The 112,142-nt window shown below is 39.4% G+C and overlaps 4 protein-coding genes across 5 annotated transcripts; 2 read left to right on the top strand and 2 right to left on the bottom strand.

Annotated features, from left to right (window-relative positions):
- Positions 1 to 428: 428 nt before the first annotated feature.
- On the bottom strand, positions 429 to 26,999 carry zranb1b (zinc finger, RAN-binding domain containing 1b). The gene is made up of 10 exons (XM_042502572.1): positions 26,626 to 26,999; positions 21,930 to 22,996; positions 15,724 to 15,812; positions 12,407 to 12,560; positions 10,529 to 10,600; positions 8,835 to 9,033; positions 7,266 to 7,386; positions 6,736 to 6,865; positions 2,795 to 3,024; positions 429 to 2,287 (listed from the first exon to the last, which is right to left on the bottom strand). Exons 2-10 carry the CDS (start codon positions 22,900 to 22,902, stop codon positions 2,069 to 2,071), a joined length of 2,187 nt encoding a protein of 728 aa, XP_042358506.1. The 5' UTR covers positions 22,903 to 22,996; positions 26,626 to 26,999; the 3' UTR covers positions 429 to 2,068.
- A 1,758-nt stretch (positions 27,000 to 28,757) lies between these two features.
- Positions 28,758 to 39,080, bottom strand: abraxas2 (abraxas 2, BRISC complex subunit). Of its 2 annotated transcripts, none has more exons than XM_042501897.1 (9): positions 38,983 to 39,080; positions 37,190 to 37,280; positions 36,066 to 36,102; positions 35,517 to 35,583; positions 34,845 to 35,035; positions 33,380 to 33,502; positions 32,515 to 32,599; positions 32,296 to 32,413; positions 28,758 to 32,018 (listed from the first exon to the last, which is right to left on the bottom strand). In XM_042501897.1, exons 1-9 carry the CDS (start codon positions 39,052 to 39,054, stop codon positions 31,453 to 31,455), a joined length of 1,350 nt encoding a protein of 449 aa, XP_042357831.1. In that variant the 5' UTR covers positions 39,055 to 39,080; the 3' UTR covers positions 28,758 to 31,452. The 2 variants fall into 2 exon arrangements, with proteins under 2 accessions (XP_042357831.1, XP_042357832.1); XM_042501898.1 differs by having other exon boundaries at positions 33,380 to 33,499.
- Positions 39,081 to 39,108: 28 nt separating this feature from the next.
- eef1akmt2 (EEF1A lysine methyltransferase 2) lies at positions 39,109 to 49,677 on the top strand. Its single transcript, XM_042501899.1, has 7 exons — positions 39,109 to 39,278; positions 40,422 to 40,487; positions 40,707 to 40,821; positions 41,237 to 41,344; positions 43,417 to 43,633; positions 45,685 to 45,773; positions 47,847 to 49,677. Exons 1-7 carry the CDS (start codon positions 39,166 to 39,168, stop codon positions 47,898 to 47,900), a joined length of 762 nt encoding a protein of 253 aa, XP_042357833.1. The 5' UTR covers positions 39,109 to 39,165; the 3' UTR covers positions 47,901 to 49,677.
- A 2,019-nt stretch (positions 49,678 to 51,696) lies between these two features.
- Positions 51,697 to 82,440, top strand: LOC121954661 (protein FAM53B-like). The gene is made up of 5 exons (XM_042502311.1): positions 51,697 to 51,859; positions 64,919 to 65,194; positions 67,422 to 67,476; positions 70,540 to 71,411; positions 81,262 to 82,440. The coding sequence occupies exons 2-5, from the start codon at positions 65,114 to 65,116 to the stop codon at positions 81,607 to 81,609; spliced, it is 1,356 nt and encodes a 451-aa protein (XP_042358245.1). The 5' UTR covers positions 51,697 to 51,859; positions 64,919 to 65,113; the 3' UTR covers positions 81,610 to 82,440.
- The last annotated feature ends 29,702 nt before the right edge of the window (positions 82,441 to 112,142 follow it).

The raw sequence follows: 112,142 nt of genomic DNA, 5'->3' as shown, positions 1-112,142 counted from the left end.
CAAAAAGAAACAAACAAACAAAAAACCAAACATCAAATATGTGAAATTGTTTATATGCTTGCTTATAAGCTCGTTTACTGACTTTTTATACTTTATAAGTTAAAAAGAAATGTTTTTTTAATTAATTAATTAATTAATTAATTTGTGACCTTCAATTGACTTTCTCCTTTTAATACTGTTGTGCAACGTTGTCCACTAGAGGGTGCTACAAATTTTGGCAGTGTTGTGTGCAGCTACAAACCTGTGCTTCAAAAACTTAAAAATAACTGACTTAATGTGAAAGTTAACGGTCATGTTTAAAGATACAAATCTAATGACATTTACATGATGATGGGTTGTGTTGAGAGCTTTCTTTATCAATAAATCTCAGCATTAACCGATACAGGAAACAACCAAATTGATAACTGAGAATATCAGACAGGAAACAGTTTAGCTGGACATTCAAAAAGGTTTTCCTTTATTATTTTTTTTTCCTTATTTTGCCTGTTCATTGCGTTACACTCTGTATAGTGAAGTCAGGCCTAAATCCACAAACCATCATAGTCACAACTGCAACTATTGCATAAATACAAAGCAACATACAGGTGATGCTCAAAACGTGTATGACTTGAATGAAACACGAAATAGGTTACAGTACGCAATGGCAAGAAAAAACAAAATGCAAAACATTCACAGCAAAAAAGTAACGACATCTTGTGTTTGTTTTTTTTTCTTTCTTTTTTTCTGTCAGCTTTGGTTTTATATGTTGCGGTCTCACAACAACCTTAATCAAAAACTTAAAAGATGGTTTCACATAATGACAACAAACAGGCGTTACAGAGGTGAACTGACGTGTACCATGAGGGTGACTTTGACAATGCTATAAGGAAAAAAGGGACAAAGAGGAAATAGGAGACAATGAGGAGACAAGTGTGACTCGAGGGTTTATGTCAACATTAAATGTGTCTTGCACTCGCCTGCCCAAAATAAAAAGCACCAGACTTTAGGCATCCAGATGAGGTACTAAATTGCACGCAACAACATAAGTAAACTTTTCACTGATGGTCATGATTGGTTCTTTCCTCACAGCAACAGTGTTTCTGTGCAACGTGTCTTCATCAAGATTGAGAGAATAATTAACAAAACCACAAAAAAGAAAAAAAATATACAGAAAGCTCTTATTAGCTTGTATAAGTTTCCAAACAATAAATATGTAGAGTAAGTTCAGAGAAGAAAAAACACACACGCACACACACAACTTCTCAATTCAATCAGTCTGAAAAAAAGGTAAACCAAAAGATCCAACATGAATGTTTGTGTGCTAAACCTTAATGAGTGTAGATTTCACTTGCAAAAGGAAAATCTCCCTTTTCAAGAGCTTCATATATGACCTTTGTTCAAGCAATGATACTGTATTTATATAGAAATGTTTTAATAAATGTGCAGTGCTTAGTAATAAGGATTAAAGTCATTTATTATTACACAATCTCTGGTTTTCTAAAGATAAGGATATTTATTGGCTTTGTCCCTGCCCATTCAAAAACAAAATGCTAAACAAGCCAACCCTTAAAATGGAAAAAAAAAAAAAAACTTCAAAAAGTTCAATTTGGAAGTGTGCTTTTGTCAGTGCCCACACTGAACAGATATAAAGTGTTGATTTGAATCAATGCTGGTATATTTCCTTATACTCTTTTTTTAAAACAACCACATGCATTTACATCTATGGATAAAGATTCCTTTTTTCCTTAACATTTGAAAATCGAAACAAATCGAAAGGTCATTTTGCATTCGTAAACCTTTATTCTCTCCACGACTCTCGCAGCAGTTTGTCAGTCTCAGTTTTGTCAGAGTTAAGAGTTGAATGTGTTTTAAGTGTGTATCTGAGTGCCTGCGTGTGCCAGAAGAGTCTCTTCTGACAGAGGTGGTGGGTGAGTGGGGGTTCGTGGTTCCCTGTCCTCTCCTGAAGGCTTTCACAATTTGTCCGTGTCAGGAAAGGGAAAACAAAAATAAAGGGAAACTGTAAGAGAGAGTAGAGGGAGAAGTCCTACCCCCAGCAGACCACCTCCCTCTCCCCCCAGCTTCAGTTTTGTCACTCGTCATCATCGTCTTCCTCCTCCTCGCCATCAGACAAAGAGGCGCAGGGGCGAATCTGCCGGTAGCCATCCAGCCACTTTTCCACCATCTGGGTGACAAGTGGGTGGTTGCGGCGGCGTGAGCTTTTCTGAAGCGCCACCAGAACACCACCCTCTGTCACACAGCAGTCCAACCACTCCCGCAGCAGCTTCTCCTGTTGCTCTTCATTACCCATCTGAGGAACAAGGAGGACCAAATGTGGCCATTAGAGGGAGCCATATCACTGGTCTAAATCTTAAATCTTATACACCTGCTGAAGCATTATGTCTCTTTTAGGGATAATTCGGATAACTTTGTGGATTTTACATATATTGGCCCACCTAAAAAAATACAGTATCAATTTAAGTGTATGCTATATTTAGAACATTCTTATCACTTTATCTGGCTTTTTATCGCTTCATCTGGCTTTCAGACATTCCTTTCTGACTGGAAACAGATCAGTTATCAATGTCCTAGAAAACCGAGCCACTAGACTCCTTTGACAAAAATACATTAGTTATTGTGTGATTTTATTGTTTTTAAGTGTTTATTGCGATTCACCGAAGTCATACAATGACACAAACAAACTAACTGATCGAGGCAGGTGAACTGATTTCATCCCAATAACAAAAACGAAAACATCAATCATGAGATAAATTCCAAAGGACAAACAAGAAATGTGTGGACACAGTGGGGAACGTACCTCCTGCGCTGAGAGGAAGTGAATATGAAGCAGCTTCCTTTCGCTGTCGACCAGTGGCAGAAATGTGACCGTCACGTCATCGTCTGTGTTGAGGTTGGCGCCCGCGCCGCGATTGTCAAAGCCATCGTTCTCCATGGCCACCAGTGCTGAGAAATGGCCCCGCGTGTATCCAAGCGCAATGGGGCTCTTCCAGCAGAAACTCTGCTCCCACAAAAGGGGCAAGTACACACCTGGATGGAGCCCGAGAGTTTGTTTTTATAATTTTCCAAGAAATACATTAAGAAAATGTAAATGTAAAAGTAGAGGGGCACAGGTAAGAGCTGTCATTATACTGTATGTGATTATCATTGTTGTACAACATATTGTCATAGTATCTATTTTTCCAGTGCTTATTAAATATATATTTAGTGATTATAAGTTTATATATATGTATTGGACAAATATTAACATTTAATAGTTAGTTTTATGAAGAGTGATGAATCACTTCTCTGTCAAATAATTGTTTCTGAAACTGGCTTCATTCTAATGACTGTATACATGATCAATCTTTTTACATTTTTTTTATGCCACACAAGTTTTAATAAACTCGTGTGGCATGGAGTAAGTGTGCAGGCGTTACCTTTTTTCCTCAATTACCACTTCAAAAACATTGTTTTCACATTTGTTCTGAACAGATTCAGGTTTCCCTGCTTGGTCTGCAGAGGTTTCAGTGCTTTTGCAGTTAAGTGTAATAAAACAAACTCTCAAAGAACAGAAATCTACTTAAGAATTGCTCACAACACAATACAGTACATTATTCAGCAATTGTTTTTTTTTTTTTTACCCTTCTTTCAGAGACAGAAGATGTTAATGTTTTTACTGCAGTTTTGGATCAAACATATTATACTATAACACAAGTTTTTTGTTTTTTGGTTTTTTTTTTTGCTTTTCTCCCTTCAATAAAACTTTGTCTCTTAGACTCATGTTCTTTGTTAAGGAGGTAAACTGAGGGCTATCGTGTACATGATGTAAATTTTTGGCCAAAACTGACAAAAGAAACGTCCTATAACATTGCGGGATGAGTTTAGGGGAGATAAGAGGAAATAAGAAATGCTCAGTGACGGAACAAGTTTTCGTAACTTTTACGTTAATCAAAGTAACCATTCCACAATGTAAAAAAATATTCCATTACATGTAAAAGTCCTACATTCAAAATCGTAATCTGGTAAAATTATTAAAAGTATAAAGAATTATCTGCAAAATGTATTTATTGTATCATGAGTAAAGGATATGCAGCAGAATTAGAGATATATTATAGGATCATTTTCCCACTGATGCATATACAAGCATTTTAATGTTGTAGTTCATTGAGCTGGAGCGGATTTTAACTATTTATATACTCTTTTGCAGTTTAATCAGTATTAATGCATCATATTTTATGTATATGTCTTGCAGGTCAAAATTTAATCCGCAAAGTAACTATAGCTATCAAATAACTGTTTTTCTCTGAAATGTAGTGGAGTACAAGTATAAAGCAGAATATGGACAAACTTACGCAAAGTACATATATTCCACTAAATTACATTAATGCAGTGTATGTTTTTAGTTACATATCTCTACTGAAAATGTTCGAACACATTGTTAGTGTTAATTCTAGCATTACATACTGGTTATGCACAAAACAAAGCAGAAACATCTGCTCATATTTCATGTCTCATATTTCTTCAGTTCCATAACATACAAAGCTGCTCACCTCATGAATACTTTTGCAACTGACACCACAACTGAGAGGCCTCTGTTTAGCTACTCTCCTCTCCCAGTAACCACGGTCTCTGTTTTTTACTGGGTTCACTTGGTCACCACTTTACTAAGCGCCAACTCCCCTCGCTATAGGCGCCCGTACGCACGCCTCCCCCTGTGTGTTTTACATTGGCTCCTGGCAACAGTAAATCACGGATCCATCAGGCGGGCTTTACCACAAACGGTTGGCCATTACAGAGCACTTTCATCATCCCCTGTGCAGCATCACTCAGCAGGCAAACTGAATCCAGGTTGTTTTTACTGTGAGCCATAAACGTAGAGCCCGCACTCCACGCTCACAGGATTGTTTCTGATGGTTTACACATGTTCTCATGTTCCTGAACGTGTGTGTATGTGGAACACTTTCCAGTGTCCCAACCCACTTCTCTGTATACTGCTATTTAGTGGTGGAATGTACATTTACTGTACTTAAAGTGGCGGCCTACCCAAAAATCAAAAATACATATTTTTTCTCTTACTACTAAGAGGAAGAATATGCTATTTGTCAATGGAGATTGTTATGGTTTTCCAATGTAGGAGACAGCAGCCATAGAAATGTCTGCCTTCTCTCAAATATAATGAAACTAGATGGCACCCGGCTTGTGGTGCTAAAAGTGCCAAAAAACAATGAATTTGTAAAACTCAAAAGCAATTACTCTGTCCAAATCATGACCAGGTTGCTCAAGCTAATCCACAGACAGCTATTTTCTTTTACCGAGCTACACCCAAGAGCACATCACTGCACAGAAGGAGTGTATCTACTCACAGATGAGAGGCTCGTACTTGTGACGACACGAGATGAACATTAATGGTGTCCTCCTCTGCTGAGCTGTAACATTAGCTAGCTTTGTGATGCTAGCAGAAGCATCTTGTAGATCTTGTATCTTGTGTCAGTAGATACATTAAACTACTCACAACAAGGTTTGTGGATTATCTTGAGTGATTGTGATTTCTTGCTTTTGAGTTTTTCAGATGTATTTTACCAGTCAAGTGCCATCTAGCTCAACTGCAATTGAGAAAAGAAAAAGTTCTCAACAGCCAATATCTCCAAGACTCGGCAAAATAGCTATACAGGCAAGAGGAATAATATGTATCTTTTAATTTTTGGGTGAACTGTCTGATGTTTTCGTACTTTACCTACGTATTTCTGCTTTATGCACTTTATACTTCTACTCTTCTTCCCCAAGTAAATGTTGCACTTTTTATTTCACTACTATTATCTGATAGCTTTAGTTATTTTTTAGATTACAATTTTTTATACCTTTCCTGTCCAGTGAAAACCAAATATTTCAAAATTTTGTGATTTTGGATGTGAATGTTGATGACAAAATGAAAGATTATGTATTGGAAAATTCTTCTATTTATTCATCTAAATAAACTCTTTAAAAACCCTCTTGCATAAGGTGGAAAATGTCATTGTCACAAAGCTAAAAACAGGGTTTTGGTGTTTTTCTGTCGCCATAGAAAGCTGACATCTTAGAGATTTGTGGTTCTCACAGGATGACGACACTAGAAACATATGATAATGTTGTAGAATATGATGCATTGCTGTAGATTTAACTACCTAACAGCATATGAGGAGTTATTAAAATTTGCACAACCTTAAATATCTACAGCAGTAAAATTCATCATATGCAACAGTAATATTAATCCAAACATTATATTTAAATATTTAAATGTAAAACACTGGTAGGGACAAATTTTCTGCAAAATGAGCAATTATACTTTTAACACGTAAGTACATTGTGCTGATTATATTTACATACTTTTACTTATTTAAGGTTTTTAATGCAGGGCTTTTACTTGTAGAGTATTTTCACAATGAAGTATTAGTACTTTTACTTGAGTAAAGGATCTGAATACTTCTTCAACCGCTGCTCCTCAGACAGGCAGTAGTGTTTTGTAACATTGTTTGTTATTTTGAGTCACACAGTACTAAAATACCCCTTAAATTAAAGGTACTAGCCTGATACATTTTGTAAATAGCAATTACTGACAGTTCAGAGGGGCAGTTATGTCAGCTATGTAAGCTATGCAGACACATGTAGGCTGGAGCTAGTTCACAAAGGAAGTCCAGTCCTTCTACAGCAGCTGGAATGGAGCTGCACTCAACATTTCATGATATTTAACCAAAACAAGTTCAGTCCAAACAGTCGACTAACCTTGAAAACGGGTGTACCCAAGCGTTTCGCCACGGAAACTTTTGTAATACTTCACTCCATAGACGATAATGGGCCTACGAAGTATGTGTGCAAGAACAAAAATGTGGGTCTGCTCCAAACTGGATCCTGGCTGTAAAAGAAAACACAACACGAGGGGAAAAGAACAGTTAGAAAGCCGGGGGTTCCATAAACGAAGGCAAGGATTCTTAAATACTATAGGTTCCTTCTGCCCAGTTACCCCAGTAAGCGTTAAAGCATGAAAAAAACACAATTACTGTGCTTTCACACCCAGATATAATAACAACCCACCCAAACTACTTAGTCTATGAGGTCACACGGAGCAGTGAGAGGCGAAGAAGTGCTGATGACAGACAGGATGCACTTTCAGAGGGCATTACAGATTAAGTATACTGCGGTAAGAGCAGTAAAGCTTCTTGCATAATTCATACATCATTAGTGTGTCACATTTTAAGCACATCAAGCTCCTGTCCTCCATATTAATGTGCGTGTTTGCTTTCATGTACATGTACCTGACTAGCCAAGGAGAGGATGAAAGCCCAGTCTTCCTGCCACTGTTCCTCTCGAAGGGAAAAGTGCAGCCCGAAGCTCTGGGAATACCACGACTCCCACTCCTTCCAGCGCGTGTAAAACCTGCAGAGTGTACACACACAAATACTGTTTTGTCAGTTGACATTAATTGACCTCTGTGTGCAGAAAGGCGTGTGAGTGCTATTCATCTCTGTTGCAGTTTAGGTTGGATGGCAATTACTCATTATGTCTAAATAGTAATTTTCTCACTGCAAAACCCACAGTATCTTAGAACTAGACATGAGTCACACTGGGGCTGTTGTGTTCATGTAAAATCATTTTCAGGCCAACTTTGCACTTGTTTATTAATCTCCTCGAAAATGTGTGTGACTGCTCTAAATCCCCCAGTCAAAGCCTCTCATTTCTAGATCAAAGTCTCCGATCTCTGCATGAGCCTTCAATCCAAACTTTGGATTCTTGGTATGTGTCCCAATCTCTAAACCGCATGTCCCAGTTTCCAACAAAGTCATGCAATGCTAAAGAAAAACAAAACGTAACTTGAGACTGTTGAATGTCAAGTTTCAGCTGTTTATGTGTCCTTGAGGAAGATACTAAACTCAACCTGCTTGTTTTTTGTAAACATTACTATGTAAAACAGTCAGCTAAATTAAATTATTTTATTTTTTTTAATTATTAAGATGAAGAGGTATAGATGTTTTGCAAATGCTGCAGTGGTCCAGCATTTATGGTAAAAACACTTATTTATTCAGTCTGCAGTATATGTATATCAAACAGATAGTGTATTCATGTTTTTAAGGTGTAAGCTCAATAAAAACATTCTTCTGAAAAGCAGCATGTGAGCACCAACTGCGATTCGTGTGTGGTGCCCAAGACTTGTGCAAATCAGCATGCTTTAATGCTTACAGCTTGTGTTTCAAAGAACTAAACCACACTATAACCTGTACTCCTCATATGAATGGGCATAAGAACTCAAATATGAGTACATTTGTTCTAAATATAGTCATCGCCTTCTTTTTTGCTTGGTTAAAAAAAAAACACACACACAAACATATAATAAATGTCCATCCATTATTATACAATATTATATATATTATATTGACTACTTATCCTGTTCATGGTTGCAAGCAGACAGGAGCCTAACCCAGCTGACATTGTGCAAGAATATAATAAATATAACAATAAATATAAACATTAATTGAAGTTGTTCTGTATTAAATGTTTAAATTTTTGGAACAGGAATGCAATAATGTAAATGCTACCTAAAAATATGTGCAAAAATAACAAAGCAAAGGGTATACATTAAGATAATATTTATAAACACTTTCAGTCAAATATCACTAGATCAAATGTTACAGGCAGAATGGCAACCAGGTGTAAGAGTGATGTTTGAAAGTATTTTGACAAAATAAACAAAATGAATGTGCAGTGCAAGTTATGTAAAGTTAAACTTGTATATCAGAGCTAATTTCAATAATGTTTGCAAATACTCAAATATGGAAGTGATGCAAAATGCCAATCCCTAAAACTCCTCTCCAGTCTGCAGGCCTCACCAGTGAGAGCAGTCGTGCAGGCTGTCGTGCAGGGTCTTGCGGAGCACTGAGTCTTTGTCATAGATGCCCCATGTAGCCTGCAGCACGGAGTCGAGGAGACAGTCCCCGGCCGTGCGGTTCCACAGGGCGTACAATCGACTGTCCAATCTGGTCCCAAGCTCCAGTGACCAGTTGATGATGGGAGACTCCTCTTCAAGTTCTGTACAAGAGGGGAGGAGAAGTTGAGTGCTGTATCTCTTTGCAAAACCACAGTGGTGCTAATAGTTTTACCTAGAATACATAGCACTCGGGAATGTGCACGGGCTGTACAGAGGCCATGATGGGGGTTTTCCAAGTTGCAAGACAGGTGATGGCATTTGAAAGGACTGTTTAGGAGAGTGTTAATGACTACTCACACCTGTCAAAATAGATTTGACATCTAGATACATAGGTCTGCATGTGCACCACAAAACAGGATGATAGCAAGAAGTGAGGGTACAGTAGGACACTAGATCATATAAACAGTGTACTGTGCGTGCTAATATTTATGATGGAAACATGCTGTGAAGTGGAAACTTAGAGATAAATTATTATATATAATAATAAATTATTTTGTTTTGGAATGAACTGTCCCTATTACAATTATAACCACTTTTTTGGGGGGGGGGGGGGTTGGAGCATTTGGACTGGCAGTGCAGTGAGACAAATGACTCTGTGTTGGTAGAACACACAGCCTTTTCTTATTGTGAACATGTGTTTGAAATTTACCAATTAACTTCAATAAATGATTTATATAGTAATTGAGCTTTTAGGTTTTATGGAAACAAGAACAACATAACAAGATCAATATGGTTTTGATCATCTTAAATCGGAAAAGTGTTGATTTATACTGGACACAACTATACAAAGCTTCTAGGAGTGATCTTTTTCTGCATTATGCAACATTGCTACCATGATACTTTCCCTGTCCTGTTTTTTTAATTGTAAAGGCACACACTATGCATCCAGAGGAGTTAACACAGCAAGTTAATCAGGTTTTACGTAGTGTTAACTGGCCTTGGCTTAATCCCTTAACCTGAACATGGACACAAGGTTATCTATTCATTTAGATATTTCAAGTTTCTGCCAAAACTAATTATTTAAGTGCGAGCAAACACACCCAGAAAGGATCTTGAAGGCGAGATAAAGATTTCTTTTCTTTGAACCTATACTGCAGTGTTCAAAATTTGACACAATGGACTAATTAAACAGGGCACACAAATAAGCAGGAAACTAAAGAAAGAAAGAAAGAAAGGGCTGCAGAGAAGTGATGCCTTTTAAATGTGTGTTTATATTTGTGTGTGTGGGCTGAGAGGAAGTACAATCATTCAGGGGGGATCAGAGAAATCCCTAAAACTCAATTAGGCTGATTAAGGCAGACGCAACTGGTACACACGATAAAGACACACCGCCTGGCAGGGTGACAAGCAGACCGGCAGAATGCCGTGTTGGCAAGAGGGGAGATACAAGTAATATAACACTGCCAGGATTCGGCAGCCTTCCCATTATAGTACACAGTTTGTGAGGGTGCTCCCTCTGCTTGCCAAGCCAGACCATCGTTGTTGTCTTGGATCTGGTTTCTTTTTCTCAAAGAAATTGCATCCATATGTAAGCACAGCGTGTGATAGGTGTTACTGCAGCACTAAATTGTGAAGTTTATAGAGTAAATATTTCACCTTTTTGTACGTCTCGGTCTAGCACCTCATCAAACAGTTTCTCCTGAACTGCTGGCGGCAAGTCCTCAATGTCTGAAACAGATAAATAAAAGAAGAGAACTGAATGACAGATGTCCAAAGAGGGTGTTATCAGAGGGGACACCAGTGCAGGGAAAGTTAAATCTTGGATTAAATCCTTGATTTATGAGATTAATGCATTAATCTCTTTTTATAGGAATACTTCACCTCCCTAATGACCAACTATATTTCAGCTACGCACTCTACATTACGCTGAATTTGTCAAGAAAAGTTAGTTTTCTCAAGTACCTCCTTGATGAACGAAGGATCCACAAATTGAGAAAATTCTTTGAAGTCAAAAGGGGTTCACTTTTCACAACAGTAAAACTATATCAAAACATCTATTTACAAAGTCCCACATAACTTGTGCAGTATACGGCCCTTTCTGATGGGAAACTAAACTACAAGTTAATCAATGCTTTCTTTAAGGCCAAACTCCACTGACAAAAACAGTAACTTTACCTCACTAAATATGGGAGCTGCTGGTCTACCACTGCCTTGATCAGTTAGTGTGTTTTTGTTAGTACTTTCAGTAGTTTCCTATTCGAAATGGCTGTATTTTAAGAAGTACAGAGCAAACAAATAGTTAAATGAGACTTGGATTATACTGCCAGTTGTGTGAGTTTGTAAATAGATGTTTTAAAGCAATTTGGCTATGACTTTAATTCATCAAGAATTTTCTGATTTTTGGATTCTTTATTTACTGGAAAAATGCAAAGAAAAATTCAGTGTAACATGGGGTAAGTAATTGATGTACAAATGGTAATTTGGGGGGTAAAGTATTCCTTTAAACTGGTTCTTAACACTCATAGCACTCATGTCCCAAATGCAATTCATGCAAATACTGCAGTCAGCGTGTTAACCACCTATAGGCCACTCAGATCATCTGACCAAGGTCTCTTTTTCACACCCCACTCCCTCTGCAAATCCAAGGGGGATTGCACTACTCCTTTAGGGACCCGTCCCTCTTCATTATCTGATTTATATATGTGTGTCCCTGTTTACAGCTGCATATGTATGTTTTGTATTTTTCTGCATCTATATCCTGTGAAGCGCTTTGTTTTAATAGGTGCTATATAAATAAAATCTTACTAATTACCTAACTGAAATGACTGAAAAGGGCAACTAGATTTTTTTTTTTCAACTCAAGCCACCATGTTTTGTTCTTTCCACAATGGCCACTGACTTTCACTGAATGCTCGGAGCTCTTGTCAATACAGTGGCTTATTCTTCAGCCAAAATAAATGAATGCAGTGACTTTGTGGAACTGAACAGAACAGCTTTCTATAGTGGCCAGAAGCCAAGGTCTGCATTGTCCTGAACACTCTACAATAACAAAAATTCTTAGCTTAGCCACCAGCAACAGACTGGACTATAATAGCTATTCCACACAAAGACATTCAACAGAAACAGCACTGAATGCATGCAATTTTACAGAGTCATTGGCAAAATTGCCAAGTTTAGCTCTGTTATGAACGAGAGACACACATCGTTGGCGGGCTGGTATATTCAGTATGCAAGAACAATACTCAAACAGTGAGCCAGAGGTAGCCTCCATCCTCTGCAGTCGAGACAGACAACCATAGCATTATATCCCCTCAGCATCCGAACAACAAGCAATTTCATACACCACAAGTAAACAAAACAAGCTTTCTGTCACACACTTGGCAAGCCAGAGGGGATGGCTAGACTGGGTTTCTCCAACAACAGAGTTTTAAGTTACCCATATACAAAACACAGAAAGTACACTTTGACAGCTTCTGGAAGTCACACTATAGCATTCATGTCTATTGTTTGGAGACAACTGTCTGTGGTGCTGACCTGCAGGCAGCGTGAAGGTCACCAGGTCGGTGAGGAAATAGCAGGTAAAGTCTCCCTTGCGCTGGTGAAGAGAGGCCGCCACCTCACGACGGATCTGCTCCGTTAGCTCAGGACACACCATGGCTGGAATACATTTGGCTGCCTGTTGAGACACCTGCAGGGAAGAGAGGATTAAAGGAAGGAAGTTTAATCTAAATATAAAAGAGCGCATGAGGCAGAGGCTGATAATTGAGCAAGAGCATTTCAAACAATTGCGGAAGGTGGTATTTCACAAGTAGCCACAAAACTAAAAAATGCCTGTGTTAAAACAGCCTTTAAGGTAGTTAAGCTGCATAGCTGTGACCAATTGTATCACATACTACACTGAGGTCTACAGGGTGTAAAACAGAAAGCTACAGGGAGGGAAATAAAGGGGAAGATGCAAAATTATGACCGGATGATACATTTTGGACAATATCTAATGTTTTGCAGTTTAAATCAAATTTGTTTTGAAAGTTTCTGGAGATGCCCTTAACTCTTTGAAACCTGGAAAGCCTACACTATTCATGTGCTGCCTTCAGATACCTTTCTACCAGCTATATACCTTTCAGATATTTAAAACGTTGAACCTCAAGCAAATTGGACTGATTTCATTCAGAATTGTGAGCAATTTGACAAGAAATGTCCTGCAATTTGCAATTATTTCTTTTAAAGCTAGGGAAAAACTTCCAGACAACTACATTTGTAATTATCATAATTAAATATTAAAAATAAAATCATTTTCAGGAATGTTTTTGTAACTTTTTACTAATATCTAATATCTCATTCATATTTTTACTAGTACTATAAATTTTGGGTCACTTCTTCTTAAGTTGCTTTCTTTCCATGAAATTGAAAGAAATCGAGCCAATTTTGCCCAGGTTTTCAAAGAGTTACACAGAAGAATCCTTTACACTATTTGTGCCTTTAAGGTAAATGTTTTGGTTGTAGGAATTACCATATTTGCCTTTAAGCTTGGTCTAATAATGGCTACTGAATTAAAAATTTTACACATACAGTAAAAACAGCATGGCTTTTAGTTAAATTATTTTCCCAGCATAGCTGGAGCCTGACTAATTGCAAAAGGCATGACTTTTTGTGTGTTTGGGTGTGTGCCTCAGTGATCTGATCTAATTTTACTTTCACTTATCTAATCTAAGTTGCCTCTAGACACATACAAAACATGTATCTGTGTTTGGTGTTCAAGCAGTTGTTGGCTTTGAAGCATTTTCGGGGCATGAGCCAGTGGTTAGTCACTGACCCCCTCGAAAAGAAACTGGGACAGCAAGTGAGTGTGGGAGGAGAGGTGTGTATACAGATAATCTGGGATCACAGTGATGACGGCAAGCGAGCTGTAATAAACCTCAGCCTGTGCACACTGCTGACACACACACATGCATTAGCTCAGTGAACCTTTTTGTTACATAGACACACCAGGGAACCCACATTTTTAACAAAACACTCAGTGTAAAAATGATTAACATTATGAAATCCTAACGAAAAAAGTAACAGCTATCACATTGGAGATTTCCTGCAGGCACAGAGAGAGGAGTGTGTGGTTGAATTCCTGTCCCTCTCCTCCACAGACACTTTGCCCTTGTGATTGCTCCTGGCTGATCTCACTGGATGTTGAGATTAAAAAGACTTCACAAGAAAAAGCTGCATCATCGCTGACCCAGAAACAAGCACTGCCACAATCATACCAGTAATTCAAGGGTGTAAATTCCACCAGAGACCCTCCAATTTTTACAATCTTGCTTTGGGTTTTAAAATTGCTCAAAATCGTTATGCTCCATCTTTTGAATTGTGTTTACTCTTTTTTAATTACAGGTGAAATAGGAGCATGAGAAATAAATCAAATTGATTTGGCACTGCTGATGAATGAGAAAAGACTAATTTTTAGGGATGCATCAATTTATTGGCCGAATATCAGTATCGACCGATATGGACTCGTTGACTGCCATCGACCTATTGGCGAATAAGCTGACATTCACCAATGGCAGTGGCTAACATTTTTCTGTTATGTTACATTTATTTCACACAGCAGGGCTCAAGAGTAACAGTGTCCATTCGTCTTGGGGACAATACAAAATGCATTTGGGATAAACAAAGATTGCTCATACACAGGTAGTGTAATGAAGGGCTATATCATAAATGCTTTACTTTGTTTACTTGGCAAAAAAAGGGGGAATAAAATAACAACAAAAATTAAATAAACAAAACAACAAAAAACGTTGTTAATAGCTATTGACCAAATAGAAACTTCTGTATGAGCCCAGGATTTCACAATCAGTACATCCTGGTAAATTTTGTATTTGTTGCACAGAATGATTATTGACCAACATCATGGAAAATGTTTTAGTGGGGCGGCATAGCAAACCTATCGTTCATTTTGTGATAAAAGCACCAAATTTGGTACAAATATAGCTTAATGTATAAAGAAGAAATCTGAATATCGGACTACTGCAGACTGGCATTTTCATGACCATGGCCACCTGCTGTTACTGGTATATAGTACTTTAGTCACCCCGAAGCTGCTGTGTCCATGTTTTCAACACCACAAATATTAAGTACATATAAATTACAGAGAAAATATGTTTTATTACAATGTAAGGCAATATTAAATGAAAGACAATGCAACAAAATGATGAAATTGCATCCGCATGTTACAGTAATAACTGGATTGCAGCAGAGAGTACAGCTGCATGTTAACAATAATGTAACAATGCTCAGTAAATGTACTCCCACTGAATGTTGACATCAAGAAAATGTCAGCATTCTACATAATTATCTATATGTTACTTATGTACTTTAAATGACAATAATAACAATTGTTGTGGTATCTCTCTCTGGTAAAATAATAGAACAGTCTTGTCTGATTCACGGTACAATGTAATGAAAATACAATGTAGGCCATGGCAACCATGTCTGCCAAATGCGGTGCCTTTATCACAAAATGAATGATTGTTATGATATATTGAGCTATGCCGCCCCACTAATAGTGAAACCAACAGTCACCAGAGGCTGTGATGCTGTTGATTCATGGACAATGCAATATGTATTGTATGAGTGTAGAAAAATTGATATTAAAGTACAAAACAGAATATTCCTTCTTTTTCTAAAAGCAGAAACCTTGCTTGTCTGTTAAATGTAAGTAAGGTATAGATAAAAAACATAGAGGGATACAAATAAAATGAATAGAATAAGAGAATGACAGCAGGCAGAAGATGTAAGGAAATCTGTAAAATGTAAATTTAAGAAAGCTAGTCTAAAAATAAAGTTAAAAAAGAACAAACTTAAAAGAGGTCGTCTGATGTTAGCTGTCGTGCGATGTCACCTCCAGATGACTTGTATGCTTCCACAGCTGCCAGGTCACCTTCTACAACACCTTTTAGACATAGAGGAGGTAAAAGTGTCACATTAATAAAAAAATGTCTTATACTTTAATAGAAAACCTCTGACAAAGAAAAACCAATGGCAGGTTAGCACAAAAATAACATTTTACATTTAATAGGAGGTCGATGGGGTACTTTGTATAGAGACTTACAAACACAAAATTAACAGCTTGAGGATAAAGATCTGAAAAGTTAAACAAAAGCATTTTGTCAGCTTGCTTTTGTTTGGATCATGCACATTAAATGAGCATCCTTTGAACATGTTGATCGCTGTGGTTAAAAACCACATCATGACTTTGCACAACAGTTACAGAAATGACATATCTTAAGTACAACCTTGTGCAGAGGACATTCTGTGCTCAACCATAAAGTATAAAATATTAGAGATCAGAATGTGCTTTATCTCCATGGCAGCTCTAATAGCTTCGAGACTTCGCTGACTTTGAAGTCAAGGAGAAAAGACAATAGGGGGCCACACTGTAATCTGTCAGTTATTTTTTCCCCTCTTAATCTTCAGGCTTAGATCTTAGTGTGAGAGGGTTGAAGGATGTGTTTGATCCGACAGATGGAGGTATTTGCTTTTCTTTACTTTTTTGCCACTATGTGCAAATATTGCTATCTGACAAAAGCTATTTATGTCAACCACCAGCACACAAACTCACGTGCTTATCTATTCACCAAGACACTAGAGAAACAATGTGTGCAACAGAAAACATACAACCTTCACCGTCTTTTGCTTTGAAGTTATTTTGCTATGTAACTTAACACTGTGGTGATCTCTCCCTTAAACACCAACTGACTACTAGGATGTTCAACTGCACACTTCAATCAAAAATACAGATTTTTCCTCTTACTTGTAGTGCTGTTTAGCAGTTTAGATTGCTTTGGTGCGAATTGTGTTGGAGATGGCAGCCATAGAGATATCTGCCTTCTGTCTAATATAAAGGTAAACTAGATGGCACTCAGCTTCTGGTTTCTTGAAGTGCTAAAAAAAAACACAGACCTTGTTATGAGCAGTTTCTTGAAGACATTGTATTTCTTTCTACCAACCTACACCTGCCTTATCACCGCACATAAGAAAGCATGCATTAGCTGATGGACGAGAGACTCATTAATGGCATCCTCCTCAGCTGAACTGTGACATTTATTAGCTCAGTGGTGCTAGGTGAGCTAGTGGTAGATGCATGCTTCCTTCTGACACAGTTGGTGGGTGTAAGTTTGGTAGAAAGAAAATAGTTCCTATATGAAACTGCTTACAACAAGGTCTGTGAATTATCTTGAGTAACCGGGTCATGATATATGGAAAGACACACCGCTATTGCGTTTTTCAAATACTTTTCTTTTTTTGTGCTCTGAGCCGCAGAAGCTGAGTGCCATCTAGTTTCATCATACTGGAGAGAAGGCAAACATCTCTACAGCCGATATCTCCAACACTCAGCAACTCACTCCAAAACAATCCAGATAATGGTTTAACAACACTACAGATAAGAAGAAAAATACATATTTTATTTATTTTCGGTGAACTGGCCCTTCACACATTTTTTTTCACCATTAACTCATATACATCTGACGCTCAGACACTGTCCATTTTCAGTCTGTTCTCTCTTTTAATGTAGGAAGGACTGAAAAAAGTGTGATGTGCATGTGGTGTGTATATGCAATAGTGATGTGACGGATATATCTTCAGTCCAACTCCTAAACGAAGGCAACAGCTCACGCACTGATAAAAGTCAACTAAGAATGAAAGTGGGTGGCTGTATTATCAGCTCAACAGAAGAAAAGTTTAGAAGGTTTCGGCACCAATGCCAGCTTCCATTACTGTGATCAAACCAGCAGCACAGAGAGATAAAGTCAAAGTTATTATCTGTTGAAGGAGAAGAAACTATTCAGTGTTATTCTAACAGAATCAAATCAAATCAAACCTCAACCCAAAAATTAATTCCAATGCCACACAGCAAAATTTCTCTTTCCAATTCTAGCATTCACAGTAAATGCCCATGTAGTATTCTCTCGTACATTTGACGGCATTAAACACTGTTGAGCTTTTGTTCTCGCGTCAAAGGACCACACACAATGCTCAGCTGCATAAACTGTGTGTGAGTGAGACCAGAGAGTGAGAGAGACATGGAGTGGGTGGAAGGACTCGCTGTGCCATGTGGAGCTGGCTAGCACTGTGAGAGATGAGGAGAGAAGCTACACAATAGGAGCGCAGTGTGATAGAGAGGGATCACAACCACTTTCCACAAAACACTCCATTAGTGTGGGCGTGCCTGTAGCCCTGCAGTCAGTACTGTACCCACAGATCTTTTAGAGAACAAAAAAGGCGCAAAATATGCAAACAGGCGTACACTTAAAGAATGAGATGACAGGGAATGGATCGGGCTAAGTGACGCTGGTCTTTTTTCCTCCACACACTGCATGTTCTTTTCTTTCAGTTGTGTGGATAGGGGGTCATCTCTATTATGAGACAATCTGACAAATGTTGGTACTGTAAAGTCTGCCGTCCTACCTGCTCAGTAACTTCAGTGAGTAATATACCACTGTGTTACAGTTAAAATGTACTTTTTGGTTAAAAAAATTATAAAGCTGGAAGATTTTGGGATGTACAACATAAATGGGTGTTCTATGCAGCTAAATAAGCATATTCTGGCAGTAGCCTAAAAAAAAGTTTGTCAAACTGAGTGTGTCTACCACTGTTAGGGTTTGAAATAGGCCAACAGAAACAAGGTAAACCACACTGCTTACTATATCTACCCTGACAAAATTTCCTTTCCTTACAAAATTTTGACTCAGAATGAAAGAGGAACCTTTTCACCAAATAATTTGACCTTATTTTCCCACAATGAGTAAAAGATAAGGTAAAGGTAAAATGTGTCACTACCTATTATTGTAAATTAAGCATCACGTTACTAGAGAGATGCCGTGGCCTACAAATCATATTCCAGATGTTAAGAAACATGCTTGTGTGGTGAAGACACCAGCATAAATCACATCATGATCATTTTCTTTTTACACTGAAAAAGAAATGCAAAAATTACCACTAAAATCACATCTTATTTTACAATCTGTCAAAAATAATGGCTATATATTTTTTTACATATTGTGCAAACCTTGTGCAAACAAGTGTATTGTACCTCATTTGTGTGTTGCTTTGGACAAGAGAGATAAATTAAATTGTAAATGTTTTCATCAGGATAATTGTCATTATCATTGTCATTTATATCATTTCATGGAGTTTCAAGAAACTTGCCAATCATTTCTAGTTACTTAGGGAGACCTTCACTGGAGCCAAGTGAAATAATCTCGACCCAATCTGACACATTATTAGTTAAAAAAAAGATGGATATTATACACTGTGAACCCAGTCCTACTCCCTAATTGATTGACAGCTTTTACAGAAGCTCTTCTAGTGCAAACAACCTTCAGGGATTTCCAATTCACGGAGAACAAATTACTAGGAAGAGTATAGTGCATTTAAATGTCAGACACTGGCATGTTACAGCAAGGAAATGCAGAAGTGTCATTAATAGCATTCCATTTAAATTCAAATTCCTTGGTGTCGTGTGTGTTGGCTCATTGACATTTCTTACTGAGGAACTTAAATGAACCAAAGCCATTGAATAATGCTATTAGTTACATCTGCGAATTTCCTACACGGGTACAAGCACCACCAGTTGAGTTTAGGGAGGTGATCCAGGGTCATCCACACTAAAGGGGTGAAGATCATTGCTGCTGCCAAAGACTTATTTATTTTTTGACTTCTGTTACAAGGGTCGTGCTATTTTCAGTGAAGGATACCGAAGCATGGTTAGGAACTTTGAGGTCACTGTTTACAAACAGCGATGTCTATACGTCAATGACAGGCAAACCTTCCCTAGCAACAGAGGACAAAGTCACTTGCCTCTCTTCAACACAACTAGGCAATGCACTCATCTTAGTGTCCTTTAAGACTGCAGCTGGGTCACACCTCATTTACTCACTCACTATACTATAATAATAAAAACTAAGTGCTATATTATGAGCACTAAATTGAGATATAAAATACTTGTGAAGCATCATCACCTTGAGTCACGATTGTAATGAAGCATTAGTGTAACTTGGATGTTGTCTCAGGAGCAAATGTGAAGCAATGTGGGTTTATCAGCAAAAAGTATAAATTTGGACATTTCCACTGTAGGAATATTTGAGGGCAAAGAAATTCAGACACTGAAATAACATTTCTAGAGCTGCTGAAGCGTTAAGTTGATTAGTCAATAAAAAAACATTTTATCAAGCAAAACTGCCAACAGTGTGGTTCCAGCTGCTCAAATGTGAATATTTGCTGCTAATCTTGTTTCTATGACAGTAAACTGAATATTTGAGGGTTTGGGGCTGTTAATCAGATAAATTAAACAATATGCAAATTTTTCTCGGCTCTGGGAAACTGTAATATGCTTTTTTCCCAAGACCAAATAATTAATAAAGGAAACAATAAGAAGATATCAATCATGAAATGAATAGTCAGCAGCACACTGAAAATTTTCCAGAGTACATGTGATGAATTTGCTGGCAAATCGGAAGAGATTTCTGACATGGCTTGGATTTCATTTCCTTCAAGGGACAATGGAGGAACTTCCGATCAGATAAGGAAAGCTAACACTTCAATATGCTAAAAGAAATCAGACCTACTCACGTCACACACCCTAACCAGATGAGACTTGCTCCTAAGGGGACAAACCAAACAGGCATGAGGGAATTCACCCTGTCACATGCAGTAGAGTCTCAGTGTAGGACCAGAAGCAAACTAACTACAGTGACGGTCCTCTGACATTCAGACCTGATGATTCCTTTGCTTTGAGGAATGTAGCAGCCTGTAAAACCGTATGACTATTAATCACTGCAATGGCTTCATAGGGATATCAAATACATGCACAGCTGTCAAATTAGTGCCGTCAGTGTAACACAGAGGAATTGTCCGTCAAAGAGGCATATAAGGGAAATGGACTGGAGGTTGAGTGGGTGTGCAGAACAAACTCTACGTAGCCATGGCAAAGGCAGGAGAAAGAGTGAGATAGTGGTGTGTGAGTGGGAAAGAAAAAGCAGTCACTAGTTGTTCTTAAAATGTTCATCCTCCCTCCCACTCTACATTCACCAGTCTACGGTGTGGGTGGCCGGACACTCGCTGTTTGTGTAGGAAAGTTTTACACTAGCTGAATGCAGGGGATTTCTACGCATACAGTGTATCAGCATCCGTAGGACGGGAATCAGAATCACCAGATGCCAGATGCATAAAACTCTGTGTAGATTCACAAAGAAATCTGTGTGTTTGCACAGAGGCAAAAATATGCAGATGCATTATTTTCATTAGATTTAGAAAACTGTGTGTATGCCTCATTCCATTTTAAAAATCACAATCATTGTGGTGCTGGGCATACAGGCACGAGCTTCATTTCCACAACCATAGTTCACCATAAATTGATGTAGAAACGCCCTTTAACAGCCGTTTGCATGTTGACACATGCTCCTCCACCTTTTTTTTACACCTTTTAGTGAGAAATACAGTAAAGAATGCATAAAAATATATTGCTGAAATGTTTCACTCATAAAAAATTAAAGATTAACTTTATAAATGTGCCACTGATAGATATTTTACACAATGCAGTGTGGGCTAAAAAAACAAAAAAACAATCACTGAAGTTGGCAAACAACCGTAAGATGTTGTTTTCCATCTCTCAACTTATATTTAATGTAATTTTTATCATGTCACCTGCGGCGATCTTAGCTAAAACCATGTGTACGCCTGCTCTAAAAAATACACGAGGTGCGTATATTTTCACCACACATTCTTCCTTTATAAATGGGAAAAGGTGTACACGTGTTTTTTTCTGTACACATTATTTATGCATCTGGCCCCTGCATTTGGCTACACAACTGGATTTCAAATTTAACCTTAAGGATGGCAACATTTTTTAAACCTTCACACAAATTCTGGGAAATCCCATTTCATGGTCACCCATTTTTCTGCTGGCTTGCTTTACATCCTTCAGTTTACTCATTGTCCACATTATAAAATAACAAACACAAGATGATCAAGTTAAAACACTTCAATAAAATATATTATTGAAACTCACCAACACAGGCATTGAGGAACAGCCAATCAGTCCTTCTCATCCTGTTCTTAATCTGCTTCAGTTTTTTGAAATCCACCTCCAACTCCTCTTTACTCCCAATCCCAGCCCCGGATGCCAATTCAATCCTCTGAAAGTCCATGTTCACCTCTGACTCCCGTTTAGAGGTTGGGGGTGACCTCCTTTGGCTGCTGCTACAACCTCCCACCCCACTTACCACACTCCCTACTCCTTGCCCAACCACATGCCCAACAACGCCCCTCCTGTTGTCCCTGTCCTGTTCATTGAGTTTTGAGGAGGGCTGTTGGCTCTCAGGCTCTGATGCCAATTCGATGGGTTCAGCTAGTAGACTGTTGGGCCTGGGGTGGTCGCAAACCACACACTTGAGTGCCTTGGCCCAGTTCTCGTAAGTGCAGGCAGTGCAGGTCCAGTGCTGTGCATGAGTGTTGAGCCTGTTACGGTCATTATATTCCTCACAGGGGTCTGTAGTGGTGGTCGCGGGAGCAGGGCGGCATCCAGAGCCTGAGGTCTGAGGAGATTCTGTGGGGCTGCGTGGCTGCTGGGTATGATGTCCTTGATGGGGTGCATGTTGCCCATGCTGTTGTTGTTGAGCCTGTTGCCTCTGGCACAGGCACTGAGTGCAACGGATGGCCCGAGGCCAGTTCAAGTAGGTGCACATGTGGCATGACCACTTGCTACTAGTCTCAGGTACATCAGCAATGCGGACGCGGGGTCGGGCGCTGGAGTCTGGACAAATAAGTAAGCTGGATCCCCCTTGGGTTGGGCTGTTGCTGAGGCCTGCGGGGTCCCACTGGTGCAGACTGGCATCCAGAGCAGGGCTGCTCTTGAACGGCTCCTCAGTAATGATGGCACCCCCACTGGGCCTCTGAGCGCGGCACATGGTGCACTTGATGGCTGACGGCCAGTTCTCGTATGTGCAGTATTCACAAGCCCACTTGGCAACCAGCTCGGTCATCGTCGCACCGCCACCAAGGGAGGATTCCTGCCGTTCAGAGGGGTTCTCAGCTCGGCAGATCCACTTTTAAGGAGACCACACAGCAAGCAGTACACTAGGGCACAATGAAAAAAAAACACAGGGCATTTCAGCAAAATGCCTTGATATTACGCCAAATAAACATATTGAACTACGCTAAATAATGAATAAAAAAATCTTGGCAACCACTGTTAAAGGTAAAATGATTAACAGTACAACGGAGAGAAATTTTTTTGCATTCAAACAGGCAAATATGGTGCTCAACTTTCCAGGTTTTCAGTGGTAAATCTCTAAAATAATGCACCTTTACACAAAACCTAGCCAGAGCGTGCTTTATTGCAACCACCTATGCCACTCAGCCATTAGGTCATTTACCGTCAAACACTTGCAAAAATCTACAGTGCTGTTTGCTCTTAACCTGGCGCCAATTTACAGCAAAACACAAAGGGAGCAATATTTAACTTAAGAAACTCACAAAGCAAAGTGCCAGAACAAAGATGCAGCCTGGGGTGCAACGGTGAATCTCGCGGGGTCTATTTCTTTGTACTCTGACTCTGGCTTTAAACACCATACAGTAAGTTATATACACCAGGCAAATGTGCCCTACAACCGAGCTGGGTAACAGGAGACAAGGACATATGAAACCAGACACCCAGCAGGGAGGCGCGTGACTGGTTAAGACACTTACTGATGCCCTGAAATTGAATTCACCCCAAAGCCTATTACCTACATATGAAACTGAGCAATTCAAACCATATGTGTTACAATGTGAACATTATTTACGAGACAAGAGCTATTACGATAAAGTTTGCTGGCTGGGACAGCTCACAGAGGAGTTGGCTGTAGTCTATGTGTTTACACCACGCCTCAAAGTTTACCAACACACCCTGAGGTATTCAAACGACTTTGAAGTTAGCTTCCGATTCAGCAGTTAAGGGGAGAGATGAGGGAGAAGTCCATTCCTCATATTTTTGCACTGCTTACTGTTGTCAAAGCATGTTAGACATTTAAGGTAAAGTCACAACTGTCTAAAACCCACTTTTAAATTTGTAAAACATTTACTCTATTTGAGAAAATGCAAAAAAAGGGAAGATTTCACTGTTTTTTTACGTTGCCCACGTTAGACCAGATCTGAATCACAAACCAATGTATTTAGACAGAAATCGATTTTCCAAAGTAGACCACATTGGACTTCGTCTTCATCAAAACCCTGATAAAGTTGAAAACAACACTTAAAAAGGTCAACCTGGACTAGATTATCCCTAAGAGGCTAAATATTATTTAAAACACTGTTTCAGATTTGTAAAACCTTTTTTATATTTGAGAAAATGCAAAAAAGGAAGATTTCATCTCTTTTTTTCACATGCTGACCATATTAAACCATATCCAAATCAAAAACCACTGTTCCTCGACAGATCAAATCTGGGCTAGATTATCTCATAGAGGCTACATTTTGAAAATGCAAAAATTAAAAGGTAGATTTCACTGCTTTTAAAACACAGTGAAATCTACCTTTTCTACCTATAGCCCTGATTTGACCTGTCTAGGTATAGGGGTTTTTTAAACAGAGACCAGATCCAATGATGTCTACATTTGAAAAATGTAGTGAAATCTTCCTCTTTTCACATACTGAATAAAGGTTTCAAAATTTTAAAGTGTTTTAAATAGTATTTAGCCTCTTTGGGATAATCTTGTCCAGATTTGAACCGTCTAAGTATAGTGGTTTTTAATTAGGACCGAGTCTAATGTGGTCAGGATGTGAAAAATAGCAGTGAAATCTCCCTTTTTTATATTTTCACAGATAGAATAAAGGTTTCACAAATGTGAAAGTGGGTTACAGACAACGTTGAGGCTTCACCTTAAATGTCTATCCTGTTTTCACAATACTTAAAGTTGCAAAAAGCCCAGGATCGGTTGCTGAGCAACCTAAGTTACTTTTCCCTTAACTGCTGAATCGGAAGCTTTGAATTGGAAGCTAACTTCAGCGTTGTAGTATTCAACATATTTGAGGTTTATAATTCATCCACCTGGATAAAGCTGACAATAATTAGTATCTGTACCGGAATTTTGCCCATATTTAACAGCAAAGGTGGTCACGTTCAACCTGTTTACTCATGACCAGCAAATGCCATGCTTACAATTCATACATTCACCTGAAATAAACAGTTTAACTCAAATGAGCTGGTGTCTTGTGTACATTAACAGCTACTCAACTAACAAACTAGCAATTATATCACGAGGTAGCTGTTTATTTTGCCTGACAGTTAAAGGATATTCCAGGAACAGTAGCACCTGTCAAATATAAATGGACAAACTAGACTCTTGATGGTGAGACATGAAATACTGTATTTACTCCTTACAAATATGTTCTGCCCAACAAAATCAAAGTCACAAAATCAGAGTTGCTTTTTAAAAATGTACACAAATACTATCCAGTAAATTCTGTAATTTATAGATATATCCCTGATATGAATGACAAATGTGCCTGCTGTAACAACATGGTAGAACACTTTATTTTTTCCTTTGTGAACATGTGACTATCTTCTGGAACGATTTTAAGTCCGAAGACATTTTCAGAATAAAACAACTTCAACAGGCGAAAGTTTCAAGTGTTTTGTGTGACCTCCTTTTCCACTTAGCATGTCTTTAACTCTCTTGGGCGGACAATATAAGATTTACAAAACAAATCTTCTGGTGTATTTACACCAGGTTGTATTCAAGATATTCCCCAAGATTCAGTATTGTTTGTTTGAGCTACCGTTTGTTATATGATTCCATGTTTCACATTAAATATTGACTTAAGTCTGAATAAATACATATACATATATATAGACACACACGCAAAACATGTTTGTTAAGAAACAAACAAATACCACAGAGAGCACGTACAAGGCATTGAAACACCAACAAAGTCGGAGCAAAATGGCTTATTCAGACTGAAGTGAATATTTAGTGTGAAACATGGAATCGTATAACCATATAAAAAGGTAGCTCAAACAATCAGTACTGAGCTTTGGACATATCTTGACTGCAACCTGGTGTAAATACACCAGAAGATTAGTATTGTAAATCTCATATTGTCTGCCAAAGAGAGCAGAAGACATGCCAAGTGGAAAAGGAGGACACACTTAATACTTGCTACTTTAGCCTGTTGAAGTCTTACTCTACTACCTTTGCGTTTTAAACACTATATTTTTTTTGTATGTCCTTGTTGTATTTTGGTAAAGAGGTAAGGAGACTACTGAATAAATATGCGTGATATTTATAACCTTGCCAAAATAACAAAGTTCAAGGTGTCCAAAGACTTTTGCACAGTACTGTATTACAACTTTGCCAGAACAGCAAATCTATGGTGGTCTTAGACTTACACACAGTACTATAACTACCAAAGTAAACCCCTGTGTGTGTTCATACTTTTGTCTTTCTTATTTTATTCTTTTGTCTGTGTGTTTTCTGCCTACTTGTGTCATTATATTCAATTGTAAGTTGTTGTTTTTGTAACTGACCACTGAATTTTCAAAAACGGTTAATAAAAAAGTAAAAACAAACAAACAAAACACAACTGTAGTATACGGTGGTTCGGTTGCCAGCCAGGAATTACAGCCAAGCTAGCTAACTGCTCGCTAACATTACGGGATTATGTTTTGCCTTTATCCGTTTCAGAGGCCCATATCAACTCTACAAGAAGATGGGCTAACCCCTTACCTTTGCTTTGCTGTGTTTACACTCCTCAGTCTCCAACCGCAGCCAAAACAAATGGAGCTTCTCCGAGCGTCCCCCCTAACGGCAGAGAAACCCACTCCAATCCGGACTCAGACTCCTCTCACTTGGCTGACACTAACCGCATATTTACTTCTTTGGGGCGCCGTTTAGTTGGCAGCTGAAGGTCCATACATTCCGCGGGCAACAACCCCCCCCCAAGTCCCGTCCCCACGGCCGTTTGCTCCGACGCTTTAAAGCATTTTTGTCCTTTTCCCCGATTCCCAAACACCAAGCTGAGGGGCTTTAATGGCGGAACAGGGGAAGGGAAGCAACTGAATATACACTACGAGGGAGAGCACAGAGCTCTGGGCCGTGTTACAGTCAGAGGCAGGGTCAGGATTTACCACCTGAATCTGCCAACCAATCTGATTGGTTGATTTTTGTGTATCCCTTGACGCTGACCAATCAGATTCTACGTCTCTCATTCCCAACTGTTAAAAGGCTCCGTGGGAGCAAAACGGGCTCGAATGTCACAATTATAAACAACGGCAAATTCCGTTTGCAGAATATTTCACATAAGGTGATTAGTTACAGTAAAAATTACGTTTCTTTTTAATTCGTGCATAGCAATTTGTTGCATCTTTGGCAAGAAACCACGTGGTATCCCCTCAAAAGGGATATAGGGATGATGTCATCGTAAAAATACTGCAGCAAGCAGTCTGCAGTAAATGCATGACAGCTTGAGCAACAGTTCCAAGCGCTCAATTGTTTTCGTTTCTTATGTGGGCATGCATGCACTCCGGATCCGCAAATTAATTTGCATTATAATTAATACTTTATCCAGTCATTTGTCCACCTGCAAAAATATATGCATGGATGCAACTCGTTTACACGAAAGCCCGTCCCACTCCAATGTGATGTCATTGAACAAGCACCAGTAAGTTTTGCGCATAGAAACACACACCAGACAATAGTGCTCTTGAATATCTAATGAATATTGTTTCTATGTACATTAAATTTTTCATTCACAAACAGAAGTCAACTTATAAATTTGTATCTTTCCTCCTGGAACTGAAAGCTCTATTTAAGTCACTCAACTTAATTAACAATAATAATAATAATAATAATAATAATTAAGTGTCAAGCCTTTGGAAATGTATGCAACTTTCTTCCTCTGACTGAATGTACCTTTATATTCCTATGTTTGCACCCGTTTATCTTTTTTCTTATGTTTTTTTTAATTATTCAACTATTTATTTTCTTGTCTGCTTGTCAGTATCGTTTTTACCACTTGTATTTCATATTGATACTTAAATCTATGAGATATATGGTTTCTTTCACCTGTGTTGTACCTTTTATCTGATGTTTTGTTTATGTTTGTTTTTTTAATCAAAAACAATTTGCATCATAATTAATGCACGATCCAGTCATTTGTCCACTTGCAAAAATGTATGCATGGATGCAACTCTTGTTTACAGGAAAGTCTGTCCCACTCCAGTGTGTTTCAACAAGCATCAGTAGGTTTTGCACAACCAAGATAAATGCATAAGATTTGGTTTAGCACAAATCATGAAGCCAACAATGGTTGCCAAAAAAGGAGCATGAATGCCTTAATATATATTTTAAAGCATTTTAAGCCTTTGAAACCTGAGCAAATTGGATTTATCTCTTTCAAAGTTCATTTATCCAGAATTGGGAAGGAATTTGGAAAAAAATGCAAGAAAATTACCTGAAAACTAGCACACAAAAAGTAAAGAAAATGGTATATAAATACATTTTTTAAAAAAACAAGGAGGTGGCTTAATAAAACTGCTAAAACTGTAAATGTAATTAGCCTATAATGAATTATTTTCTAATAATCATTCTCTCTTTTTATTACTAATTTTCAGATTTTCTTGTCAGCTTTTCTGTATTCGATGCAACTAGAGGGGCTTTTCTTGCTTAGTTGCTCATTGACTTTTTAGCCATGTTTTCAAAAGAAATCAAACCAATTAGCTCAGGTTTCAAAGGCTTGAATGTTTGTGGAAGGCGTCCAAATTTAACTCAAGAAACTGATGTCAAACCAGGTTTTAAAGGGTTCAAACCAGTGGTGCTCCATTTACAAAAAAACAAAACAAAAACAAAGGCACATAATATCACATATGCATGTCTCATTTATTATCCTCCACTTTAAGAACCATATTGTCTGTGCTCGTCCAAGCAAGTCCTTGGTCTACTTTCGTTAAGTACACAAATCCAGATAAAAGCTGAGAAGTTTGAAGCTGTGCACTGGACTTTGTGCTTTCAGGGAGGTGTTGATGTTGCAATGGCCCACTCAAGGGAAGAAAGGGAAGGGTCACCCCATACAGTAAGAGTACATGGATGTATATTTGTACTATGTTGGAACTTGAAAGGTAGTATAGGATCCTAACAATGTTAGTCCTTTCACTCTTAATACTAGCGGCCCTCAGCACCAGAACCCTGCTGCTTTCCATCCTGGCCATCAAGTCAGGCTTAAACCTGGGGATGCCAGAGAGAAAGACTTAAAAAAGCAATCATCAAGGGGCTGAGGGCAAGGATTAAGAGCGGGGACCAACATTGAGAACTGCTGCTCTATAACCACCACAACACTCAACTGAGACAGGCTTATACAGTAAGTGCTGTTTAAATGCTACCCCCCCCACCCCCCACCCTTGTCTACTATACATTCATTATATATTTCCTTATTGTATTCCAGTACTCAAAGGAAACCATACTCCTAACAAATTGATTTTTGTCTTTTAACATTGTGTGATTGTGTTACTCTGGGTGATTATTAAGTAACATTTTGAGTGCCAGTTCCCGATAAGTGATGCATTGGCATTACACATCAGGGCAAATGAAATGAGGCGAAAACATGACATACAAACAGGACGTGTAAATAAAGCGGAGCTTGTTCACAAGGCAAAGCTTCTCCCACCACGTCTTCATTTGTGAGTGCAACCTGCTGATGTTAGACGTCCTCCATGCGCAGTGCAAATGTCTGTCCATGCTGAATATAACAGTGTCTAGAATTGACCTGTTCATGCAAGGAGGCTGTCCCACATCCAGCACCCCATTCAATCCACACCTCAGTACTCAGTTGTCTTTAAACGGGCCATGTCAATTATGTTCACCTCTGAAATGCAGGAGGTATCAGATTCCCTCTGACTTTAAATTTATGATTCCAGTTTCAAAAAATAATGAATCAAGCTGCAACCATGAGATGCAGATCTGCTTAGAAGTCGTCAAAGTAAGTAAAACAGGAAAACGGCTTAGGGAAGCAGTTAGGGATGTTTCAGATAGACAAAACACCACATCACAGAAAGGGAGGCAATATACCTACAGGACTTAAATAAAAGCTGGAACTTGATTATTGCAAACACAACTCAGTTAAAATTGTACTCCTGAAGAGAAATCTGTGAATGTGTGCAGATAGAAACTGCCCTGAGTGAAAGGCACTGTATACTGAAGCAAGATCATGGCGTTTTTATCACATTATCCAGGTCCATACACGTAACATTGACCCAACCAGGCCAGAATACATGCAGTCTGCAGTCCGCTATGCCAAGACAAGAAAGGTGATTGCTTGCTCTGTTCCCAAGGTTACAATTCACACACTACAGGGGGTATCAGCCTTCTATTATGACTTTAATAGAGAAAAAGTCAATGAGAAGTGAGCTTGAAGTGGTTATATGATCACGGTCAGTAGTATTGGAGACAACCAGCACTGTGAAGTTGAAGTAGCAGCCAGGTTTTTATATGAAGAACAAACAGATGCATTTTTTTTAGTGGTAGCTCTCTGTGTTGCAGCAGCAGAAGGGAACCTTAAGCATCTGGTTAGTAAAGCTACAGTACATTGTGTTTGCCCTGTGAGCCCCATACATCACACAAAAGCTGAGCCGAGTTTGGCTCAGGGTGGTCGAAGAGGACTACTCAAGTGGCACAACATGACAGCATTGGTATAGCACAATAATAAAGAAATCTTAATTTTTGTTAAGTGCAGCAAAGCGCATACAATTTCAGTGTTAACCAAGAGGAACAAGACATTGACATTCTCGTCAATCAAATTAGATTAACTATTAATCTGACAAAATATATATATTTATATATGTATATATAAAGCACCCATAATAGAAGTGGCAGAGTAAATTTTGTTTGCAATCTATTCTTCATCACTTAAATAGGCAGCTGTATGATTAATTTAAGACTGTGGAACATGGAAAAGAAAATCTAATAAGTCCAAAGTCAAATGAGACAAATGTGCATGTTAAAGAAACTCTAGTTACATATTTCTTTTTGAAATTAAAAAAATAAAAAGTTATCAACCATTTGCCTAGTTTAAAAAAAAAAAAAGAAAGAAAGTTTGAAGGCCGCAAAATATTCTCCTGTTGCTTGTCTTTCATGGTTTGTTTAAAAGAAGGCCAAAAAAATAGTGCAAGAGGTAATGCAAGAGTGGGTGCTCAAGAGTTGGTGATGCAAATGTGAAAAAAGATACAGAAAGCATGTGGGGGGGTTTGTCTTTAAGGGAGCTGAAACATCCACACTGAAGTACCTAGACCGACCCCATCCGGAAAAAAAACAAAACAAAACAGAGGTCTCTTTCCCCAAAGTGAGATACACCTGTTCAGGTGCAAAGCCTAGCAAAGTTTCCCCTTAAAATGGAGATCAGACTAAGACAAGAAACACTTACGGGACACCACCTGTGCATGCCTTTCACTTTCAGGACTGGCACTTCTTTTGTCTATATTAGTCTATCTTTGATTGCTCGAGATGCCCACCTCTCAAGGTGCATCACTTATTTGTGTCCCGTACACACCCTGCGGCATGTTTCTATGTGGTCTGTGAGCCACAAGTGTCCCCATCCGGACTAAGGGCAGCTGGTCGACCTTGTGTTAAAACGCTTGGCAGATGACCGGCCTCACTCACTAAGTTCTCATATTCGCTACTATCCTCATCTTCATCGTCGTCGTCATCCTCATCATCTTCATCGTCTTCCTGCCCTGCAGCTTGTCTGTCCAACGAGTCAGAGCTTGATCCGTCACCGTTGCCAAGGTATGGGGTGCTAGGAGCGGTGACGGGATTAGAGGTGGCGCTGAGGCCCAGGCCCAGCCCGAGACCCAGGCCCATCCCCACCGGGCCGGGGGTGGGGTGTCCTGGAGAGCCTACGGCTTGGGGCCGTGGCAGGAGAGCAGCACTGGTAGGTGGGGAGGAAGAGGAGAGCAGAGAGTCGTCCTGGGACAAGAGGTCAGAATAAGATGGGGTGTTGGGTGAGGTACTGGGCCGCTCTGGAGCAGAGGGAGTGTGGAAAGTTATCCTGGAGAGAGGGGAAGCCTCAGAAGGTTCTGTGTTTTCCTCTGGCATTGGATGGGAGTCTGCATTTTGGGCCTCACGGAGCCCTGTGGAACAGAGAGAAAGATATAGCTTGTACAAAAGGTACAGCATGTGTACATTTTTGCAGATGTTAGCACAAGAAGTGAGGAAATCAAGTTTGGCAAGTTGACTGAACAAATATTTAAAAAAGGCCTGAGGGAAAGGGATCAACTCAGAACAACTTGAGCTTTTCTTGTTTTTGTTGTTTTGCATTGATCTGAACCCCATTTATGTTTCAAACCAGCAAAAATTTGAAATTAAACAACACAAGTCCAGTTTATAGAACCCAAAATGAGCACATACGTCTCTCCTCTTCTGCTGTCTTGCGTTTCCTGAGAGCAATTTGCTGTTTAAGTTTGTTCACATCCTCTTGAATTTTCTCCTTCACACGTTCACTTTGTTCTACCTCCCCACACACAGCCTGAAAACAAGACAAATGGGGTGAAAACACACACAAAAAGGGAACACAAAGCCATTTAATGAGCAATTTCACTACGTCTCAGGCAAAATCCACCAGCTCACCTGCACTTTATCTTGCAGTGCGCTGTAGACTTGGAAAATTGTTCGGATATCCTTCATCACACCATCTTTGTCAAAGAATTCAGCCCTGGAAAGATATTTACCAATAAATAGATCCATTACATCATTCAAGGCATAATAAATCACACCCTACAGTGCAAGCTCACCTAGTTTGTTCATTGAGATCAAACATTTCAAAAGCATTAGAGCGGTAAAGGTGTGTAGTGGGGAAACTGTGGCTGTCTTCTATATCATAAATCAAACTAATTCCACTGGCTGTCACACTAAAACATCAGTTGAATGAGCTCAGGTGAAAATAAAGTGATCTTATCAGGAGCTGGAAAGACAGGCCTGCCTAAATCCCCTGCAGTTGAGCTGACACTGACACACAGTATTCAACATTTTTTATAACGGAAAGTGAAGGTCTAAGTTTAGACACAAAGACACATAAATACAAACAGAAGCATGTGCGGCCTGTCACATATCAGCTTTCCACTGCAGGCAGTCACCCGCACATGTATGTCGATATCACTTACACACTAGGACTACCACACACATACAAATGTTGGATGATCTGAGGATGGATACCGCAGAGGAGTTTAAATCCCCGCCTGCAGCGCACCCCATCAAACAGAAAAGTGTTTGTAGAAGGGAAGCGACTCCCATTGATTAGTTAAGGCCCAACCATGGAGGCAATGCTCATGTTATGCCCTCAAGGTGAAGCTACAGTATGCTGTCAGGTGAAAACAGGTGGCTGCAAGCTCCACGCATATCGGAGTAGACATATGGCTTTCTAAACTCTTCCTGACATCAAAATAGGAGCTAGCAGTGACAAAGGTGCAGTGCAAGGAGAAAGTCCAAACCTTACCCATGCTCTTTGATGACCTGGGTGTAGTTGAGTGAGGTGTTGGGCACTGAGGAGACTTTGTATTCCTGCTGGCTTGTGTTGCCAAGGTTTGGGATCGTGAGGGTGATCCTCTGGTTGTACCTACTGAGAGAAGAGGACCAGTTAGTATCATTAAAATGTGAAATAAAGTACGTTTAACGTTTTCGGAATTTAATACTATGCCCAAATTCAAATTCAAACTTTTGCATTTCTTTATTTAATGAGATGAATTCAGGTGTCTTTAAGTGATAATAATGATGAATCTCTAAACAGTTATCATTTCAAACTTTGTGACTTTGTGAAGTGTTGATAATGTATCATTTACACATTTTTAAAAATCCAGCGACACAAAATTTGTCATGTCGTACTTCGTAGTTGAGGGAGAATATCACACCTGTGCAAGGCTATCAAAAACAAAATCGAAACCAAGAAGGATCAAAACCTTGTCTTGATTAAGCTTTTGTGGCATGGAGAGATTGTGAAGCAGTTACCTTTTTTTCTCATGTAGAATGAATGAAAACTTCATACATGTTAAAAATGGAATTTTATTAAAATCTACATTATGACTTTTGTATTTTATCTCTGCTTACAGTCTATTGTATTTACCGTCTATTGTCTTTTTCTTGTTGCCATTGCTGTTCTGGATGTCTGCATGTAATGCTTAGGTGTGTGTCGTTGCTTCAAGCTGCTTGCATGGCTATTTGTGCTAAAAAGCAGTATGTTGTTTCATGCTGCTTGCATGGCATTGTGCTAAAATGTTGTTTGTTGCTGCTGTGTTATAGTTTTGTACTGATGTTCTGCTGTTTCTTGTTGCTTTGCGTGACCTGTATTCCGTCTTGAGAATTTCTGTTTGTTATTGCTATTGTTGTCTTTATGGTTTCCTGATGTCATTGTTGTGTGAATTATATCATTTTATAGGTTTCAAAACATCTTGCCAAAGAACTACAGTTGAAAATTTTCCAGCTGGCTGACACAGGCACATTTCCAGAAATGCTGATTAATGTGTGTTGTCCTTACAAACAATATGCACGACTTGCAATGCCCCAGTCTGACTTTCTCTCTCTCCTGATACCTCAACTCAGGAGGTTATTGAACTCATTTAAATCATTATTCTGTGAGGTAATATGAGGGCAGGGACTAAGTGAATGTAACTACTGGCAGAGACACTGACTTGTTTAATGATGACAAATAAACTCTATTTAATTGTGCATTGCTTTCACAATAATTTTTACCAAATCCACCTAATAAGGGTATTATCTGCCATGATACCAATCACATTGCAGCATCCCAAAAAGAACTTAGATACAGAGTAAAGAAACAGGTTGGAAACTATATCTCTGTAAAGCCAAAGTCTAGAAAAGAGTAAATATTTATTGATCACACAATACTGTGACAAGAAACCGTGACTGTGTGTGTTTGTCTATGTTGGCCAACATGCAGTTATTACCTGCGGTTAGGTCTAAAGAGCACATACTCCAGTGCGTGCGTGGAGCTGTTGGCGGTGGAGATGAAGCTGAAAAGAAGGAAGACGAGGTCGGGCACACCAAGCAGCTGAGTCAGCTGTTTGTGGATGATCTGTTCCCTGAACGACATCTGCTGCTGCGTGTTCCTCCGGAACCGGTACCAACCAATGACATTCTGCATGGCCGAAGAAACAAATCTTTTAAAATGTGTTTAATCCAGTAAAGTCTCACTAAAACATCCCGATTATGGAAGAGGTAAAAAACAAGGATATGATATGTAACATTAATAAATATGAAACCTGTACAACTACTTATTATACAACAAGGAAATGTGACACCATTCATTTCAATACAGTGGTACATGTTGTTGTATAGCATTATATTTGAGGCCAAAACTGATTAAATCAGGACTTTACACAAGGCTAAACTCAATTTATATTTTGAGATACACCAGCTAATCACACTTTTACTTTGCAATCACTCATTAGTTAAACTTAAATAAAACTATAAAACTTAAATTAAAATTATGAAAAGTAAAATTCATGTCCAAGCTCTAAGGATTCATGTTAGTGTAGCCTTGATTTAAAGATATCACTGACATTCCACAGGTGTGTGTGACATGTATGCCAAAATGACAATAACAACATTTCACTCACTTTCCGCCTATCTTTAAGAATGCTGTTGAGATTTTCTTCTTTGACCTTGCCTGCGTAGTCATAAAAGCTGATGAGAGAAAACAAAAAAAAAAAAACAAATAAGTTCAAACTGACTCATCATGTTACTCCTCCTCCTCTGCCTTGGCCTACTTCCTATGACCAAGCCTGTCAGATGGGGCCATCTACTGTCCAAAGTCAATTTAATTCAGCCTGTGCTAAAACTGATGTAAGGTAAGTAATGTATTCATTTAAACTGTCAATATATTTACAGTGACCTAACCTACAATACTCTGCACAAAGGCCGAAACATCAGTATTACAATACATGCTAAGAGATCTTAATCTCATGCATTGGGCAACAACAGCTCCTGTAAAAGACAACAGTTTTACCTTGTTACACATGCAAAGTTTTATGTAAGACTATCCTAAATAAAATTATCATGGCAAACTGCTGTGTTTTTCCTTTTAAAGCAGCATCTGTTCTACAACTATACATGAATGATAATTAATGATTATAGTAGCTGTTGAGAATAAAAAGCTCTTATCTTACCTAAATAACTGTGCACAAGGATCATGGTTATGGATTTCTGTTGAGAACAAACAGTGACAGATGTTTAAGTTATATAGCATAATACATGCATGTCTTTAAAAGGCACAAGGCAAAGTGCAACCCCACATGTGACATTTAAGGAAAAAAAAGTACTACAACCCACTGTCTTTCACTAATGTTTCTTTATCGTATTCATGACAATACCCGTAATTTATACTGCCGAAAAATTAATGTTTTGGCTCAGTATATATGACAGTATATCTGCACCTGTAGAGCAGTTATGCTTCTGTTAATGATTATGTTACATTGGCTTTTGGTTTCAGTTGTCTGAGTTTATAATACAAATCACATACCAAACACACTTGTATTTCAACCACTTTAAAGGAGGTCATTAGCATAAATCTGCACACTTCTGCGACTGAAGCAGAAGGATAAGTGCCCAGCAAAAAGCTGCTTATTGGCATAATTTCTTTCCTAGTTGCATATTAACATTCAGATGCATCCAAGCATGCTTCTCCTAATAGGACTGAGGGGGCAGAGGAGAAATTCAGGAAGCAGTAAACCAGGCAATTTACATAACTGAAAAAACATATTCTACAGTTATAATCCATTATCCACTATATTTTTAACATATTGCCAAAGTTTGGCAGGTTAAAATGTAATACTGATCCCTGTGGCTCTGCTTTAGTTTTATTGACTGATGATCGCTTAAAGTGAGTCGACCTCCTTCTTTAAATGTCTGATATTGTCATGAGTCTGCTTGACTGATAATAAAAAGACTGCATTGGAGTGACTATATTTGTAAAGCACGTGTTATTAATAACATTTACAATGGCTCATTTCTACTCTTCTAGTCTTCAACATCAGGACCCCGACGATGAAGCAGCTAAACTGATTAGAGCCATCATTAATACTTTTATTATTATTATTTTACACCTGTACCTTTCCTACTGTAATACATCAATATGTCTACTCTGAAAAATAGCGATGCAATTGTGATCCTGTAAACATCCACACTGTCTCTTTAGGCCTCTTTTACAGACTGGCACTGATTGGTTGCTGCATATTGCTTAGAAGCCAAAATGTTTTTGTTTGTTTGTTTGTTTGTTTGTTTCAGGGCTTACCTACTACCTGGAGCAATTCTGCACTGCTGATCTGTGTGTCACTGATGCTGACAGTCTCTTCTTGCCTTACATCTCCTAATAGGAAGCCCTCCTGTGCAAATACATTATGACAAAAACCGTGGTTAGAGCACCAATGTAGACCTGAAAGAAGGAGTCCATTAATCAGTTAGTTGATCAACAGAAAATTGCACATCAGCATATTTTTAATCAATTTATTGTTTTGGGGCACCCAGCAGCTCGGTTCGTGGCACAGGCACCCCATGTATAGAGGCTGTGTCCTCGCTGTGGCCACAGGTCGATTCTGGCCTCGGCCCTTTGCAGCATGTCATCCCCTCTCTTTCTCCCCTTTTCACGCTTAAGCTGTCCTATCACAAAATAAAGGCAAAAAGCCCAAAAAATAATCTTAAAAAAATAATCAATTAATTAATTAATTGTTTAAGTCATATCGGGGTGAGAATGCCCAACACATTCTGGTTACAACTTTTCAAATGTGAGGATTTACTATGCTCTGTTTTGTACTGATATGAATTGAGAATGTCTGGGCTTTGTTGCTGTTGATCAAACAAAACATTCACTGTGAAGACATCACGCTGAGCTCCGAGAACTTGTGACAGACATTTTCACTATTGTAGGGGATTTTATACACTTAACAATGTATCAATTATATTAAAAACAAAGACTGGTTTATCCCTTAAGAAAACATAAATTGTAGCCTAACAGCAATATAATGTGAGATACTATATAGAATAAAGACCAGATTAATAATATTTTCATGTAAATGTTTTGAACATAATTGAGTGCATAAAAAACAATATACTATCGGAAGCACTGACTCAAATTGACTCTTTATTCTGGGAGTATGTTATGTCGTTAACTTCTTTTAGAAAAGTGGCAGCAAATAACAAACAACTGCGCTCCATTAACTCTTTTTGTCTACGTGGGCTTGTGTCAGGAATGCAGGCAAACTAGTAAATAGCAACTATCCACCTGCCCGGGCCGACTTTTAAAGTCCTGACAAGAGGAAAAGGCATGTAAACAGCGCTGACGTTAGCTTCGTATACTCTAACGCTTTAGTTTCTTTATCAAACACTGACCACAAAGTATTTCCCCTCGACTGCGTTTCTACAACGAGCACACAAAAGCCCACAAAAATAATATTTCTACACGTCAGTCACTTTGTTAGACGGTATTGACTTAAATGAAACAGAGATTAGCTAAGTGGCTAACTAGCTAATCTAGCAATGCAGACACGAAAAAACAAAAAAGATTTCATGCAACCTAGTAAGGAAAATCACTGCGCTGTGTTAAATTATTTTATGGCACACGAAACTGTAATCAGATGACAGCTGGAGGTAGCTGTAGACATTAGCGGCACCAGCACACGGAAGTCACTTGACTTGGCAGCTTAGCTAACATGCTAAGTAGCTAACTGTGTATTTCCTGGAACTCCAACTTTCCCAACAGGTATTTCTTATGTTGATATAGCACGTATTCTTATATATGGGTCTTTAAATTTAATTTTATAACTGGATAAATGACACATGTGCAGCTGTAACACGAGTTTATGTTAAAATTAATATTCAGGTCTTTATGTTGCTGTTGCTACACAGTCTGATTGAGCCATACCTGCCGGTAAATAGACGGAACCAATACTAGCTAGCCAGCAACAGGATGATGACACTGGAAAACAACACAAACTAATGGCGCTGATTAACGACAGGACACATCTCCGAGCTACGCACACTATAGCAACAATTGCTTAATATTTTGTCAACATAATTTTAGATACTTACATGATCTGAGTTGCTGTTTGCGCTGTGATAACACACAGAACTAAAAGTATAACCTGAAATGGATGCCGCCATGATGGAAACATCCCTATCAATCCCGATGCCCCCCGCGGTTGCAAGCACGCTCCTCAGACGCAAGGTCTTCTGGGAACTGAAGGCAAACGACTTGACAGTTTTTTCTGCAGCATGGAAGTCGCCACAGATAGCGTGGACGTGGAAAGTGGAAATACTTCTGATCAAGAGGACGACAGAAGCTCAGAAAACGATTTCGGACCTTCAAAACTCGGAACGAAAGAATAGTAAGTAGTCTTGTGATCATGTACTAACGCTATGATTGGTTATTCTCGTCAGGCTCAACGGCTATTTAGCTACAACAACAGAGCTAAGTTAACTGATATAACTACTTATTTAGGGCTTTTTATCCACCTTGCAATACCACAATAAGTACTTAATATATAATTGATAAGTCCAGCATGTAATGTTAAGAGCAAACTTAATTGTAAGTCAGAAAGCATGTGCTGTTAGTGAGGTTAGCCTAGCTTTAAATGGGCAAATGCGTGGACAATGTCTGTTTAAAGATTTAGAGTTGCAATTTTGTTATCTTAGTTGCCCTCTCTTCATCAAATGTAATGTTTTCTGTCGCCCTGGACAAGAGAGGGCAGCAGAAATTATGGGAGCTTGCAAGAGAAAACCTTAGATATTAGGGACTGTTCGTTACTCGTAAATAACCTTATATCCGCCAAACCCTGCAAGTGGGTTTAAAAAGCACGTTTTTTTCTTAAACATCTCCCAAATGTATTTATCATAGTCTGAATATTTTAAATGTGGTTTTTGGTGGTGGAGGCAGGGTCATCCATTTTACCACCACCTAACAATGGGGAGAGCTCTTTAAATGGAGTGAAATCTGTCAAGCCAGCAGCAGAAACCACTTGTTGTTGGTCTACAGGACTTAATCCATGGTAGCCTCCCTACTTAAAAGATAATTGCCTTTCTGGACAGTAATGTTCATAATATGATTTTGTTGAAGCCTGATCAACACTCAACTCATCAATCTCCCTTTTTTTGTTTGTGTTTGTATTGGACATGTGGTCATGGTGACATATGCGCGGTTCTGGCATATCTGCAGATACGATACCATCAAATGGTTTGCAGACTTCGCCTACTCGACACACCACAGGCGAATGCTGGTGTGGAAATGGTGCAGACCCACTGTCACTCAGGGAAACTCAAGGAAAAATATGTTTCGCTCCTGGGAGGGTCATGATAAACAAAGTCGCACTCTGGCTACCCCCTACTCTAATAAATAAAGTACAGTCCCTTAGCAATGTCTGTAAGCTTTGAGTCAGGCTACTTGAGTTTATTTTTGTGCTACACTTTGTGATGTTTCGAATATGTCAACATGTAATCTGTGCTTATTGTATATTGTCTGTCCTTTTCTGCAGTTGGGAGGATACATACCAGAAGGAATTTGAGACATTCAAAGACATTGGGGATGTTGGTGAGATATGGTAATTATACATATAGTATTTACGTTCAGGCATGGTCATTGCCAGAACTAACCCAACATTTATCACTGGTTGTGACAGCATGAGTGTTTGTCATGCCAAAATGTGATGGTTTCTAATAAAACATGTTATTTCAGTAGTAGTAGTAATAGTAGTAGTTATTTCAGTCTCATTCTCATACATCTCATTCCTAAACTCTGTATGTGTCCGTTTTCTTGTCAGGTTTGGTGAGGAGAGCATGAGCCGTGTGCTGCGATGGATGGGCAAAGCTAACATCCCAGAAAATGCTGCCATTCTTGACATTGGCACTGGAAATGGAGCCTTTTTAGTTGAACTGGTGTGAACAGAGTAAAAATACTTTTTTGTACACTATTATGTTTTTTTTAAATACACTTAATTTGAGTGTTCTTAAAGGGCGAGTTCACCAAAATCACAACACATCACAAAAATATAGCAAGCGTCTGTGTATTATACAGGGTAACAGGTATATGGAAACACTCATTGTTGTATTTCAAAGCTTAGAAAGCCAAAATCCAAATGCCTTCAACCTCCATTTTATTCATATGTTTGCAGATGTCTCAGCAATCTCAAAAGCTTGCTAAATGTTACCTGCATGATCACTGGGGGTTGAGTGGAAAATATTTAGTTGATCTGAGCCTTTAATGGATAGTTTGTAAATTACGACTAGTTCTCAGACATTGCTCTAACAGTTGATAACCTTTTTTCTTAATTTGTGGGTTTTTTGTGTCAAGGTGAAACATGGATACAGGAATCTGACTGGTATAGATTATTCTCCAGCGTCTGTAGAGTTGGCCAGAAATGTTCTGCAGGCAGAGGATGTGACGGATGTCTCCGTAAAGGTGGGTTCAGTTATGTTTGTCATTAAAACTTGACCATACAGTTAACCTACACTAGTATCACAACACGTTTAGCTGCCACAGCGACAACAGACTGCTCAAGTTCACATGATTATTATAATTAGAAATGAGCAGCAGTTGGGAAATGTAAATTGGTACCAAGATTTTTTGCTTTTGCAGTAAAAAAGGTTGTGGTGATGCCACAGAAGCATTAACAATATGCAGAAAGAACTGAACAGCTTTGCAGGTGTATTTATGCACGCTTGTAGTAGTGCCTAACAGCGCACTGAGAATAGTAGCATCTACAGTTTTAATTGATCACTGCTTCACTATGCGAGTATTTGCAGGGCTAGGTTAATAGTGTCAAAAATTAAATTCACATCACCTAAGCACTGCAAAGTAATATTTAAGTGTATCTGGTGGCTGTTATGCCATGCACAATTCCACCACTGATACAAAATTAATCACCTCTATTCCTAAATGTCAATGATACAATATAGCTTTCAGCATTCTGTGAGCCGGCCTGGGAAGTTTAGAGGAAACTCTCCTGTGTTTACCGTGTGGGGGAGTTGGATAGGAAGAAGGCCCTGAAAGTGATGGAAGTCTGCCCACCATTCAGATTAAACCACCTCAAATGAACTGGCAGGATTTAACACATCTTCTAACATATACATGCAAGAAAAACAAGTTATAAATGCCGGCCAGTCTATAAGGGATGTGATGAGTGAGTCTTCCTCACCTGTGTGCATAATACAGTTTCAGATATGTTATATGCATCACATACCTATGACTGTGTGTGCTTTGCTTGGACAGAAAGCCTTCTACTGAAGTCAATATTGACTTTAGCCGGACAGGGGGAGCACAGTGGTTGTGTGAGTGTGTATGCGAGGGAGAGAAGTGGTATGTTGGTTTTTCTTTAATACAGCAGAATGCCAAAATAGTTTGTGTGTGTCCATGTGCAGCCTTGAATTGAGTCTGAGGGAGTTTGAGGAGTTTCAGCCACATGAGAAAAAAAAAGCTCCTTCAGAAGGTCTTACCTCAAAGGTCACTCTTAGTCTCAAATCTATGTCAAGCCCTTGACATTAGTCATCGTCTACTGCTGCTTTGAGTAGTCACCTCCATACATTCTTTCAACATCCTCTCTGTTTTTTATTTCACAGACTCACATTCAAATTGAACTGGGGTCAGTTGCAACAAAATCGATGCTTCTGTCCCTAGTGAATCACTGTAAATCATTTGTCATTAATCACACATTTTGTGAGCCACGGTCTGTGAGTATGTGGCTCTCGAGCTCTCTCCAGAGATCTAGTGTCCTGCCCTCTGTCCAGATAAAGGGCTCCTTTCACTGATGGTATGGTAGGTCGGAAACCTTTGCAGAATTAACTGCTGTCATGTAGGCAGCTGGGATTTAGTTTAACGTTAACCAGTGAGGCACAACACATTTCATCTAGGTGGATGCTGAAAGATGTCTTCTGCAGACGACTTAATACTGGGTGTCTGCAGGTCTTCAAAGTTTTAAAATATCTTAAATTCTATTTTATAAATTTTAGGCCATAGGTGTTATAAAAGGATCTTTAAATGTGAATTAGTGAGTTCATAAATCCCACAAACATTTTATCTCATTTTAATTATCTTTTAATTAACTTTTGTCAAAATGAGTCAAGCTCCTCTCTGCAAAAGCCCAAAATGCTGATGTTAGAAACTAAAAAACTTCACAACCGCAAACTTAAAACCTACCACTGAACCTAATACTGTATTTGTACTTTGTACTAACAGCGATCTGTAGGCAAAATGTAGATATTCCAAAATAAAAGCTGCCTCTGCACGGGGCCACATATATACTACTCACCTGCAATTCTTAAATAGGAAAAAGATGATCATTCTTACAAATGGTTGAAATTATCTTGAAAATACCTTAAAAAGCATTAAATGCAAGTGTCTGATACCTGTAGACAGCCTGTATATAGTTAACCTACATCTTAGAGTCACACTGAACATTAGGCGCCACATTGTTTTTGTGCTGTAGGATTCATAAACAGACATTTTCATACCTTCTCACTTTTTCTTTATTTTAGGAGATGGATTTCTTAAAATGTCAAGGAGAGCTGAAAGGTTTTGACCTCTGCATTGACAAAGGAACATTTGATGCTGTAAGCTTAAACCCAGACAACTCCAAAGAGGGCAAAAAACTCTACGTCCAAACTCTGAAAGATGCACTTAAGGACCAAGGATTCTTCTCTATCACTTCCTGTAACTGGACAAAAGAGCAGCTGCTAGAAAGATTCAGTGAAGGTGAGGAGAAACACTGAAATCATATGTTCATTTTTTACGAGAGAGCAGCTTAAGGACGTTCTTATCAGGGTGTGCTGGATCAACATTCAGCCGCAACAAACCAACTCGTTTCGAAAGGCAATTCTCTGTAAACCTGAACTTTGATCAGACATGTAAATTAGGATTATGTCAAGTCATTTCTTATGCATTGGATTACCTTGCCATTGCTCAAGAACATGGTTTATTATTTTCTGGCTGTCTGCAGCAGTTTATTAATCTTTTTAAAGTATTGCAAAAGGTCTGTTACGCTGAGTTTAATTTATTTAAATTTATTCTATATTACAGTAATATTTCACCAACAAATGACCATTTGTAAATCAATCAGTACGCATTACCTTGAATTCCTGAAGAAAACTTATATGCCTCCACGGAAAACAGCAGACATTGTTGTCTCGATTGATATGGGACCACAACAATAAAGTTATATCAAAATGTTTGTTTACAAACTCTCACACAACTCTTGCATGATAATCCAAGTGTCATTATCCAGTCGTATGCTCAGTGCTTCCCTAACACACGCATTTTTGTGCAAAAAGAAATCTCAATATTGGAATCTGGCTGTGAAGAGAGCATAGATGAGTTTCACTGTCAGTTAAGTTTTGAATAGTATAAGGTTTTAGCAAAAATGCGTGTGTTTGATAAGTACTAATCAATAAATCAGTATATTCACGTCTTTCATGGAGGCATCCAAGAAAAAGAAAGTTTTCCTCAAGGTAATGTGACATAAGTTATTGATTTACAAATGGTCACTTTTTGTGTGAGGTATTTCTTTAATAATTACACATTTTGAAGTGTCTATTACTGTTGTACAAAAGTGCCACACACTTTGGAAAATAATTTAAGCAATATATGAGGTTTTGGTCAGAATCAGTCCGTGATGCAGATAATGAAAACATTAGGTCTCTGGTATTAAAACAGCTACAGGCTTTACATTTTGTTAAATTAAAAACCTACTCTTATGGCTGCTGCTCTGACTAACATTCATACCTGAGCTTTGAGGTAATGGATATTTTAATACTGCACATAAAATTGTCCCTTCTTTTGGAAATCAAGTGTATTTGTCACTGTTACCAAATGAATATGACTGAAAGGCTGCCTCGAGGGAAAACATATTAAATATCTAAAAATATATATAACATGTGCTTGTCATGTTAAATGTTCCCTATGCAGTTTTTGACCTCTAGTAGCACTATGGAGCTGTTTTTTTGTATGAAAGGGTGCCTGTTTTGTTTATCTCGTGCATATGTATGAGGGTGGAGGGATACACAGTCCTGCCAATGGTTTCACACTATCCCACTGATTTACAGGTGTTGGTAACATGCCAAGATATGTAGCATTGTGCAGACAAAGAGGAAGGAAGAAGACTGCTATGTTGTAAACATGGCTGTAAACAATGCTGGATTTAAAAATTGTTTTTCAGAATTGGTTATGCAAATATTTAATGAGTAAGAAAGAACATTTGACATGTGCGTTAAAGCTCAAGGATACACACAATGGGTTTAACACTGAATGTAAACATAACTTATGTTTGTTTACAAGAACACTCCACAGGGCACCTTTAAGTGGATAAGTGTAGTGTTGTAAAATGGTTAAAACGATGGAAAAATGTGTTGATTTTTGTTGTCTGACCCACAGTCCAAACACAGACACAGTTCCACGACTGCGACAGTTACCTGGCAGGTTGTTAAGCTGCAGGCAACAACAGCCTTGTAAAGTCAGAATTTCGGCAAGCTTCCACAAGTTGTCACTCCCCTCAGTGTAATCACTCTGGAGAGCCTGCAGGGGGCCAAAGGGCCTTGAGATCTCATCTGTTACACTGACAGCAAGTCTTTACTAGGCCCCAGGAAGCGCCACAGATGGTGGATGGATAGTTTTTGACTCACAGTTCTCCTTCTAACCCCGCTGTAGCCGTAGTCAACAAGAAAGGATTCCAGGCATCTGTGTTTAAGACACCATGTTGCTGTTTTGGCAGTATTTCTTAACCTGCACATTTTCTATGTGTTGCCTCACAGGATTCGAGTTTGTGCAGGAATTGCCAACACCAAGTTTCCAGTTTGGAGGCAAGACGGGAAACAGTGTGACAGCACTCATCTTCAAGCGAGTACATTGAACCACATTCCCAAGGGATACTTGTTTTTTTTTGTGCCATTATTTCTGCATTTTTTTCAGTTTATTGCAGGGAATCATACTACCTGTGCAGTCTTTTTATACAATACCTCATTGTATAGTATTCATTTTTTAAAACTATAATGGAGTAGACATACAGTATAACTGACTGAAACAGTTCTCTTGAAATAAATAGTTTTTGTTTTGTTGCCTTTGTATTAAATTTGCCTTAATCTACAGTGGTTGCTAAAAGCACCGTTGTATGACATTGCTCTGTAATATTTATGAAATATTTTACACAGGTGAGGCAAGGCAGCTTTATATGTATAGCACATTTCATACAACAGGGCAATTCAAAATGCTTTACAGAACAATAAAATATTAAAAAATATAAATTAAAGGATAGGGACTCACAATAAAAGAGTGAAGAGGAAAGGCAAAAGCTAACATTAATTACTAAATCATTTACAATTTAAAAAAATCATCATAAAAAGGAGCAAACGTGCAAAAAAAATAGATGCAGAGATAAAAATACTATTTAAAATGATTTAAAATTAAGGTTAAAAATGAGTTTGCAGTCATTACTGTGGGGCTTGTATAATGTCGTTCTCAAGGTTGTTTTAGTTTTGTGCTGCATTATAATAACAAAATCTGCTTTACAATGTTTTCTTCTAACTCTTGGGACGTTCATTAGGCCAGCCCCAGATGTCCTCCGAGTCCTAGAAGGTTCATATGGTGCAAGCATGTCAGACATATATTTGGGCACCGAGCCACAAAGTGATTTATATTCAAGCAGCGAGATTTTGGCACCAATTCTCTGAGTGGCAGGTAGCCAGTTTATGGATTTTAGAACTAGAGTTATGTGTCCATATTTCCCAGTTTTTGTCAGGAGCCCAGCAGCGTTCACAGACAAGTAACAAGATTGTTTAATTTGATTTCAGTTTCAAAGTTGCCTTAAAAATTGTGCTACATGTTGGAATGCTCTGAGCAGTATCTCATGCAGTAGCCTGGAAAGAGTACTGGAGTAATCTTGTATTACATTATCTTTATCTCACTATCAAAACTTTCACTGCAGAAATACCCAGAGGCATAGCACCAAATTCTGGGCCCTATGCATAAATGCCTCTGTGGGCTCCCCTTCTTTTCCTCTCTTGAGCCATGCCTTTCTCTGCTTCTTTTGAATCTTATTTCTACAAAGTCACTTTGCTTTTTTCCCTGTTCTTTCTACTCTGATTTTGGAAGACATGACTGTATACGTTGCTGCTGCAGCAGCAGAAGCTGCCACTCACTTGGCTTTAGCTGTGTTTAGGGGGGAAGGTTAAACCATTTTGTGCCTTTAAGGGGTAAGATTGACTTCAGAGAGCCTCCGGTATTTTTTTTTAAATACAAAGTTGAGCTGAAGATTATTGCTGAATAACACAAACAGCTGACAAACAGGTAGTGTGCAATTCCATTCAGGATATTACATTCAGGATTCGTGTGAAATGTTTTCACATGAAACCTTTTACTTCTGAATAACATGAGTCCTCTTTCATGTGTGAGCTCTGCATATGTGTGAACCCACAGACACTTATTTGACTGTAATATTACTTTCCTGTGGCTACTTTTAGTAATAGTTTAGGTAGACATTACCATTATTTATTTTCTCTGTTTGATTTGATTGGCTACCACAGGCCTGTGGGCTAAAATTTCTTCTATATTCATTCTATAAAATGGCTAAAAGAGAAAGAAGATACACATGATAATTTGTACTATAAATCATCTTAAAGCCCATGAAGAATTACTTTGCAAGGACCCTGTTGAGTGTCCTGACCTTGAGTTTGAAAACCACTGTTCTGTCCTACCAGGTAGTTAATTGCATCATGTGAAAAATAGCCCGTACCTAATTGGCTAAACTGTTGGCTAAACTGGAAACCAGCAGAGCCGGGGGTCCTGAGGACCATGATTAAGAACTTCTGACATAATGAATAAACAAGAGGCCATGCCTTCTGTGGAAGACAAGCCTGTCTGCCATTTCCTTTCTCAATGGCATCATTAATAACTGTCAAACTCTGGGTCCTAATTGCAGGCCGGGCCAGGGGGTCCATGGGAGCCATCGATGTTGAGGCACACTGTTGAGTAAACACATGGAAGCTTTACAAGAATTACTGCCTGGAATTTTACAAGGCTCTGGATATCCTGCCTGGATGTGCATATTATGCCCACGTTTACAACTCGCACAGAGATTTTCCCATGTAGTTAAAGCTCCATTAAATATCCCCTCCTTTACCTTTGTCAACATTCACTCAACTGTCTTTACAACATCTTTTTAGGCAGGTCTTTGAGTGTTTTTAGCGTCGATAGATTTTACTATGTACTTAAGTTACCATGTTGAATATTATGCAGCCCACTCATTCCCCTTGCACAGGTGATGTTGCTAAGAAACAGACTACACTGCAATCCTGTTTGCCTGAGTAAAGTCATGCCTTAGTTGGTCAGTTTTTCCATGAAACATCATTCCTAACAGTGGATTGCACTTGAATCAGAATCAAGTTTATTGCCTTGTACTGGTTCACATACAAGGAATAGGAAGGGATTTTGGTTCATATAATGGTGACAATAAACATATTAGGAGAAAAGGAAAAAGTTCTGCATTTAACCCTTTGAGACATGCGCAAATTGGCTTTATTTCTTTCAAAAACATTGGAAGAAGGCAATGAGCAATTTAAGAAGAAATGACCCAAAAATTAACAAGAAATTTGTCAAAAGTACGAGAAAATTGCGTTATAATTAGCACAAAATCAAACACATAAATGAAAAAAACAACAACACACACATACAAAAACTGGAAAGTTTAAAAAAAAGGGAGATGACCTGAAAATACTGCTTAGTAATTCTGTAAAATATTTTTTTTAAATATATAATTATGATAACTAATTTGCTGAGTGTTCAAGGTTTAATTACTTGTCAAAGGTGTCTGAATGCAGCACAAGAAAAGGGATGTCAATCCAGTTTTCAAAGGGTTAAGAATCTAAAACTGGAAATTCACTACAAAAATATATAATGTACATGTTACACTTACTAAATTATAATGTCAGACACATCTTAACTTGTCTATATCAATCTTTACATTTGGGGAAATTGCTTAAACTTACAGTGCTCATGACTGGTGACAGTTACATGTTATATGTATGTTTTTATTATTTTGAAACTGGGTGTATCTTGAGCTTGTTTCTGCCACATGCTCCACTTTGCACTGCAAGGAAGTCAAATGGTCTTTCTTGTTAAAAGAGTCTGTTTTGATCAAAAGGGAAGTTGGAACCATTTCTTTCTGTCATCTTTAGAAGTATTTTATTACCATCCACCATGAAGTAAAATAAAACTGTAGATCTTGCCGGGTTGGACCACGCTGCGCACTACATTTACCACCGTCAGCACTTTCATGGCTTTTGGGTTGGCACACGTGTCCGAAGCTACACTTTTATTCCACTCATAATATTAACCTATAAGGGTTTTAGACTCAATGCCATAGCCCACTGGCTGCCCTACCAGCATGAATACCACGCTTTCATTTTAACCTCTCAAGTGTGATACTGCAAATATTTATGTTTTTTCACTCCATCTCCCTGGAAACACGTTTGAAGTTTCTCCTAATAGGATTTTCGTGGATTGATTGAATTACTCCACCATCTAGCAGTGAAGTTTTCCATCTCAGGAGAGCCAATGTGGAAGTGGGAAAGATTCCTCTTTCAAGGCACTACAGAGCTTTTTTACTCTCTTTCTTTGTAGGAATGACTACCCACGACATTACAGCATGATGTATAAGTCAATGGAGAAACAATTGTTCGGCAATTTTTAACCATTTCTATTTATGTTTGGGTCATTGTCTTTGGCAGATTATGACTAAAACAGACAGTGATGGAAGAAGTATTCAGATCCTTTACTTAAGTACAAGTACTAATACCAGCCTGGAAACATACTCTGTTACAAATAAAAGTCTGCTGCTTTGAAATTTTACTAAAGGAAAAATAAATAAGTATAATCAGGAAAATGTAATTAAAGTATTAAAACTAAAACTACCCAGTGCAGACATATCTTTAAAATAACACATGCACCCAAAGAACTGAAAAATTAATTTTAAAAAAGTAGGAAGGAAAAAAAAAACCCAAACTTGAAATTATATTTTTTTTAAAAAGAGAAAACACCTTCAATTTTAAAATCATTTAAAAAGTAATAAATGTAAATTAAAAAAGCTTCAAAATTATTAACAAAAAATAATAATAATAGAAAAGACTTAAATGTTTATCAAAATAGTTGTCAACTATTTGGTAATTTAATTTATACAACTTAAACCTGGGACAGGAGTAAATAAGATGCATTGTAGCAACTTTTCGGGTTGGTTTATTTGTGTAAATAAGCTTTCTTTGTATGATGTCAACACGTTTTTGCTTCACTAACATCAATGAAAAGCATAGTAGTACAAAGTAGCACATGAGAATTGTAAATGCCTGAGGGAGGACCGCAGTGGAACATACCAACTCGGAAGGGGTGGGGGGTGTTTGTTTTAATGGAAAGTTTGAGCCTCGTGTCATCTCTCACTATAGCGTTTTGCTGTTTTCATTTAATAATTCCCCCTTTTCAACAAAATATTGTCTCTCTTCACCATGTCACTGCATTTTGGAATCACTTTGTAAATGACATATATTGGAAGAGGGTTTGAATGCTTCCTCAAAAATAGCATAGCTGATTGTGAATAAGATTAAATTATTACCTTGCACGTTAAGACATGCAGAAATATTTAAATAAAAACAAACATAAAATGCTCTTTTTGTGACAAACACTCTAAAAAAGTTTCACACCTTTTTTTTTTGCATTAATTCTCACACTAAAATTCGGGAGGGACATTTGCTGATTCATAATGGACCATATCTCTGCGTTATTTTGGGAAATTTGAGGTATTTGTCTTTCTCAATTTTTTATAATAACTTTGGCAATGATTTTAGCAAAGTACTTCATACTTAAATGTAAGTGCAGCAATAAAAAAACAACAACAGATATTTCTAAAATATATTGAACATTACGTGAAACCGCTCACTGATTTGAGTAACAAAAAGGCCATCAAGATACTTGATATTTGTATGTCTTGAAATATTTTTATTTAATGTAATATCCTCCTGGCTTTTTGATATTGTTTTATTTGTAGGGTGAAGTCAGGTATTTTGGTTATAAATGTAGCCGAGAACCATAGCAAGTTCTAAAAGTAACATTTAAGGTAGTATTCAGTTGAGTTCTGGTAGTTTTCTTGGTAATCTACTGAAAGTGTCCCACATTACCTGACTTAAATAAAAATGGTGTTTTCATGAAAATCACATTTATATTTATTTAGGTTTTATTGATTGAGCAACAATCAATAACATGTTTGGTGACTGACTGTTAATAGGCCTATTTAAAGAAATGCGAAACCTTATTTGTCCCATTTTACCTGATGTTGCACATTACTTGACTTCAACCTAAATGTAAGTTTAGCAATAGAAAGCCTGTTATTGTCAGTTTTCTGAAGGATATTGAACATTATATGAACCTACTTACTGATTTGATTAACAAAAAGGCTGCCAAGACACTTAATATTTGTATGTCTTGTAATTTAATTAATGGCATATCCCCTTGTTTTTTAAAAAGTTGTTTGCATATGTTAATTGCGGATTGTATTTTTGTTATACTCTGTTCTGTAAAAAATAAAAACAAAAAAACGGTTGTTTGTTTTTTTTTAAAGTTTCTAATTAATAATTAAACTTTAAAGATTTAACTGTGTAGTAGGCTAAGTTGGTGCTCTCTTTGCTGCACAAGTTTGCCAGTGTGTCCGTGGTCTTCCGGTCTCCCCCCGTCCACATGGTTCGTCCCTACGCGGATATGGTTACAATCAGTGCTGCAGGCTGAAAGCAGCAGCGAGCTCTCAGCTGCTCGCAGTCCGGCTCAGTCCTGCGCTGGTGACGCTGAACTGGCGGCTGCAACTGCGACAAACTTTTGTGATTTTTACTTTTGCTCCTGCTTCGCCCCCTTTGTCGAAGATGACCTAACTTCGAAAGAGCCTCTGCTGGCCAGGTAGTAGGGCTGTTTGTTCAGATACATGATCGTTATAGCTGTGTTCAGGCACGCTTCATCATGTTTCTTCTTTCTGTGGAGTTCACTTTGTCTGCTCATGCTGGGTTTCCCCTGCGACGTCTAGGTTACTTTGGGGCATAAATTAGACAAACAAATGTATTTTTTTTATATAATGGCACTTTGTGAATCTTAAAACCCTTAAAACCAGTTTGGGCACAAAAAGTGCAGCTTGTGACACTCTTTGTTGATATATTGATTCCAGAAAAGTTATTGCAACATTTCTGCACTAAATCAGCTGTTTTGGAGTTTATGGGTCTCTGTTTGCTTCCCCCAACCTGTTGCACTAAAAGTTACTGCTTAATAACCTGCTATAGAGGGGGTGCACACATTAACCAAAGCTCTGTGAGCCAGCAAACTCCCCCTCCATCTATCAGCCGAGGTAATAAAGCTCAGGCTGTTGTCACATACAGTACCTGTGTAGGTGGGGAGAGGCGGTGTGGTTGCTTTGCAGCTCATATTGACACACGAGTCCTCACCACAGCCTGTGAGAAGAGATTGAGCAGCTTTGAGTCATAAGGTTGCATGTGTCTCACCAGTGTCCACCACACAAATAGGTTTTGTTTCCTCTTGAGATCTGTAGTTACTAACTCCTGTGCTCCTCTGAGCATAGTTCATGTTTTTATGCTGAGGAGGTTGAAACTATGGGACACATTGTTCCTCCTCAGTCTTATTTCTGTTTTCAGAGCAAAGATATAAGCCTGCAATCCTTGGAGTCCAGTCCAGTATATGTTTTTATATTCTGTTATGACTACATGACTCACACTGACTGTATGTCATTACAACATGTATGAAACTGAAACAGAGCTTACTCATGTTGATACGAACTGATAGGATGCTGATAAGAACATAACAATAACTGTCTTTTTATTGATTTATACGTGGACATACTGATGTCTACATGTTGTCATCCTCATTTTGAAACTACTTTATTGCCCCAGGTCAAAACTAAAGGTAATACAGAGGCAGCAAAGAACTAAAGTTCTTATTTTCAGTGTTGTTTCCTTTTCTTTTGTTGGTTAGGAAGTAACTGTTGGTTCTTATGTTTTGCCCTCTCTAATATTGCACGGCAGTTGGTAGATGTTTGTGGACACCGTAAACACAATACCAAGGAGAACTGGTTTAGTACCAGGGTACCTAATTGAAAATACCTGGAAATGTTTCGTGCTGCCTCCATGGCAGCAGTCGTCCTTGACTCTGGCTAGTTTAGTTAACTAAACAGGAAATGAGTTTTCTCAAGAATCTTGCTTAAAATGTCCTCACAAATGCAAGCCGAAGTTCAGGGTGGAAGTGAAGCAGAGAGCAGGCTAAAAGATTTAATCACATGTCAGCTCTAGTGTCTAATTACAAAGGGGATGTTGATAAACGCCTCGCATTTGCTGGCTCAGAGGAAACCTGTTCCGAGTGTTTCTGATTCGCCTTTCCAGTTTTGGGAAGATTATGATGACTACACCTGGCTTTGATTTCTCAGAGTAAACCACTGCTGGAATGTTGCAGCTTGATGTGAACAAGAAAATTTTATCTTTCAAATAGTCACGTGAACCTGCAGATGTGTTATTTACTGACGCTGTTGATTTTATCAGACACGGCCTGGGTTAAAAACGTTCTTTATAGGTGCCAGTACTTGACTTTTATTACCCTTTTTGATACCTTTCTTTGACAAATATAAACACCTGTTCTTCCAAACACCATCCAAATGTGTTATGCATTAATACTGGCATAAACAAGCCAGACATACAAGACCATTTGAGTAAATGCAGTTTAAAATTAGCAAAACTATTCAGAATCTGGGAATATCTGATCACTCATTTAGCCTATGTTAAAAATACTGATATAGGGTACCTGCAGATTGTAAAAGAGTCTTGGCATTCAATCAGTTAATCTAAACACAAGGCATTAATTGGCATTCAATTAAATTAGTTTTTCAAAAGTCTTAGAGATTCTCAGACATAGGAAGCAGGATTGTTTTTGTTGTTGACTGATTTATTTTACATTGCAGTGCAAAAGCTCAAGATAATAGTAACAATTATAATAATAATCTGAATGTTTCTTGCATTAACATCGCCTAAGTTATGTTTTATGTTAAAATATTTATTTGAACTTGAATGTGGAGGATTATGCACACCTTCAAAAAACTTGTGGACAGGTGCACAGGAGGAAATGTCCATAAAATGTGAAAAAGAGAGAATTCCTGTCCAAATACCAACAAAAAAAACTCAATAAATTCAATAAACAATGTTTTGGTTGTCAGACAACCAAAAAGTTTTTTCACAATATTTATTTTAAAAATAAAATTCTCCCTGACCTTAAGTAATTAATGTCAGTTCATGCTTTTTTTCCTTTAATATAGGCTACTGTAAAATTGGTCTTAAATTTGATTCCAAGTGGCCTAAAAAGTCCTCAAACACATTTTCTCTAAGTAGTAGGAACCCTGTGATCCAGCCCATTATCTGACTAAAGAGGAAGAAACACTAGTTGCTTCTTGTCACGTTTTGCTTATAATGTTTATGCACTTGTACTCGACAACAGTTCTGGCATTGTTACTCTGCAGACTTGTTTTGAACATACTACAGACATAATTTATGGAAGCAATTAAGGCCGGTGGTTTTTTAAAGGGGATCACTCTGCACTCCAGTGTGTGCTCAAGACGCGCACATTTGCAATGTCTTTGTGTTGCAGGCGAAAGGCCCTATTAGAGCTCCATTCTGTCTGTGGGCAGCTGTGTGCCTGTGTGCTGAGCGAGCCACTGGTCCATTCACCGTCTGTGTGCACAACTCTCCCTCAGTCCACATACTGACACACACTCTGCCTTTTCCTTTTCTGTCAGTCTCTCTCTTTTGACTTCTGAATATTTCAATCTCACTTTTTTGCTTGTTTATTGCCTTACATTTCTGTTTACTAACGCTGTGGCTCTCTCTCTTTCACTTGCTCTCTGGCCCGAGGCATTATGCAAAGCTACCAGAAAAGGATTGTTAGCCATGCCTGTCTGTGCCTTCATGCTACTCTCTATTCATTTCAGAAGCTTCCCTTTTCTTCTCTGTGACCTGCAGTCATAACTACTGCTGCTTCACACACACTGAAACTCGTACCACTTGGCTACACTGAGCTAAAAACAAATACTTCATTATTTCATGTTGTCAGTGTGCTCCTTATGCCTCATTTTGTATATCCCTTGCTCATTAACATGATAGATTTGTAAGTCTGGCGTCTCGACGCCCACAGAGCCAAAGACCTGCAGCTGAAAAGAAAAGAAAAGAGGCATTCTCACATACACCAGAGAAGCACTCCCCCAACCCCCCAAGACAGGCACCAGACTCTACTTAGAGATGAAAAGCATTCTGGGATGCAATAGGAAAAGCTCCCATCAACACACCCCACTGAGGTTTTCCTATGTGGTGATAGTGAAGAATCAGTCAAAAAGAAGCTGTAGTTGTCTCTGTTGTTGTTTTTTGACTCTCATGAGTGACTTTAGAGAGAACGCCAGGAATGAGTCCTAAAACCTGGAAATCTGATAGCATATCAGCACCTCCAGTTCCCTCATCTCAAAGTCAATGGGTTTTTGGTTAGAAGCCTTAAATAAGGTCCTTGGTTAGCACAAACTGAAGATACTTTCACATTTTGTTCTATGACATGAGAAACATCAGTAAATACCCCACAAGCAAACTCTAAAGCTTTTATGTGTCTACTAATGGCGGTTGCTACCAAGTGGCTAAATTAGACTACAGAATGTCATCACGCTGAACCACGCCGAGCACAGTTGCACAGCCTGGTAGCGGTGGTAATGGGACCGTAGTGTTGTTCGTTTTAGCTCAGCAACAACTTTTTACTTCTGGTGATTGGATTTAGGCTTCAAAAACAGTGAAAGTAGTGTTCATCTGTGAAATTTATTTTGCTGAACAAGGCTTGTAAGTATCAAAAATGTTTGTTTACCACAGAGCTTATTTTCTGCAATGATCCAAAATCCAATGAAAAAATCCCATAGGCTTTTTGACAAGGGAATCAGGCCAGTGTTAGCTTCCGGATTGGCCTACAGAAAAGCGTCATCCTTAGGACACTCTATACTCTATAGATATATATAGTATACTATAGTATACTATACTACACTATACTATACTATACTCTGGGTCTTAGTTTTATTTTTGTACTATTTTTCCTGAGCTGCTTTGGATTGACTTTTCATCAAAATATCATCTATCATAAAGCTCCTGACTGAATCATGTTGTGTAGAGGTGGTTGTCTTTAAATCCAGTCTGGTGAAATAATCCCCCAATTGCATCCGCTGAGAAAAGAGAAATGAAAGCCTCTCTCACTGTTTGGCACAGACAGCCTGTATTTTTAGAACCTGTTTTCCACTGTTGTGACAAAACTTAAGCATCCCTTCGGAGTATTACGACTCCTACAGTTAGCTGCGATGGTTTTTCCTCATACAAACTTGACACTTAATGTGTAACATCCTCCAAAGGTGGCTTTTTGTACAAGCCTGGGCTTGAGAACAGAGCCAATGTGTCCTGACAATCCTGCTTGCACAATGAAGGCCAATTATCATGGCGACATGTGTCATAACTCCCGGCTCTTAGGCCTCTGCATCAAATCCTAATAGGTTCACAGTAGTTGGGTTTGAGGCTGTCAGCGTGTTTTACATATACCTGCAGGTTATTCCAAAACAACTGAACAAGGTTGAGCAGCAGTGAGATTTGCAGCCAGTTAGCTTACTGGCAGCAGATCAGCTGATTCACTGCAGAATGTCAGGAAGTACATTGTGCAGATGGAGATCTAACACTAAAATTTCACTCCTGTTCCAATTTATAATCTGGTAATTCTCCCCTCTACCTCACTACGTACTTAAAATAACTAATACCAATTTTCACACTTGTTTTTATGTATATAGTACGTGTGTGTTATGTATGTAATATATTTGAACATGTTTTAGCATTTCGTATTTTTATTTTTGTATGTAAAGTTTTTGTAGTATATTCTTTATCCTGCTATGAAATGAAAAACTCTGTCCATCCATCTGTCCATCCATCTGTCCATTTGTCTGTCCGTCTGTCTTCATCCATATTTCTCTTCAGTTGGTTGCCTGACCAATATGAAATTGCATATGGGCAGTGAGATTTGCTATTATGAAGCCCCCTATCTCATTCTCCCACTGTCCAGGCCCATTTTGTAAAAAATAATTAATAAATAACGTAGACTTGCTTCTTTCTCTGCCCGTGGTGTAAATAAGTGAAAACACAGACAGCACCACTCTGCCAATGCAACCCACATTGTTGTCGAAGGTGGAATTGCAGCTTGAATGACAGAAATAAAGCGTTATTTTTTCATTCTTTCACTGTGGTTAAAAACTTATGTTGTTACAAACCTTATTCTTACAGAATGCTAAGTTGTATTTTACTATTTATATCTACTTTTCTCTTCTAGTGTAATATATGTATCACAGTATTTTTACTGCTTCAGTGCAAGGCCTCCTGCTGTAACAAAAGAATTTCCCAGCTTGGGATCAATTAAGTACACCGATATATCTAAAAGTAAAAGATGGGTTCAAAAAATGGTTCCTGCTGTCACTACTTTATTGTTGGTTAGTTTTTGGACCTTATCATGTCAGATTCAATCAAGCCGTCAGCAAAGATTAGATTAAATCGTATATTCTGCCCTCAACTGATTTGATATAAATTGGTTAAATTAAATCATTCCCACGAGTGTAATGACTCTATAGATGTAAAAAAAAAAAAAAAATGACAAGTCATCATTGTACAAACATATGGAAACCTAGCTCTAACTGATAAAATATATTTCCTGTTTTGCCCTGCAGAACGGAGAACAGAACGGAGAACTTTTTTTTTTTTTTTTTTTACACTATTATTAGCTGCGTAAACAGTGAAAACACCCAAAATGACACAGCAGTAGTTGGCTTTAAGATTTTGCATCTGTTAATTTCTACTACACACTGAGCAGTCAGAGGGTCCATATGGTGAGCTGAGCCCCCTCATGAATGAATGAATGGACCGGTGGAATGCTGCTCATAGTTTTCTTTCTCCCACCCATACACACTCTCAACTCACCCATAACACACCTCCACAACCTAAAAATGGTATTATGTAACAGCAGAAAAGTCACTTTATTAGTTGATTGGTGGTGACAATCTGCATAACATCACTTGCTTACACAATATAGGAGTAGTCCCCATATAGCAGTGCTGGAGGCTCCCATGTAATGTATCCCTGATGGATTAGGGCTCTGGTTAGTGTGTACAGAACAGAACAGCCACTCATGGATAATGGAAGAAACCACAGGCGGAAAGGCAGGGATTGATAGAGAAGGGGGGTAGTGTAATTAGTGAGGTACCTGATGTATGGAGAGTCATGGCATGCGAGGGTCACTCCAGGGGGCAAGAGGCCCCATACTTTTCTTTGCTCAAACTGAAACACCTGATCCTACGCCTGTCAAGCTTCTTAAGATTTTAGTTGGCTAAGTCCTGGTCTGAGACACAGAGGTCGACCCCAAATAAATTTCAGGCTTCCCAAATGGAGGAGCTCACTAACACTCACTAATAAATAAATGATGAGCTGTTCAGATATTATTCTACTGTCTCGGTGACGTCTGGCTTTTTTACATCACACTGTTGTCACTGTTATCCTCTATTTAGTATTTGGTTGCCATGGCTACCTATTAAATACCTAGAAACAGTATACTATTACTTAGCAACTGTTTTATGAAGGAAGTCAGAGAAAAACTGGCCAAAATATATCTATAAAAAACCTTGCATTGGTTTTACTTTTAAAATGTTAGAGCTGCATTTGGTAACTTTTATGAAAACAACTTTGTCTCATATTTGCTGAAACTATCCCAATATTCTGACATAAGTACATGAAACACATAGTCTGTGAAAAAACAGTAGCCTCATGTCCCTCCTACTCTTCCTACTGCTTCTAATGTCATTCGCTAGAATCTACTGTGGCAAATCAAAAACAACCAGTCCGAGCTGAGGAGTCTCTTAAACAGCTGTCTATTATGTCTGTCAACAGCAATCAAACTGTCAAACCAGGCAGCGCTGATCAAATATGAATCAAGATTCTGTTACTCGTTATATTTTTTTTAGTCTCAAATGTTAAAAATAAAACACATTTTAGTGTAGCATTTAGCTGTGAAATGAGAAAGTTTGTCACCTGGCCATCATGTTGGAAATAAGCAACCTAGAACCAGCAATGCTCACCAGCTGGACCAAATTTCTCATTTTACAGCTTAACAGTGCCCTAAAATATGTTTCTGAAAACATTTGAGGTGATGAATAGACAGTGCAGTAGCAGAATCTTGATTCACATTTGATCAGTGCTGCCTGGTTTGACAGTTTGACCACAGATCACAAGCATTATTGACTGCTGCTTTAGAGACTCCTTGGCTCTGATTGGTTGTTTTCATTATCATGCAGTAAGGCCATTATGCTGTTTTTACACTATGAGCAACACAGCAAAAGGCTACAGTTATTTTCGGTGGAAACTGGTGACATAAAGCTACAAACTGATGCCTGACTCTTGTTGCTGTTTGGTTCCAATGTCGTGTTGAAGTGTCAACCAGTCTTATGTTTTTGTTTGTAGCCATGGCACTGCGTAATCTAGCTTCTAGCTAATCTAGCGTAACTGATGCTCTGCTCGCTTTTTGTGCATAGTGGTGCACTCAAGATGCAAGTGGCGAAATGTCATCCATAGGGCTCAAAAGCATTTATATTTTGTGACCCAAGAAAAACTGTAGATAATGTTCAGTTGAGGTGCTTCATGGAAAGTATCAGACACACGTAAGCCCACGAAGATGTAACTATGTTAACAAGCACTATAGCAGCACTTCGAGGCAGTTTACTCATTAGAAATTTTAATGTGACATCATGATGGGATGGTATGTTTGTTGCACTAGCTCATTTTGTTCTTTTTTGAGTGGTCAATAAGGCAGTTTATGCGGACTCAACTCCATGTCACAATGCTTTGTGGATATTACTTGTAGTTGTCTCTCTTTGTGTCTTTGGTAATAAAGTCATTGTGTTCCACACCCAAATCAGCAGCAGCATGTGACCACAAGGGAAGCACAGCCCTTCAACTGTAAGGGGAAGTGTGCTTATATATGTGTGCTATACTAGGTTGTCTTAATGCCAGCTAAGCAGTGACAAGGTTGACAGTATTAATTGGACTTTCAAGTTGAATCTTAAGAATTTTTAAGAAGTTCTTTTGAAATATGATTCATGTTTCTAATTTCATTCCAAAGCTGCTGATAGGTAATCACTCCTATTACAAAGTAAGCCGAGTGATCTTTCTACATTGCTCAGTAATGACAGACTTCAAGTGCTGGCTGTATTCATGCAGAGGTTGATGGTCACTGTCATTAGAGAAACGTTCAGGGGAATCTGCTAAAAGGACCCCAGAACTCGACTACTGACATTGCATAAAGTTTGACTCAATGAGCTCTTCATTGTTTATGCACTTCTGAAGATCTAGTGTTGTGATGTGGTGTTGTTTTTGGCCAGTGTACCCGTGCCACTGGGTACTAGGGTGATGACCAGAGCATTCAGTGGTATGTCTTGACCTCCCTAGGACCATTTTTACGACCTTGGCCTCATTATACGAGAGAGAGGTGGCTGTGTGTTCACCCTGAATTAACAATCCACACCGCAGACTTTTAACAAAAGAGTGGCTCTTACTTTCATTCAGCCCAGACTACAAAAAACCTGACTGTGCAAAACTTTTCTTTCTGATGTTTTAATTCCATTTCCCATGGCCACATCCACATCCAAAACAGATGTCAACATCCACCTTCGTACACCATAAAATGTGTTCCAGTATGCTTAGAGAAAAAATGCTCAAATGTCAGCTCATCACTAACATTTAACCTTCTCAAAATAAGAATCTGATAGGCACAAGGAGTTTCATTTTCATCAACAATGCAGTGATTGTTTGTTTGTTCGGTCCTCATGATTTCATTAGTATGAAATGAGTTGGTTTCTTTCAGCTGCAGCCACCGATCAAAGTCTTGACACCAGACGCGCTCCGCACAAGTATGCAGTAACCAGAGCCAATTGGTGATGGACACCAAACACCCCGTCACAGAACTTTAGGGGGCCCCAAATAGGCTTCTATTCATCTGCCTGTACAAATCACAGCCCGGGCAAAGAGCCATATTATCTTAGCTGCCCTTTCTAGTGCCCTCCTGAGTCACTGGCTATTGTGAGCCAAGAGCTGCTGTCTGCACCCCAGAGTCCACAAATCTGACTTGAATTACCATTAGATTTTGGTCCACCATGGAGGTCAAATTTAGTTACATGAACCTTGAATGTTTTATAGGCCCAAACAATATCCTAATTTCCATTTAGTGATGATGCTTTCCTTCCGTTAAGTTCAGTTTCACAAAACATCTCAATAGACATTTGCATGATGCAGTCTTTATTGCAAGTAGGAGGTATGCTCAAAACTGGGCTGTTAATGCAGTAGAAAGGCACAAGTACGTTTGAAATTGGTACTATATGATCAGATAAAACAGGAAAGGGCTGTGGCACTAAATTTGCTCAAGTGGTAAAAAATCTACTGCACTGCACTGGACCAATAAAAACTCACGCTGGTGGTGAAGTTATGTGAGCTTGGCTTTTTTGACACAAGGAACAATATGGCAGCTGGCTGTTAACAAACAATCATGAATTACAGTTAAACGGTAAGCTAAAATAGTTTCAGAGACATTTTAAGAGATAAATAGGCAACACAATAACAGAATCTTGGTTTATATTTGGTCAGGACTGCTTAGTTTTGTAGTTTTATCTTGTTTTTTCAGCCTCCATTTTTACAACACAGAAAGCAGTATGGTGCCCTCTTCCTGTTCAAAACTTCTTGTAGAACAGGTAAAAAGTACGCTAAAATGTGGTTTTTAAGACATTTAGGTGGGAAATTGGCAATTCCCTAACAGAATCTTGCTTGAGCACTTCCTAGTTTTACAGTTTGATCTGAGTTTCATGAGAAAGATATATATAGAGAGAGAAAGACAGAGAGGTGTGGCTCTCTTTTAATCCACTTTTATACTCTTTGTGTCCATGGTGGCAGGCATACAGAAATACAGAAGTACAATCTGTAGTTTTAGTACTTTGAGCAGCAGCCCTAGAGCCAGCAAAAATCAGCTCTAAGCTGAGAGATGAGTAGGGAGATCTTTGCGCTGGTAAGATGGAGGGAAATTAAGTTAATTTACACATACTACCCATACTGTTATCATACAAAGCTGGTTAAAAAAATAAGCAACGCTTCCCTTTAAATTACTGTAAAGGAAGAAGTAGCACATCCAGTTGCACGGTCATGCTTCATCTAATATCTACAATACTTGCTTAACTGATGTAAAATTAGGAAGAACTTGTGGGTGAGGTTTCTTGCAAACTGATTGCTTCCTGGATTTTTTTTTTTTAGTATGACAGCAACAGTGAGATGTAGCCAACAGCAAGACTCACTTCAGGCAGTGAAAATCTGATCTGATCAGCAGAGACTCCACACAAGTGCTCTCCATTAAGCTCTGGTTTCCCCATCATGAGTAGCCGCTTCATTAAGTAAGCATGGCTCCAGGGTTGAATTCACACTCGGCCTGCCCTCTCCCATGACCCCACTTGCCAGTCACTACACATGCACACAAGTGCAGGTTAGCGTAGCATGTACAGACACACATACTCTCACTGTGGAGGTGCTGTTTGAGCCCTGATGGAACACGTCACACTTCAGTCAAACCGCAAACTGTAACCTGTACACATGACCGTCATGCTCCTCAACTCCCACTCTTGTCTAACACGCACACTCACACAAACCCTGCTGCATTGCCGCGCCCATTACTCAGTGTCAGGCCTAATCAGTAAAGTAATCTGCAAAACTGATCAAGAAGAACATTCCCTTCTCCGACTCCCACCACCAGCACCAGCCCCTCTCGCCTGCGGAGGCCCAGTTGTGCTCCACTGACTCTCTGGGATAAATGGAGATAATGGGAGTCATATGCTAGCAGTTGGTTTGGGGCAGGCCTACATGAAACATTTATAGTCTTTGTGTAGTCATGGGGCTGGAGAAGAGGGAAGGGATAGAGATGACACAGTGAGGTAACAAGACATGACTGGACTGGTGTAACATTTCTTTATCAAATTGAGAATAACCTGCACATCTTTTCTTATATGACTTTTTTTTTTTTTTTTTTTTTTTTTTTGCACAAGTTACCATCCCACAGAACTCATTTGATACTCAGTGCACACTCTCTGAAGCATGTTATATAAGTGCAACCAACCTCGCTTAACACGAAACCACATGTTACACGGGCAGGATAACATAGTAGGCCTGGAAGACCCATTAGCTTCATGTGTTGCTCCACAGCAGAAAGCTGTCATTAGCCAGGAGTTGATTGGGGGGATCTGAACCATGCTGGTACTCTCTAATTGGATGTTGTCAGTGTGTTTGGTGGTTGGCTAATGAAGGAGAGAAACTCAAGCCCAAGGTCACTGCTGCCATTCCTACTTTTTTTAAGGCTAAAGAAAGCGTAACAGGACTGTCATTTACCTAGAGCTTTCCCATGCATTAACATCAGTGGCAGAGCAGACATGACAAGGCATGTTAAGCATATGGACCATCTGCCTTGCATATAACTTCTAAGTGTTTTTAAGAGTTTGTGTTTACTGCTGCTACTGTCTGTGCTTTACCATCTGTGGGTGCAGGCATTGCATGAGGCAACCGCAGCTCCATACTATATGTTCCTTCTATTCATGCTTCTCAGCCACATCAGTAGTTATATGCTGTGAGTGATGTCTTTTCCCGGATTAGCTAATCTTTGCTTTCTGTTACGGCATGTTTAGTTCCCCATATGTTCCAAGGATTTTGTTGACATGCCAAATGTTCCATTATTTACAGCATTCAGGAAACTATTTAGCATACGGCCGCATGTTTTGTTTACAAAGATGGTAGCTTTATAGGCGTGTGTGTGCTATATGGGGAACTGAGTGGTTCAGTTCCTATAAGTGTCTTATGGGGTGGTAAATGCTGAATGGAAAAACACAAGTCAGCACTCCTTTTTTTCTCAGCTATGTCAGCAGGGATATTTTGCACAAAATGGTTTAATTGCCTTGTTAAAAATCCTCCTTCTTCCTCACTGGAGAATCCAGAGTTTGTGAATAAAGCTCAGATATCCAAGTAAAGTATCAATTAGCAAACACATTTAAAATAAGGGTATTACATTATTTTTGTGACTATTTCATCCGCTCTTAGTAGATTTCAGAGCAGCACCATGCACTGTTCAAACAGCCTGGCACAGTGACAGAGGTTATAATATTGTAACCCTAGTTACATTAGCTCAGGCATAGTCCTCTACTCAATGCAAATTTTCAAATCTTAGAGGCACTGTAGTCACTGATCAGTGAGCATTCACCATTTCTGAAGAGAAAAAGGATAAACTGATAGCATCATAAGCCCACTTCAACACTGTGGGCTGCACAAATTGGGATTAGGCCCTCTGATTGTTAAGCTACATTTACGCAAATTTCAGTGGTCAAATACATACAAGAGTATAACCCATAGAGTCCAGTCGAAGGCGGAGCCTATGTGAGATACAACAACTGCTTCTTCTTAAGTAGGGGCATTATTGGATAGTGCACATTAATAGGGATTTACATGAGCCTTGTATTAGATCTATGAAAACTTGCACGAAAGCATAAATTAAAACATGAAGGTAAAGTCTAACTGAAGACAGGGAGGAATGTTTCTGTTGTGATTTGTCCCACTTGCTGCTATTTGCCTGCTACTGCTTTAGGCTATGCTCAGACCTGAGCTGTGTTAAGGCCCATCTCTTTGTCTTGTCATCCAAACACACCCAAAAGCTGTTTTTTTTTCTCCTCCAACTTTTGCCGCTGTCAGTGCAGCGTGGCAAAGTGGAAAACATCTGTATTATTCTGTTGTTTCCTTAATATGAACCCATTGTCAGTATATTTTTCTCACTTTGCTCATCTTTCCATCAACACAGGGATCGGCTCAAGTGCGAGAGACACCCTTCTACCTCCACGGCCATCAGCACTTGAGGGCTGCTCTGCAGATGGGAGGTCACCAACTGGTCGTCTGTTTTGCCCAGATGCACTATCTGCCCTCCACCCTCATCTAAGATGGCTGCCCGTGGCCTTCTCCTGCATCCCAACAGACTGGAGCAGAGCTGCGTGTTACCATGGTGATCATTTTCTTGAAAACACTGGAAAAGAAGAAGGGTGTCAATGATGTAAGGTCCAAGAGCACCGAGAGACGGCTGGTGAGAGAAAGTTAACCTTTCGAGTTTCACACGAAACAAACCGGTTATTTACTATTGTTGCTGTTAAGGATCTCCACAGTCTCATGTGTTAGGCAGTAATCAGCAAAATGAGTAGGTCAGTGATTGTATGACATCAGAGCATGGCCGAATGCCAAAGATGCCACACCTGGTCACGTATAAACACTTACTTGATGTTAGCCTGACGTTAGCTTAGCCCTGGTTCCCTCGACAAAAAGTCTATGGTGATTTTTGTTTTGGATTTTGGATTATTGCAGAAAATAAGAACTGTGGCAACTAGTTGTTGAGCAAGATAATCTGGAAAAATAAACACAAGTTTTATGATTTTTGAAGCGTAAATGCAATTGCCAGAAGTAAAAAGCTAACATTCAGCTATTAATGAGCTATACCACAGTCATATCACTTATCGTCACCACCGATGTCTCATTTAGCCACAGTGTGGAAATCTCTTGAGCTTCTGTTAACCACAGACCTTATTTCAGACACCTAACCAAAAACCCACTGAAATAATCCATTGACTAAAAGACAAGGGTACCAGTAGAGCTAACAGGATAACTCATTTCCAGGTGTTAGGACTCATTCCTGCACCAGTCAATTGTAGTAAGTAAAGAGTTTTACCTTTTAGATGTCATAAATGTCACAGTGAAATGAAAATTGTGCTTTTATACTTTAATGGTTGTCTTACCAACATCTTTAGCTTGATGTACTTAGCTTAGCTTAACGTGAAGATTAAAAATCGGAGGTAACACTGGCTTAACGCAGCTCAGTCCAAAGTTACAAAGAAAATACATTCTAACAACTCAAAGGCTATTTTTGCAGCTCTTTTGTTGAGTATCTAACAGTTGTTTAACAGAAAATGAAACAAGATATTGAGGGCTAAGAAGGAGTTACTTTCTGTATTTGCTAACCATAGTGCCCGCTGCACATAATGCATACCAGAAGTCTTGTTGTAAATACAGCATGTGAACTTGTAAAATAAATGTTTTTTGACTCATTTCATTTTGACAGAAAAGTAGTCTAAAATGTTTTCTAGAGTTGCTTGTTTTTGGTGCCAAGACAGGCTTAACAGGCCCCTGTCCTGCAGACAGAAAAACCTGAAGAAATTCGTGAAAATGATTATAATTCTTTTTCATTTACAACTTGGTTTCAGGTGAAGTACCAGGCATGTCTTAAAATTAAGAAAAAGAAGTATTAACGTGTTATTTTGATCTCACCATTAAAAGCTATTAATGAATCTTCCTGATACTACCACCCTGCCTCTATAAAAGCTTCATAAAGTGTTTGTCTCTACAAAATCAAAACACGCCTTAAACCTCTCAAATGTGGTTGATCAGAAAAAAAAACACAGATTAAGATTTATTTGATATTAAAAGTCCAGGAATCATTGAGATGATCAGCTTTAGCATCCAGCCCAACAAGCCCTGCAGATGGGTTTCTCTTATATTTCGCAACCTTAAGAGCCATATTAGGTTTTGACCCTTCTTCTACAGTATTAGATCTAAATCAGTCTATATCTGAGGGCGTTTGGACACTTAAGCCGTTTGTTGAGCAAGCTTAATATAACCTTTCACTCATGTGTTAACCCTGTTAAAGGCCTGGGGTTTTTGTGTCCTTGTTTTCATCTTCTGCAACACAATAGCCTCTATTTTACATTCTATACTTTGTATCATAGAAAACATTTTTTGTTATTGTGGTGATAACCTTGCGGTGAGTCAGAGAGCAATGTATCACAGCATTTTCCTTTCGTCCTTTGTGCAGACAGCCACCACCCTGTTGTAAGAAGTAAGCCGTGAGAGAGGATAGGTGTCTGATTAGGAGATAGGCGTGTGTAGACAAAACTGTTTTATACTCCCTAAATAACATTCGGTCTTTACAAAAAGAAAAAAACAGGCGTGGTGTAAAGTGCACAAATACAGCTCTCTAAACGGTGAAATTGTCATGTAATATCATCAACTGTGAAGTAACATGTAATTATAGCTATCAAATAAATGTAATGGAGTACAATATTTTACTTTTTTTTCAGTATTTAAAGGGATATTGCTACTGCATTTATAAAGAAGTATAAAATTGAAATACTTGATTTCAGTGCCTTACCTTAGAATTGCACTGAAGTAAATGTACTTTTCACCACTGGTTAAGTATGTGGCAAACTTATGTCCCCCACTTATTGGTTCATGTATGTGTCTCTATGTTTGTCTGTCGTCCACAGCGTGAGCTCCACACCATGAGCAGAGGGACCACCCTCTTCTCCTGTGGATCTGTGGGTGGGTTTATGTCCTTTATCCTCATTTATGTCTTTCTGTTTGTCTTTCTTTGCTTCCTCTTTCATGCAGTAAAAATTCCTGTCCCTCTATCCTCTGCATTCACTCCAGATATAATGGTTAAGGTGCCATCCTTTGTCATAATAACATAATTTGATTATGTAATAGGTTAATGTATTGCCCCTTTAATCCCTTGATAAGTTGAACCATCAAAGTCAGCCATCCCCACCATAACCGTCTCATTGTTTATCCACTCAATCTCTCACTTCTCCCTTTCTCTGTCAGTCACTCATCCCCTTCTCATGATCAGGGTGCACCTGCCTCCACACAACGTTGCACACCACTCTCATGGGAGAGAACTGTAATTGAATATGCTGTTGCCTATGTCAACAATTTCCCCCTGGCTCTGTTAGTGTTGCAGTAATTACCCCCAGTGTTAAAAGACATGCTACTGTAAATTCAAGCCCAAGCTATCACTCACTGTCCCCTTTTTCTTTCAGGGGGGTGTTGGGGGGGGGTGGTGTGACGTCACAGGGAGGAGCGTGGCGTACCGTTTCCACTGTTAATGTTGACATTAACATTGTCCAGCGTGTCTTGTTAGTCCAACCGGCACTTTGTCTCTTTGCTCTCAAAGGGTGGCCTTTTGAAGTTCATCCCTTTCTCCCTTTTGTCAAGTTGTTTTCCTAACATTCCTGTCAGGTCGTCAGTGTATCCCCCGTACATTGTTTGTCCGCCCAAAACAATGATTTCCGTCCACCAGCCTGTGAGAGAGCATGCCAAAATTAGAGACAAGCATCCAAAAGAACGGGTTTTTTGGATCACAAATATGCCCTTTTTGCCAAAAGCTTCAGTAGATTCACAACTCGATCTCTTTGCTTTAGTAGCTCAAGCCACTATGGCACTTTCCTGTAGGTATATTATCTCCCACAGCTGTGTGATAGACTGTTGTGTGCAGATGGTGAGACAGCTGGCAAGTCATATTGCTTTCCGAAGCATGTCTTCTTGACCACTTGACTAGTGGGAGTGACTTGCCAACTGCTTCACTGGCTGATTCTTATCGTAATATGTGGTCCATGTTTTAGCAGGTCTAAGTTTCAGAAGAGTGGATGTTGCTTGTGTATCTGCTGAATACCTCAAAAACATCTTTGTAATGTGAAGCAGTCAGATTTCATTGTTGATCTAGGATTTCATAGAAAATTGTAGTTTTTTGTCCACAGCTGTGGTGGTAGAGGAGACAGGAACTGGATTGTTATGCTCAGTACCATTATAACTGACAGCTGAGGTTTCTCTTCATGTCCTCAAGCTGTTTATGTGACAAATAATCAAGACATAGTGATCTTGTTGAGTCGCAGTGTTGGCCACTAAACCACACAGCATATCATACTGAGCGCCACAAAATTCTCCCCTAAAAGACAACCAACTTCCTCATTGTAAGACTTAAAAAAAAAAAAAAAAGTGGTGTCCTAAATGCATTCAGAATCGAGTTTAACTTTTGTTCTTTTCATCTTGCTGTCAGCTTTGAGTACATTTACGCATGATGAGCAGCACTGGTTTGAACTATGCAGCCGCAGTGTTACTTCCTCTAGACTTAATCCTGTCATTCATCATAGGACAAATGATGATGACAAAGTGCAGTATCATTTTTTTTTAAGACGTCAAAGCTCACAATTTACTGTTGATTTATGTGCTTAGCTGTGTGCAACTGCCCTCAGTGACCTTCAGTGGAAGTTCAGTTTCTTCCCCACTGCAGTTACAAGTCAATCAGCTTAAACTAACAACTGTTCCCTCTGTCCTTAAGCTTGATTCTATTTGTAGGTGCTTTTCTTTCTGTGTGGTTAAGTATTAAATGTTCCCTCCAGACTTTATTGACTTTCTTTGAAGCTAGAATTCATCATTCTGTGATTAAGCAGCTTGGAATCACTCCCAAGGCAACTAAATACGCCGGTTAGGGCAGTTTTGCCGGAGGCACCCATTAGAATATGTACAAGGCACACTGGGCTTTCAAACAACCTAAATAAACCCATCTGTGTCATTATTAGATGTTCAGAACAATGGCCAAAGTATTAAAAAACACCAATGTCTGCTAAAGGGGAATAAGGGGGGAGGTGGATTGATCCAGCAGGCACAAGACTTTGACTTAGGAAACTGATGTTTGTGTCTTGTGTGAAATTAAAACTCAACGTTGAGTTCCTTATTCACATCAGTCGTCGGTCATGTGAGTTGTTACATTAGTAGGATTGCAGTTGTTTCGTGATATACCATGGCATTAAAACTGAAGGTTGTCATACGGTGTGCATTTGCTTTCTACAATATTTTTTTCAAAAACTATGCAACTGGACAGAAAATCTCACCTGTGCTTCGCATCTCCTTTCCTCCTGCACTGCCTGTTAGACTTTTTACACAGACTTCTGTTAAAAATGTTTTTACATTTCCAATAAATATAAAGCATTTATGGAACCAAAAGAAAACCTCCTGTTTAAATTCCTTTAAGGGACTCTGTGACTGATAATGGTATCAGTAATTGTGTAATACCATGAAACTGTGAAATTGTGTTATTTCCTGAGATGGTTAACTTAAAAGTCTCATACTGTTGCAGCCCTAGGCGTTAGTCATGTCAGTCATTAGTATAGTCAATCGTTAGTCAAGTCAGTCACAAGTAATGTCAACCACAATTTTCCAATCCATAACCAAGTAGTTTTGTTGCTGCTGACCCCCTCATAGTCATGTAAGTTGACTCACGTAAGCAGACGGATGTGACTAATGTCTACCACGATCTTTTCCTAACCTTAACTAAATGGTTTTGTTGCCTAAACCTCACCACCAACCTCTTCTTAGTCACTTCAGTCAACTCATCTGACTCACTTCCAAGCCCTTCTGCATCATGACCTGCTGACCCTTCTGTGTCATACAAAGCAAAAGAATGCACCCAGCATCATTATAGTGGGATAATGGGATCATGTTAAATTAACCCAACGCAGGTTTTTCTTTTCCTTACTTATAAGACAGAGACATGTAAAAATGGGCAAAAGTCAATGAGAGTGAGTTTGTATGTTTTGAATTTTGCAGAGCCAGATAGGTGGCGGGACCTGGGGCAGAGCTGTGCCATCCAGCAGAGAGCTCCTTGCCAGTCTGGTACCAGTCTGGATGTCTGGGATGTGATGCCTGAGCCGGGGAGCTGGCACTGGACCAAGGAGCCAGGCAGCGCCACAGCAATCACCAGTCTGATAAGAGATCTCAGCCTCGGCGACGGCGGCATGATCACCCACCACACCCACACCTCATCCACCACTGCTCACTACACCACTACAGCTACCAGCCAAGCTCCTACGGCACCACCGAGCAAGCGCCAGTGTCGCTCCCTCTCGTTCTCAGATGAATTCAGTGGGTTCCGCTCATCTTGGAGGCCCCAAGGCTCCCGAGTGTGGACGACAGTGGAGAAACGCAGGTGCCACAGTGGAGGAAGTGTGCGAGGGGGAGGGGGTTTCTCCAGCGGTCATCTCCCCACCATGCAGCGTAGCTCCAGCTTCAGTTTGCCCTCACGCACCAGCATCCCCTCTGACGGAGCCCTGGACCTGCCATTCTTCAACCAACGACTGCCTCTCCATCCTCAATTCACTGCCTCTCCAGTCTCCCCTACCTCTCCCTCCTCGCACCATCACCACTCCCGCCATCACCACTTCCTCAGGCCCCTCTCCCTCTCCCACGAGCAGATCAGCTTGCCAGAGCTGCAGAGGGAGGAGGCGTCGGAGGCCAGCTCTCCAGACTCCACCCCAGAATTGGGGAGGCGAGCCAGCCTGAGAGCCAGGGGCACGGGGTGTCTCTCTCGGAGCAGGTCCCAGCCCTGCGTGCTAAACGACAAAAAGATTGGTATGAAGCGCAGGAGACCAGAAGAAGCCCAGGAGCAACGGCCCTCCCTGGACTTGGCAAAGATGACTCAGGTTAGCTGGAAATGTTGAACACATGTTGACACGCACAGACAAGCACACACACTCACACACACACTCACACAGTCACGCATACATTATTATAATTTGACTCATTTCACAGAGTTTAGTATCAATTTCATTCACTGATTAAACTAAAATCAGCATTGGTTTATATCTAATCTCGCTTTAATGCTGCAAAATTTCCTCTATTGCCTTTAGTTACATTCTGGACCAAACACACTCACCACACAGACAAACACCTTTTTGTTCTTAGATCAGGGGGAAGTTCAGGAGATCCTCAAACATAACTGGGCCTGTCTCTCTCTGTGTCTGATCAGGGACTGGATTAAATCAAGCTGAATTAAGTTTTCAGGGTCGTCGGTCCGAGGCTTCAGGGCTAAGTGATCTCAGGCCTTACTCCATTCAGCTCAGGGAGTGGTGCTCACTAAAGAAGCATTCCTCATGTTCGGTCACGCTGCCTAGTGCCACGCTCTAGCAAGCCCGGCTCCAGTTTATCATTTCATTTACTCTGTTGGGTAAACAGCCCATCTGTAGGTTGGACCGCTCACCTTTCATTTGCTTCCTTATTCCTTATTTCCATCCGTCATAGACGGCCCCGGGGATGGCGTTCTTCTGTAGGACAACCTGGAAGTTAACCTAGCTCTGATTCCCTGGTCCAAAAGCGCTACCACTACAAGGCTGTAGACGTGTTTGGCACAGCTCGATGTGACGACGTCCATTTAGTCACCTGTTAGCAACCATCTTTTTTAAGTCACATAAAGGCTTCAGAGTTCACCAGGATTGGGATGTGTCGAATGTCGAATGAGAATCAGCTGTTAAATATGAATATTCAATTATTTGTTTTGTTTTCATAAAGTTTTTGAAGTTTGAACAGTGCTCAGTGGGACATTTAGTGTGATAGTGGCTTTTTTGTGATGTAGTCAACAGGCTAACAGCGCTAACAGGTCAAAACTGATCGCAAATGTGCAACATTTTTTTGTCAATACTAGATGTGAAACAAAAGCCAGAGACTTTGTCATATTAAGTTTCTGTGAGCTGTAAATCCATTACGTCTAAGCAGAGGAGAGAAGATAATGTTATCTCCAAGCCTTACAGTGCAGAGTCTCTTTTTCTCACTCACTTCAAAGCAAATTCTCACTGCTCAACTTGAAATCTCAGTCGACTGAGGGGTGTCTGACTGCTGATTCAAATCTCTGACTTTCAGGAGGCAGCACTAACTGCTTCATCTCTTTTTTCCATCTCTTGTCCACTATCAGGCAACTACCAAATGTGATTAGTAGCGAGGATAGTTTGGATGCACGGAACTCTGATTTTCTTTCTCCATGACAAGTTTGTTTGTTGTTTTGTAAGGTCAGAGAGGAAGCAGTGGAAAAGCTAGAGAGTATGACTGACCCCTGGACAAACCAAAACCCAAAATAGAACCGGAGAAGTATTTTAATGACATGTACTGTTTTGATGCCTGGCAGCACTCTGATGTTTGTATGGAGCACAGAAAAATCTTGATGTTCTACATCCTGATTTATTATTCATTCGAATGCTCTTGATATTGTGCAGAGAAACTATAGCAACAACAGCTGGCACTGATAACAACCTGCACTCAGGTATATTCCACCTTTTCTGCTCTCGTATCGTTGATATTTCACGCTAGAGCCCTCCTTGATTACACCTCCTGTCACGGAAATATTGTCCCTTTCCTGTTCTCTTATTAGAAAGTACCATCAGCGTATCCCCCTACCCCTCCCTTCCGTTTCCCAAAGATTTGTGTTCCCAGCCAGTCACCCTCAGGACCCAGCCAGGGTTGGATCAACAGGGCTTTGGTAATGGAGCCTAGCGAGCATGTTTCCTCTAGTCATGCCAGCTGCTAAGAGGGGAAAATCAAGCACGATGATCACACATATACGCACACATGGAGTCAGTTTTACGTTACCGCTGGCTCCAGCAATGCTCAAATGCAGAAGCACACCTCTGCTGCAGATGATTGTAGAAAGTCTGTTCTGAGTGGTTAACAGGCAGAGTAGCACCCAAGGGTGTAATAATTTCCTGAGAATGTAATGACATCTGAAAATATAATGAAATTTGCACTTAACTGGATTTGAATATGTAATTAAATCCAATAAAGAAATAATTTTACCAACACTGTAATAAAATGTAATGACGGATATTCACATTTTTACTTTAAAATCTTATTATATTCTTGGGAATTTCTTACACAACGCACAGGAGAACTAACTTTGGTGACTTTGCCTACTACATACTGTAAATCATTAGGGATGTAAAATGTACCCAGAAAAAAGTGTTAAAGTGGTGGTTCTCGACTTTTTGGGTCAGCCCCTGCGGTGAAACTAGAAAATCCATAACTCGTTTCCCATTGGTAGTAATATTAGTTCATACTTTTTTGCCTAATTACAATGTATTAGTTGCCATCTGTTTGTAAATTTCAGTACAGTTTACTTATTCGAAACGTGAAATCAGCATTAAATGTCAGTGTCATGTAACCATCTGAAGACATTAACAGTTGTATAAATTTTGTGTGCCAGCACACTTCACATTTCTGAGAAAAACACCTCATCTTTTATTTTTCATCATATTTTATTACATTATCAGTTTTGAAAAAAATAAAAAGTAATATTTCATTACCAGTTAAAATGTTATTTTAATATCAGTCAAGACATTTTATTACATTAATGGTCAAGTTACTACATTATTGCAGGGTTCCCACCGTCATAAAATTCCTGAAAAAGCAATGAAAATAGAAAACAAAATAGGCCTGGAAATGGTTTGGAATTAACAGAGTATTATAAAAAAGTTTTTGAAATACAATGTACATATGTTCGTAAAAATATCTAAACATATCCATTAAACCAACATATGCTTAACAAAAAATAAGTGCATACAAACATGTCAAAATTCGGATATAAACACACACCAAAAAGGGGCGTGGCCTTTGCATTTTGCCCACAGGCTCTATTGGCATATACACTTAAATGTCTTACAAGCAAGTAAAGTTAGCATGAGAACCAACAGGTTATTTTTGAATGCATGGGAGTGTGCGTTTAATTGTGTGTGGCTGTATTTCTGTATGGGCCGACACGTTTCAAACTACTCAAAACAAGTGGTTGAAATGGGGTCAAATATTATGGAAAAGTTGTGAAAATTCATTGGTAAAAATGCGTGGAAACCCTGTTACTTGGTTTTATTACATTTCAGATCAGGTTAAGCACAAGTTTTAATACGTTTTTAGGCGCTGCAGGAAATTATTACATTATTGGGTGCCACAAGCAGACCTGAGTCATGTACATAGGTGAATCTTTTCATAATCTACTGTTACTGTTTACTTTCTCACTCTCTTGCATGCCGTGAGTGAGGAAAGCAATCAACGAACCAGCACATAGAGCGTAATTTAGAGCACATTTAGTTACTTCTCTTTCTTTCCCCTCACTACTCAGATTTAACTTCATTTTAGTCTCCTTGTCAATAAAAAGGCTGCATCTAGTGTACTCATGAACCTAAACAAGCAGGGCTGTACTATATCACGCTGACTTTAATAACTCCCTGAAGAAGATTGAGGATTCACGTAGTTGTCACAAGTTAAAGAGGCGTTTTGTCTCAGCGAGAGCCGAGGGAAAGCTCTAGTTGCTGGCAAACTGTCTGGAAAAGGAAGTGATAATGTGGAACCGCAGGGCTGGTTACAACCTGTGTCTGTTTACCGTCAGGGAACAGATGAGATTTTACCACCTCTTATGGGAATTTGGCTCTTTCTGTGATTTGTGGAAGGGATTTGTACCTGCAGTCATAACTGTCAGAACCACACTTCTGGTATTTTTTTAACTTCAGCTGTTTTGGGGCCAAACTGGATGTGTGAACTGACCGCTGACACTCGATGTGATTTAAGTGACGCTCTTTCTCCTTTTTCCCTTGTCCTTATGTGCACACTTTTTCCCACTCACACCCTTCATCGCAGCTCTCTCTCCGTCCCACTCAGCCGAGCCTTAGGGTGTAAATAGAGACCTATTCCTTCTGGTCACACCTACACACACTTGCCACATCCTTTTTATAGCTGTGTGTAGATGAATAATAAAGTTCACGTGAAGAAAAACAAAAGTCTTTGGGTATTTGTCACAGTACCCAGAGGTACAGACATTTTTTAAAAATTTGTTGGACTATTCAAAATGCAGGAGGTCATAAAGTCTGCTGGAGTTATGGGGGGGTTAAGGATTGTGAGGGTCAACATATTACAAGTCCCTCGGGTGTGTTGTCTGTGGAACATGGTGTAATTTGGCCTCTAGGTTCCTCAACCACGTCAATGAAGGCGGGTGTGAATTCTGGGGATGCATGTCATGCTAATCGGCTACCGTAGGGATTTACGTGCGACCACCCCCCAAAATTCCTCGAATGTCCTCCCCTGTCAGCCACATATATCAGTTCACTCCTCTGTCCACTGCCTCGTCTTTATCCATGACTGTCCATAAACCTTGGCCCTTCATAGTTTTTTCATAAGTGGGTGTAGCGAGCTGTCACACGGGGAATGTTATCTCTTGATTCTAGGTCACTTTGCTGAACGATTGTTGACGCAGCTCACACTTAGAGGAAATGGCCCATGTGACGCCAGTTTCATTTGTATTGTTTTATATGTGAATCATCTCTCCAGTTTGCAGAAAAGTTAAAGGCGATCTTTGGCTTAGCTGTGTTAGCAGCAGAGGTGGTAAAGAGGGCTTGTTGAGCCAGTGCTTAAATGTGTGTGTCAGGAGCAGTGATGGAAGTACATTTACTCAAGTACTCAAGAATTTGAGGTACCTGTACTTTATTTGAGTATTTTATTTTCATGCTTCTTCATACGGTTACTCCATTACATTTCAGAGGACAGTATTGTACTTTTACTTCACAACATTTATCTGACAGCTTTAGTTAATTTACAGATTATGATTTTTGCATAAAAACCACGTTATAAATTAAATTACCAGTTAAATGTTAATACAGATACTGTTGTAACAATTAGTTGATTAATCAATCAGCGATTCACAAAAAAAATAATTCCCAACTATTTTGGTAAACATTGAAATCTCTAATTTCTTTCCTTTTTTTAATAATGTAGAGTTTTGTGGTTTTTATAACCACTTTTGTTTATAATTTTCAGCTTTGAGATGTTTTTTTCTTTCTCTATTTTTTTTTACATTTTGTAGTTTTTTTGAAGTTTGGGGTGTTTTCTTTATTTTTTATAATTGGGATTTTGTGGATTTTTTCGTCTTCTTTTTTAACAAATGTTAAATTTGGGGAGTTTTTTTCTTTTTAATAATTTTGCGGTATAAGGTGTTTTTTCCTATTTTTTAAAATAATTTTGGGGGGTGTTGAGGATCTGCATTGGGTATGTTTTACTTTTAAGTCTTTAAGCACATTTTCCTGAGTATACTATACTACTAAATTCAATGCAGGACTTTTAATTGTAAAACAGTATTTTCACAGGGTAGTATTAGCACTTTTACTTAAGTAAAGGATCTGAATACTTCTTCACCGCTGGTCAGGAGAGAAATGGTAGTGTGAAGAAAGGGAAAATTATTTCTGCAGGGAAGCTGGCGGACAGACTCCTCGCTACTCCTCACTCCTCTCTGTTAATATTTCCTCTTTGGCCCAAGTTTGAGCCACTCCGCTCTCCCCCTCCTCTCTCCATCTCTCCCCATTCCTGGGATGGCAGACATGGTGATCATAGCTGAGCGTCAAGCCCCTCAGGCTCTATGGGAACACCTAGGTGGGCGTCTCGAGGTGCGGCACGGCGCATGTCGTGTATAATGACATGTTGTGACTTGTCCCGAAGGTGCACTGTAAAGCATCACAAACTGGCCGTCACCACTGCGTGTTCCAGCTTTGATGAAACTTGTTTAACATTTTTCATCTTTGCACCTATCTGCCATGCATTCTCTCTGCGGTACAGACAATGCCAGACAAATGCACACACACCAAAGCAAAAACAGACAGCAACACAGATAATTGATGCAATAGTGTACAAATATGTAGTCTGGCTGTCAGGAATGAGTTAAGTTCTCCTGTCGTTGCCTGCACCTCTGCCCTCTCTTTTGTTTTACAGTTGTTTGCTGTTGGAGGTCTGTTTGCCTCTCTTCCTCACAGCCGTTTGTGGCTGCATGTTGTTTATCTGACCTAATTTCCTCGCGGAGCTAATCCAAAGAAATATACTAATGCATTAAATCTGTAAATAGAGTGCATAGTAAAGTACCTGCATGTGTTTTCTTTAAGTGTGTACACCTCTTTGTGTTTATTGTGCGTGTATGCTTCAAGTTCATAGCAGGACCTTTGCCAGAGTACTGAGCAGGGTGTTGTTTGTTGTTTGCCCTAATTATCAGGAGGATATTTGCCTAACCTCTTGGCTTGTGCATGTGCTTCTCCCACAGCAGCTGCCTTTTGATCCCCATGTTGTAGATTATGTCGTTACAGTGGAAGTTCTGGTTGTGTTGATCGTTGTTTGGAAGTATGGATAACGTCAGACAGAATATCAGTCATAAGAATAAAATGGGCTTTTATTTTATGACTTTGGTGTATAGTTGAATAAAAATGGAAAAAGTAGGCTAACTGTTACAAAGGTTTCCATTATAACATTCTCTGTTTTTAATGCTATTTAAGGCCAGTGATCATGAGTTAAGTGTCACCCTGTCGGACCACATTTTTGTGTCTTCAGATTTGATTAAATCAGTGTGGCATCATGATTTGTCAGGTGCTGTTTTTTGGCTGTGTTGTAGACAAATACTAGAGTTACTCTTCTTCTTTAGCATTTCCGGTGAGTTTCCTGCCCGGAAAACTGTAAGGAACTCTCTACCAAGTTTGGGCTTGAGACTTAAAAAAACAAACAAAAGGCCTGCGTTACTAAAAGGACATGTTTGGTTTGAAAGGAGTCATTGTTGATAAAGGTTTGTGCTGCAAGCCACTGTACTATTGTAGGAAAGTTACATATTTTGTATTAGAAAAGCAGATGCTAACTGCAGCGGTGCTCACCTGTCCACCAGAGAACAGACCGTCTCTGAAAGACAACTAAAAATTCACTCCCGTTTTGAACAAGCTTTGTCTGCTTGGCATTTTGCCTCACTTTATTTGATTGTTTTTAGGCCTGTGTCTGTGATTTTTGTAGCTTCCTTTTAGATATGTGCTGCCACTATCTAGCTGTTATGTTTTTATAAAATCCTGACCTCACATGCACCCTGTTTTTAGCTGGGGGCTACACGCCCATAAACGTCCAGTACACACAAAATATAAAAGGGTGAAGGGTCAATGCTGAAAAATACACAGACACACACTGCTAGTGGGTCAGAAGTGATGATTGAGAAGGTTTATTTCTGTAAGTTTATACATTGTTTTTTTCCAAGGAAAATTCAGCATAGTATACTTTTCAAGGAATACTATACTAGATTTTACAGTGGCTCATGGAAAACAACCAATCAGAGCAGAGGAGTTTCACTGCTCCTGAACTACAGTCAAACTGTCAAACCAGGCAGCGCTGATCAAATATGACTCAAGAATCTGTTACTGCGTTGCCTATTTCTCACCTCAAATGTTTTCAGAAATATATTTTAGTGTTCTGTTTAGCTGTTGAATGAGAACATTTTGCTACAGCTAGTTGACAGTGCTCAGTTTTAGGCTCAACTGTTTCCAACATGGCTTTACAGCTTAACAGTACACTAAAATATGTTCCTGAGAATATTCAAGGCAAAAGATAGACAATGCAGCAACAGACTCCTGAGTCATATTCGACCAGTGCTGCTTAGTTTGACATGACTGACATGACTGACATGACTGACATGACTGACATGACTGACGGCTGCGTTCAAGACTCGTTGGCTCTGATTGGTTGTTTTTTCGGGTGTGTGTCTGTGTGTGGTAGATTCTCTCAAATGCCATTCAAAGCAGGTTATCTGTCTCTTAATAATGTCATAATGTAGTGACAGCTTCTGCAAATGTGACAAAAAAGTTATTTTTATAAAATGTAACAACTGCACATTTGAGAATTGCAACTTTAAATGGCTGTTTATTGTAGTCAGTAAGTGACTAGATAAAGAAAGTTACACAACTCTTGGTTGTGGTAATGGGTTATGTGAGAAGTGACAGCACGTGGTTAGAGAGCCTACATGTGCGTAATGGTGAATATAGAGTGTGTGTGTGTGTGTGTGTGTGTGTGTGTGTGTGTGTGTGTGTGTGTTTCATCGGGGTGAGGGTGTGCACAAGTGAAAGACAAAAAAGCACACAGGCAAAGCTGGGTACACAGCAGAAATCTAACCCTGCTCCCCCAACCTAAATTGCCACACCCACACAAATCCCAGTCGGCCTAAGAAGATTTTATAGAAAGCACATTGTGGAGAAGCGGCCTCACCCCCTCCTCTCTCCCTTCCTCTCGTCTCCTTCTCTGCTCTGATAATTAGTAGTGGGGTAATACCGGGGGTTGAGCAGAGAGAGCGAGGGCTCAGAAATCCCCTTTTCCACTCCACTGGGGTAACTACAGCGAAAGGCCTCCTCCTCCTCACATGAGCACCTCAAGCGTTTGCAGATGAGGTTTCCTGCGTTTGAGCTGCTTACATGTAAAGTTAATCTAGCAAGAGTGAGCGAACCTTTAACTCAGACAGCCAAAATCCTGTGTTATAGTTTTCTTAAGGACCGTGCTAAATCAGGGCCGGGATAAAAAAGCGAGCGCACTAAAGTGAGACTTAAGAAAGGGAGACTCCCAGCTCATTGTAACAGGAAAAGCAATGTCCTGACACACTAGGGAACATTAGAGGTGTCTGTCATGTAAGCTGAGGCTCTATAGAGAAAACCTCATCTCTATTCACCTCCATGCCTCCAACATCTGCTGCTGGGGCACTCCAGAGATCATTAACCCCTTCACTGCGCTGCACGGCTGCTTTTCTTTGTTGCAGGGAGGAATTCAGGGTGGAAAGAGAGCATGAAAGACAACTTTTTAGTGAATTAAATCTCTCTAAGGTCAAGTGTTGACAGCAAAAACGCAGTTCACAATCAGATTCTCTCCAGACTCTCCAGAGAGTGCAAAATATCGTAACAACTATACAAGTTTTGGTTCCCAGTGTGTGTTTCACAGTGATAAATGGGCCTGGAGCACGGTTTGAAACACGACACCTTTGTGGTTTGCAACTCATCTCAATGTTTTGTGTGTTATTTTTGAACCCAGAAAATTTGGCGTATGTTCTCCGACTCGTGTTTACATGTTCACATGCCGCCGATGAAAGAGAACGCCAGCTTTTGGCAGCCCGAACTGAAACCCAATTTGACATTCTGGAGAACCCTGAGCTTGAATTCCCCCCCTGAAAAACCCCTCTACTTTTATACAGGCTCCCACAGTCATGAACAACCTTGAAAAGTCATGGAATTTCACAATTACATTTTCCAGGCCTTGAAAAGTTATGGAATTAGACAAAATCATTGAAAGTTTTGGAAAATTCATGGAATTTTCTTTCGTAGAATGAAACATACACATTTTTTTAGTTTTTTTTCTGTGAAAAGCTTATTGGTAAAAGAAAAACAATCTTGCCTCATATAAGAAGTTTGTTCAACCTTACTCCCTCTTAAGTTTAGCCATTGTTAGCCATAGATTTACCTCCTTGTGCATTTAGTTGAACCGCCAATCAGAGTGGTTTCATTTGACACAGAGCTCTGATTCAGTGTGCTGAATCAGCTGAAATAAAGCCGACAAGGGTCGATGAGGGCCAACATTGCGGGACACGCTGCAGCGACAAGGGCCGCGAGCACTTGCACCCAGCCCATTCTGGGCAATTGTCGGCTTGTTGTTCCACAGCCTTAACATCTATTTTCGCTCTTTGTCTCCTCTACACAGAAGCTTCAGACCTTTCAGAGCTTGAGCTGTCCTGGATTCTCCGCCACCGACGGCTACCAGTCAAACCTGCCTCCTCCCACCGCTGACATCTCCGGCCAACCAGACTTCACCGCTGTGTCCGAACTGGGGCTGGAGGCCCGGCAGGAGGTGGCAATAGACGACGAGGAGGAGGATTCATCCTATGAGGAGCTGGATAGCGACTCGGCTTGTAGCGTGGACTCACGGCCTGGCTCTCCTGAAGGCATCGTGGGCGGCAAACGCACCCTCTGGAAGGGTGATTGCGGGACACAGAGGGACATTTTCCAGCTGGGGGGAGAGCTGGATCTTGACCAGATTGAGAGAAACTGAATATTTTATAGGAGATTTTAAAAGACTGTGTCTGCGGAAAGTTATTGGACACTGATGATGTACGGAGAGATGGCTATTAAGGAGGACTGTGGGGGGAAAAGAGTGGAGGAGTTTTGACAGGGAAAGACAAAGAAAGTGATATAGATGATGGATTAAGTATGTTGTGACCAGCTGCCTTTTTGATGACACATTTGCCTTGAACATTCGTACTGTTTGAATCAAAAAGCAGTGACCTTAGTTGTTTTTTTTTTTTTATTGGGTTTTCAGCTTAACTCAGGAGTAGGAAAGTGAGGGTTAGTCTTATAAAAAAACCTCTCAGCCCCTACTGTCTTTTCAACCTGATGATCTTTCCAAAGTCAGCTAACCTTAAGTTTGTAGTACTGTAGCAGTAGCTGGGCGCTCCTGTATGTCGCTCTTTTTTTTTTTTTTTCAGTGAAAGTGGGGCATAAAGGACGAAGCAAAACCGTAAGAACAGGAAAAAGTGTCTTCACACAGACTTACCCATCTTTTGTGCGCACATGAAAATCTGATTATTTGCTGAATGTAGGCTCAATAAGCTTTGTGAGAAGTTTGGAAAATGACAGTGCCTTCCTTTGGATGCTTGCTCCCCTGGTTCTCTAGCCTCAATTGAAGCCACCTTTTCTGACGTTTTGTAGTTTCTTAATATGCAAAAATTGTATATTTGAATTAAACACTGAATCTCAAGTTTTCAGTTCTAATATCAATGTATATTTTTCTAAGTAACTGTTTTTTATGAGCTGTTTGTGAAGGAGCAAGAGTACGAGGCCTTTCTTCTAACAGGATGGACATGAAATAAATTTACAACCTGCACTCATATGTCTGGTTTAATTAATGATTGCTTTGTGCTTTTAAGCAAGATTTCTGTTTCACTTTGTCAGATCAAAGGTCTGAATAAGCTGCAAAGTTTCCAGATAGTCTTTAGAAGTTGTGCTCGCTCCCCCGTGCTCACTTCCTGCATCACATTTCAGAGACATTTTACTGAAGCTTACTCATTCAGACTGCATTGTTCTGAATGTCTGTAGATGCATTATGTCTTTTTTGTTTATTGAGTTAATATTCTTTTCAGTATCTAATTACAGCTCTGGCAGAATACAGCAAGTTAGATAAACATCTGTGTAATGCCCACTAGCCCCAAATAAAATAGCAGGAAGTCTAGAGGTGGAATATCCCTGGCCTGTAACCCAGCAGTGACCAGCGGAGGTGATGTCAGGAGAAAATGTCCCGGGACCTGTGAGGCAGACAGACAGAAAAGTGTGTTCCTCCCTGGGATTTCCGATCATGTCTCTCTAATGTCTGTCCAAGTCACTGAAACAAACTCAAAGCACCTGCCACCTTTCAAAAGACCTATTTCTCTATGTTTAACCCTTTAAAAACTGAAAAAAAAAATGATCTTGATTTCTTTCAAAAACATGCAAACAAGGCTATGAGCAATTTAACAAGAAGTGGCCAAAAAATAAATAGCAAGAAAATAAGAGAATAAAAACCAAAAAAGTAACAAGAAAATGACTCCACAAAAAGTGCTAAAAATAAAATATTACCTTCTATAACACCGTTTTAAATACATAATTATAAGAAATTAAAATATAATTTTCCGGACATTTTCCTTTTTTTAATAATATCTAATAATCTTCCCACAGCTAATTTTCAAGTCATTTTCTTGTCACTTTTCACTCATTTTTTATAATTTGCTGGACATTTCTTGCCAAGTTACCCTTTTTCCCATATTTTCAAAAGAAATCAAACCAATTTTCTCAGGTCCCAAAAGCTTAGAATGCTTGTTTAAGCCATCTGAATACAACAAACTGATGTCACACAGGTTCCAAAGGGTTAAACAGCATTAAAAGCTTGTGTCGTTATCACTATTGCCCACTGGGGAGGGTGACTGCTGACATAAAGTGATAGGACAGATTGTTTTTCCAACACGGGGAGGAAAGCCCTGGCTGCAGAACAGTGTTTACGTCCAAAACAGGATGTTCCAGCCAGTTGCAGCTTTTCCTTCGATCGTAGCCTTGAAGGAAGCACTCCGACATCTCAGCGCTGAGGTGTTGTCTTACACAGACGTACAGCACATACTCATTTGAAGGCCCTGAAATAGATACTGAGTGTGTCACCTGGTCTGGGAAAGTTTATCATTCCCATTATGTGAAAGTTTCTCTGTCTTTTCAAATCTCTTGAGAATTTTTAACATGCAGATTCATTCAAACATTGGTAATACTTTTATTCTTACATTCTTAAAAAAATATTATTGACTCACAGGAAGACAAAAAATGAATGAATTCTAGCAATTCACTGACATATAAGTGAGTCCTGTTATTTCTAACCCGTCCTGACCAAAATTAAAATCAAAATTGAAACCAACTCCCCACCAAAGTGCCCTCAAACAATATTATTCCCAAACATAGTTCATCATAGTTCATTGTCTGTGTGAGATGACAATTTAGAGAAAGTTCTGCAACTTTCTCTAAACTGTCATCTCACACAGACAACATGTAATGTTGCAGTAACTGTAGTAGGCTTAACTTTAGGTCAACATGGATAAAACAAAAAAAGAACACAACACCCATCAACCCATATCAGAAATAATTAAATAAGAAAATACATTACTAACAATAATAATCAGAAGAAGAAAAGGGTTAAGAAAAAACTAAAATAAATAAATGTGATCTTGAATAGCTTTCTTCCCTATAGTACTTTGCAAGAAAAAAATAAAAATAAAATAATAGGGATGAGTTGATAAAAAAAGACAGAAGTTTCCGATTTGGAGGATGGAAAACAGGCTTGTACATCTGTTCACACCTCACTTTTTTTAACTTGACACAAAAAAGCTGGTAACTCACAATCTCATCGCCATGAAAAGCAGTCTGGTTGCACACTGCACTCAAAGGTCAGTGAACTACACACACAAACACACATTTCCTCTCTGACAGGAAGTGGCGGGCTACGCAGGGGAGAGAGTTAATATCTGAGGTAAAAAGCACTATAAATAGGGAGCATTGTAGTTGTGGCTGGCAAACATAGACATTTGAGACAGGGAGACGGGAAAAGGGCCATGTTACACAAATTTACAGCACCCCGGACTGCACAGCCTCGATTACATGTGAGAAAACATTGGCCGCATTTTCAAAGACAGCTGTGTTTTACGCTGTCAGCAAAATCACTCGAACTATCCTGTGAGAACTTCAGAGGAGGGCAGAATACTGACATCGCTTTTTCTCGGCCTTTTAAGGATATTCTGTCACAACTAAGTGACTCCTGTGTGTCTGCATGGGTGTGATTTTTGTTATTTTTTTCCTCTCACTTTTGTGTGTTTGGTGTGTGTTGGGTTTGTCTTTCTTTTGTTCCTCCCCACCCCTTGTCTGCACTCCTTCACTCTACACACCTGGTGGCACTCATCAATCTACACACCTGCCTGCAATCAAGCCTGCAACCTACAAGAGAGCCAGCTCTACACTCATTTCCTGCCAGGTTGTTGCTGAACACAGTTTGTTGCAAGTAAAGTCCAGCTTTGTTTCTTGCCTTGCCGATTTTGGGTCTCAGTCCCAAGTGTGACATATTCTGGCGCTTATGTCCAGCTGAGTGGAGATCATGCATGCATCTTAGCTTTAGAGGAATGTTTTTTTGAAGATACTGATACATTTGATGATCCTAAGCTTGTATTTGTGTTTGGGATGAAGGTTGAGCCTTTTGCTCAAGGGAACATTTACATAGTAAGGGCGGTCAAAAAAGAACGTCAGGGGAGATGAGACATTGTTTAAACTGTAAGAGAGCCTGAGAAGAGCAAACAAAGAGCCCCAATACAAAAAACACTTCAAACTTGTATTGTAAGTTTTGAATATCAACAAGATAATTTACTAAGAAATGGATTTGTCTTACGTTAGGCCATGTTGATCTATATGAACCCTCCTCTTAGTGTGTGCACTATTTATGTCTCTGCTGCTTTTGTGCGCATAGATTCCCTCATTAGTTGAGATAATTCACACATTGCCCATCACTCTGTCTTTTAACGTGCATGTGGTTAAGTAATCATCTGAAAATGTCAAGAAGAAATGCTTAATGTTAAATAATGGCAAATAATGTGTTGGTAATCACAGAAGGATTACTGACTGGGCATATGGGGCATACACTTAGGGGCCCAAAGTATTAGGGGGCCTCTCTTGCCTTCACCAGCAAAATGTCACTCAAATTAACATACTGACCAGGAAGAGACTCAAAAATGAAGAGGTGCAAAAGAACTGCAATGACACATAATTATTGCGAAAAAGGAAAAAGGGCAACCACAAATAGACCCAAAACGACCAAGGAACGAAGAGTCACAAAACAACAACAAAGAAAGACACAAAATTACTACAAAACAGGCAAAACAACTACAAAGACACGCAGAACAACCAAAGAAGACACAAAATGTCTGCAGACAGACACAAAACTACCACTAAGAGATGCAAAAAAACTCCAAAGAGACATAAAATAACTCCATAAAGGGGCAACACAACCACAAAAGTCACAAAATGAACAAAAAAAGACACATAATTGCCTCAAAGTGACACAAAACTATTAACAATAGAAACAAAACGATGACAAGGATATACAAAATTAGCCAGAGACACAAAATAACAGAAGGATGTGACTATAATGGCTACACTGACACTCAAAAAATTGAAAAAAAAGAGGCGAAACCATCACAAAGTCAGTGTGTCTTTTTCCTATGTGGAAGCAGTGGGGTTTTTTGCATATCTGTGCCCAGGGGCTCATTCTCTCACAATCCAACCATCCAGCCATGTAATTAATAACAAAACAATTAAATCAGGGAAAAGATGGATAAAAACCAAAGCGATAATTACATGAAAGCTGCTCTTAAGTATAGGCATCACTTCTTTGTTTAAGAGACAGAAATGCTGTGAACTTTTCCTCCAGTTCACTCACGGTACATGTTGTGCTTCAGGATGGTCAGATTAATCTTCCTGTCCAGGGACAGTTATGTTTATCTGGATCTACATGTGTACTTGTTAGTGCGTACGTGTGTTAGCAGACACCTTTCGACAGGTGGCCGGCAGTGTCACATGTTACAGATTGACTCTCCACTCAGAGGTGACAGAGTGCAACCCAACACTTTATCACTATGGTTCCCATGAATGCTGCACCCCCTCCGCCCATGCATCTCAGCGTGATTTACACCTCCATAACAAGCTGTAATGACTGGTTTTGTTGTGCGCCAGCCACCCAAGAGTACCTGGAAATCCCTGAAGTACAAAGCTTTTTTCTCTCTTTGTTTTTTTTTCTTTAGTTGGCTCTGACATTACATAAGGAAGTCACATTATGTTAAAGCCATTCTGTTCCCTGTTTGATGAGTTGTTCTTGCAGGAATCATACATGAAATCCCATAATGAGTTTTTGAATTGACTTCACAGGCTCAAAAACAATCCAAAAACAATAAAAAGTTACAGTTAATATGTTTATATAATGGCACAAATGGAATAAGTTAGTATCATTAATTACTGCATGATGCAAAATGTCTCCACAGAGAGACTTTACTTTGCAGCTGTCGGTTTGAGGAAGAACGCTCAAAATAGTGATGGACACCTCAACTTGAAATGTTGTTGATTTGACTAAAAAAAAAAAAACCTTAGAAATCACGTCGTAACGCTGCTTGTAAATGTCAGTTTATGAAGAGCAGATGGCAGCATTGTTTGGTGTTGATGTGCTTTGGCATGTTCACAGCAAGTCACTCAAATCAAGCGTTGCTCAAAGGGTCGATGGTGCCAGCCCTGCTACTCTCCTATTACAAGAAAAAGGAGTGCCATAGGGCTACAGACAAGTTGACAACGGATATGCTGCCAAGCATTTATTCCATTTTGGAAATGTGTTGCCATGCCACCCAAACATTTCCCATTCTGCGTACACTGCAAGTGAGTATTATAGAATATGAGAGAGGAAAGTGGGAGAGGGCTGTTTTATTTGGTGGAAGGACACGTGCTGAGAGAGAGGAAACACATGCCCACTTTTTCTACAAATCTTTTTTTTCTTTTGTGAGCAAAAGGGTAGCGTACACAGGAGACTGCCTGTTGACTTGCTACATACACACAGCGATGACTGAGCGCCAAACAATGGGGGACTGAAATAGACATGTTGTTGCAGCGGCTGGTCCACATCCATCCATCACACCAGTCACATCTGGGTCGACTAGTGTTGCCTTCCCCCTGGTCTGAATCCAAAGTGGCTGCAGCTCATGAATCAAGACGAAACATCACTCGGTATATATCTGCAAAAAATAATGATCACCTTTTGAGCTAAAAGATTAGATTAGTCTGTCTGTCAACAAATAATAAACACCTCATCGCTCTTATGCAGCAACTCAAATAACCCTTTACATAAAATTTTAATCCGCATAGTACACAAAGATAAATCCCTGGATCATGCAAACCAGCGTAAACAGATCTGTATCGCTGTTTTGTATGAAAAGCCTTGGTTTATAATCTGGTTTCAGGTCAGCTGCCCTGTCAGTTTAAATCTCTGATGTTTGTTTTCCAGCTTGCGATATGAGTGACCAAAGCAGACGGGGTTGAGTCAGGACACTTGAGCTGTAATCAAACTGAAATCAGCCGTTACGATCAGAAAACAGCCAACACAGCTGCAGCCTGCCTGCTTACCTCTGACCTTGGGTATAAAGGTAGTGGCGGGGGGTTGTCATTTCAGGAGTCTCGCCTTGGTCATGGCTAATAGAGGCTGAATTGGTGTGACTACCACCTGGGGTGATAATGGATGTGAGGTGGCCCCTGGTTTGACAAGATCATTTGGTTTAACATAAATTGTTGTTTGTAAGATAATGCTATTTATTATAATATGTTTCATGTGTAAATACAAACACAAGTGTTTTAGTGATAATGACCTTCTCTCACTTTATTATATGGGCCGATTTTAATGGGTAAAAGGAGAGAAAAATAAACATTTCCAAGTCAGTGTTTGTCATTAAGAGATTTCAGACAGGACAGACACCTGGCTTTTATCTCATTTTATTACAGCGCCTAACATTTGACCTTTGACCTTCACAACCAGCACCTGCTCCCTGACAAACTTTGAACTCTGAGATGAGGTAAATTACAAAAACAGATCACAAAGGGATGCATATATGGTAGGATGGGATGGTGATTATAAATTATAAAATCTGATGGTATCATAATTGTATATTTTATACAAATGTAAATGTAAACTGTAAGTTTACAGTTGCATATATTCTGTATAGAGGTGATTTGAGGCTGCAGGGAGGTTGAGCCCCCCTTGTTTCTGGGCAACCAAAGACAGAATTACTCATGTGACTACAAATCTTTGAATAGTTATCTGTTTAACTTCACCTCCTGTGATGAAGAGAGACTCCCTGGAGTGAGTGGTACACAAATTTAGATTTGAAAAAAGTGATTTTTTTATGTTCAAAGAATCACGAATTGTGTTTGTGAACAATAACAGACACATTTGAAAATATATCACATATGTGTTCGTGGTTTAGGAAGTTATATGAGGCTACACTGTTAGCATGACGTTAGCTCTAAACTAGGTCTATTTGGACAGATGAGTTTCAGGCCATGGCCAATTCCTGGAGGCAGTAACCGTTTAAACCTGGTACAAACAGAACTCTCAAAATAATCAATACAAACGTTTTATTTGTTAATTCTTTTACCGCCACTATTTTAAATCCTGCCATCAAAACTCTGATTGTTTCACTACTTCTCTAAACATAGAAAACAGCTAAAAACAACAGATCTTAGGTGTGAATGATATGAATGATTTGTGTAAATGTGTTTATGCTGCTCAGAGTAGCTTACAGGCAACTGCTTTTTTCCTTTTCCTCAAAACAGTACGAAGAAATCATTTCAACACATAGATGCAGTTTTCATGTATACTAATAGATACAAAAGGAAAATATACATATACAACACCAGCTCTTTAAAAAAGTGGGTGATTTAAGTGCACTCATGCAGTCCAACACACACAGAAGGTGTCCTCAAAAACCTCCTGTGTGTGCATGACTTCAAATGAACTTGTAGCAGGTAACCTATGGACTACAGCTCATCGAGGTGTGTTGTGCAGATTACACAATCAACGTGAGAATAATAAGTCTGACATTCATCAGATCTACTTTACCACCCTCCAGCTGGGTCTTGTGGGTGCGCACAGGAAAGGCGCCTGCCGTCAGTCACACATTTGTAAACATGGGCAGACGAGGAGGCAGCAGACGTCGATGTTATCTCTACAGACAGCCGCGAGGCAGACAGCAAATGAGCATGAAAATGCTAATGGGGTTCAAATTAAGTCCCTGGATAAACGGGTTGGTTTCTGACTGATCATCAAACACAGCTGGAGGACACTTCAGATACTTTACACCAGCTCAAATGTACTTTTAAGGGGATCAGTATATTTTTTAACATCTGTCCAGATATTCTTTAACCCCCCTTTTCCACCAAAATTAGTGCATGTAAACACAAAACTACCGACTTAATATAGGCGATAAACTACTTCCCCATTGCCAGTGTACACAGATCTGCTGCACAAGCATGCCTTTCCTCAGACAGACATGAAAACAGTAGTAAAAAGTAGAAAGCAGCATGGAGGCCACTGGAGATGTTTAAGTGGTTACTTATTTTTTATACCTCTTATTTATTCAGTCTCTCTTTAAATTTGGTGCAGATTAACGTTAATTTGGAATGATGTTTGAGTGTTGTTTGGGCAGAGACGGACTGTATTTTGAGGTGGTGCACCATTGCATCTCGCTGAAGGAGTTCGTATGGAAGGATTCTTATTGGAATCATCTCTCAGGAAGTTCATGAACCCTTTTCACATCTGTTAAAAATCCTTGCATTTTTTCCCTGTAATGCAAATGTGTATATTTCCGTAGATAGCCATCATTAATGATCTCTTTAACCCTTTGTTAAGAGATGCTTTTGGTTAGTTTTTCCAGAACACAGGAGTTGTATTTTTGGTGTGCAGATAACACAAATATCGGTCCTTTTTTTGATAAACACTCTTTTCTGCTCACAATAGGTTACATACTGTTGAAAACCTGGGACACCACTAAAGATTATACTTAACAATGGGGGAAAAAATGGGATCAAAATGAACTGGAAGCCCCACACTAAATATAGAATATAATCATAATCATGAATGGTCATTTTAAGATGATGTGTTATTGGAAACTATCAATTATGATATGTATGTAATGGTATATGTTTAATTTGTTCATACAATATGTGAAATTTTTAAGTAAGTGTCATGTAGACATTACCATACATGGAGACAATAATCAGCAGGCTATCAGCAGGCTGCTGATTGGATTCAGTGCAGCTGCAGCCTTGTTAAAAACACTTGCGCATTGTTCGGTGCAGCAAACCCGATGAGGCCGAGGGTGAAACACGTTTGCAATGTTTCAAATAAAGACTCAATAAAAGAACAAGCAATTCAGCCTTCTTGTGTGCTGTGACTCTACATATTTACTATCAGTCTGATATTTCTTGCTATCACCTGCACCAAGCTACAACCACTGACAGTGCTGTGCACGGGGTATGTGCTTTTGAAGAGAATATAATATTTTTTTATTAGCTTTGGATGAAATTCTTGGTTCTGCAAGAGGAAGGACAAGCCCAAAAACTGGTGAAATTTATCTTGCAAAACTGACATGCATTTCATACTGCAGCTCATAATTTGGCGTTGTTCTCCGATTTGAACCACCTCTCCCTTTCCCCTGTAAGACAACTAAAACAACTCCTGTGTTTGATTTAGGAAAAGTGCTCATTAAGCAACTGTAGCTGCGTGATAGATGGATTCAGTTTGATGAATGTTTTCATTATGTTTCCCAAAAATCTGACGGGAGGAGGAACAAACAGGATCTTGGAATGCCCTCAAATCCTGTGGGAGAAGATATTCTTGATGCGGCTGGTTTCAGTGTTTCGGGTTCCCACTGAGTACTGACAGATTACTAATCTGTGTGAGCCAGTGTTGTTGCTTTAGTGTGGGTCTCTCTCAAGGAGAGGCACAGATAGTCCTGTTTGATCTAGCTGGGAAGAGAGAAAATTAGAGTGCTTAGAAAATCCTTGGTAAAGCGTCAGCAGCCTGCCACAATCTCTGTAGAAGTAGTACATCATGTGTCATATTCATTTTTGTTTCCTCAGCTAAGCAGAGCCTTCAAGGTTAAAATAAAAAGGTTGTTGTTTTTTTTTTTATCTCATCTTCAGAGAGAGGGAAAGGTTACACCTGTAACTGACAAAGGGAGCCAGATAGGCAGGCTTACTGTATGTAAGCATTCATCTGTCTGCAGCCTTTAACTTTCTTTGTAAAAACTTGACTGTTGTGTCTGTTTTATGTTTTCACTTCCTCTTACATCCCCGGTCTCAATGTCGCACACAAGCAAAGTCGGCCATTGTGTTTAAGCTCCACAGGGTGATCAAGTGCAAACAGTGGGTGTCTTTATAACGTACACTGAGCCATCATAGAGATATGAGTAAATGAGAAAGACTGCAGAGGACAATAGAGCTCTATGGGTAAGCAAAGACGGGGCTGGTGTCTGTTATTTCTGCCTCCCTGTAGGTTTGCATGTCTGCGACAAAAGAGAAAGGCCTCTTCCCATGTTTGCATGGTGTGTGCTTTCCCTGCTCACTGTTTGTGTACAATCTGCATGCATGCCTTTCAGCGATCAAACAATGCGGTCGTCTGTGTAGGAGTCACTCAGTCAGTTGATGCACTTCACGCCTGTCTGAGATTTGGATGTTTTCTCGTGTTCAGGCTCTTTTTGTTGCTCCTCCCTTCCTTCGACATACACTCATAATAAGGGAGATTAAAGGATGGGAGGAGTGTTGGAGGAGGGAGCTGAGATGGGGGGTCGCTTCTTCTTTTTTTCCTCTTAACTTCCATCACTGATCCGTCCTCTCTGTAGCACGTGGCGGTTCTCTCCCAAGGTTAGAGAGCAAAGTCCGTTCGAAGGGGAGGACGTCCAACTGTCTCTGCTGCTCCAATTTATCAGCTTGCCTTTAAGATTTACAGTCGCACAGTGGTCTACTCCTCTGCTTGAGAATCCACAGGCTGCTATGAAGAGTAAAGCACACACACATACATGGGCAGTGACATGCATACCACAGGCACTCCATCATGTCAGCATATATACAGTACATATGTGCACACTCTCAGTACATTTTTCTCTGAGAAATAGAGGGAACGCAGAGAGGACGAGTTGTGAAATATAGGGTAGAGCTGACCTTTTAAAACCTGAGCAAATAGGCTTGATTTCTCTCAAAATTACATGAAGAACACGGAGGCAATGAGCAACAAAGATGGCATGGCCCAAAAATTAGTAAGAAATTAGTGAAAAGTAAATTACCTGAAAATTATTTCAAAGAAAACAAACAAAAACAATAACACCGAAAAATTAATCAATTAAATTAAAAACAACAGCAACAACAAAAACAACAACAAAGAAATGGCCTGTTTTTTTTATTATAATAATTTTACAACATAATTTGGAATATGTAAATTATGATAACCATAAATGCAGTTTCTTTTTACCTAATATTTTTTTTACCTAGCTTTTTAAAAAACAAATGTCTAAATCTACTAATTTCTTGTAATTTGTGGATAACTTTCTTACCACGTTGCTCATTGCCTTTTTTCCCCATTTAAAAAAAAAGAGAAGAAATGGCATCAATTTATTTAGGTTTCAAAGGATTACATACTAGTGATAGGCACTGAAAGCAGCACAAGAAAGTGATGTTGCTCTAGGTTTTAAAGGGTTAAATCAGGGATTGAACCAAGAGTGCAACACAAACAGCCAACATTTAAACAATTTCTCTGTAAATTTACAATGTTACAAGCCTGACCACAGCATTTTTCACAAAGTGTGAGAAAGCCACGAAAACATTTTTCAACCTTTGTCCTTCATCACACTCTGGATGGTTTGTAAGCCGGAGTAAATACGAGTAAATTCTGCACAATGTAGTCCACAAAGGCCTTGTAAGGAGTTTGGTTTTGGAAAGCCCCATAGCATGCTATCCATTTTCCCTCCTCTGCGCTCGCCAGCCCACTCCACCCGGCTATTATGGCGGGGTTGCTCTCCAGGGACCCCCAACACAGACGCGAGTTTGGAAACCCCAAGCATGCCGGACCGCCTGCATTTCAGTGGGGGAAAAAAAAAGGGGGAAGGAAAGGACGAAGAAAAGGAGAGAACAGCCTTGTTCCTGGCTGCATCTTCCTGAAGTCTGTGATTTCCATCCTCTGTGAACGTAAACAAACAAAGACATGAAAGAGGAAAACATGGGCAAAGTAGAGAGAAAAACAAGAGGAGGCGGAGAGAGAGACGAGGAGAAACAGTCAGCAGGCAAAACATATCTTGGCACAAAGCGTGAGATACAAGTCGCCAGCTCATTTACTGGTACCACTGCCAGACACTGAGACAAAAAACACATGCAGGCAACAAAAGCTGGCTTCCAGACACACCGGCACTGAGAGGACTGTCTATGAAACCTATGACACACATTGGTTAAAACTTGTACAACAGCTGCAGGACAAACAGTTATGATCTGGGGTCTGGGATCATGAGACAACGAAGACAAAAGGAAATCAGAGGAAACACATTTTAAGTGCTTTCTAGTCTTTGCTTTTCGCTTGTAAATTTCTGGGTATGTTTTTCGTCTTGTCACAGTCTGCTCTGCCTCTCTCCGGCTGCTGTGGGATTTTGTCCACTTGCTTTACCCCCACCTCCCTCTCCACCTGACCCCTCATTATCAGCCTCATGACCTCCACCTGGTGATCCCAGCTGCTGTAAGTGTTTCTGCAGCTTATCTGATACATTCACCTGCCAGTCCACTCAACGCTCACCATTTCCCCACTCGAGCTCTGAACTATCACCTGTGAACGTGAGCTCACCTCAGTCTCTCTACGAACTCTGCTCCACCCCAGGACTGTTCCTACATACCTGCAGCCTGATTCTACTCACCTTTGCTCCATTCAACCTGCCAAAAGATTAAATAAAGGTTGTTACCGCCAACTCACCTGCTCTGTTGTGCTGCAATTGTGTCCTACCACACCCCGTTACACGTCTGGTGTATTTAAATTCTAAGTATCTAAATAAAACAGTTTAAGAGGGAAAAAGGACTTTTGTTTAATTTGCTGCTGTGATGGCCCTTCTTGCGTGATACCTTTTCTTGTGCTGTTTCACTTATCTTAGAAAAAAAATACCCAAACTTGAGTAACTCATTTTAGCTTTATATGAACTTTAAAATTATTTTTGCACAAAACAAGGACTTTGTCACCTAATCGCTTACCACAGAAAAGATGGTTTTGTGACCAGCATGGACAGACCATGACCATGCTGACAACTTGTTCAGTGTATATATGGACATGTAAGTACTGTAGTAAGATAGATTTGAACATGTCCCCTACAAATTTAACGGATACCTAGAATGTCATGTGTCCAATATTGGACTTTCAGCACCTGAATGCACCAAGAAGGGAGGAACTTTAAATGTCTGCCCAACAGCTTGTAGGCCTGTAAAAGTTGAATTTTCAAATCATAATGAATTTCATGGAATAATCATGAGGTGAACTGCTTTTGTAGGATGACAGCTTAAGTATAGCAGCTATACATAGGCGTGAGATTCTATACCCCGTAATCACGCTGACGTAAAATCACACTGACGTCATATGTGTGTTCACTGTTAAGAATGAAAGTTCTTGTCAGCAAATGACAGCTTATGACATCCAGGCCTTGTGTTATAGAAACTGTTACATAACCAGGGCAGAACAAAATGTTACCATGTGAAAAGGCCTGTGTCAAAGGGGGGACCTGTGCAGAGAGCAGGACGTCAGACAGATTGATTAGGTGTCATGAGAGCAGGAGGAAGGAACTTTATGAGCTTTGTGCTCTAGTTTCTTTTTTTTCAGCAATGGTCACTATTACCTCTTTCAGTCTCCCACTGACTTCTCCTCTGTCTTTCGTCATGAATTTAGTGACAGAAAAAAGGAAGTTTGTGTTGATTGAGTAAAATCTCAAACACATTTTTTTTTTAAATTCACTTTTCACATAAAATGTGCGATACTTGGGTTTCACTTTTTGTCCACAATCCCAGGCTTCCTGCTCGACCTTTGTGGAGTTGTGGAGATTATCAGATTTTGCTTTCCTGTTCTTCAATATCCTCTACCGGGGAGCAATGGTTAACATATATTTACCAATCTAAGCCCATATGGAGCCATCTACAGCTCTGGGTAGACACAGAGACTCCCTGCAGAAAGAAAGGGAGGTTTCATTTAAAGCAATTTCCTTCTTTTCTTTCATTTTCTTTACTCCATTTTATCTCCCCCTGGTGCATACCATGGAAATGGTGTTTCCAGCTGCCAAAACTGGCCACAAAGTGCTTTCAAATCTGTGTCATATGGCCTGTCTGTGCTTTGCTCTCCCCACGGCCTCGCCACTTGAAAAACTGTGACATTTAGGCAGAACCCACTGGATGTACAACAACAACATGCAAGCTTTTTGTTAAGACAGATTAACGTATAAACACAGTTGATCTGCTTTCTGATCTTTACATATCTGTAATTCAGCTGTATGTAAATATTTACGGAAAGCTTCCTCCTATTCAGAAGATATCACATTCAGGACGCGAGACAAAAATCCCTCCCATGCATCAGATTTTGGCGGGTGGCCAATCATTGAAACTCTCGCTGTGGCAGGTGATCTTAAATAGGCTGATGTAGAGTTACAGGCTGCAAAAATAACTACAGCACTGGGTGGTGATGTACTGTGTTTATTTAATTTAAGAGAGGAATGCACAGAACTCTGAACCTGCATTCATTGATTTTTGGCCAGCTGGGAGCAACTGATCAAGCTGTAAACACAACATTGATATCACATCACTTTTTTTTATGTGAGAATGTGTCAGCATACAATTGCTTGTTTACATGGAGCAACATAAGCATTCATTTGAAGTTGTGTTACTGGCTACCTGATGAAGTAAAGTTCAATATTCTTTTAGCTCTGTTTTGTTCTCCACCAACTCTAGGGAAGTAATAAAGTAAAGTAAAGCAAGGTAAAGTAAGTAAAGTACTATTTGTGGTTATTTACCTGCTAAATTCTCCAATGTGTTCACCAGTTAGTCCCTAACTTTTGTGTGTTTTCTGTTTTGTACTGAACCAGTAATGTACAGAAATTTTATTTTTTTGTTTTTTTTTGTTTTATTTTACTATTTGCAGTGGAAGACAAAATAAAGAAACGTGAACAGATGCCAAAAGTGAGTAGAATCAGGTCAAGTTGAGTTGAGTTGAACCATACAGTGTAAATGAGGCTAAGCCATCCGAGCCATTGTTAGTGTAAAAATATGGAGTGGTGCAGTTATCACAGTAAATCCATAGATGAATGACAGTGATGATAGATTTCCAGATTTCATTTTTCAGTAAGAAACCCTGGTGTTTCTGTGTTTTTCTTTGTCAGTTTCTATCTCTGATCCCTTCATTGAATTTCACTGGATGGACTCCAGACTTGTGACACAGCTTGTTTGTGTAGATGACTGTTACTTTCCTTGCAGGCCTGCTTCTTACACTGCACTGTGTGTTTTGCTTGGAATTACCTGAAGACCATCTTGTTACTGGCATAAAGCCCTTTGGATTACTGAAGGTGTTTGTCCAACAGAGAGTGTCAGACAGGGAAAAGCTGACATGGAAATTGTGGGCTTATGAAAGAGGGAGTGATCTGACATGCAAAACAAACAGCACTCTTCCTTCTTTTGTGAAATCCTGAAAGGAGGTTTCCCTGCAGAGTGCTCGCTTCAAATGGTCACTGGGTGAAGATCTAATCAAGCTGATTCTACATTTGTTGTTTTGATAAATGCAGTGCTAATGATGATGAGGGATTGAAAGTAAACATGTTGGATCATACAAGTTCTTCTACTTTAAACATTGCAGACAGGTCCTGCGCCCCTCATCCACAGATTGGTGTAAGGTTTCTGCCTCCCATCTGTCTGGCTGTGTGCCTCCCCCGCCCCTGCCTTCTTTTTCCCACTAATGCTTGTGTTCAATAAAAATGCACAGAGAAGTCTTTCTAACTCCTGCACTCAAGTAACCTGGTTTGACACATGCAAACACTGTTAGAGTAATCCAGTTTGGATAATACTTGATCATGAGTAACCCAATTAAGATGCCTGAGCTTCTCTGATGGTTAAATAAGTTAGTAAGAGAGAGTAATAGCTATCACGGCATCATCACTCTCTTCTAAACTTTTTTGGTGGCTTCCTGCCCTATCTGGGAATATTTTGGTCAGTTAATGTATTTACTCACTCATATAGTGACTGAGTGAGATTCACGTTTGTAAGTCTTCTGACCTCAGATCACTTTGGGCCTCTTTCATGGTTCGGTTACAAAGATAACAAAAAAAAAAAAAAGGGAAATCCTTTTTCATTCAACATTTGCATCAAGAATAGTTCAGAATTTTGGGGAATGCAGTAATTTGCTTTCTGATGGACAGGAAATGTTAGATGAGAAGACTATAATGCCACTCCCATATCTGTCTCTCAAATTCGAGGCTAAAGCCAGCAGCAAGTTAGTTTAGTTAAAAAGACTGGAAACAGGTGGAAACAGCTAACCTGCTTCTGTCCAACAAAAACAAATCTACCTGCCAGCGCCTCTAAAGCTGAATAATTAATGGGCTGTATCTTGCTTGTTTAAACAATCTAATTGTGGTTTTTTTATAGAGGTGGGTGGAATTTGTTGTTTTCGGACAGAGTCAGGCTAACAGTTTTCCCCATGGACTTATAAAAAGAATTGGATATAACCTTGGAGGCAGGGTCTATAAATGATGCTCAGTGCACATAAAGTCAAAAACGCTCCACTCTGCAGGTGTAAAATTATCCAGATCTTCTGCATTATTGGTCCATAAAGAATGTGCAGTAATAGTACAGCAGGAGAAATAGGTTTGCATGTGCCTGTGTGGCATTTAAAAAAAAAACCCTGTATTTTAGGACCCTGATGATGCTTAGTTAAGAATTTGTCATGTTGCCAAGGTCAACTATTGCCCGTGGGGTCGTTTAAGGTACTTTTACCTTACCTTTGACAGCCATCTTGAATTGATATCCACGCTAATGGGAAAAACACCAGTTTTCATGACTTTTAAACCAGTAAACATACAAAGACAAGTGAACCCACTTTAACATATAATTTTGACACCAGGAATAAAATGTAAGGGGTCATTTACATGGTACAGCAACTCGTTGTTGGTAAAAAAGCAGGCAAATTACACATTTTAGGCCCCTAACAATATAAGTTCTGCTTTTTTGTTTTGCAATAGTTGCAATAGCCAAATGAAACTAGAGTCTTAACTAGTGGAGCCAGTCACCTCTGGTTTCGCCATCCTCTAACTTGACTGGGAATAATATGATTTATTGGTGCAACTTTTCTAGACTTTGAAAACGTTATTGGATTGAAATCCCAATCCCCAAGTCTAATGGCATTACATGATGGACCTGGAAGTTGAAGTTCAACATTTTGGCCACTATGTCAAATTGGCATCAAAGTCCAGTGAACTTCCTGGGACCTGGTTTTCCCTTGTTCCCAGTCTTTTGTGCAAAGCTAAGCAAATCAGTTTCAGATTGTAGCTTCATATTTAAGTAAGAATAGTACAAATCTTCCATCTATCCACCAGAAAGCAAACATGTGCATTTCCCAAAACATCAGACTGTTCCCTTAAATGTATGCAAACAATCATGTACTTTAAAGGGAAAATCCTTATACATACACATGAATACACCATGCAAAAATAGGGCGATGTTTACCACAATTCAAAGGGGTTATCTGTAATGCAGGAAGTGCGTGTGTAATGAAGGAAGCCATAACTAAAAGATAAACACACCACACCTCGTACTGTCTTGTCCTGTCAGATCCTGTCTCACTCTGCTTGTCGCTGCTGCAAAAGGAGTGGCAGACTTTTTAAATCTATCAGGCTTATGTTTTATTGTCCTGAAAACATAAAATCTGTTGCAGGCATGGGAATTCTACATCCATATGCAAACTGCTAAGAACCACCATGAATTTGGGTGTGATTAATGTACACAATTAATACAATTGCAGCTTGTGTGCACAGGAGAAAGATGCACTAACTGACACTCCTTGAGCACACCTATGAGCACTTTATGTTAGGATTTCTGAAAGGTAATGTCTGATGAAACTATGCGTCAGGTCAGCTTTACCTTTCACTCCCACACATACAAGTGCATTACCACTATCTGGTGCAGGCATGTGGAGACGCACAGAAAGAAAGTGAGAAAGACGCAGCATAGTGTGTTTACTTTATCAGCTCATCGTGGCACAGCCCGAACAAAAGGCCACGTTTTTTTGCCGCACAATACTCCTTGCAGGTTATTTCTGGTGCCCCGGTGGTGGAGAAGGATGAAAGACCAGCCACAAAGGAAAGAATGTGGTTCCTGTTGTGGTCTTAGGGGGTCATGGGCAAGTAGATGTGGGGGTGGGGTGTCTGCCTTTTCACATTGGGTGGCCCCTGGGGTGCATGAGTCAAGGTTTGCTGTGGGAGGAGGGGTGAAGTGAGGGGAAAATGGGTGTTTATAGGCAGGAGCTGAAGGGGTCAGAGAGATGAGTTATGATGTGAGAACGTGACGATACAAAAGATGTCATCCTGGTACAACACGATCAAAGAAAGCAGTGTTTTACGGAATGAAGACAGTCAAGCTTTTGCTGACGTTGTTTAAAACTGACACAAAACTGTGTCAGTTTCGACAATTACCCTGAGGGAATGTCTTGGCCTCAGATAGAACAACGAAACAAACACTGACAGGGGAGACACATGACATGCAAATCCCTGTGGTAAATTTGTCTTCACAACTTGTATGTGTGTACAGCAGATGAGTGTGAGAGAGACAGTATGTACTCACTTCTGTGAATGTTTACTGTGTTAATATCATGTGCTGCAACACTTCCACGACATTACACACATCTAAGATCCTGTTACCACATAATATATGCATGATAGCCTGGCACTGCGTGAATGTTTTTCTAGCAGTCTGTGTGTACATGCTTCACTTTTGGCAGACTGCCATAACTGCCGTCGAAAAACGTTGCCACAGAATCTAGTTCTTCCACTGTCTGCCTGTCTGGATGTCTGTGTTGACTACAGAGCTGTCATCATCACCGTGTATTTATTGTTTCTGATCATCTATCTGCACATGCAGTTGGATTGACGCCAATCAAAACACAAAACATTTCAGATAGAATGAAGATTTTAAAGGTCTAGTGTGTAGTATTTAGGGGGACATATTGGCAGAAATGGAATATGATACAATAAGTATGTTTTTTGTTAAGTGTATATGTTAACCTGAAAATAAGAACTGTCATATTTTGTTACCTGAGAATGAGTCGTTTATATCTACATACGGAGTTATTTCCACCAAGAGTCCAGTTGAGTTGAGCTCAGTTCCAAACACATTAGAAATGTTAAACCAGTATGAACTGAAAGGAGCAGTGAGCAACAACAACTTTGGAAAAACATTCACATTTTCGGATTTCCTTCAGCCACCGTACATAGCAGCATCTCTGCAATATAACAGGGTTAGCATAACACTGATTTGTAACATGAAACTGTTTTATTCCATGTTTTTATTGGCTTTAACCACTGGATCTGGTTGATTTTAAGAAGAAGAGACCTCTATCATAAATTTAGATTCCGCACACTTGAGGAGTTCACACCCATGGCACATGGGAAAAGTTTCAGCTGGTTGCAATCTGTGGTTCTCACCACTAGATGCCACTAAATCCTACACGCTGTTCTTTTAAAAGCTCAGAAAGCATCCATCTAAATGGGCACAAAAGAACACATTCACTCAGGGAAGTGACCCAAACCTACCTTTTGAGTCTCCTTTGTGCACCTATTTTTGTTCATATTGTTGACATGTATTCAAATATGTCATGCAAATGTCAAAGAATCTTTTGAGATGATTATTGTGCCAGCAGAAATTAGAAACAAAACAATCATTTTTAACTTTATGTCTCTTTCTAACATTCCCCACTCTCCCTTTTCTGTGCTCCATGTGGTTGCGTGTGTGCAGTCTAATTGGCAGAGTGGTCTGGGACCCTGTGGCTGCTTGCCTAGAAGACTGGCACAACAACACAGGAAGGCAACACTTATCTGAAAGGGAGGAGGACACAGCAGACAAGTTGAGAGCTGTGCAGGATTTCTCATAAAATGTATTTAAATGAAGGTGATCTCTGCTGAATCACAAATCTAAAGGAATGAAAACATATTAGTGCAGTAGAGGAAAGCATGTGGGAGAGTGAGAGCGAGGCACTGGTGTGTAAAGTCCTGAGGATGTTTGGAGTTTACACTGACCGACGGGTTTACTGATTTGTGTGTTTGTTTTCCTGTGATGACACGCACAGGGCTTTGCTGATGTGTGTCATCCAGAGTACAGCTGAATCTAAAGTGACAATGTGAACTTGAAATACCAAAAAACAAGTTGACTGCAGTCTCAGCAGCATTTTTGGGCTACAATTTTTTTCCTTTTCTTGCAACTAAAAACAGATTATTCACACACACCCAGTCTTGTAGTGCTCTAGATTAGTCTTGCTCTTGAGACCGGTCTCAAACCACTTTTTTTCTGCCTTTTCACAAAAAGATCATGCTATAGGGCACCAACAAAGTCCCTTTTTTATGCCTTCTTTGCATTTTTGCTCAGAACCAAACAATGGTGGCAGTGTAAAATGGGCTTCTAAAGGTCTCAGCCTCATCTCGGACTTGACTGCACTTTTACTTGGTCTTGTCTTGGACTCAGGTGAAGAGGTCTTGATTTTATTTCAAGACTGGTTAAGATCACAAGTGCGAGGACATTGCTAAATTGCAAGTGCAAAAAAGGACTGTTGAATAAAGATGGCTAGGTCGATTTCAGCTCATGGTACACTTATACAATCACACATATAAACATGGCAATGAAAGAGGTGAATGAATGGGAATCTTTATTTGTCTACTATGGGTGTTTCCATGGAAATGTGGATCTTTATGATAATTTGAGGAGTGCCGGTTTGCATGTTTAACTTTTTTTGTCATGCAGTGTGGGACTTGCATTGGTCTGGACTTGGCTGTGACTTGGTCTAAGTTTGGGTGGTCTTGACTACAGCAGTGCATCCACCAAAGCAAAACCTTCTGAGGTAATTTAACTCTTAAACTGACCCAGAATCAACACAATACATTAATATATATCAGAATTACTGTTTTTTTTTTTTTTTTTTTGCTGAGATAGCTCTGGGGCAAGAGTCTTTAAAAGTATGAAATCAACTCCGCTGGTTTATCAATATTAATTTCGCTCTGTTGTGTCCCACAGGGCTCACTCTGGGTGATGTCGGTGATTAAACAAAAATAAAGCAATCTCTGCTGGAAATGATTTATTATAATGATGATTTAGACTATAAATCACACTGATATAATCTGTTTTAATAACTTATGTATGTAACTAATGCAGCGTGGGATTATAATTAAATGTTAGAGGCTGGGTTTTATAAGATGTTCACAACCAGACCTGCTGTTTTTGAGCGCCATGTGAATGCTGGCCCATGGTTTGAGTGGATGACACTGTCTCATGCCGGCCAACTTCAACACTCCCTCTTCAGACAAGTTTGATAAATCTGAACTTCCAGTGAGCTCCTCTGAGATAAGAAAACCTGTTGAATTGCTTTGTCTTGTGCAAGTTTTTGTCCTGTCAAAACATCAGCAGACAGATGGATTCTGTTGATGTCACCCTAAATAATGAAAATGCAGACATGTTAATGGGAAAAACAGTTTTCTCCTGAAGCCATGCACAAGATCCACATGACATATTGAGAGCATTACATTCGGCATCAGTTTGTTTGTTTCTCCAAGATTTCAGCTCTGTGTATGTTCTATCGATCCAGTACATACAGTCTTTTGTCAAGTCAGTTTTCAACTCAGTAGGTAACTTTTATGAAAAAATAACTTTTGTCATATATACTGCATCTGTCACAACATCCTGACAGTAGTATTTGACACAGATTATCTCTAAAAAATATCCTGTTCTCCAGGCTCCTCCTAGTGCTCCTAATAACTTCATAAGCATCCACCACAGCTAAATGAAAATAACCAATCAGAGCCAGGAGGAGTATTGTTTTACTCTACTCAGTCATGCTTATATCTTTAGGATGACATTTACAAACATGATGGCTACAAAACAACCACCAGTTATGAAAAAGACTGTCTTCTCCAGTGACATGAAAACAAGCTTTTTGTGGCCGCGCTTATTCTGTTTAGTTGTCTTTGCAGTGTTTAAGGCAGCGCAGTGTGTGCACATGCATTGACTGACACTGTGTTAGAGAGTCAGGCACAATGGATTCCTGAAAATGCCATTTTGGAGCGCCGGGAGGAGCCAGAGTACAATTATTTTCTCAGAGATTTTATGTCTAATATCTTTCTTTCTTTTTATATTTCATACTTGTGGTGGTAATTTTTTGTTTTGCTTTTAAATGTCCTCTTAGAATGTGTTTCTTTTATATTTCATCTTTATGCTTTTGAAGTTATATAGAGAGCACTTTGTATTGCTTTGTTGTTGAAATGTGCTATAAGGGGCTTTACTTTCCCTAAATTAACCCTTTAATAGGAAAAAGAAAATGAGGAAACTTTACGAAAAGCACAGAGGAGCGAGCTCTTTTCCAGGATCAACAGACATGGCATAGAAGTCATGTGAGCGGAATAGACCAAAATAGAAAATTTTCAATATGGAAAAAACAAGTTGATAATATCATAGATAGATTTTATACCAATCCTCTTCACCATGGAGACCTGGATAGATAAGAGTCCACACAAACACATACAAAAGGGGTAATTAACACAAGGGAGAGAGACGCAAGAGGTGGCTGCATCTTCATGAGGACCAGATCCAAAAATGTATGGAAATGAGGAACCAACAGGAGAGAAAGAGGTCCCAGGATGGCCGATTGTCCAGCACAGAGAGGCGATGAAAGATGACTTGAAAGAGAGGACGGAGAGGAGAAGTGAGGAAGGGAGAGTCAGCAGGGCCCTCTTTTTCCTTAAGGGTCTCTCTACCTGTTTACATCATGTGCATAAACAGTACTGGAATAATAAGACTCCGAACTAAACTGGGTCCCTCCAAATTCCCATTTGGACCATAAACTGACTTTAAATAAGAATGACAAAGAGACTGATCTCAGTCCATTTCAAATCCCCCTGAGCATCAGGTAATCTAATACAGAGATGGAACATCAGGTTTCTCTCCTCTTTATTAATCCCCAAAGATTAACTTTCACTGAGTAAAGTGGTTACACCGATTACTTGAAAACGCTGTTTAAACTGAACAAGCAGATTGCTTTTAAATTCCTGACTTGGTGAAATAATCTCAGCTAATCAGCTGGTCTTCTCCTGCAGGGTTTGTATACATACTGGAGGTAATTGAGAGAGCAAAGCAGCAAGGCATAAACAGGTTTGGGCAAGGCAGCACATTACTATTTATGTAGCGAACCAAAGCTTTTGCATCTGGCCTTGAACAAATAAAACACATATTACAAATTGCCTTCAAGTGCAATGTTAATGCACATAGAAAACACAATATATTTACTGCGAGGGGTATTACATCCCTTCCTGGGAGCCATTCTGTTGCACTGCAGTAAAAAGCCATCTACTGTAGATGCCTATCTGGCAGAAGGACAGGAAATTCGAGAAGCCATAACCAAACCAATAAGCCCAGCAATGATTATTCAACACGCCGGCCGGGAGGCAGCTGTCAGGGATACGTAGTCAAACACTCCCCACGGCTTTGAACCTCAGCAGAGCTTTTGTGGGAGAAGATAGATGGAGCTGGGTGGAGAGCTGCTCTGACTTCAGCATGACAGCTGTGTGTGTGTGTGTGTGTGTGTGTGTGTGTGTGTGTGTGTGTGTGTGTACAACAATATGGCAGTTAACCTTCCTGCATCTACCAGCCGAAATGACCCAGAATAAACTGCTAATGTTTACCAAAGACAGGTGACGGAGTGAATATGTGTGTGTGTTTACGTATATCCTTTGATAACCCCTTCCTGACCTTTCTATCAGGGGCTCATCCTCTAATAGTCCTTGTCAGGGGCCACTAATCATTTCACAGACTGTTGCACAACACCTTCCACTGGCTTCAAGGAACAAACTGTGCTGCCAATAACACTCATGCTTAATAAAGGCATCCAGCGGCCTCTCTGTGCCACTCACACACGCACATGCACAAGTATACAAGCCGCCACATGTTTTAGTAATATTTGGGCTTGGAGAGTTTTATGACCATGAGTAACACAGAGCATGTAAAGGCTAAATCCAGTGACCAAAATAATAAAGCCCATCATAAAAATCATGTAATTTGTGGGGAAACACCACAGCAAGCTCACTCTGTAGCACCTCATTACAGCACAGAGCCAGCAGATGGCACCATTTTCCTGTTATATGTGCAGAGGTGATGAGTTCAACGCTCAGTCCAGAGGTTTCATTTTGTTTACCTCAAGTGCTTGTTTACCTCAAAACACATCACAGCCAGATTTAAGTAATGTTGCACAATGACTCTCCCTCAGTAGTTTTTGTGTGAGTTTTTGTGTTCTTAAAATAAAAGGATACTATGTGGTATTTATGTGTGTCGCATTGCTGCGCTGGACATCACATGGAAATGTAATTTAATTAAGCTTGTACCATTTATCAGTTAATCATAGACACATGCAGACCTCCAGGGAAACTCAGCTGATGAATGTTCAGGGTGAGATCTCTGAGGTCAGTGCTCCCTCTTCTGACAGAAAATGACAGTTCACTCTACTTTCTAAATAATGTGACTAAAACAATGGAATAGTATAGAGTATTTATTTATTCAAGTCTGATATTGCTGAAATGGCTCCAATGACATCAAACAACAAATAAAATGTAATGTCACTCTCCCCTGTGCCATAATCCAACGCATGAACCAGCAGGGGATAAAAGGGTTAAAGTAACAAATTACATTTGATCTCATTACTGTACACCTTATTTTGTGGTATACTTTTCAGTAATTTTACTTGATTTTCTTCTCATGTATTGCTTTTTTTTTAAAATCGTGTATTTATTCATGTATTGCACTTCGGTACAATTCAAATCACATCCATTATATAGAGTTGTTTAAAACAATCATGATGAGCTGTCAACATCATTGCCAACATCATTTTCTTCTTTTTTTTGTCTTTTTTTAACGTTGCATCTTTAACAGTGATTCAATGCACCACCCTGTAAGCAAGTTAATGGGGAGCACCACCTAAATTGGGAATTCCAGAATGTAATTTTTTATGGCCTAAGAGAGTGTAATCATTATGTGTGGTCATGGGCTACTCTCTCAAACTGTTTAGGGAGGAGTTCCAGACTTTAAACTTGAAAACATCAAAATTGGAGTTTAGGCAGATAAAGGAGGGTAGTTCCCCTTTAAGTGACCCAAATCAAACACACCCACTGAGTTGAGTGACAGGTGGTCACCAGGTGCGCGCTTGACATAGCTAACATGCTAAATGCTAAGTGTCTCATCATGGTGGATCCTTCAGGTGTGTTTAACTTTTACCTTCAGTGAGAAGTTGCAGGATGACTGTGGAGCCTTATTCACCTCAAACTGTGGAGCTCGTCTGGGACAGAGGGGCTGAGTGGACTGTTTATATCATCCATGCAGAATGGATAAACAGTGAAGCTGAACCTGGAGCAGATTGAGGAGGACTTCATGGTGCTGGGGATTCACACAATGACGTCCAGACAGGTAAGTGAGCCTGGACTAACACACTCACTGTGATGGTTGACCTCAGTTGTTTGCATGTATTTGCCCTGCAAGTTGTGTGAAAACTGTGCAGCTCTCTTTTTGCTGTGTGCTGCTGCAGCTGCTGTGGAGTTTTTGTATATCTGTGAGCTGTGTGTTTTATTGCGATGCTTTATTAAGCCAATAAGAAGTGACAGATTATTTAATTTCTGTAATTTAATAATGCTTGTTTCACCCGCCGTGGTGTCCGCTGTTATTCTCTTTTCTGGTTGATAATTCAGGGGAAGGCTGTCGTATAATTGATGAGCTGTGTGCACAGGCTGCAGTGTGTCTGTAGATAATGACTATTTTGTTTGCTTGGGTGATGTTTAATCTATATGTTGACTTGTTAATGCACTTTATTTTGTAGCCTAGAAGTGTTTTTACTTGGTCTTTCATATATCATCATCACATGTGACTCAAAGCTCCTTTTTCCCTTTTAACATTACAACAAAGTAACCTTTACACAGAGCGCCTTATAACTGACCAACATTTTACTTTATTTTTACCCAAGAAATTTTACTTGTATTTGACAGTTTTACTTGAGAATAATATTCTAATTCTCTTTCCAACCCTGAATCTGCCAAAAAATATGATTTGTTTTACACAACATGACACGCTTCAGGCTGCAAAAATCCCTCCACATCTAACATCTCACTTATCTATCTAGCCACACAGATAGTTTTGGTTTTGCTTGTTCAGTTTTTGAGAATGATATCTTGAAGATGGCCTGTGGCTCAATTTGTTGATTTAAAAACATCTTTAAATGCTATGAGCACTGCTGACTGGATTCAGTATCCACCTTGACTGTATTGAGGTGGAGGTAAATATATGAGGTACTATAGGTTCCCTCATGCGTCTGTTGTTGTTATTCCAGGATGGTGTGTCAATTTCAGCTTGTTAAATGCCTCATGTGATTTCAAAATACACTTCTGTTCTCACAGGAAATGTACAGTTTCTGCTTTTTGCTTGAATAGTATTTTGCAAAGCGCACTCTATATGTTTTTAGGTTTATTTTCCTTATTAGCTAACTAAAGCATGTGGTTTAGGAAGAGACATCATGGTTTAGCTTTAAATGCACACAGGAAGCAGTTTTTTTACCCATCTGACACCCCTCTCCCCCTCCCTCTCCCTACTTAACTTTCTCTTTTATATAAAAGTAGCTGTTGCCAGTTTTACAAACTACTTCATCCAGTGCATATCATACGGCCGTGAATGATACCTTTTTGTATCGAGGTCTGACGGCAGCATCATTGACAAAGCGGCAGTATTTGATGAGTTAGGAGTACGACCCGCAGGCCAGATCTGGCTTATGCACAATGTGCTTGAAGGCCCGCTGACTACTTTTTTTTTAAATTTGCAATGATTTGTTTATCCACAAAGCGTCAAGGGAGGATCCCCCAGACCTGCAGACCGAGGTCTGGACTAAGTCTAAGAATGTCCTCAAATCCTAGAAACGCCTCTGCGTACACCTGACTTGTGCAGGGCTGCTGTAACAGGATTTGCCTCTTAGCAAAGATAAGTGAGGAGGGCAAATGGACAGATGTATTTGCCTCTATCTTTTAATATTTGATTATATCTCATACATATTATTGTCATTATGTGTCTTTTGCCTTCTGTTATTTTGCAAAAGCAGGCAACGCAAGTGGAGTATCCCTGCTCTAAATTATCTGGACTGAATTGTCCTTTGTGATCCTCATGCATAAATGTTTGAAATTTACGCTGCACTGATTTTAATGGGGTTAGATGAAATCAGCAAAACAGCTCGCCATATGTGCGGAAAAGTATGATTCAGCATTCTGTTGTGTTACGTTAACTGAGACAAACTGGACTAAACAGTTTTTCTACACAATCCAAAATAAAATGATTTGCTTTAGATAACTGAAAACTACTGGCGAAAACTGCCTACAGCCAACTAAACCTTACTGGCCCATCACTTTTAATTAAAGGCATGGCCAGTAATTGATGAATAACTTAATGTTTGCCATAAATGGATTAATAGTGGAGAGGAGATTGGAGTAAAATGGAGCAAACCCCCCTGAGAGCGCTCTCTCTGTGTCCCAGAGGTCTTATCAGTTGCCCTCCATGTCCCTTATACGGCCTTATTTGCTACCGACTGTCAGCTAGCCAGATAGATAGAGGTCTAATAGAGAGGTCTGCTCTGTTAAGTGATTGAGCTGTAAATACAGATTGACCTGAACTAAGACTCTCATCATCTGTAAACTCATTCAACACTCTGCGTCCTTTCTCCCCTGGTGTCTGGGAAAGTCTGAATCATTTCCATCACTGATCATGAGAGGGGAGTGAGGGAGCCACAGGCCGCAGTATATATAGATGAATGTGTGTGTTTATGCGAGAGGGTGCTGGAGCGTCAAACGACAGCCCCCCGAGATGATCTCTCCATCAGCCCCACAGAGAGTGGAGATTGTCCCAGAGAGAATTTATGGAAATAGTCATAAAACGTGAAGACTTCAGTAATGGGATATGTCGATAAAACCCACAGCGGCACAATCTACGGCAGTTTACTGAGGAGATGAGTGGCCCGGCTGTTAGACAACTCAAATCTAATTTTCTCAATAAAGGCCTGTAAGTCAACAACCCTAAAGCTTCCATAAATCATAATATACGACAGATTCATCAAGAGCATATTTATTGTTATGGCAGCGTGCCACTGCAGCATTAATCCCATCACTATGTGAGCTCTAATGGCAAAATTAGCCGTTTTCCTTCTGTAATGTGAACCATCTCTGCAATTAGGCTATTCAAGACTTCAGGTTTAATGCAAGTTTTAATTTTTTAAAGATATCAGGTTATTCTAACAAAATTTAGTTATGATAATTAAAAGAAAAAGTCTCAGTGAAGGCATGTATAGTTTTCATTGCAATTGTTTTGGATTTAGTTGGTCATTGCCTTTACCCCCATGTTTTTGGAAGAAATTAAACCAATTTGCTCAGGTTTCAAATAGCTTGTGAGAGGCATCTGATGTCGGTTTTAAAGGGTTAATTAGATTGTCAGGGATGCCTTTTCAGGCATAATTATACCAGAAGTATGGCAAATTTTGTCCTGCCTCTGAGTCAAACACGGTGAAATTTTCAGAAGTATTTCAGCAGTGACTTTCTCTGGGTGCTTTATTCCCTGTTCTGTACTGTAGTGTGAAATCTCTAAGTTTAAAGCGATGACAGTGCGTTTTAATTTCTAGTCATATCTTATTAAAAGCAGGTAATGACCCGCTGCTCACCCCAGATGATCCCAAGATCAACTTGGTGTAATTATTGGTGATTTTACAAGAGGCCATTTAAGTATTTAGTGAAGAATTCTTAATGTGTACTGACTTCTTAAAATCTATAAAGTCTTTCACCTATTTTAATAGCATTTATTCATATCAGTACTTTTGGATTTTATTTGAATCAGAACTGTGGTTCATACAGTTCTGATTCAAATAAAAACTTAGGAGGTACCAGAAAATACCCCCCCCCCCCCCTCCTCACTGCTGGAAGCTCCACATGAGCAGTGATGCCTGCAGAGCCAGACAGCCAGGACGGACGCCTTATGAAAGCCCAGCGACTCCTCCCCCTGGGGGAAGGAGAGGACCCACACCGTTTTACTAGCACAGAAGGGCAATAAGTGCTAAAGGAAAACAATTATACCCCAATCATTTCTGATTCTCTGGCAGTCATGAGACAACGCAGGCTTGAGGATGAAGGTTACAGGACAGCAGAGGGCAACTATGAACAGTGAACGATATGTTCTGCATTTAAAAACGAAACTTACAAACAGAAATATCTAATTACAAGTGAAGCTTAATATGAGCCGCTTGCTAGGAACAAATATTGCTCCATATGATAAAAAATGGTAGATATAAATTTGTTCTGTGGAAGTTAAATGTGTGCATTTTTCTGAAATATTAACTTTGAGAGCCTGTCCCCTTGTTATGTTGTTGGCATGTTTTGGGTATCTCCTCTCTGTTAAATCTGTTCCCTGGGAGGGTTAGTTCATCTAAATGACCGAATTAAATCCACATAGCTAATTCCCGGCCAGGTTGCCACAAGAAAATGTGGACATTGTACATGCAAACCACAAATACCCTAAGTTTGCACATTTTATATGTATCATATTGATGTTTCTAAAGTGACGTCGTGTACAGTATGAGGATGAGCCTTCTAGGCACCAAATGTGGGTGTTTTTTAGGGATCTATCGCTATTTTCACTCCATATAGTTGTATAGTTGCTCTTTTCCAGCAGCTTTTCAGCACCCAAACATGGGTGTTTTTGTGACCTGTTGAGTTTGAGTTATTGAGAGATAGTGCCACTAAAAGATTTCTTTTTTTTTTTACCAAGACATCCCTGCATTTCCCATCAGGATGATGGCATGAGAAGCAGGTGTTTATTAGGGATTGTGCCCCCCAAATGAGGTATTATATGTTAAAACATGATGTTTTTCTTATAACACCCAAAGATATATATATATATATATATATATATATATATATATATATATATGAAGTTTGTAGATACATATAATGCCAACATTTTAATGTACCTACTGAGTTGAAATTGCATCTGGGTTAGGAGAGAAATTGTGGGGGGTTTCAAAATTTGGGTGAATTAACCCTTTAAAAAAAGTAATTTAAGGAGGTTGGGAGAAATCAGCTCAACTGCTACCCACATGTGGCAGTGCATTTATAAAAATGTTGTGGCTAATTTTAA

Source organism: Plectropomus leopardus, chromosome 15, assembly GCF_008729295.1.
Source record: "Plectropomus leopardus isolate mb chromosome 15, YSFRI_Pleo_2.0, whole genome shotgun sequence".
NCBI lineage: Eukaryota > Metazoa > Chordata > Actinopteri > Perciformes > Serranidae > Plectropomus > Plectropomus leopardus.
The sequence above is the reverse complement of the archived record's forward strand: the minus strand, read 5'-3'. Positions and strand labels throughout refer to the sequence as shown.

Coding starts and splice junctions, on each gene's coding strand:
- zranb1b (XM_042502572.1), bottom strand. CDS start 22,902: ATGACCGAGCTGGTTGCCAAGTGGGCTTGTGAATACTGCACATACGAG. Junction 7,387..8,834: donor CTGCACGACTGCTCTCACTG/GTGAGGCCTGCA, acceptor TACACTCTGCAG/GTTTTACACGCGCTGGAAGG. Junction 3,025..6,735: donor TGGGTACACCCGTTTTCAAG/GTTAGTCGACTG, acceptor GGCTCCATCCAG/GTGTGTACTTGCCCCTTTTG.
- abraxas2 (XM_042501897.1), bottom strand. CDS start 39,054: ATGGCGGCATCCATTTCAGGTTATACTTTTAGTTCTGTGTGTTATCAC. Junction 33,503..34,844: donor CTCTTTAGACCTAACCGCAG/GTAATAACTGCA, acceptor CTCTTCTCTCAG/TAGGTACAACCAGAGGATCA. Junction 32,600..33,379: donor CAGGTCATCAAAGAGCATGG/GTAAGGTTTGGA, acceptor ATATCTTTCCAG/GGCTGAATTCTTTGACAAAG.
- eef1akmt2 (XM_042501899.1), top strand. CDS start 39,166: ATGGAAGTCGCCACAGATAGCGTGGACGTGGAAAGTGGAAATACTTCT. Junction 40,822..41,236: donor GAGCCTTTTTAGTTGAACTG/GTGTGAACAGAG, acceptor TTTTGTGTCAAG/GTGAAACATGGATACAGGAA. Junction 43,634..45,684: donor GCTAGAAAGATTCAGTGAAG/GTGAGGAGAAAC, acceptor GTTGCCTCACAG/GATTCGAGTTTGTGCAGGAA.
- LOC121954661 (XM_042502311.1), top strand. CDS start 65,114: ATGGTGATCATTTTCTTGAAAACACTGGAAAAGAAGAAGGGTGTCAAT. Junction 65,195..67,421: donor AGAGCACCGAGAGACGGCTG/GTGAGAGAAAGT, acceptor TGTCGTCCACAG/CGTGAGCTCCACACCATGAG. Junction 71,412..81,261: donor ACTTGGCAAAGATGACTCAG/GTTAGCTGGAAA, acceptor TCCTCTACACAG/AAGCTTCAGACCTTTCAGAG.